The sequence below is a fragment of the Micromys minutus genome (genome assembly GCF_963924665.1).
Source record: "Micromys minutus genome assembly, chromosome: X".
Classification (NCBI taxonomy): Eukaryota; Metazoa; Chordata; class Mammalia; order Rodentia; family Muridae; genus Micromys; species Micromys minutus.
In genome coordinates this window covers 79,663,759-79,785,037 of record NC_137970.1, presented here as the reverse complement: position 1 = coordinate 79,785,037, position 121,279 = coordinate 79,663,759, and the positions used below count along the sequence as shown (strand labels likewise).

General features: G+C 43.7%; 1 protein-coding gene across 1 annotated transcript; it reads right to left on the bottom strand.

Moving 5' to 3' along the window:
* Positions 1-6,096: 6,096 nt before the first annotated feature.
* Positions 6,097-76,023, bottom strand: FRMPD3 (FERM and PDZ domain containing 3; the record flags this gene model as incomplete). The annotated part of the gene is made up of 14 exons (XM_080909631.1): positions 75,873-76,023; positions 72,372-72,474; positions 69,289-69,334; positions 53,976-54,080; positions 49,545-49,652; positions 46,733-46,864; positions 44,579-44,698; positions 39,649-39,785; positions 39,189-39,315; positions 37,071-37,160; positions 34,885-35,064; positions 21,095-21,239; positions 11,183-12,004; positions 6,097-9,182 (listed from the first exon to the last, which is right to left on the bottom strand). The coding sequence occupies exons 1-14, from the start codon at positions 76,018-76,020 to the stop codon at positions 6,097-6,099; spliced, it is 5,349 nt and encodes a 1,782-aa protein (XP_080765757.1). The 5' UTR covers positions 76,021-76,023.
* Positions 76,024-121,279: the final 45,256 nt, after the last annotated feature.

Below are 121,279 nucleotides of genomic sequence, written 5' to 3'. Positions count from 1 at the left end.
GTCAAGAATATGAGCCACACTATGGTGCTTGGATATGTCAGCCAGCACACTGTTATATATCCTTGGAGACTCAGAGCCTAGGTTGAGGATCATAAGTGTCCTTATAATAGGCAGATGGGACAGGGTAAGGAATGACCCTTGCATATTTTGAGTGTGGCTTTGGAGGACAGCACTATTGAATCCGTGAAAGACCATGTAAATAAGCTTGCATCACCCTGACTCTGTGAAATGTAACTGGCATAATCACAGGCTGGTGGAGAGGGGGTCAGGGGTGCATTGGCTCCTAGCATTCAGCATTTCACACTCTGTGGCAATCCACACTGGCTGCAGTCTGCCTGGACTCAGAGCATTAATTACATGCCATTTTCTGATAAGTGTGATTGCAGTCATGACTGTATCCTTGGGAAGTGCTTCAAACGTGTGGCTAGGCTGAGCACTTTGGAGTAGCAGCTGAAAGCACAGGAGCCTGATATGGATGTCTCCTGAGAGGCTCTGCCAGAGCCTTACTGATAGAGATGAGGATGCTTGCAGCCTACTAACTGACTTAGCAGGATAATCCCAGTGGAAGAGTTAGAGAAAGGACTGAAGGAGCTGAAGAGGTTTGTAACCTTGTAGGAAGAACAATATCAACCAACCAGACCCCGCCCAGGGCCCCCCATGTACTAAAACACCAACTAATTAGCACACATGGAGAGACCCATGGCTCCAGGTGCATATGCAGCAGAGGATGGCAGTGTCTGGCATCAATGGAAGAAGAGGCCTTTGGTCCTGTGAAGGCTCATTTTCCCAGAGTAGGGGAATGCCAGGGTGGGAGTGGGTGGGTTGGGGAGGGGAGATGGGAGAGGGGGAACCAGGAAAGGGGATAACATTTGAAATGTAACTACATAAAATATCCAATAAAAAAAAGAAGAGAGAAAGCATGGACTGGGTAGAAAAACTGACTGGCTTGTCACCATCTGCAGGGCCTTGAGATAGTAACTAAAGCTTTCTAGGATTCAACGTTATTCACTGAGTCAGGGAGATAGATGCTCATCACCTCTCTCATCTGAATTGTGAAGATTAAAAATAAATCGTGCATGTAAAAAACACTTAGGCGAGTGCCTAGCATACAACTAATGTTCATATACATTGTTTTTAAAATTTAAGGGGAGGGGTAGTTTTTGGTGTGTGTGTGTGCGTGTGTGTGTGTGTGTGTGTTTGTGTGTGTGTGTGAAATAAGGAAATAAGAATAAGCCATCAGCATCTAGAGGATAGGGTGTCACAGACAAGAGAGCAGGGAAACTGTAAGCGAGCTCACCCCTGAGGGTTAGGTCTTACTGAAAACTTCATGGTAACCACCAGGGCATGTCTTCACAGGGACTTGCTACATGGTTCTGTGGGTGCCTGTGGCAGTCACAGGCAGTACCAACACCAGAAAAAATAAGAAATCTGTCCCTGTGAGAAGGCACACCTTCAACATTCCCATCTAACTGTGGCCTGCAGCAGGCCAGGGCTTTTCACCTGAGAGACCCTTGTCGACCCAGAGTGGAGCCCTCGAAGCTCACTTCCTCCTGCTTCAGGGAGAACGTTATCCTTGTTCCAGACGTTCACCCACAGTCTGGCTTTCAGACTGTAGGATGAGGAAGGGGATATATTTCTCTCATCCTCTTGGCTGCCAGAAGATATTTGATCTCAAGTTATAAAAGTACGCCCCTTTCCAATGCTGGCAATTGATCCTCTCCTATCCTTTTGGCAGCAAAAATTCTGGCTGAGGCAGGTCTGTTAAATTTATAGCTGATGAAATTGCCTATTTTCCACAATGTCTTGACAGCAGTTTGAAAAAAATGTGATTGTGCCAGCCTCACCAGCACTCTGGGCTTATGCCAACCATCTGAACCCATTTTCACTTAATTGCCTGAAGTCAGAAAGGCAAGGGTCAGGCTCTGAAGGAGTTGCCTTGGGTGGTTGGGAAATATTAACTCCAGGTTCCAGCTTCAACCAGAGATGGCCAGGAAGATGCTAGAGAGAATATGGCCTCTCCTCGTGCTCCACTGTTCCTGCAGGGAATGGCTTTGGGTCCACAGAAAGGTAAGATCAACAGTCATCTCTGGAGAATTTCAGAGGCTCAGGGAAATACTTGGTGAAACTCAGCTAAATTGATAGGATGGGGGCTCCAAAAGTTGTGTTGTATTTTCAGGCAGGGAGCTATACATCCCTAATCCACCGCTTAAACTAGACTAGCTTCAAGTATGCGGTTCCAGCTTCCAGAGTGCTGGAATTCTAAGTATGGGGTACCATGCCCCCTTTCCAGCTCCTCTCCTCTGCTCTCCCTCCCTTCCCTTTCCTTCCCCTCCCTTCCTCTCCCCTCCCTTCCCCTCCTCCTCCTCCTCCCCTACTCTCTGAGACAAGGTCTTATATGTTCCAAGCCTAGCACACACCTGCTTTATCAGGATGCCCCAAACTGATTTCTTCTATCTCCATCTCCCAAGTATTGAGCTGAGTTTACATGCAGGCAACCACCACATCCAATTTTTAAAAAATGTTTATTATTTCCCTGCATGTCTCCCCCACCCCCATGTATTTGTGTGTGTGTGTGTGTGTGTGTGTGTGTGTGTGTGTGTATGTGCACAAGTTCCCCCGTGCCCCTGTATCCCCCACGCCCCTGTATCCCCACACCCCCTCGCCGGTGAATATGCAATAGTGTCCACAGAGGCAAGAAGTAGGTGTCAGATTTGTTGGATCTGTAGTTGCAGATGGTTGTGAGCCACCTGACATGAATGCTTGCAACTGAACTCAGGTCCTCTGGAAGAGCAATATTGTGCTCTTAACTGCTGAGCCATCTCTCAGTTGCTATGCCCAGTTTTTATGCAGTGTTGGTGATTCATCAAAGCTGGGGATTTGTGCATACTAACAAGTACTCTGCCTACCGAGTCATAACTTCAGCCCTCCCCTCTTTTAATAGAATGCCAGGCTGCATAGCCATGCCTCACTGCATTACTCTGGATTACTGATTCCTAGAAGAAAGTGTGCCCTTCTTACATTGTGTAGAAGACTGAAGGTGCTCTTTCATGAGAGTCATGGAATTTGACATCCATTTATACACCTCTTGAAGACATACTTTGTATCAGCTCTATGTGTGGAAATACCCAAATATAGAGCTAAGTAAGGTCATCAGATCCTAGCAGTGTAATGGTGCAGGGCCGTGTGTGTGTGTGTGTGTGTGTGTGTGTGTGTGTGTGTGTGTGTGTGTGTGAAACTTTGAATTGTTCATTGGGTCATTTTGAGTGTCAGGTAGCTTCACTTTATATGAGCATTTCAGCAAACCCAAACCTAGGTTATGGGGCAGTATGTCAAAGAGGCAGCTTCTAAAAGAGTTCTGCTTTCAGAGTCCATCGTTTTGCCCGTGTACACAATGGGGAACCTGCGTATTGGCCCAAGATGACTTTGCTACCTCTGGCTCTTCCTCTCTGAAGCTTTTGCTTCCAAGCTGTTTAGCCAGGACCCTTGTAGACATAATGAAAGTAAATCTTTGCCACAAAGTGGCTCCTGAGTGAGGCAGTGGGGCTGGATGGAACTGAAATGACCAAGTCCTGTGCCCTTAGGGTTATCATGACCCAGGATTTTCTTCTACCTCATCATGAGCATGCAGAGTGATAACTGCATTTGAACAAAGGCACCTCAGAGATTGCTGGGAGCCTGTGTTTAATGGAAGACATGTAGAAAATGGGAGGAGGTAAAGGATTCTTAATGTAAATAGCTCTGAAAAGCTAGAGAGGTTGACCATGTTTGGGATGCTGATGTTTCTATCCTATCTCAATCAATCCCACCACCACTGCAAAATCTGCCAGACTGTTGCAGGGCATTCCCCATCCTGAAACACTGGAAGACCAGACTAACAGCTGGTTTCAGAACTGGTACCCTAACTCCCAGATGCTCTCGTGTACTAGGAGTGGAGCACGTTATGCTTTTTCTTTAGCCTCAACCCTTCATTTCTGAGGTCACAGCCTTGGTGGCCAGGTAACCCAGCGGTCCCATAGCTAATAGAAAGTGGTAAACATCTTACCCTATGTAGCAGTTAGGTGTTTTCCAAGAAAAGCAAGGAGTATCCCCTGGGTGTTGGAAGGGCATGGAAGAAGTGGGATCCTTAGCTTTCATCACCCATATAAGCCCATGTACCAGGGGATGAACAAAGGACTGCTACCAACCAATCATTCACAGACACAGGGACACCCACAGAAAGGCACTGCAAAGACTTATTGGGAGAGTAAGATAGATAGATTTAATCGTTCTTGTTTGAAAAACAAGACATAGATTAGTGTAATATATAATTTATATATTTATGTAGTATACATACTATATACAGACATTAGAAAATGTATCCTCTCCATGAGGCTGAGGGAGAGGTGAAATGACAGCAATGAAATGACAACAGGCAGGGTCTGAGTGGCGAAGGTGTAGGATCAAGAAGTTGGGAGAAGAGGAAGACCATGCCAACCTTCTAAGGGCAGTGGTCATGGGGGAAAGGATTCCCCACTGGCTGCATCTCTGGCCCATTAAACATCTTGGTCCTGTGGGAGGAGAGGCAAGGAAGGGGGGCTGACTTCTGTAGAAGGATACCCCTCCTCCTTGCTGGGAGACCTTGCCACTCAGGAGGCTTTATTGCGCTAGGATCACCAAGGATAGGCAGGGGCTCTGCACAGTGTACATCTTATAAAACTCACATAAGAACGAGAGATTTCACACAGGCCTCTCACACAGTGATGAAAGAGAGACCAACGCTGGGTGGGAGGGTGTGGGAAACAAGCAGCCATGGAGAAGTGGACGAGAGGCAATCTATACAGAAGAAACATTGGCTTTCTTTGTTCCCTACAGTGGGGTAACTGTAGGAACTCCGTGTCTTCACTCCCAGAAGGGCTGGGGGCGGGGGGGGGGGGTGGGAGGGTGATGACAACAGTGGCAGCAGCGGTGGCAGCGGTGACAGTGGTGGTGGTGGTAGCAGCGGCAATACATGAGTGTCAACGAGGATGCTAAACAGTGTGAATTCCCTTCCAGATGGTTCCAGAGAGGGAGAGAGGTGCAGGACTGCACCGGGTAAGGCGCTCAGCTTCTTTTCTTAGAGAGACAAATCCACAGGGTCAATACACAGCCAAAAGCATATACTCAGGATTAACATATCACGCTAGCTTCCAGAAGTTTAAGATATAGTCATCAACACCCCCACCCTCCCCCCTCCCCCCACCCCCCATCCCAATCCATAGCTACGTCAGATTCCTAAGGACAGTCTATCTGGTAGAGATGTTGAGGGAGGAGCCCATGCCTCTGGCAACAGCTCCTGCACAAGGCTGGACTGAGCCGGGCAGGCTCCGATTACCTGCGCTGGGTCTTCCCAGAGCAGACATTTTCACCAGGTACCTTACCCAAAACAAGTAAAGTGATCTCAGAGGCTTGCTCCCTAGTGGACTGAGCTGCCCCGCCCCTCACTGATGGGCAGGGCACTTTGGAGATGGCTGGTGTGGAGCTACTGAACCTGGGGGCAAGGGCTCCCAAGGCTGCCAACCAGTTGAGCCAGCCACTGACAGTAGGACATGGCTGTATTCTGCACATATCCAACCTGGGCATCGGCCCTTGAGGTGGCTCCTGCCAGGTACAAGGGAGCCCATGGTGGGTGGGCGCATCTGGAATGAGCGCCCTCTCTCCTTGGCTTGGCGCTGTGGCCTACCGCTACTGCCACTGCCCTCCTTGGGACAGTAGATGCTAGGAAGAGCTCAAGGTCCTAGCTCTCCCTGTGCCCAACTCAGAGCAGGAGGTGAACTTGATGTCACCTATCAGCCCAAGAGAAGAGATAGATAAAACACAGCTCTGTAGTGGGCGTAATGGCAAGGGACCTTTGCCCTCACAGTGACGCCCAGAGGCCAGGAAGGGGTGACGACACCCAGGGCGGCAGCTAAACCTGCAGCCCTTATTAAAGAGCCCAGTCTAGGGAGTTAGCCTTGGAGACTGATAGGCTCTTGGACCCTGACTGGCCCAGCAGAAACACACACTCACCACAAGATGCAAAGACCACAAAGCTCAAACCTGGGGCCGTGGGTGGGGAGGGGACAAGCTTGGACAAGTGCCCTACTTAATAAGGGTTTTTAAGGAGCGTGTGAATGTGCTCATAACAGTCGATGATGGGGAGTCTGGTGGGTGCCCTGTGGCTGCTGGCAGCGGTGACGGTGGCAGCGGTGGCAGCGGTTGCTGCTGCTGCTGCTGCTGCTGTTGCTGCTGCTGCTGCTGTTGCTGCTGCTGGTTAAGGTTCCGGGCTGTGGACTCCTCAGCGGCGCGCAGCAGGAAGGTGTAATTTCTCACCACCTCTTCTACTTTGGCCAGCAGCTCCTGGCGCTGGGCCTCAGAGCGCACGATGAACACTAGCCGCACGAAGGTCTCAATGAGGCTGCTCAGCACCTGGAAGCTGCCCGTGATGGCTGCTAGCATATGAGTGGGACTCTTGTCCACATTGGCTACCCGGCGGCAGGAGGCCCGGAGCTCCTTGAACTTGAGAGCTAGCTCAAGTTTGTACTCAGAAATCTGAGAGACGTAGGGCTTGGGAGCACGAGCCTCGGGGCTGGCCACACACTGCCGCAAGACTGTGAGAAGCTCATTGGTGTCCAGGCGGGCAGCCAGGAAGCCATCAGGGAGGCCATAGGCATGGGCCCGCAGGGCATTGATCTTAGCCAGGCTCCCCTCAAAGGTGGATACCCGAAGATCGATCTCCTGGGTGTGGGGGGCCTCAGGGCTGCTGCTGCAGGTGGCGGCATCCAGGACCTGCAGGGTTCTGCTCACCACAGGCACCACCTGCTCATCCAACTTCATGCCAGGCAGAATCTTCATGGGGATGGAATAGGAGAGCTCATCTTTGCCATCGCTGGCGTCGTCTGCCATGTCACACTTGCGGTAGTAGAAGCAGTAGCGGATAGAACAGCACTTGCTACTTTCACTGTCCTCGTCCAGATCAGCTGGCCTCCGGTACACCTCCTCTGGCAGCGAAAACACAGCCATTTGCCTGGGGCCTTTGCTCTCAGGGGCCACTTGGACGTAAGAGGGCTCTCCTAGAGTTGGTGACTCTGCACACTTGCTCTTTGGACCCAAGCCTAGTGGGAGGCCTGACTCTATCTCCTTGACCTCTCTAGGCAGCATTCCCAGGGGTGGGTGAGGGTAGACATCTGAGGTCAGGGAGACCGTGTCACCCTGGTCTAGCTCACTGATACTATAGCGGCGCATCAGTTTCCTATAGTTGGGATCTCCCAAACACTCGCCCCCTGAGGCACACGTGGTCAGGCAGGAAACCCCACTTTCAGGGTCTGACCGGCACTCACGGGACTCCAGACTGGTGGAGCGGATGCGTTGAACATTGATGGGACTATTAAGGCTCAAGCCTGGGCCAGCCTCTGGCTGCCTCTGGGTAGGGGGGACCCTCTCCCTCTCCCGGAGGCTAGGCGCTGGGGTCTGGGCAGCCTGTGGCCGTCCCCCTCGGCAGATCCGCTTGCAGTCACAGCTTCGCCTCTGTTCACGAGACATGCCTGGTCCCTGCTGCACTGGGCTACTGCGTAGCTGGCAGCTGCAGCGGCCAGGTGCTGGAGGTTGCAGGTACTCTGTGCCTGGGAGTTCCCCCTGGCTTGGTGGCTTTAGAAGTTCTTCAAGGAACTCCAATTCATACTGCTTTACTTTCTGCAGCTGAGCCTGTCGCTCATCTGTCTCTTTCTTCTGGCGTGTAGGGAAGGTGGCAGAAAATAAGTTGCGCAGTCTGAAAGGACCTCGGGATGCCTTGGGCTTTGTGGAGCATTCAGAGGCCGAGTGGGCTCCATCCAGGGTCGTTTCCAGCTTTCTGGAGGGCATGGTGCTAACCTGCCGGCTGGTGGCCAGAGGCCTCAGTGGGCTCTGGCTTCTAGGTTGGCAGCTGGGGCTCTGGCCTCTGGACTGACTGCTGGGGCTCGGCCCCCGGGGCTGGTAGCTAGGGCTGTGGCTTCGGGGCTGGTAGCTAGGGCTGTGGCTTCGGGGCTGGCTGCTTGGGCTCTGCAGAGCCATGGGATAGCCAGCTCGGGGAACCAGGCTGGTCTCTTCAAGCTTGCTGCTTTTCGATATGCTCTCCAGCTGCCCTTTCTCCCCCTGGCCAGAGACTGCGCTCTGCTTGTTCAGGGGAGGCTTAGCACCCTCTGGCCCACCCTTGCCTGCCACCTCCCCAGTAGCTTGCTTGCCCATGGAGTCTCGACTCACTCTAGATAGATAGCTCTTAGGAGGGAAACTTTGAACAGGAAACCTGTCCTCTTGTGGGGAAAGGTGGAGGTTGTCAGCCCTGCTGCCTGTGGATGCTCTGGGGCTAGCCGAGATCTCTGGGCCCAGCTGCGGCTGAGAATTCCGTGTGGTCTCCAGAGCACCAGGGCTCATTTTAAACTTTAGATTCTTGCTGGTACTGCTGCTACCTTCTGGCCTGCCCAGAGTGACCTCAGGCCTCCCCATGCTAGCCTCCAGCCTTCTCTCCCCCCTATTGGAGGATGTTGCCAAGGCTGTGCCAGGAGTAGCTAGATTCTTACTGTGTACCACCTGCTGTAGGGCAGCGGAGATTATGGCTGGGGTCACATTGCCTTTTGGGTCCAGGATAAGCTTAGGGCTCAGCCTGACTTCCTTGGGCAGGTTTTCCCTAAGCTCCGAGACCTGCTCTTCACTGAGGGATGGTGTGGCTGACCTCAGTGACATCTCTAGGCCGGACCTACTGTGGCCTGGCCCTCTGTCCTCAGGAACTGGAGAAAGCAGGCTCAAATTCTTCTGCTCACTAAGCTGTGGGGACAGTGCTGGGTGCACCGCCAAGGAGAAGGTTCTGTCTCCCTGCACCTGGGCTTCTGACTGAGGTATCTTCCTACGAGCGCCAGAGGGGACAGGACTCTGGCCAGTGACAGCTGGCTGAAGGGATGGGTTGGGATCTGGGGGCCCGAGAGCATAAGGGGCGGTGAGAACCGCTTGAGCCGCACAGCTTTGGATCCTGAAGGGCAGGTCCTTTCGGGCCAGGAGGCTGTCCTTGTTCAGGTGCTGGGCCAGGAAGTAGGTGGTGTTTTGGTGCTGCTTCATGGCCGACATCATCTCTGACATATCTGTGAGCTCTGATGAGTTGGTTTCATGGCCCGAGTCCAGCGATGACTCAGGAGTGATTGTGGCCAGCACAATCAGACCTGGAAGAACAAGGATGGGGTTAGTTTATGACATCAAGGTCTTTTCCAACCGTATCTAGAGTGGTCATGGAGAAATGTTAGGCAGCAGCAGTCTTTCCAGCTGGGTGAAAGTAGTGAAGCCTGAGAAAACTCGATGACTGAGGAGGAGAAGCCAAGAAGAACACACAAAAAGGAACAAGATGTGAGAAGGGGGTGTGAAAGGTTGGAGTCCAAAAAAGGAATACCAAAAAAGAAGATCTGGGTGGTTTGGTGGGGAATTAACATGTAAAACAACATGCCAATCAACACCATTTTTAGATTCAACAGCTAGGAAATTTCTGTTAATTGTCCTGAAAAGAGCTGGCAAAAAGAGGTCCTGTTCTGTTCCTCCTCATCTGGTCAGGCCTGCCTACAGTCCTTGCAGCTGAGGCTATTTAGCTGAGCCTCTCCTCTCTCTGCCAGCCATGTGGGCCACAATCAGTTTTGGAGCATGTACTGGATGGTTGTGTGTCAACTTGACACAAGCTGGAGTTATCACAGAGAAAGGATCCTCAGTTGGGGAAATGCCTTTATGAGATCCAGCTGTAAGGCATTTTCTCAACTAGTGATCAAGGGGGGAGGGCCCAGCCCATTGTGGGTGGAGCCATCCCTGGCCCAGTCCATTGTGGGTGGTGCCATCCCTGGGCTGATAGACCTGGGTTCTATAAGAATGCAAGCTGAGCAAGCCAGGGGAAGCAAGTCAGTAAGTGACATTGCTCCATGGCCTCTGCATCAGCTCCTGCTTCCTGACCTTCTTGAGTTCCAGTCCTGACTTCCTCTGGTGATAAACAGCGATGTGGAAGTGTAAGCTGTATAAACCCTTTCCTCCCCAACTTGCTTCTTGGTTATGATGTTTTGTGCAGGGATAGAAACCCTGATTAAGACAGAGCACCAGATGAGAGAAGACAGATGGTGGTCTGGGCAGGGGGCAATCATGCAGGGTTTGCCCAATGGTAAGACATGCCTTATGTGTAGAAAAGACAGGCTTCCTTTTCCTGCTCTGACTATACTTGACCATAACTCACACGCTTGCGAATATTCCTTGTGCGCCTTTATTGATTTTGTCATTATTGTTCCTGTGTGGTGTGTGTGGGGGGTACATATTGTGCCTTTCAGAAGATGGATTTGCTTGCCTCCATAATAGAGAATAGCAAGCATATTTCATGGTTCTATTAATTAATAGATGTCAGAAAGTTACTGATTACTGAGCTCTCACTGTGTGTGAGGTAGTGCTTAAGTATTTGTCTGAGTGATGTCATTTAATCTCCATGTTGTGTGATGCGATTACTGTTACAAGACCAGTTTTGGATGATGACAGTGACCCACATAAGAGAGTGTCTTGCCATGAGTTGTACTGCCTGTGAGTGAAGCACTCTGGTGCATCTGCCCAAGAATTTATGTATTCCACCTGTCTAAACAACACTTTGGGGCTGGAGAGATAGCTCAGTGGTTAAGAGCACTGGCTACTCTTCCAGAGGTCCTGAGTTCAATTCCCAGCAACCACATGGTGTCTCATGACACCTTTAAAGGGATTTGTTGCCCTTTTCTGGCATACAGGGGGTATATGCAGACAGCACTCATACAGAATATATATATATATATATATATATGAGATAGAGAGAGAGAGAATTTATGTTCTCAGATATCCCTGAGTAGACCTTTTGAAGCATGCTGATCTCCTATATTCCTGTCAATCCTGGCCTTGATTTAGGTTATGGCTCCAAATCCTTGGATTTCATCTGCAAGAATTCTCCAGAGATACGGAGTCATGAGGAATAGAGCTCTAACTAGAGCTGGATTATATCTTTGCTTCATAGCTTCCTTCCCTCCTACCCCCAGACCTACTGAGAACTATTGCTGCCTACTTACAGCCTTTGATAGACCAGTCACTTAAACAACTGCTTGAAAAGCAGTGCCGCCTAGTGGACATTTCTGGACTAGACGAAAGAAGAAGGCAAGAGGAAGGAGGAATGGGCTATTACCTGCAGTCTGTGGGGGTGGAGGGTGGGGTCCATCCTCTGAAGCAGCCAGGGCCTCCAGAGCCTGCAGAGTAGACACAAGAGCATCATCCAGCTCCTGGGCATGATCGCGTACTGTCCGAGTCTGTACACTGTCAATCAGTGTTACAGGAATCTCATCATACAGGAGCCCACGCAGGTGACGTCCTTGCTCCTGACTTTGAACAGCTCTGCGCTTGGGATCATCCTCATCGGAGCTGTTGTCTCGGAAACCAGGGGGTGGGGCAGCAATGGCAGGCAACAGAGAAGTTGTCTCATCTTCCTCTTCCTCCTCTTCCTCACTTCCTGGTGGTGGGAGGGACATTAAGTCTACCATGTTGTCCCGAGAGGAACCAGGCCTCCCACCTTTTCGAGGCCCCATCTGCTCCTGGAGTTTGACTTTGCAAGAGTCACAGTAGAAATTCAGGGCTTCGGCCCCAAGGGAATTGTCCAAAGTATAAGACCTGGCCCTGCTGGCACACGGCTCATGGTCTAGGCTGGCTGCATCAAAGTCATCGGGGATCACCTCGTAACCTTGGCCAGAGCTCTTGGATGTGGGGTCAGATTTGGTCCGGGGCCTGGTTTCTTCGAAGAAGATTAGGTTCTCGTTGACATCTGTCCTGCTCTCTTGCTCCTTCCTTTGTTCCCGCATGTGGAGGTAGCAGAAGCTGACAAGCTCAGAGTCGGCAGGTGGGGTCGTGCATCGGCTCGACTTCCTAGGGCTGGTGCCCAGGCTGCCCACATAACTACTCTCCTTTTTCCCCAGGTGGCCCCCAGTGACAGGGCGGTGGGCGCTGTGCATGTGATCTAAACCCAAAAAGAGAATGCACAGATGAGCCTGCTGCCGAGCGCTGTAACGAAGCCCCTTTGGTATCTCTGGCCCATAGGCAGTGTGACTGGGTGTCAGATACCAAGAGAGAGCTTTGCCTGGATGCTAGACATTAGGCGGAGGGGAGCCAATGGACTGGTCCAGTGCTGAAAGTGAAAGCAGAGTGAGTAGAAGGTGATGGCCAGAGATACAAAAGGCTCATCACTTCTGAAAAGGGAAAAAGCTTGGTCAGATGTCAGGTATCACAAGATTTTCCCACAGATATGTCCAGTTTAAGAGTCAGCTGGTTTAAGAGTACCTAAGAAGATTGTACTGGCTGGTGTTGTGTCAACTTGACACAAGCTGGAGTTATCACAGAGAAAGGAGCCTCAGTTGGGGAAATGCCTCCATGAGATCCAGCTGTAAGGCATTTTCTCAACTAGTGATCAAGGGGGGAGGGCCCAGCCCATTGTGGGTGGAGCCATCCCTGGGCTAGTAGACCTGGGTTCTATAAGAAAGCAGGCTGAGCAAGCCAGGGGAAGCAAGCCAGTAAGTAACATCCCTCCATGGCCTCTGCATCAGCTCCTGCTTCCTGACCTGCTTGGGTTCCAGTCCTGACTTCCTTTGGTGATGAACAGCAATGTGGAAGTGTAAGCTGAATAAACCCTTTCCTCACCAACTTGCTTCTTGGTCATGATGTTTGTGCAGGAATAGACACCCTGACTGAGACAGAGATGAAGTTTTTTTATCTTACTTTGAGGTTTCTTTCTGTTTCTGTCACTGTCCCCACCTCTTTGTGACGATAAATCTACTGCCAGTACTCTGGAGCTCCTGTGTTATCGTGGACCTCTTCTAGTCCAAGCAATTGACATGAGAAATTACTGTGTTTGCTGAGAAGGTATCAGTTTGGCTAATAAAGCTGAGCATGGTGGCTCACACTTAGAAGACTCATGGAGAAGGGCTGAATGTGTTTGAAGCTAGCTTAAGCTACACCATAGACTCCAGCCTAGGCTATGGTTTGAGCCTGTGTCTCAAAAAAAGTGGACTAATGAAAATCAAAATTAAACAGACAAATACCCAACCTGGCTAGTCTAATTCCTGAGAATTTGCATTTCAAAAATGCTTATTGCCAAGAGCCCAGTGAGCCTAAAAGGATAGTTATCTACTGGTCAAATTTAAGGCCTCTGAATGGGTAGTGTGTACAAGAGATATGGTGGATGTGCTATATGGAATGAGCATGGGGGGTGATTGTTAGGACTCTTCAAAGCTTGCTACTGTCCTGTAACCATACAGGTGGCAAAATGTTCTTATCAACAGCTCTTGATAGTGGCTATGTACATCTGAGCCTTGTTCACAGCCAATTTTATCTCCAAGGGGCTTCTTTATAAGGCCGTTTAGCAAGCTCATCTCATACATGTCAGACAATGCCAGCCTGACCTGCTGTTAGCAGACAGACAAAAAGCTAGCACAAAGCTGGGCATGGGGTCCTGTGCCTGTAATCCCAGTTCTGGTGAAGTATAGACAGATGATCAGGGGTTCAAGGTAGTTCTCAGCTATATAGTGAGTTTGAAGCCAGGCTGGGATTCAAGTGACTCTCTCTTCAAACCCAACACACAAAAGAACAACAAAAACAGCCATGATAAATTCTATAGAATCTCATTCTATTTTCCCCAAACCAGTGTTTGCAAAATAGTATCAGTATGTGGCAGGTATCAGTATCCCCATTTAGCAAAGGAATAAACAGACATAAATGGTTATGTGATTTCCTTAAGGTCATATGGGTTGTAGGTGGCACCTGGGATTGAGTCTATGTCAGAGAAACTGTAAAATTTATAGAGTGAATCATCACGGTGGCCATGATATTGAAAAATAAGACTCTAAATGCTCTCGAACTCCAGTTTGACAAGGTTAAAGCAATGTAGCAGTGTGACTTTTCACTAGCGCTTCCAGCTAGGAGAAAACCACAGTACTGGCACCCAGCAACTGAGTTCCAGACACATGATGTAAAAACCAGTCTGAATTGAAAGAAGTATATGCACTTCAACTATGGTCAGAGCCTCAAGTATACCACTTTCTTGAAGACATAATTATACCATATTCTCCTACCTAGCTTGGAATTCATAAGGTAAGTCAAGTTGGTCATAAACTTGTGGTGGTCCTCCTGCCTGTTTTCTAAGTACTGGATTTGTAAGTATACAACACTCCAGCTGACTCTAATACTCTACCTTTTTATTTGAGACACGGTTTCCTATAGCCTAGGCTAGCCTCTAACTTACTATGTTTCTGAAACTGGCCTTGAACTCCTGACTCTCTTGCTTTTAGTTCCCAGTATTTGAGAGACCGAGGCAGGAAGATCACCATGAACCAGAGGACAGGCCAGTCTTGGCTATAGCAAAGCACTGTTAACAACAAAAAAATAAAAAAATAAAAAAGAAGAAGAAGAAGAAGAAGAGACAAGAATACATTTCAGCTCATTCTGAGGCCAGTATTATCTTAATACAAAAAAGAAAGACATTACAATAAAACTACAGACAACTATCTATAAATATAGATACCAAATGGAATCCAGAAACACATAAAAAGAATTTCATACTAGTAATTACATATCAATGGTAGATTTGCTACATTAATGCAAAGTTGTTTTGACATGAAAAATTAATTACTTTAAAATTTTAATTTTATTTTCAGTGTATGGGTGTGTGCCTGCGTATATACCTGTGTATCATTTGAGTGTCTGGTACCCATGGAGGACAGAAGAGGGTATTAGATCCCCTGGAACTACAGTTACGAATGGTTGTGGGATAGCATGTAGCTACTGGGAACCAAACTTGGGTTCTCTAGAAGAGTAGTCATGGTACTCTTAACCACTAGCCAGTCTACCCAGCCCCCAAATATAAATTCTTAATTCATACAATAATAATAGATAACGGAATATATGATAATAGAGGATAAAGTATGTATGTTCATCTAAAAGGCACAGAAACCATTTGAAAAAAACTCCAGGGACTTATTGTGATTAAAAACTCAACCAATTAGAATCAAAATGGAACTTCTTCAACATAATAAATGTTATTTATTGAAAAAGCCCCTGACAGCTGGGCTTAGGCTGTAGATTGTAGGCAATTGCTTTGCATGCATGAAACCCTGGGTTTGATGGCACCACATTAAAAAAGAAATAGAGAGGCTGGCGAGATGGCTCAGTGGTTAAGAGCACTGACTGCTCTTCCAGAGGTCCTGAGTTCAGTTTCCAGCAACCACATGGTGGCTCTTGGCCAACCATTTGTAATGGGATCTGATGCCCTCTTCTGGTGTGTCTGAAGACAGCTACAGTGTACTGGCATACATAAAAGTAAATAAAATAAATATTTAACAAGAAAAGCAAAGAGGAAAGAAAAAAAGAAAATGGTTATGGTTACACATGACTGAAATCCCAGAAGTTGGTAGAAAAGAGGCAGAAGGCTCAGGAGTTTACGGTCACCCTGTTGTTTTTGGCTATCTAGAGCAAGTTCAAGGTCTTTATACAATATATAAGACTCTGTTCTCAAATGGGGAAAATTAAATTACACTTATACCTCCATTTTGTGTGTGTGTGTGTGTGTGTGTGTGTGTGTGTGTGTGTGTGTGTGTATGTGGTATTTGAGATTGGGTCTATCTATATGTCCTTAGCTGTCTTGGTCCTCACTAAATAGGCCAGGCTAGCCTCAAACTCAGAGATCCCCTTGCCTCTGCCTTTTAAATTCTGGGATTAAAGGTATGAACCACCATGCCTGGCACTAAAAACAATTTTTAAAAGTAAAATATGTGAAAGTGTTTGGTAAATTCTTAAATATTACACATGACCAACAGACATCACAAGGCCAGTGGAGAGGGAAGATGGGTTCTTGAGACTTTGTAGGTAAGCAAAGAACTCAAGTTTGGAAATTTGGCCTAGGTCATGAGGTGACTTTAGTGGAGGAAGATTTCACTTCTTTTATGTTTGTTTGTGTAGCTTAGGCCAACCATGAACTTTCTGTGTAGCAAAGGATGGCCTTGAACTCCTGGTTCTTCTGCTTCTATTTCTTAAGTGATGAGCTCATTGGTATATATACCTACTTTTGCTTGGTTTAAGATTTCACTTCTCTCTGACTCCTAAACCCCTGTGTATTTACTGTGCCCCTCCATCATCCCTGAATTATTGACAATGATATTATTGTTGCCAGTTTCTTATAGTCTGCTATACTTTCTTTTGAGACAGGGTATCATAATCCAACACTGGCTGGCCTGGAACTTGATGTGTAGACCACATTGGCCTTGAATGCATGCCTCTGCCTCCTGGGTGAAGGCATTAAAGTTGTATTCCACCATGTAGAACCTAAAATATACCATTTATAAATCCACATCAATATAAGAAAATGCTTTTTGAATTTATGGTTCTGTAAAACTCTGAGCTCAGAAGTTCAGAGGATAATTAAATGATGTAATAGACGCAAAAAGAGTATCAAGTACTAAGGACAAATTTTAACAAGAAGAGCAAGTCACGCATGCTGAATTTTGTAAACCACTTGAGAAATACACTAAAGGCTTAAATATGTGGAAAGATTCAATGTTCATGGACTAGCAGGCTTCATACTGCACATAACTTATGATGGCAATATTTCCCAAGCTGATCTACTGGCTTAACATAATCTGCATCTGAATCCCAGCTGACTTTGTGGAAAATTGGTAAGTCCATTATAAAATTCACACAGAATCTCAAAGTACCCAGAATAACTAAAAATCCTGAATAGGAAGAAAAAATAATGACAATAACTCATGATTTCAAACTTTGCTACAAAGTAGTAATAATAAAGATAGCATAGCATTGGTGTAAAGATAATTGTTTAGATCAATGCAATAGAATTAAATGTGCAGAAATAGACCATCATATTTATGGGTAAATGGTCCAGCTTTAAAATGTATTTGGATGAGTATTTCACAAAAGAAGATATATAAATGGTCAATGAGCACATAAAAGATGCCCAGTATTGTTGACCATTCATGAACTGTGGATAAACATCAGTAGTTGCCTCTTCTATCCACTATGATAGATGTAACAAGACAGGTAGAAACAAGTACTGATGAAACTATACTTCTCCACTATTGATGAGAGGCATATGAAATGGTGGAGTCATTTTAGAAAATAGGCAGTTCTTCTAATAATTCAACATAGTTATCATTTGACACCTAGGCTTATAATGAAAAGAAATAAAAATCCCACAAAATGAGACATGAATGTTTAACATTATTATTCATAATAAGATAAAAGGTAAAGACAACACCAAATTCTGTCAACTGATAAACTGATAAATAACATGTATTCTATATGGTAGCATCTTATATATACTAATTAAAAGAAAAATGTATTTCTATATGCTATAACATGAATGATCCTGGTGTATTTTTATAGTGTTGTATTAATTGGTCATAATCATGATATTGAGGCTCTGTGAGGACCTCCTGGTTTTTCATAAAAAAAGAGTGCTATGCTTAGTCTAACTTGTTGCTGGGTGTTTTGTGGAGGTGGGGGCAGGATCTCATTTTGTAGTATAGTCTGGTCTTGAATGTGTCATCCTCCTACATCAGCCTCCTAGGTGCTATGATTATAGACATGAATCACTGCACTCAGCTTGAGGTTTATATGTACATGAAAACTGGTAAAGTCGTGTGCGTGTGTGCATGTTTGTGTGTGTGTGTGTGTGTGTGTGTGTATTCAGCATAGCAAACTGTTCGTAAACATGTTAGAATATGTAGAGTTTCTCTGAGGTCTAAATGGGATCTCCAAAGCTATATTTTCTCAGGTTATTCAGCAGATACAGGGGAGAAATTGCAGCTGCTTCTGGATCCTTCTTCCTATCTTCTTTTCCTGTCCTTATTTCTTTCTATTACTTATTGAGTGTGTGTGTGTGTGTGTGTGTGTGTGTATCTGTCTGTCTGTATATCTGTCTATCTTTGTGCACACATTTATGTGTGTATTCATGTAGGTATATGGGTACCATCATGTGCACAGTGGCTCTCTCCTTTTACTATGTGGGTCCTGGGGGTTTGAGTTAGGCCTTTAAGCTTGGTGGCATGTGCCTATACTTACTGAGTCATCTTGCTGGCCCTGCCTCTAGGTTTCTTGCTACCTCAGTGTAATTTTGCTTCTCAAATCCAGGTGCTATTATGGCTGCTTCACTTTCTCCATGTTAATAACAATCTACTTTACTATACTGGCATCATCCCAGAATTATCTGTTCCTATTTCCCCACTAGACTGTAAGCTATGTGACGAATCGTAACTGTTATGCCCAGCTGTATTGCCAATGTCTTGTCATGATGGATTCTTGAGAAACATCTGTTTAGTGAATAAAATGAAAGACTTGGTTTGGTGGAGTGCTGTGAGGGAAAGGCTTCCTTCCCTATCACCCTCCCATTCTCCTGTATTTCCAGGTTTGTAAGACATGGTACTCCTTCCATTGTTGCTGGTTTATTTGGCCTTATAGGCTAAACACTGAGCTGGGATAGTTGGTAGGCAACAGATTCCATGGAGACCATGGCTGGAGTGGATTGTGGCTTTGGTCCCTGGGGAAAAACCCAGCCGAAGGCGTGAGCACACCTCTTTGCTCTATAGCCCTGGTGTTATGGCAGAACTTGAACTTGCAATCTTTGTGCCTCTGAACCGTCCACGAAGCTGGGATTAATGTGCCTATGCCACCAGAATGGCTAGATGCCTGTCTACTATGGCTTTGGCTAAAGGACTGGAACTTGTGTTCCAGAGGGAAAGTGAGATCTGACAGAGGAAAGTCATCTTAGCTTTGGATGGTGATCCTAAAGGTCAACAAGAACCGAAAGGGACTTAATCCCTTGCAGCTTGAGGCCTCTTCAGTGGCACTCCTCTATTCTTAGGGGGCACAAGAAAAGCTATGTTTATCAACCCAGCACTTTGCTGAATTCGGGCCAAGCCAGGAGGGTTACCTTACACAGCAAGAGCATTCTGCCATGGCTGCTGCCAACCTGGCAACTAGCAGTTCAGAAGGCCAAGAAAGCGACTCCAAACACCGAATCAGCCTCCATGGAGGTAATATCAAGCTCAAGCCCATATGTTTCTGATCAGAAAGAGGAAAGAAAAACATTTTTTTTTCTAGTTGCTGTTGCTCCTGAGCTGATTGTTTCCATTTTAAGGAGAAGCGGTACAATCGACAGTGACAGTACAGTGGTTCATTTGGCCCCTACGTGGACACAGAGACCCATTTGCTAAGGGGATACTGAGCTTCTGCCACTCTGCAGGTGTTCAAGGAGCCTCTTGGGGCCCAAAGCATTGGAAACGGGATGGGAAAGTCATGCCTAGCTCCAAGAGAATCTAATAAAGCAGAGCCAACTTTGCAAGAGCAACAGGAAAGCCACATGGAAGGCATTCAGTAAGGCCTCAGGAACACATGCAACCCTTATCTTAGGCTCCATGCCGCAGTCCCCATAGTAAGGGGGATACTTGAAACCAGCATTGGTCAGGGTGCTGATGGCAATGGCGGATAATTATCCTACAGAGTGGGACTACATAATGCCTACTGCTCTCTCAGAATGAACTCCCAAATAGCTCTCACTGTTCTACCTGCTCCTTTCTTGACTGGCTCCAGGTTGGTCCTTCTGCCTTCTCTTTTTTCTCCTTGTCCCCACACCCCCATCCCAGCTCAGAGGTACAGTTTACTTGGATGTGAATAGCCAGAAGACCACAGGTGACACTGAGAATGCTAGCAAAGGTTTTCCCAACATTTGACCATCTGTAAGTTTGCAAAGCACAGCTGCGTCTTTGAGTTAGTCATCTGGAGCTATGCAAACTCTCACCTCCTAGTGTCTTCCTGTTCCTTTCATCTACCATGTGGACATCCCTTCCTTTGGGACCACGAATCCTTTCTCAAATCTGCCTAGGATGAGCTGTCTTTCAATCGCTGTGAACAGTGATGTGAGGTTAAAAGCTGGGCCTTCTGTGCATGTGATTGACTTGTTTGTGATAAAGAACAATGTTTAACATAGGTGAGACTCAGCTTCCTGAGGGCTGTGTTGTCTGCCGGGAATCTGTTTCTACTCAGCGATACCATAGTCTCCATCAGGTGCAGTGACCTGAAGCCAAGGAAGTCTTGCAGGTTTAATAAGATTGTCAAGTGGCAAGGTTAAGTGTTCAGTTTATGACAAGGGTGAATCCTGGGTGCTGACTCCCCATTCTGCCTGTGATGCTTGGGGTTAGGAAGACTTCCTGTGCATAGGTGAGCCTGAGGACTACCACATGAAGGATCCAATTATCTTTCATCATCTGCACCCTCAGGGCAGGAGCGTCTAGGCTGGGCAGCTTCCCCCCCAGGCCTCTTGTTTGTATCATCACCGGAATGCCTCTGAGAAGTAGCCATACTAAGTAGCCTAATTGGGAAGCCATTTGCTTGGAGGCTGCATTTGCTCTTTACTGGCCTCTCCCTTCTCTATTCAGGCCTTCTTTTGGGCATGCCCAGTCTCCCCCACCCCCACCCTTCAGTGACGGTTAAATTTCAGACTCTCTGTCAATCCTGAATGTGATGAGCCAAAAGGAAGTCTTATTTTAATTTTCAGCCTTACTTCAGCAAAGCCGGAACAGGCAGAAATCTCTCCTAGATCAACAGAACTCTGCCTTAGAATCCATATAATCCTTTTAAAGAAAAGCTTGTTTAATATAGCCTTGGCTGGTCTTGAACTCTTTCTGCCTCTATTTTTTCGGTAGCTGGCTTTGCAATCATGTGCTATCATGAGTACGTGCTATCACACCTGGCCAATGCAGTTCTTCACCTGGCTCTGTTGTGTGATTGTTACTTTCATCTTACATACATACATCCACTGACTCAACCATAGTGTGTTGTCACAGGCGTCCTTTGCGGAACAGGGACATGTGAATGTTGTATGTGCTTGTCAGTGAGGCCTGTCCACAGAGCGTATGGTACAGTTCTGGCTGCTGCCAAACAGGCTGCCACTGCTGCCACAAACTATACACCAGGGTGATACAGTCCCTTCCTCTATGACTTCAGAGTCCAGAGGGCCTCAGACACACCAAAAACCGAGGCTGAGCCCTACCTGCCTTTATCATTGGAGGTGGGAGAGGCTGGCTGGCAGGCCTGGAGAAGACCATCTTCCTGGAATCCAGCAGAAGGCGGCAGTATCCCGCAATCAGGCAGGCGAAGTTGGTGGCTTCAGGCCACTCCATCAGCAGCACCAGTGGCTGTGGAAGAGATGGTTCGAAACAGAAGGACATGAGAAGGTAGAAGGGAGGCATTTCTGGGAGGGGAGTAACACAGAAAAGACATGTTGAGTAGTTACACAAGCCATACCTGCCATACCCTACTCGAGGTCTATGGCCAGGCAGTTTCCTCTGACAAGGCTATTCCTTTGTAGTGAATGCTTCTTTAGGTCTCAGCATTAAACGAACCTTTACTTGCGCATTTAATGAGCCACCTTTACTGAAAAAGACTAAAATTATGTAACATCATGTGACTGCTCTGTGGCTGTATTTGCATTTGTCAGAGCTCAGCAGATGTGTGGGCCAGCTGGGAGAGTGGGGGTGAAGCTGCAAATCTAGGCTAGGCTGAAGGATGGCCTGGAATATCCTTGAATGTAAGCACCTTGGCTGCATGAAGTATCCTTTGCTCCATATGTCCTGAGAGCATCCAAATGAGTTTTCTGGATACAATACTCCACAGAACGAAGTCATGTGACTTTAGGTACAAAGCTTTTCTGATCTAAGCCCTGCTCGGACTTTCCTGATATCCTCCTTATTTTCTGTATTTTCCAAAGTGCCCTGGAAATAGCCACTGTTTTTGTCTTTGTTTTGTTTTTCTTTGGTTGTTTGGACACAAAATTCTCATTCTGTAGCTCTGGCTAGCCTTGAATTTATTTACCTCTTTTTTTGCCTCTTTTTAAATTAATTAATTAATTTATTCACTTTACATACTGATTGCAGCCCCCTCCTTCCATTTCTCCCATTTCTGGCCTCCTACCCCCTTCTCCCATTCCATGAAGAAGGGGAGACCCCCACTGAGTGCAAACCCACCCTGGCACAAGCCTCATCGGGACAAAACACATCCTCTCTCACTGAGGCCAGACAAGGCAGCCCAGCTAGGGCAAAGAGATCCAAAGGCAGACAAAAGAGTCTGAGTTTGAGACTTTATAACCCAGGCCGGCCTCAGACGCTTAGCAATCCTTCTGTCTACATTTAAAAAGTACTACAAGTACATGCATGAGCCATTCAGCCAGTTTATTGATATTTCTTTTTTAAAAACAATATTTATGTATGTATATGAATGCTTCTTTTGCATACCAGAAGAGGGCATCAGAGCCTATTACAGACAGTTGTGAGTTGCTATATAATTTATGGGAATTGAATTCAGGCTTGCTAAAAGAGCAGCCAGTCCTCTTTATCATCTCTCTCTCCAGTCCCTTATTGGTGTTTCTTTTTCTGGTTCTTTCTTTCTTCTCCTCCCCCCCTCCAAGTGTTCTCTATGTAACACTGGCTGTCCTGGAACTTACAGTGTAGACCAGGCTGGCCTCGAACTCATAGATCTACCTACCTCTACTCCCACCCCCCCCCCAAGTGCTGTGATTAAATGTGTGTGCCACCACTGTCTGGTTGTTTATTGGTGCCTCTTAAAAGAACTTCCTTGGTCTAAGAGTTAAGGGTGGTGGGTTAAACAAGCTATGCAGATAATTTGTTATGGTAATTACAGATTCTATGATATATTAACTATTATACTCAATGCAATGTCAAAGAAGATTTTAGTATTCCAAATTAATTTGGCCCCAATGATCCATGAGCCATCTTTTACAGAAAATCTCATATCAAGAAGGTTCTTGTTATTTCTTTTTTCAGAAATAGAACGTAGGACTTTGTGCATTTTGGGCTATCACTCTGTTATCAAAGTACTTCTCTGGTCCCAGTTGTTGCTGCTTTTCAGTCCACATTGGGGAATATTATCACACTCTGTTGACTGATTCTTGAGTTACCTGCTTAACTGTTTCAGAGATTCCCACATGATAAAACAGCAACCTTCTTCAGATTTCTTCCATCATTTTAAAAGTATCACTTGGGAAGTTGGAAGAAATCGAAGTGAGACAACTAGTGGAGACTGGCTGAGAAGGGAGCAGTGGAGGAACTGTGGCCTTTGGGTTACTTGTGGACTTTACTAAGAACTAATAGAAAGCAGGGTGAGGTGTAGCACATGTCCATCATCCTAGTGTTTGGAGGTGAAGGCAGGAAGATCAGGAGTTCAAGGTTACCTTGGATACCTAGTGAACTGGAGGATAGCCTGGCCTGCAGTAAAGCCCGTTTCAAACAGGGGATATGGCTCAGGAGTTGTATGCCTAACACGAGCAAAGCCCTAGGTTTGATTTCCAGCACCACAAAATAAAAACCCACAATATGAAGAGGAAGCATCCCTTCTCAGTTAGGAGGTGACTGAAGCAGTCCAGTAGAGAAATGATTAGGACCTTAGTAAAAATGAAGGGCCTTCATGAGCACTCAATAAAACCCAAGCAAAAACTAAATTATCTGCCTTCGGCTGTTACTATCACCCTAGGAATCATTCTGAGTCCACACTGGTTCAGTTGGTGGCTGAAGTCAGATCAGTTCTCTTTGCTAATTCTAGGTTGCGTTGAACATTTCCTAGTTCATTCAGACCAGAGATCAGTGCTTGTTTGTATGTTTTATTTATATCTTGTTCTTTATTTTATGTGTATGATTGTTTTGCCTGCATGCAAGTCTGTGCCAAACATGCTTGTCTGGTGTCCTTGGAGAACAAAAGAAGGCATTGTATCCCTGAGAACTGGAGTTATGAATTGATTTTAAGTTGTCAGGTGGGTACTGGGAATCAAACCTGTGTCTTCTGTTTGTTTGTTTATTATGTATATAGCATTTTGCCTGCACATATGCCTTCAGGCCAGAAGACAACACCAGATCTCATTACTGATGGTTGTGAGCCACCATGTAGTTGCTGGGAATTGAACTCAGGACCTCTGGAAGAGGAGTCAGTGCTCTTAACCTCTAGGCCATCCCTCCCAAACCTCTGTCTTCTGGAAGAGCAGCCAGAGCTCTTAATTTCTGAGCCATGTCTCTAGTCAATTTGTATGTATTGCTAATAAGGGATCATAACTCAAGCTTGTTTTTGAATTGAGACCCTCCTACCTCAGCCTCCTAAATACTAGGATTACAGACTTTACTTCATGCATTTTTTTAGGGTTAGAGTAAAAATATTTTACCTCTTACAGGACACCTAGGTTTTGTTGAAACAGCACTGACACCACAGTGTGGTGGAACTGAAATCACAAGCTATGAAAATAGCCATAGATAATCTGGGAAGTAAACAAACGGCTATGATTGTATTATATTAAATATTTATAGAGGCAGGGGGTGGGTTAAAGTCAGCTTACAGGGCATAGTTTGATCTATTCAACAAACTTTTTAACTTGTTACCTTTTGTTTGTTTGAGAGAGTGTTTTGCTGTGTAGCACAGGATAGCTTCCAAATCCTGGTAATTTCCACACCTTAGATTCCCAAGTACTGGCATTATAGGCATTCACAACCATTCGTGAACATGGTGCAGGTTTTTGTTGGGTTTGATTTTGAGAGAAGATTTCACTATGTAGCCCGGGCTAACCTTGAACTCATAATCCTTCCTCTTTAGAACCGTTTGTCAATGGGGATTACCCTCTGCTCTCAACAGTCCTCTCCTGGCTTCTATTTCTGTGAGGTGGCACTGTACTCTGGTTCTGTGATCCCTGGCCATCTTTTCACCGGTCTCTTCGTTTTTAGAATTTATATCTGTATGTCATTCACTCATTCATGCAGAAAGCCACAAAAGATGGAGCTAAAATTTCAGGTGGTCATGGGCTGCTTGGTGATGTGGATGCTGGAAATGCTGAGAAATGAACTCAGGACCTCTGGAAGAACAGCGAGAGCACTTAACCACTGAAGCATCTTTCCAGCCCAGTCTGTATTGGTCTTTAGCTGCCTTTTCTCGTGCAGCTTTTCTACCTTCTGTAGGTTGCAGGCTTCATCTACAATCCTTGATTCTCCCCATGGTGGATCTGCTTTTATCTCTGTGTTGGGGTTCCTGAATCAGTGTTTCATTTAACCACCCCCCACCCCTGAGCTCGTATCCTTTCAAAACACATATAATGCCATGAGTCAAATACCCTTTTTTTTGAGACAAGGTCTCATCTTGTAGTCTAGCTTGGTCTGTATTATGTAGCCCATACTGGTCCTATACTGCAGCAACCCTCCGGCCCCAGCCTCTAGAGTGCTACCACATCTAGCTTCATTCATTAAATAGTTTTTGAATTTCCAGTTCCCATGCTTGTCACAGTAAGGCATTTGTAATGTCACTGAAGAAGCAAGTTAATGACTGATGATGCTTCTATTAAATTCATGAAATACCATGAGGAATAAAAAGGAACAGTCTCTATACATCAAGGAGAAATGGCTCTTTTCTCATGATAGAACCACAGACTAAATGTTATCCAGTCAACTAGAAAAATATCATCCTGAGGGGGTAACCCAGACCCAAAAGGACATACATGGTATGTACTCACTGATAAGTGGATATTAGCCCAAAAGTACAGAGTACCTATGATACACCCTGCAGACCCAAAGAAGGTAAATAAGAAGGAAGGCCCAAGGAGGATGCTTGAGTCACACTTAGACAGGGAGGGGGCACATAATAGTCATGGGAGGCAGAGGGAGGAAGGGACTTTGGTGGGAGAGGGGAGGGGAATGGGGAGTCAGGATCAGGTATGGGAAGAGACAGGAGAGAGGCACAGAGGGCCAAGAGAATGAATGGAAATCTGCAGCTGCTGGGGGTGGGCGTGTGGGGGAATCTCTAGGTACTCCCTGATACCCGAGATGGGAAGGTTCTCAGGAGTCAGTGCCAGTGACCTTAGCAGAGATGCCTAACAGTGAAGACAGAACCTGAAGAGGCCACTTCCTTTAATGTGACAGAACCCCCAGTGGAGAAATAAGGACATGGACCCATCCATAAAATGTTCTACTTAAAATTTGTCCCATCTATAAGAAATACAGGAACAAAGATGGAGTAGAGACTGAAGGAATGGCTAACCAATAACTGGCCCAACTTGAGACCCATCCCATGGACAGCTCCAATTCCTGACACTACATACTTTGTTATGTTTACAGATAGTAACCTAGTGTAACTGTCCTCTGAGAGGGTCTACCTAGCAGCTGACTGAATCAGATGCAGATACGCATAGCCAAACTTTGGATGGGATGTAGGTCACAGACCCATGTGTGGAAGATTGGGGAGAAGGATTGAAGGCCCTGGAGAGAATGTAACCCCTGAGGAAGACCAAGAGAGTCAATTAACCTGGACCCTTGACAGATCCTAGAGACTGAAGCACCAACCAAAGAGCATACAGTGGTTGGACAGAGGCCCCCGGCACATATGTAGCAGAGAGCTGCCTCCCTCAGTGGGAACAGATGCGCCTAATCCTGTAGAGACTTGGTACAACAGGGTAGGGGGGTGCCCATTTTCTCATAGGTGAATGGGAGGGGTAGGGGAGGAACTCGGTGAGGGGGGACCAGGAGAGGAGGCAGCATTTGGGGTGTAGACAAACAAACAAACAAACAAATAAACAAATGTTTTCCAGTCATTATTAGGAAGGCACTCTGGTGATGTTTGTACGTTCAGTCAATGGGAACTTCTGAGTCACAACAGAATATATATAAAAGGTAGAATGGGGCAGGGGAGCCATCGTTATTGGGAGGACACAGAGTCACTAGATTTGCCTCAGGGCAGTCATGAGCATCATGGTAATTCCCACTGCTATGGCTTTTTTTTAAAGGACCCCACTGACTTCTCCATACTGCTCGAGATATGTGACGATACTGAGAGAAGGGGGGCAGGCAGGCTTTCAGCCGTGCTTTGTGTCTCTGGTCTCAAGTTGCTTCATCTATGTGCATTTATGCCTCATCTGTAGGTGTGTTTTGTCATTTCATACTCTGGGAGAGGTGGGGTATGATAAGTTAAGGATCTCCAGTGGCTCCCTAACTGGGTTTATCTGCCTCTAGTATCTTCCTGTTTCACTTCCTTACTACTACCTATGGGATCTTTCTAATGCACAACTCTTATTGTAACTTAACACTGGCAATGATGACATCCAACTATCTTACAACAGGATCTGGACCTACATCTTCCTACTACATGGACCCAACATCTTCAGCCACATGCGTCTTAGCTTGGCTTATGTCCTCTTCCCATATCACCGCTGCTCACCTTAAGGTCAAACAATGGCATATAATTTAATTTTCCAAGCTATTTCATTCCTTTCACACCTTAACCTATGCTGCTCCCTCTAGCTAAAATATACTTGCATTTTGTCCTGTTTACCCAGCAAGCCATGACACCAGGTCCCTGCCTTTGTGGAGCTTATGATGTAACTGGCAATAAATCATACACCAAATAATCTCAAAAACAAATATGACCACAAGGTGTGATAAGAACCGTGAAGGGAAATTACAGAGCTACCAGAACATAGATTGCCCCAGAGCAATGTGGGGTGGGTATGAACATGTGCATTCCTGACATTTGGTTTCAGAAGCTAGAAGAAGCTTCTTTGAGGAAATGACATTGGCTGACAGAATATAGGACAATTTTGCCCAGGATGAGTGGCTGATTGATGGAGTGACAAACTGATGACTTTGCTGACCCTGGCTGACAAGCTGGCTGCAAGAATGCCAGACAGCCTCACAGCTCCCTTTCCCCCTCTCTCTGTCTCTCCCTCCCTCCCTTCCTCCCTCCATCACCCCCTCTCTCTCTCTTTCTTTCTTTCTTTCTTTCTTTCTTTCTTTCTTTCTTTCTTTCTTTCTTTCTTTCTTTCTTTCTTTGCTGGTGCGTTGACTGACTATGGACAGAATTATTGACTGGAGTCTGACTAATTGGCTTAACTGATTTCCCTTCAGTTTCTCCTTACCCCCAGGTAGTCCAGTATCATCAATAAAACAGCAAGAGGGTAAAATCTTGTGCTTTAAGGAGGCCAAGCACATCAATAGTGAATCAAGAAGCAATGCCCATCCCTTCAGTAGCTTTTCTTCCAGATACCCAACTGGGCCCCACTGTGGGCTAAGCATGGAATGTAAAAGGAACAAAGATGAGCTTTTGCCAACAGGGTGCTGGAGAGATGGCTCAGAGGTTAAGAGCACCAGCTTCTCTTCCAGAGGTCCTGAGTTCAATTCCCAGCAACCACATGGTGGCTCACAGCCATCTGTAATGGGATCTGGTGCCCTCTTCTGGCATGCAGACATACATGCAGGCAGAATGCTGTATTCATAATACACAAATCTCTTTTTAAAAGACAGATGTTTGTAAAAAAAAAAATTAGAGTTAAGGGAAAGTGAGCAGAGGTTAGATAGGCTTCTTAGAAAAAAATTCAAAAAACAACCATTTACCTTTAATAGGATTTCAATGATCATGAGGCCTCATGTAGCACTCGCCCATACAGCAAACACAAGAGCAATAAAGCTCAAGCAGGAGAACTGGAGACATGCTGGGCCACAAGAGACCCCATGGAACATTCCTTTGATTGTTTCCTTTTTGACCTTATGTGCTTCTATAGTAATGGAGTACGGTAATGGCCCAGAGGTGTTTGTTGTCTCTAGGAGAACAAGTTTTGAACACTACCTCATGTTCTCTCTACTATGAACAAGAAAGCTGAGTGAAAGCTGTAACTAAATATGCCATCTTCAAGTGGAAAATGAGATAAGGAGAATGGAGCTTAAGGCATTAGGCAGCCAGAAGAAGCTACAGAAGGGATTAATTTGACATGCTCCAGCTGTATCTCCTTCCTGGGGTGCCCTGGTCTAGAATTGGTTCACTCCAGCAACTCTGACAAGAGAAAAAGGATGGGAAGCCAAGTCCTGGAGAGGCAAGGGTGCCAGATGGGGGTCCTTGACTGGCCCCTCAGGGGACCAGTCCATTTGAGTTCTTTCCTCCATAACAGGGAAGGCTAATTGGGCATAGCCAGACAATTTTGGGGTGAGGCAGAATATCACTTGAAAGCAATGGTTCCCAAGCTAGCCGTACAGAAGCCTATAAAGACATAGCTATCCCTACATCCACCTCTATCAATGCCAACTTAATGGTCTGGAGGAACAGTAGGAATAGTCAGAGATTTTAAATGTTTATACATGAGCCAGGTATTTGGGAGAAAGGCATGCCTGTGATCCCACCATTTGGGAAGGTAGAGGAAGTAGGATCAGAAGTTCAAGGTCATCCTTGGAGGCCAGTGTGGATTACATTTCAAAACCGAAACCAAAATCTTTGAACATTATTGTTACGGTTAGTCCTGGATGAGAAGTACTGCTCCAAGTGAGTAATCTATTTTAGCAGACCCTTCCAGAATATTCTCAGGCCAGAGTGGGATATCTAGGAGGAAATGAGCCAAGTTTGATTTCTAACGTCCATCTTCTCTGCTAAGGGAATTCAGGCAGCAGAAATAGATGTGTATTGATGTTTCATGGATAGTCGTGTACTGATCTTACAACCAGCTGCTCTCCTGTTCGTTTATTTTATATTTATTGATTATGTATATGACTCTCTGTGTGTGCCAGGGCGTGGGTGTGGAGGTCAGAAGAGAGCTTATAGAAGTTTGTTCTCCCCCCCCCCCATTGTGTGATTTCTGGGGATTAAATCAGGTCCCCAGGACTGGGGAGAAAGCTACTTTACCTGCTGAACCATTTCATTTAACCTCCTTCCTTCCTTTTGAGTTAGGATCTTCCTATATGACCTAGACTGGCCTTAAATTCCCGATCCACCTGCACTATAACCTCCTAAGTTGGATTCTAGGCATCTATTCTCATGCACAAATGCAACCCACTCTTTTAAACTCTAATAAGCTCATGTGTGCACTTCTGAGGTACCTATACTCCAACCAAGCTGTTAGTTGGAGTTGTCACTCATCTTTCATGTTCATGTGGAAAAAGATTGAATATTGTTGTGCCCATTTTTTAAGAGCATGAGTTAGTAGCCAACACAGGAGACATCACTGGTGCCTTTTGGTTAAAAAAAAAAAGCTGGCATCGAATGGCATGCTTATGAACCAAATAATAGCTTTATGATATCATATGAAAGCTGGGAATGTACCTCAGTTTGCAGAGTACGTAGACAGTTTGCCTAGCATATACAATACCCTGGGTGTGGTGGCACATAAACTGTGCACATAACAACTCTGAGGCCAGCCTAAGTGAGATACATGAGACCCTGTCTCAAAGGTAAAATAAAGGAAGGGGAGGAAGAAAAAGAAAAATGTAATGAGTACTTGCTATTTTTAAATTTTTTATGGCACTAATTTCTTATTGTTGCTCTAGCACATGACTCCAAATAGTAGCTTAAATAACATACACCCATCCCTTTACAGTCTTGGAGGTCAGGGGTCCAACACAAGTGCTACTGGGTTACAAGTCAAGTGCAAGGCTGTCTGTGTCACTTTTGGTGGTCTAGAGTTAGAATCCATTTCCCTGTCTTCCCTGGTCCTGGAGGTCACCCACACTCCTTGGTATTTGGCTTCTCCCCTAATTAAGGCCAGCAATGGTGAGCTGAGTCCTCTCATTATATCTCTCCAACTTTCTCTAGATTCTCTCACATACACCCACTCTATTGACTACATTAGTCTCACCTGACTAATTCATGCTAATCTCCCTATTTTAAGGTCAGCCCATTAGCAATCTTAATTGCATCTGCACTTGTTATTCCATTCTGTCTTAGCATATTCACAGGTTCGGAGGGTTATGGAATAGACATATTTAGAAGGGGATTATTCTACCCATTGTATGTGGTAAATCCTATTACAACTTATAACAATGATGACACCTAGTGGATAATTTCCCCCCAAGTTTTCTTCTGCATTATGTTAGTTGTTCCTATAATAGGGCATACCTGAAGATTTATCACTTTTGAGCACTCATATCACCTACCTGACCATTGCTCATAGCTTAATCCTAAACTGCAACCAATAGCCCCATCCGCTCACCAGTACAATCTTCGATTTATCCCAAAGGGTAGTGTTAGCTCACCACCTAGTCATGATCTGTTGGCATTCTTTACACCGGAACACTGTTCTTTCATGCACATTGGATATGTGCAGTAGGCAATAGGGCTGGGAATAAGAAAACACACGGATTGTGTGCAACAAAGGAGGGGACCACCCATACCCATCACACACATTTCACATCTGTTCCTTGTCCTCACAGTTGTCTTGCTTCTGCTCATCTTTCTGCCGGTCCAAATCAGCCTTCATTCTGTTACACCTCTGCTCGAGGATCTACAGTAAATTCCTACTAATCAACCACATTGAATCTAAATGTCTCAAACTGGCCTGGGAGGCTTTGAACTGACTTGCTCTGGCCGCCCCTAATCTCTCCAATCTCTTCTGTCCTTATTTTCCTCTCCAGCCAAGCAACTATGCTTATCGACCTGCACATATGGCTTGCTTATTTCCAGGCTTGCTCCTTGCCTTTGAACACATCCCACATCTCTCTGCTAATTCATGCCTATCACTTCAAGATCCAGCTTAAAACACCCTCTCAAGGAAGCTAGTTCTGGTTAACTCCTTCTTGTTCCTTTCATTTCATATTCCATACCACATTTATCTATGACATTTACTTTAGACAGCTTTTTAAGAAAGGGATTTATTTTAGTTTTTTTTTTATTTGTGTGCATGTATGTGTATGTGTATATGTGTGTATGTGTGTGTGTGTCTTCCCCTAGAGGGTGAACCTCATGTGATTCTAGAGTTATGTAGGTTCTGATGGTTGGGTCATGTGTCCTTGTGATTTTAGCCACCCTGATAAGAATGTAATTTCTCTGAGACGTTCATTCATGCTCACTGCTGTGGGTGGATCACCCCTATATAACAGATCACTCTTCACTCAGGAAATACATACTGACCCTGGTTCAGCCTCTTTCCTCCCAGGCCTCTGGTCACATAGGTATGCTCACTCCATTTAGTTATATTACAAAATCATTCAGAGAAAATGAAAACTTTAAATCCTGAAGCCCAATGAAATCAGTGTTTGCTGAGACATGGTGACACACGTATACCTTTAATCCCAGAACTCTGGAGGCAGATTCAGATGGATCTCTAAGAGTTTCAGGCCAGCCTGGTCTACTGAGTGAGTTCAAGGACACCAGAGCCACACAGAGAAACCCTGTCTTAAAAAAAACTGGTAATTTTCAGAGTAAGGCCCAGGTGTATCTTTATTTTTAAAAACCTCTTATGAAATTTCTATTGTGTTACTGATGTGGAAAATTTACTCATGGAATATTGAAAGCTGAAAAAAAAAAAACCCAGAACAAACCAACCTCTGTTTTAGCCCCCTTCTATATCTCTCCGAGCCACACTACCCTGCATGCCCTATCTTTCCTTCTCTTTCCTTTTTACCCAACAACCGGATGGTTGGGAAAGTAGCCACAAACCAATTAAGCATCAGCACCAGGCAGGTTCCCAAACCAATGGGAATCCTGTGAATCACAGGTGGAAAATTAACATATTAAAGCTTCCTGGGTTTTACAAACACAAAAATAAATGATTGGTTCCTTTTAGAAACAGCAAACACTCCACCTCTTAATCTGTTAACAACATGTCCTCCTGGGAAATCCTTTAAGAAGGGAAAGCTGTCCCTCCTCTTGAGTGTCTCTGCCAGCTGGCAAGCAGGACTGTCCCCCAAAGCCCCCCCACCCCGGGCCCACAATGGTCACTGTATTCAAACAGGGGAGCTGTGGAGGGGGTGGCTGACCACTGCTGCCAGACTTGCAGAGGCAGCTACAGCTGCTTGCCAGTCTGAAAGTCTCCATCTATGGGAAAAATGCTGAGGTTCTAAGAGAGCTGGGCTCTGCTGCAGAGGTTTGCAACTCCATAAGAACAATACCAACCAACCAGAGCTCCCAGGGACTAAACCACTATCCAAAGAGTACACATGGAGGGACCCATGGCTCCAGCTGCACATGTAGCAGAGGATGGCCTTGTTGGACATCAATGGGAGGAGAAGTCCTTGGTTCTGCCAAGACTCCATGCCCCAGTGTAGGGGAATGTCAGGGCAGGGAGGAGGGAGAGGGTGGTTGGGTAGGTGGCACCCCCATAGCAGCAGGGGAATGGAACATGGGATAGGGGGTTTATGGAGAAGAAATCAGGAAAGGGGTTAACATATGAAATGTAAATAAAATATATCCAATAAAAAGAACTTTCTAATAAAAGAGAGAAGAGGCAGAGAGAGCTGGGCTCTGGGAAATGAAACAGGAAGTTGGCTCTGATTGTTCCTCTACTCCCCAGAACCCCTGAGTCCATGCTCAGAGACTCCTCTTCCATAGCTCAACGTGGGTGTTCCTCAATCAATATACATGTGGGATGGGTGGAGGTGGGTTAAGGCATTCATTTCTGAGGCACACAGGCAGGGTCTAAGGTGGTCAGATTCTCTAAGGCTGCTCCATTTATCTTGAAGTTCCATGTGAGTATGATTTTCTTTGTTACCTTTGGCAGTGCTAGGGATAGAACCTAGGTCCCTGCTCAAGTTAATGAAGAGCTCCACTATTAAACTTCCTCCTCAGCCCCAAGAGCTGGGAAGATGGCTCATTTAGCAAAATGTAAGTATGAGGACCCAAGGTCATTGCCAGCATCCATGTAAACAAACAGTTCAGTAGCAATGCACCTGCAATCCAAGCTCTAGGAAGATAAAGACAGGAGGATTTCTGGGCCTTGCTGGCCAGACAGTGTGGCTGATTAGGCAAGCTCTTGGTTCAGTAAGAGACTCTATCTCCAAAAAGTAAGGCAGAGAGTGATTAAGGAAGACACCTCTGGACTCCACTTCCATGTGCAGATATACCAGTACACACTGAACACCCACAATCATTCTGAGACATGGACTCCCTCCTTATGAAGTCAAAGCATGCTGTGAAATTTAATCTTCCTCATGGCCTACTAAGTGACTATGAATACAGACAGGTATGCCACACCATGCCCAGCTATATGAATTTTATTTTCTTCTTCTTTTGTTTTTTTCATTTGAACCTGAGCTAGCTACATAGTAGCCTAAACTTGGGGGTCACTATGGAGGTAGTCATGCTCCTGCTTCAGCCTTCTAAATACTGTGATTACAAGCACAAGCCACCATGATATCCATACATTCAAATTTCTCTGTGTGCCGTGGTGACAAGAATAATTGCAAAATGATGGCTTGGGTTGCACCCAGTGCCCCATTTCTCTGTGGAGTACTGACTCAGGTTGACCTGCTATTTTCTAGTCCTACATAGTACTGTATGGTGGTTTGAATGAGAATGGTCCCCATATGTTTGAATACTTGGTCATTTACAATTAACGGAACTGTTTGGGAAGGATTAAAAGGTATGGCTTTCTTGGAGGAGATGTGTCACTAGGGGGTGGATTTTGAAATTTCAAAAGCCCACACCATCCCCAGTTAGCTCTCTCTTCCTTGTTCTGTGTCTCAAGATGTAAGTGCTTAGCTACTGTGCCTGTACCATGCAGGCCTGCCTGCTTCCATGTTCCATGCCATGATGTTCATAGACTCTAGCCCTCTGGAAACTGTAAATCCCAAGTTAATTTTATGAGTTGTCTTGGTGGTCATGGTATCATGGTATCTTAATCACAGCGATAGAACAGTAACTATGGCATGCTGACTGTTGATCTTAGGCGGGCTAAGTCTAAGAGGATAAAGAAGGGAGAGATGAAGACAGAGAGGTCTGGGGAGAAGCCATTTCAGACTCTCTGAGCCTCACTTCCTATGTTCCAACTCTTTTCCTCCCGTCCCTTGGGGCTGTTTCTGGAGAGAAGAAGCCCATCAAAGCAGGGCTCACCTTGGCATCCATGATGCTGGTCTCCACTCGGGCCACTCCCTGGTTCTCCCGGAACAGCTGGATCTTGCTGATCTTGCTGAACTCAGACAGCACAGTGGTGAGGTTGGTTTTGAGGTCAATAACATGGCTGATGCCGTGACGGGGTCCCACCAGCAGAGTGGTGGCTGACTGCTTCTCGTCCTAGAGCCCAAGTGTGCAAGGCAGACAAAAACCATAGATAGAAGTGGAGGGAAAGTCCAGTAGCAGAAGAGGCAATGAAAAAGAGAAAATTTGTATTATTTTGGTTCTTATGGGGTGTGTGAGGAGTGGGAGTAATGGACGAGAAATACCCGGGGCTCAGTGCCAGGGTTTAAAAAGTAATCTTGAGGGGAAAATGGTCTGGAATCTCCCTCGTACAGAGTCCTAGATCCTCAATCTAAATCACATCTTAGCTACAGCAGTAAGTTAAATGCGCTGCATCAGGGCTGGCTCTAACAAAATTGTGAGGTAGGTGAAGTGTGCTTTATTCTGGTGCCTGGAGAACTTTTCTCTTTTCAAGCCTGGAGGTACTTTCCACAGTTGCTGCAAGCCATTTAAAGCTTCTAACCAGGGCCTTTTGCCTGACTAGGCAGCATTATGCCTGCCTTTTACTCACCCTCCACCAACTTGTCCTAAGGCATTCCCGGTTGTTTAGTTGCTTAATGAAGGGCTCCCCAGATTTACACTTTAATAGGTGGGCTAGCAACATGACTCAAAGGATTGACCAATAGGCATCTGAGCAATGGCAGGTTGGTGGAAGGGAGCTTTGAGGGTATGTGTGAAGGGAGGAGCCAGGGGCCTTTCATTGTTCTATAAATCTCCCATGTACAAATAACTGCTTCTAGGTCAGACACACTGGAGTCCCTTAAATGGAGCTGACAAACTCCTTGAAGCCACCCAGCCTGAGCCTTCTGCTGGCCCACTCCTTGCTATTAGCATCATCCCAGGAACCTCTTATGTCTGTCTACAGGATAAGCAGATTTTCCCCAGTCTGCCATACTAGCTTTACAGCGTGTTCTGGAGCCAATCAGTAAGATGATTTGAATTTCTTTTTACCAGGGTCAACTAGACTGGAGCAATCTTAGGAATGGTGCCAGCTGAGCCTTGCCCAGGGCATTGCTGTGGAGTGCAGGTGCTGGGTAGGCAGGGGGCATTATGGCCACTCAGAAAACCTGGGCTAGAGGGCTGTGGAAGTATGTATAAGTGGAGGCAAAGAGACAGAACAAGGGTTGGCACACAAGGGCCCAAGGGCCAATTATGGCCCCCATCACCTGTTTCATATGTCCCAATGACTAAAAATAAGACTTCAAAAATGTTTTAAGAGGTTGGAAAGAAGTGAAAAGAACCATATTTTTGACACATGAAAAATCTATGAAATTCATTTTTTGGCATCTTTAATTAGTTACTGGTACAGTGCCACACCCATTTGTTAATACATAGTAGTTGTTTTTATGCTAAGACAGCAAGACTGACTTACTGCTACAGAGATCCATTTCCTGTATCAACAAAAGGCAAAAAGATATTTTCTGTCTGGCCCTTTACAGACTAGGGTTACCAAAGTCTGGAATATAGGAAGAGGGGCAGAAAAGGATGGATAAGGGTCATTGAAAGCAGATATATTTGGCCCTCAATATCTACAGGGGATTGGTTTCAGGACTCTGTTGTAGATACTAAAATTCATGGCTTAGTTCCTTTTATAAAATGACATAGTATTTGCATATCATCTGCACATATATTCTTGTGTACTTTTGAGACAAAGTCTTATGTATCCCAGAATGGCCTCCACCTTGAATTCATAATCCTTGTTCTTCAGCCTCTAGAATGCTGAGATTCCAAGCATGCAGCATCACATCTGACTCTGATGTATGCTTTGAAATCACCTCAAGATTACTTACAAAGCCTAACACAGTGCAAATATTGTGTAAATAGTTGTTATACTGTTACATCTAGAGAATAATAACAAGAAAAATGTCTATACATGCTCAGTAGCAACACATTTTTCCTTAGACTATTTTTGATTTGCAGTTGGTTGAATGCGCAGATGTAGTGGATGCTTTGAATATGAAAGCTGACTGCCATTGTCCTTCCAACAAAAAGCTGGTCCCCCCATCCCCCGACCCATGCAACACACATACTTTGCCCCTCCCCCATCCCACCATCTCACTGACCAGGCCTACAGTGTTGAATAAAACACCAGTGAAGGTCGGAAGTTCATTCAGAATTCGAAGGTACTGGAGCTTTGCTTGAATTGTGGAGCCCTGTGGAAACAACCCACCCTGTAATGAGAATCCCGAAGAGAACAGAAAAGGAGTGGAGTTTCAGCTACCAATGGCAGGTACAGTTATCAGCCTATTCCATAGAAATGAGAGAAGGCCTGGGTAAACCTGGAAGTTCCAGTTTGGATGGCTCTCACTTCCAATATTCTACCTACCTTTCTAAACCATCCTCATATCCCTGTAGTCCCCATGCCTAAAGTATCAATTGACTCCATTTGTTCTTGCATTAATTCTAGCATTTCCCCAAAACTCTGACATCCATGTAATCTGTGCATCTCTCTTAAGATCCTTGGAGTCCCATTGACACTGCCAGATGCAATCTTGGGGTCCCACTCTGCTTTCATACCAAGCATCCTCGAGTCTGTTCTTCAGTTCGGCTTCCAGGTCTCTGGAAGCAACTGAGCTTGTATGGGGCAACTGAGCCAGAAACCTGTAACAGAGGACTCTTCCTTTGCCCTCTCATCTGAGGGCCACCAGTCACCGAATCAAGCTTATTTTACCCTCTGGTTTTCTCTTGATCTATCCATATCATTTGACCTATACCATTGCTTTGACATTCCTTCCTATGTCAGGGCTTTGGGTACTCTGTTTCTTTCCCTCAGTTACCTCCACCTAGTGCTAGTGGCAGCATCCTAAAACATAGTAAATTTAGTCACATCAGCTTCCTGTTTCAAGTCCTCAATGAGTCACTGCTGCCTATTAGGATTACAAGTAACCTCTTCTATGGCATAGAATGCCCTTCAAAAACTGGCTCCTGTGAACCTCCCTAGTCTCCCTCTTGTCTCTACCTTTACAAGCTCCATGTCTCTAATATTCTGTAGTCTGGAATAGCCTGAACTATGTTGTTCTTTTCCCTGCAACCATGACTCTCATTTCTGAGCTTCTGTAGAGATGGATCTCCCAGCTCAGGGAAGTCTTCCTTTTAGTACTGCTTCTAGAAATTAATCTGTCTTTCCTTCAAGTCTCAACCCTGGCACTAAAAATACCAGTTCTTCCTTTCCTAGCCTGGGCTTGCTCCTGTTTTTCCTGAACAGCTCCAGCATGCCAGTGCCTGCTGCTTTGTGTTGCTGATTTTATTTCCCTACTTGACTATGCCTGTCTCAAGGGCTAAAGCCAGGCTTTCTTCAGCAGAGCAATTTGGGATGCATAGAAAAAAAAAACATCTTTGCTATAGAGATGGTGGTGAGCACTGGTACTCTCAGCCAAGGGGTGGGGGAACCAGTCTCATTAAACATGCACAGTAAGGAGGGAATGGCTTAGCTCCCTGAGGAAATTTGCATCTTAAAAGGGAAGCTAGTTGGTAATTCAAGAAATCTGGAATGGGTAGCAGATATGGGGGTGATTGTGTCTCCTGTCTACATCTGCATGCTGGTTCTAGTATTTGTCACCATCCTCCAGCCTCTTGGGCAGGAAGCACAAGCAGATGGAGTGTTAGAAGCCTAAGAAGGCTCATCCAGGGCCAGGAGAGGTGGGGAAAGAACCCCCTTAAGAGGCACAAGGACACTTCTGTGTCCATGTCCTAGAATGCAGAGGACAGTGTGATAGTGGCCCTAGCTCTGTGTTTGGCTTTTATCCTCAGGTTTCCTACTCTAGGACTGGTGGATTTAAAGCTAGGGAGGGACAGTGTAGTCACTCTCGTGGAAAACATGTGCATCCCTTAGGGGCCAATGGCTTCCACAGGACAGGTGCTCAATTGGTACTAATTGGTGAAAGACCCAAGAATGACCTTCCTCATGGCTCTTTTGCTTCAAGGACACAGTGGCTTGTAGTGATGTGTTGCTAAGCCTATTTGGGCTAAGTTTGGATTTGGAGCAAACTCCTTTCTATAACTGCCCCCATCCCTGGCCAAGCCAGATATGTACCTGAGTCAGGAAGAATATTTGGATGTGTACCCAAGTAAGAAAGAGTGACACTTGAGTCAGGAGTGGTGGGGATCCCCAGAGTCCCACCCAGGACCCCTCTGAGGTCTTTAGTGTTTGAGCATGGTGCTTGATGACTTCCTCTGGGTACCTTGGTGCTGCTAGAAGGATGCATTTGGTGGGCCTTCAGCTGTTGAGAGAGAGACTTCCGAAGGTTTTTCTCTTTGATGCCCTGCAGGAGGGAGGGGGGAAGAAAGGGTTCCAAGCCCCACTCCTTCCTAAAAACAGAAGAAATTCAAGAGATTAGTGAGAGAGACAAAGTGTGATTAAGGGAGGGAGATAGTCAGAAAGAATCTGAGGAACTCTGAGAGGCAGAGATGGAGGAACAGAGACTAGGAAAAAGAGAAAGAAGGCTAAAGACAGGCAAACCATGGCTCTGTACACAATAGAAATTATAGCTCTAATGGATGGGACTTGTGGGGTAGACACAGGAACTCAAATTCCTACCGCCATAGAATGCCCATAACTTTGAAAATCAGAGCACAGCTCAACAATTGCACCTTCTTACACAAGCCATTTGTTCCCTCCAGAAGGGCCCTTTCGCAACTCACTCCACATTCTTGAGTGTGATCTTCTGACTAGGCCGAGTGGCTGAGACAGTGATATAGATGTGAAGGGCAGCAAGGCCCAAAAGCATCTCTGGCTTAGGGTCCATCCCAAAGCGTTCTCGGATAACATCATTACGACTCTGTGAGAGAGGGCAGACCAAATCTATTAGTTAAAGGAAATATCCCTTCCCTTACTGCTCCCCAACTATGCCCTTGGATCCCAGAAAAGAATCATGCTATCAGCAAGACATGGCAGGTAAATGAAAGAGGGGGCTACTGCCCTTGGGGAAAAGACAACAGGGGAGCCTTGGGCCACAGGGACACTGCTTGGTTCATCAAATATTAGACACTTCCTAGTGGCAGGTCACATAACAGGACACAGTGGGCAGAAAATTTCAGGTTACTGTGCAAGTGAGACCTGGTTCATTCCCTTTCATTCTTCTGCTATAAAAGACACCTCACCTTTAGGGGGCCCAGTACTTAACCACTAACTATACCAGACTCTTCTACTAGTCTAGATGAAAACAAGGAGAGAAAGAAACTGGAAAAGTCTCTCTGTGGGGCTCTGATCCAGAAGCTTAGGGTGAGAGGTTGATTGCAAAAATGGATCAAACATCCTGTCTCTTGAGGTCCAGAGGACAAAAACATTGGTGATTCAATATTCTTTATACTGGCTTAGAAGAAATGCCTTGTAGTTGATAGTCAAGTATATGATAATGTTCTAAATTCTAAGGGTCAGTACCCTTGCTATCAATGATTCCATCTTCACCATTGTCCTTTAGTTGAGGTTGTAATACAATGAGCTATGGGACTAAAAAGTCATAATACTATCTGGTACTATCTATCATTATCACAAAGGAAACATGCACACTAAGGATACTTCAGCTGAGAGTGGTGATTCATGTCTGTCAATTCAGTAATTTGGAGGCCGAGGCATTAGAATCAGAAGGCCAGCTGGAGGCTATACAGTGAGTTCTAAGCTGGCCTGGTCAAGATCAAGACTGTATCCAAAAGAGGGATGAGTGAGAAGAAAACTGATATTTAATGTTTATCTATACAGAAAATCCAGTAGAACCTATAAAAACCTACTAAAACAATTCACTGAGTACAACCAAGTTGCAAGGCATAAAATTACATACAATAAAAGTGTATTTCTACATGCTACCTGTAAATAACTGGATATTGAATTGCAGATATTTATAATTGCTGGGTATGGTGGCTCATACCTATAGTCCCAGTATTTGAAAGGCTAGGGTAGGAACTCGAATGTCGAGTTCAATAGTAGTGTGTGCTGAAATACTCCCAGAGCAGCCAAAGTTGCAGAATTAAACTGTTTCAAAAACAGCAGCAGCAGCAGCAATAGCAACAAAATAAAAAAATCATTTATAATGATATCAAGATGAAAAATAATTAGGTATAAACCTGACAAAATATGTGAAAAAATTATATACGAAAAACTTAGGAAACATTACTGTGGAAAATTAAAGACACCAATCAATGCAGAAGTACTTTGCTCATGGTCTATCACTTCTCTTTTAATCAATGTGAAGCTTCTGCACAATTCCAATCCAAAGCATATGAAGATTTTTAGTAGAAATTGAAAAGCCAATTTTACAATTCCAATGAAAAAAAATGCAGAGGACCTAGGAAGAAGAGCGAAGTTGGGGGACAAACACTACTTGATTTGAAGACTTACTATAAAGCTCTAGTTATCAACAGAATGTGTTGTTGGCATAGGGATAGACAGGTAGATCAATAGAATGCAATAGAGGGTGGGAAATAGATCTACAGATACACAGATAACTGATTTCCCACTAGATTTAGGTGTTTTATTACTTATACAGATTGCTTTTTAATAAAGGTATGAAGGCAACTCAGTGAGGAAAGGATAGGGTTTTCAACAAGTGAAGCCTCAACACACATTCTCTCTTGCTCTGTCTCTCTCTCCCTCCCTTCTCCCCCCCTCTCACACACACACATATGAATACACACAGATACACTGCTGCCTGGCCACATATTTCCTAGATATGACACTAGAAATGTTATTTATAAAAGAAAAGATTAACAAACTGGACTTCATCAAAATTCAAACATCTGCTCCATGAAAGACACTGTTTAGAGACCAAAAAGGCCAGACACAGACTGGGAGGAAATAATTGCAAACAACATATCCAACAAATGACTTGTTTCCAGAATACATAAAGAACTCTCAAAACTTGATAATCAGAAAACAAATAAGCCAATAAAAAGGCAGGCAAATGATTTGGACAGACATTTCATCACAGAAGATATACAAAAGGGAACACATAAAAAGTCATCAAATACCATTAATTACTAAGGAAAACTTAAAGAGGTACTACTATACACTATTAGAATGACTAAAGTAAAAGAAAAAGACTGACTATACCAAGAGTTGACAAGATCGTGGAGAAGCTGGAACTACTTCTATACCATACATGATGGGTAGAAATGTTAGATGGTACAGCCACTGGAACAATAGTATTAACTTTTTTTCCCAGAAAACCCATCACACCAGTCTGTTATTAGCTGTTTACCCAAGAGCAAAAAAAGCATACATGTGTGTGTAAGAAGACTAGGACATAAATACACATGCATGTTGCATTTGTAATAGCATAAATCTGGAAAGAGCTCAAATGTCCATCAACATGTGTAACAAATTCTGGTACCACGAATATTACTCAACAAGAAAAATGAACTACAATATGGGTGGATCTCAAAATCTTTATAGTGAGAAAAATCAGCCAGATCAAAATAAGTATACATATTGTATGGCTTCATTTACATAAACTCTTGGAGACGAAAACAAATCTATAGCGACAGAAAGCCAGTCAGAAGTAGCCTGGGGGATGAAAGGAGCCTGAGGAAATGTCAGTGAATATTAGATATTTTCAATAATTTGATTGTGGTGATGGCTGTGGGTGAAAGTTTATCATAGTGTTCACTTTAAGCATGTGTAGTTTATGTGCTAATTTAACATTAATGAGAAAAATACTGATATTTTTTAAAGAAGGAAAAATCCAGATGAAATCCACATTATTACAAAGTGGAGAAATATGCTGGGCATGAACTTGTCATCAAATTAAAAAGATATAAGAACCAAGGCAATCTCCAGGCAAACAAAATGAGAACTAAACAATTGTCCCCCTAGAGGTTTGTCAAAGGAACTTGAGGCTGAAAAATGTTCCTAACATTTTAGGTTGCCAGAAAGGGCAGAAAGGACAACCACAGTGTCCCTCATTTCACAGTGCCAGGTGTCATCCTTGGAGACAGATGAATAAGTTTTCTCTCATCAAGTGCTGCATATGTTCTGTGGGCACCTAAAACCCAACATGCCTTAAAATGAACCTATTTTATCTCCAAATTCATGGAACTCTATTCACTTACATGATAACAGATACCATCTTTACCAATACTCAAAACCTTTAACCTCACTGGGGTCCCACTCCATATACCCATCAGTCACAGCCCTGACTTTGGACATAATTTTGTCCTTGGATGATGACCAGGTGATTCTCCTTTTAGTATTCTTACCTACTCCTCAGCATGATTTCTTTACCTTGACTGTACATATCCTAGATCACTTTTAAAAGCCTCCTAGATAAGTGTACTTTGTCTGCATAAGTGTTTGTACCTCACATAAGCTAAGCCTTGGTTCCTCTGAAATTGGAATTACAGTTAGTTGTGAACTACCATGGTGGGTCCTGGGAATTGAACCCAGGTCTTCTGGAAGAGAACCCAGTGTTCTTAACCAGCACCCTCCCAGGTAATTCTAATGTGCAGGCATGGTTAAGGAACCACTGTCCCGAAGTAGTTCCACCATCTCATAGGCTTTGGCAGGAAGAGTACTAAACTCTCATGAAGAACTGAATGTGGTGATGCCTGCCTGTAGACCCAGCACCTAGACCTGATCTACTCTGTGGCAGGAGTATCAGAGGTTTGAGGTTATCCTCAAGATACATAGTGTATTTGGGGTCAGCCTGAGATACATAAGACCCTTGTTTTTTGTTTTGTAAATTTCATTCAGATTGTTCAAACAAACCACTAGGATAAGGACCAAGAATTTGCATCTCTAACTAGTATCTAGTTGATGATGCTGTTGGTTCAGGGCCCAAATTCTGAGAAGTGCTGCCCAGCTTCCAGAATAAACTCAATTCTCTCCATGGCCTACCAACCATTCACTCCCTGTTTCCTAGCTCTCCAATTTCATTTTCTATTGCTTCTTACATCCTGTACTGAAGCTGCAATAAATCACTTGCATTTTCTTTTTTTTTTCTTGTCAGCATGCCTTTGAAAGTGCAAGGGCTCCTGCTTGGAATATGGCCCCTCTTTTCCATCTTACTACATAGCAAACATTTGCTTTACAGCTAAGGGTATACACATATCTTTTCTTCTATGACACCTTCATTGTCTTTCTCTCATGTAGGTCTGGCAGGCTGCTTCTTGGATGTCATTGACACCGAACCTTACTGAGGTATATTTATAGATATATGAACTCTGGTGAAAAAAAATTCTCTCCTTTATTCATCTCTGATTTTCAGGACTTGACCCAGAGTTTGACTTCAATAAATGTTTCTGAATGGAGTAAAGTCAATACTGTTCCCTTATTCAACCTAAGTATTTGGGTTTGAGGGTTTTTGAACCCCAAAGAACTTGTCAAACCTTGGTATTCTGTAGAAGTACCAGAGTTACTAGAGTTGCTTGTTTCTGAAAACAGATGTGGGCTCTGGGTAGACAAGTAGTATTTTGACAGTCAAATTCAAGTCACCAGACCAGCTAACTTGACCATGGACCTTCAGAAAGGAACGAGCAAGCTAGAGGTTGAACTTACAGAGCAACTTCATTGTGATGGCAGAACAGCCTGCTTGTTTGTGTGTCCACTGGTCTATCTTTGTGTTTGAAAGCCAGACCCTACCTGGATGTACAGGTACTCAAAAGCAGCAGGATCCCGACGTAGCAGCTCCACTGGGTCCTTGGGAAAGAAGCTTATTCGGAAGAGGCATTTCATTCCATGGTAGTGTGTCCGCTGCACGACCTGAGACCCAGTGGGGAGAGGGTGGGGGAAAAACCATAGAATCAGTGACTGGGAGGTGGCAGGCAGCTTGGAGACTTCTTAGAGTAGGACTTATGGATGAACTAGGCTGTTGTTTCCCACTGTTGTCTCAAACATGGCAAATTCATATTGAGCATTCTTTCATCCTGGGTTTTACTTTCCTTACTTTGAGTTATCCATGGACAACCACAGTCTAAAATAGGAAATTCATAACTTTTATTATAGTATAGCTCGATAATTACTCTATATTTTATTAACTTATCAATAAAGCTGGGGTTTTTGTTTGTTTGTTTGCTTGCTTGCTTGCTTGCTTTTTGGACAGGAACTCACTTTGTAGATTTGGTTGGCTTGGAATTTGCTATCACTTAGTTTGGACATGCTCTTTATCAAGAATGGGGTCTATGCAGTAGCTCATGCCTACAATCCCAGTACTGGTGAGGATCATCAGAAGTTTGAGGGCAGTTTGGGTAAGACCCTGTTGTCTCACTGTCCCTAAAAAAGAATTGAGTCTAAGTGCCAAGATAGGAGTTAAGAAGAGAGGGCTCCTGAGGATTTATCAGCTTCTTGCAGACATGCTTGTTGTTTAACTATTTGATGCCTAGAGAGTTTAAAGAGTGAAAACCACATTTGGAGAGACAGATGAAACACGCTGTCAATATAATGGTAATCATTGAACCTGGAGGTGAATAATATGGTTCATTATACTGTATTCCATATATATTGTTTATGTGAACTTTTTCATAATAAAGAAATTTGAAATCCCATTTGGAACAAGAAGCCAATTTGACTCAGCGGATTATTTATTGGTAGGATAGAAGGTGCTTCAGCTCTCTATGTAAGCTGAAACTTGAATCTTTCTTTTGAAAAAATACATTCTTTTTCTGTGTATATCTGTCTTCTTTGTTTTGAGACAGGATCTCATGTATCTCAGGCATGCCTTTCACTCAAACTCAACGTCTAGTCAATGATGACCTTGAATTTCTCATCCTCTATCTCCAAGGGTTGAGATTAAGGTGTGTGTCACCATACCCAACAGCAAGAAGATCAATAGGGTCTGGTACATGCTGGCCAAATATTCTACCAACAAGCAGCATTCCCAGCCTTGTTTCTTTGTAGCTCAAGCTGCAGTTGGTAGGCCTAGGCTGACCTCTAACTCCAGATCATCCTGCCTAGTTTTTCTAGTGTGTTATCTTGCTGGACTGAGTTTATGAGTTTTGATTGGCTTCCACACACTTTCTAAATGCTCTATCTATATCTTCCTAACTTTCCCCCTTCTGTTCTTTCCCGCCCTACCATGGAATACTGACTGGCCCTGGCTCATTTCTGTGATGCTTCCTGGTGGTTTGCTATGGGTAAAATCCCATACAGAAATCCTAGATTTCAACAGTCTTTTTTTCCATACATGTAGTTATGGGGATGAGATAATTTTTTCTCCTATACTTGGGAAGATGATGGAGGCAACCTATTCTTGATACTACACTGTCCATTCCTAATTACCATTTGATTCTACTTCTGACCTTCTGTATCACAGCCCTCATCAAAGAGGCCAACTTTTTTATTAGGAATCAGAAGGGTCTAGCAGGCAGTATTTCCAGGAAAAAGGAGAGTTGCCAAGTAGAGACCAAGACAAATGCCTTTGTTGGGTCACAAAGGGCATCAGAGGCTATCTGGAGATGGATAGTAACTCCCTCAGGTAAGGCTAGGCTATTACCTATAGGATGAGTGATGAACAAATCCTTTGGTTCCATTCTTAGAAGTGCACATACACATAGACACACACACACACACACACACACACACACACACACACACACACACATATGTATATATATGCATACATATGCACATAAATATGCATACGCACATACACACTCATACACACATCTCCACATACACGTATATATACACCCTCCATCTCAGATTGGACCTATGACTTCTGGGAGCTGGCTAACTCCATTGTAGTCAATTTTTCTAGATAAGCAGGATCATGGATGCCAGAATAAAAGGATGACTTACATAAGCCAAGGGCTGCTTGTCCTGGAGAATCAGGAACTTGTGATTCTGTTCTGGCCCAGTATACTCCAGCACAAGAGCAAAATGCTCAATGTACCTCAGGGAAAGACGGTCCTGTAGAGTCGCCATCACATCCTGTAGAAGGGAAAGAGTCTTTTCTGATTCGAAGTCACTCAGAGGAAAGAACACATGAGGCAATATTGGAAATGAAGCCTTCGTGGTGGCCCAGATACTGCGTTATGGGATCAGAAAATGGTCGCATGAGTGTTACCCAGTGGCCTGGGCCCTGAGGAGCACCAAAAGTCTAGGAAGAGCAAGTACATGTCCCTGAATTCCCCTGTCCTGACATGGTAAATGAAGGCTGTTTCCTTCCTCCATCTGTACCTTTATCTCTCCATCTTCCCACTCTCTCCTCCTCTATTAGATAAATCATTTTCTGAATGCCTGCGGAGGGCCTGGCACTGTATTGGTTCTCTGCTCATCTCTCTTAAGTCAGAATGTCCATTTGGGTTTGTCTGTCAATGCAGAGGAATGAGCAGAAGCCAACGCTACATTGCTGTGATTAAAAAGTATACTATTTCCAGATTCATAATCTAAATCAAATGACTTCAGCTACTGGCAAAATGTTCATTTTGGGCCATAGCTAGCTTTTATAGACGATCAATTTAGCAACTTGAAAAATGTGTCCACAAAGAGGAACAATGTCACGTGTCTGGAGTACAGTCAAAGATCTGACTACTTTTGGGCTCCGTCTGCTCTGCTGCCCTACTTTTAATACTAGGGCATCTGAGAACATATTCATGGGGGCTGCTCAAATGTCAGTTTTGAGGCTTTTGCCATATATTTGCTGTGGCTTCAGCGTACACATTGCAGTGTGGATGTTTACACAGTCAGCATGTCTCAATTCCCAAAGGCTGGAGGGAAGCAGGCTTGGGAGCTCAAAGCTCTCTGATGGTCAGAGCTGCCAAAGCATCCCTTCTGTGTGAGATACTCAGTCATTTGAACAGAGGGCTGCAAAGAGCTGGGTACTTGAGAGGATTTCTTTGTGCTATTCATGTAGTTACAGAGGCTTGAGTGTTACTAGAACTCTGGCATAGACAGATGCAATTTTCTTTGCAGTTAAGCTGCATTGAGATTGTGGACAGCCAAGCCAGTGATTGTCAATTGGTGTTAAATGTGTAACTGTAACCATACCAGACTGTCATTTCATCCAGCTTCTTCTTTGGGACAAGTGGCTTGGAAGACTGTCAAAGTTCTAATGAATATCCATGCACCTTGCTGAAGTTTAAAGTAAGACCAAGTTCCAAAGGTTGGCACTACTTAGATGCCACAATGGTAGTGGCATTGTGAGGTAAGGAGTGCTCTCAGCTCTATGACTAAGAAAGGTTGGTCTTAGGGTACTAACTTAGGGTACTAACAAATTGACAATGGGTATTTTAACCTTGAAGAAACACCAAGGGAGATTCTGGTACTTAGATGGCCTAGTTATGTTTTAATGTTTCCTTTCATAGATTAAGATGTTCCATAGCCAAGAGACCATGCCATGGCTTCCTAAGGAGTACACTTGGATCTTAGTTAGGTTACTTAGATATATACCTACATAGGCCTAAGTCTTCCAAAGAAACTTTGGGCAGGACAATTAATCATTCATGAACTGTTCTGTTCTCTGAAGGACACTTAGCATCTTTGACCTTGAAACACTAAGCACCAGTAACATGATATATCATGGGATGACCCACAAACACACTTAGATACTCCTCAAACCAATATAAGAATGATCAGTAAACTCTGGTAGTAGTATACACTCGTGAGGCCATTCTGAGCACCTGATCATTCCTACAGACAAGTTTTCTGGCTAAGGGTGTTCCTTCCTCTCTCCCTTATTTCCTTCTGGAAGGATCTCCCCTTGTAGCATAGGATGACTTTGAACCTGTGATTCTCCAGATTTAGCCCCTTGAGTACTAGGTTTACAAGCCTGTGTCACCATGTGTCTTTATTTCTAGGGTCATCTTGGTCATTGCATGGGAACCACAGGATAACTGTGGGAAAGGTAAGTTGCCCGGACAGGTGTCAAGATTGCCCAGCAATCTGGGAAGTTGTGGTTGCATAAGAACATTCATTCTTGGAATAGTGTTCTCCTGGCAAGAGTCCAGAAGAACCAGGGATAGATATTTATGTCTCAGTGCAGAGTTAACCTCAGGTAAATCCTATCACCACCTCTACTTTTCAGGACTAAGAATCACTAGGACTTTTTGACGCCTGGCTGAGCTGTTAAGAATCGCAGTGCAGCAATTGCTCTTCCTGCGAAAAGAATAGCCAAAGGGCTGTGGCTGGACTTCTCAAATCTTGCTTCAGTGCTTAAGATTTGGTTGTTATTTAAAAAGCAAGACATGGATAAGCTAATCTCCCAAGAGATCACATTTGTTTATTTCTCTGTGTAAACTTGTGTAGGTGTGATTGTATCAATATAAATCACTTTGGCTTTATAAATGGCTTAATGAGCTTCCTATTGCTTAGCTCCTAAGAGTCCTGAAGGAGCTGGTGTATGAACATAAAGTAGTTGACAAGCAGATGTGCATCCATGTGCATGCATTTGCACATGCGCGAACACACACACATTTTTACAATAATTAGCCCACAGCTGGCCATGCAATTTCCCACTACCAGCCTCATCGGAGGGTTATGTTTGTGCAGCCGTGCACTCCAGAGCATGGAGAAATCAAAAGCAATTTTATTCCAGCAGTGAAGCCATTGTGAGCAATCACAGAGGAACACAAACAAACAGGTACCCCAGGTGAGGGGATTCCTTATGTACCTTAACAGTGGTCCGGCCATCAAATGTGAATGACTTGATCTGCCCATTTTCTAGGAAAACCTTCAGGACATTGGGGATGAGGAGGAGAGCTTCCTTCTTCATCATTTTCTATGTATACACAGAAAAGGGGGAGGAAGACCCGGGGGAGTTGTAGCAAGGAAAGGAAAGAAGGAGATGGAGGTAGAGGGGTCAAAAGGGTATGAGAAGAGACAGAGGAAGGACCAGATCAATAATAATGCTATATGCAGACAAGAACAAAATCCCCAAGATGCTGAGCTATATCCAAATCCACTCCTCTTTTTTCTACCGTGGTATATTAGCATCCCACTGCAGTTTGATGCTGTGGGCCAGTAGAGACCATGATATACAGTATGAATTACTCATGGAGGGATTTCTTTGGAGACCACTTCATACACCTCAGTTTATCTTCAGACTTCTTTTTCTACCAGGCCCTCCACAAGCCCATCCTTTGCTTTTCTTCTGCCATTCTCTGATGCTTAGGATGGTATTCCAAGCCTCTATGCTAGGCAGGTGCTCTACCACTGAACCACTTTACTAGCGTCTTGGGGTCCTTTTCTTTTTCTTTGCCTTTTGGAGACAGATTCTTATTATGTAGCCTCAGTCTGGAACTCACTGAGTGAAGCAGGCTAGTCAGAACTCACAGAGACCTACCTGCCTCTGCTTCCCAATTGCCGAGATTAAAGGTGTGTACCACCATGCCTGGTTCTTCAGGCCTTTTAATGTTTGGATCCTGTCTGATTCTCTGGATTCGTGTCTTACCACTGTAGAAACCTCACTGCTTTCATGACTCGATATCTCTGACAATTCATCATTCAGGGACTGCCTTACTAGCTCAGGGCTCTCAATGTCTCTTACAATGAGACTCTAAGTGCTCATAGCACACACAAAAAAATCATTGCAATAACCAAAAATACTCTCAAACATTTCCAAAAGCTCTTTGAAAGTGGGCTGCATTGATCCTGGTTCAAAAGCACTCACTGGCAAAGCTCATTTCTGAACAGCTGATAATTCCTTAGCGTAAGCTTTCCTGGAATGGGGGTTCATTTATAAATATGAATGTGAATTTCTCAATTAACAACAACAACAACAAAAAAAAAAACCCAATTAACTGATGGCCATCTTTTTTCTGTCTTCATCTTTTTCTTTCTGGCAAGCTCCTATTCAACCTTCAAAATCACGCTCAAACAAGTATTTTATAAAACTGTGGATCTGGCCTGCCCATGGTTTTCTATAGCAACCTATATACCCCTTTCTTAGTCTCTCTCCCTCTCTCTCTTTCTCTCTTACACACACACACACACACACACACACACACACACACACACACACAAAATTTTATTTTATTTTATTTTGGTTTTTCAAGTCAGTTTTTCTTCTGCATAGCTCTGGCTGTCCTGTAACTCACTCTGTAGATCAGGCTGGCCTCAAACTCAGAGATCTGCCTGCTTCTGCCTCCTGAGTACTGGGATTAAAGGTGTATGTCACTGCCCAGCAACACACACATTTTTTTTGTGAGTGTGACAGAGTCTTCCAATGTTTCCCAAGCTACCCACAAACTAACAACTCTCTTTTTACTAATTCCCAAGTGCTAAGATAAAAGTATGTGCTACCTAGGCTGGTTTCCTTCTTCTCCCCACTCTGAGTACTAGGACTACAAACATGTATCACCATGCCTAGTTTCCAGCAATATTTGGAAGAAATCTGTCATTTAGAATCAAACAGTAAACTCAGAGCACAAAGACCATGTCTAGTCATCATTATGGTGTCAGCAATGAATAGCATGGCTGGTGCATCATTGATGTTAACTAAATGAGTGCTAAATGAATGAACAGCAAGCACTTACTATATTCTTACTTAAATAGATTCACAAGGAGGATGCACATATTCACTAGGCCCCTATAATCTGTTCTATGGGTAATTGCAGTGTATAGGTGGCCAGATTCTTTAACTCAGTGGCAGCCATGGATCGTCTATATTGCATACTTAGCTCATGCTGAGCATCCAGAGAGCTACAACAATATTAGAGGTCCTACGATGGCTCTGGTGTGTAGCATACATCTTTAGTTCCAACATTGGAGAGGTGGTATAAGCTTGTAGATCTCTATCAGTTGGAGGTCAGCCTGGTCTACATAAGGAATTCTGGGTCAGCCAGGGCTACACAGTGAGACTCTGCTTCAGATAGATAGATAGATAGATAGATAGATAGATAGATAGATGTATGGATTCTGTGTATGGCCAATTGGGTTCTGAGTTTTGAATGAGATAGACTGTCAGAGTAGCATGAGTAGAACCGTTCAGATCTAGCAGCTGTTATGGATAAAGAGCATCAAAGATGAAATTCCTGAGCTTGGGTGTGGCTGACAGTGATAAGGAGCCAGGAGGCAAGTTAGATGGGATCCAATCAAGGAGGAAAGCCATGGACATCAATTTGGAAAGGTGTGATGATGATGTCCAGGCCTTGCTGATCCTAAGGTGTCCCACTCCTGCCAGGCCCAGAGGCCCAGGCTCCCCAGGCTGAAGATGCTCAGCAGTGGCAAGTTTTATTTAGCACACTGGGTTGGACTCAGATAATTACTTAATTGATTTTGCTTAAAAATAGAGTTGGCAAGGAACGCCCACAGGATTTATTTTTGTTCTGGCTGCTTAATAAAGCCTTGGAACACAAGGGGAAGGGGACAATGGGGCAGGCTGGAGTCACCTGGACTTGGACTCTCCAGGTCTGAACAGAGTGCTATGGTCCACACAGACAGCAATGGAGAGGGTTAGAAGATGGATGTGTTTTCTCTCCTAGACAAAGTGTCTCAAGCCAAGTTTGGGGCCTGTCCGAGAGACAACTGAACTCTGAGTAAGTTCTAGTTGCCCTAGGGCAGTCAGTTGCTATTCTGGTTGAACTAGAAATGGCTCTTCAATCTGCCTGTGGCCTGTGAGGTATGGAACTTGAAGGTTGGTAGGAAGATGAAGGAAGAGAAGGAGAAAAGAGGCAAAGGAGGCAGGACATTGCATGTCCTGGCCTTGACTGTGACTTTTGAGGTGGGATCAGATCCATCTGTCCATATTTTGCAAACTCAATGCTTATGTCCTCAGAATTTTCAACAGTTCAGGACCCCAGTGTCTCACTGGTGACATGAACCTTGTGATCTGTTGCACTCTGATCCACAGGGGCTCCGTCCTGTTCTCTCTCCTCTCTGGGCATCTGTCTTTTAACCATTTAAGGCTCTCCTTAACTGTTTCTCTTGGGATTGACATGGGATCCTGAGTGTTAATAATTTAGAAAGGCTTCTAGGTGCCCTTTGAGCTTCCTAGTCTTCCTCATAAAGGGATGCATGAAGGCCTGAGCTGCATTTGGAGAAGAGAGGCAGGGAAGACACCTGTGTTCTTTCTCTTCTGGGTGGCTCTACCTCGGAGAAGTAGAAAAAATGCCTGACATCCTGCTGACTCCTCTGCTCAGTCTGGGACTGCTGCTATGTCTCTCAACAACTGCAGCTGTTTCTTAGTACATAAATGATCAGGCTTCCTGACAGCCCATACCATCCTACAAAAATACACCAGTGCCTACTTATCTCTATGCCCACTAGGACATCACCAAATTCTGAAGATTCCTGGGAAGTTCTGGGCCAGAATTCATGACTGCTATACACACTGACCTCTGCTCTTGACCTAACTCCTCTCATCCGAACATCTGGGGTAGTTGGCTTACTGCAAGCATCCCTGACGACCAGCAAGAAACTTGTGGGATAACCAGGAATCCCTAGATTGGCAGCAGCATGGCACGGGCTGGCCAAATGTAGCTGCTTTTTGAGATATCACACAGCAGGACATTTGCTATAGTCTCAGTCTACAGCACTTGTCCCCCTAACCCATGCCCCATAGAAAGGTCACCAGTGGCAAGGAGCGGGCATTTCTTTTGGATCCCTTCTGGTGCCTGGGAAAAAGTTAATGACTTAAAGCAGAGTCTGTATCATTGCTGCTAGCCAGCTACCCATCAGCAGTCTTCTTCAGTCAAGATGTAGAATTGCAGGGCCACTTAAATGTGAAGAGTTCAATTGCACCAGCCACTTGTTCTCCGGGTCTTCACAAAACCATTACTTCCTCCCTGCTTTTATCAAGCATCCAAAAAGATGTTTATGGAACACTTGCCCTGAGTGTACACTATTGTGCTAGGGACGGAAATTTCTCTAAGTACCATGAAGATCCAGAGGGAATCAATATGTTTTTTTTTCTCTCTCCCTTCCAGTCTACTCTGGATGCCACACATTCCTATCTCTTCACTACCCACTCACTCAGAGCACCAGGATCCTTGTGCTCCAACCCTTTCATAAAAGCATCCACTGACAGAAGCCCCTGATTGAGACTCAATAGCCAGGTCGATTCTGGCCAAAGAGAGAGGAGAGAAGCCAAGATGGCACTTACTGCATCTGTTTCTCCAATTGCCACCTGCTCAGAGAATCGGACCTTCACAGGATTGGACCTCAGCTTGGCCTTCTTTGCAGCACTGATGAAAGCAGATTTGGGGGACTGGAAAAAGAACAAAGGACTGGTGAGTTCTCCGTTCCTTTTTAGTATTAGAGTTAAGATGTCTATCCCAATATAACTGAATCTGGTAGCTTGCATCTGTAATCCCAAGAACTCAGGAGTCTAAACCAGCAGATCGTGAGTCTGAGACAAGCCTGGACTACCACTGTAAGATACTATCGAGAGAGAGAGAGAGAGAGAGAGAGAGAGAGAGAGAGAGTCACAGAGAGAGAGAGACACAGAGAGAGACAGAGAGAGAGAGACAGAGAGAGACAGAGAGAGAGAAGAGAGAGAGAGAGAGAGAGAGAGAGAGAGAGAGAGAGAGAGAGAGAGAGAGAGAGAATACCAGTACAGAGATATTTGGGCTTACTGATCGATGAGTCAATAGACAAGTATTGATTACCTATTAAGCGCAAGGCTATGTGCTACAAGGCAATGTGTTAATTGTCTCCCTGTATGATTGGTGTGCTGTGAAAAAGCTGGGCATGAATTGAATTTGGATAAACTGAATCCCATTATAAATTTTCTAAGCCTAAGGAGGTTTGCAAAAAAAAATCCTCAGTAATCATATGCATTAAATTTTTACATATTCAGTTTTCTTAATATGGGATTGACTTGAGTAGTAGACTTCGTTGTGTGTGAACACAAACGTCCCAGAGGATCTCCAGCAATAATCTTATTGTCTTACAGGTACACCCCTAGAAAAGGAGACTTATAACAAATATTTTTGAGCTCTGAGAGAGAGGAAACCCAGCCCTCCAAAATGACTCATCCATACTTTCTGAACTATTCAGAAAGAGAGAGATGAGCGATTTAGCTCAGTGCCCCTGGCTTTCTACTTCCAAACACTGCATCACTTTGTATATTCAATTCTGCATGAGATGCCCAAAGAATCAGTCAGGCTCTCTTATTCTTGAAACCTTTCCCAAAATTCAGCAGGAAGCATGATTAGCAAACACTGTAAACTACAGTTAGCCTTTGTTACCCACAGCTTTGCATTCATGCGTTCAACCAAGCACAGATTAAAAATACATGAAACAACAATGGCAAACCCTCTGTCTCTGCTGAACTTGTACAGAGATTTTTTTTTCTTGCCTCCATTTCGTAACCAACACAGTGGAACAGCTAGATGTATGTAACATTTACCGTGTATTCATCTTAAGTCATCTAGAGATGATTTGAAGTATTTGGAATGATGTGTGTAGGTACCATGTAAATACTAGTATAGACATATATAAAGAACTTGAGAATCCATGGATTTAGGTAACCCTGAGCCCAACGTCCCTGTGGAGAACCAGGGAAATGTTCTTCTGATTCTAATCTTCTGTTGCACTGCAGACAGCCTAGCACGTAGGAAATGCAAGAGTCATGGCATGCTGAAGTATCTGGTCTTTAGGAGGACTTATTTATGCATTTGATTAATTTAACAGTGGCTTACTGCATGTCTGGCAGCGTTCTAGATAATGAGGTATACAAGAGCAAAGCTGAACAATTCCATGGCCTTTCGGTGTATGTCTATTCTATCAGGGACAAAGAGACAATTATTTTAAAAGTTTTTTTTTTTTTTTTTTTTTTTTTTTTTTTTTTTTTTTTTTTTTTTGAGATAGAGTCTGGCTATATATTCCAGGCTGGCCTTGAACTTGTGATACGGATACTCTTGTCTTAGCTTACCAAGTGCTAGAATTACAAATGTGCATCATTGTGTCAGGTTACTAAATATCTTTTATGTAGCACATAACTACAGTAGTACCCTTTTTTGTAATTTTACTTTTTTTTTTTAAATACAGGGCCTCATATAGCCCAGACAGGCCTTGAACTCATAATGCAGCAAAAAATGATCTTGAACTTCTGGTCCTCCTAACTCCACTATCCAAATTCTGGAATTATAGGCAAGTGACATCATGCCCAGCTTGCAGTTTCACCTGTGGTTTTAGTCACTGATTATTAACTTTAGTTTAAAAATCATACATAGAAAATCCTGGAAACAAACAAATACATTTAAAAATACATTTTATTATAGTACATTGCTATAATTATTCTCTCTCCCTCCCTCTTTCTTTCTTCCCCTGTTTTTTTGAGATGGATTTTCTTGTGGCCTTAGCTGTTCTGGAACTAGCTCCTTAGAGCAGGCTGGCCTTGACCAAAGAGATCAGTCTGCCTCTGCCTTCCCAATGCTAGGATTAAAGGGGTGTGCAGCACTAGCTCTTTAATTACTTTATTTCATAATGTTATTGTTGTTACTATCTTACTATGCCTAATTTATAAATCAAACCTCTCTGTGTGTGTGTGGCTCAGTACTGTGCATGAGGTCTTGGACTATCCTTGCAGATAAGGGGGCGGGGGAAACTACTGTAAGAAAACAAAAGCAGGGTAAAGGACTACACAAGAAAATGTTAAGGATGGGCTCAGTAGGAATATATTTTAGCAGTTTTGAAAACTCCAATTGCATTATTATTAACTAGTAAAATATCTTCGCAACAGATCTAAAAAATAATGTATTCCACCTGTCTAAACATACTTTGGGGTTGGAGAGAAGGCTCTATGAGAGTAATAATTGCTCTTCCATGGGTCCTGAGTTCAAATCCCAGCAACCACATGGTGGCTCACAACCATCTGTAATGGGATCTAATGCCCTCCTCTGGTTTGTCTGAAGACAGCGACAGTGTACTTATAAACATTAAATAAATAAATCTTAAAAAGAAAAAACCCACAACACTTTGTTCTCTGAACAGCATCTCCTCACTCACTCTTCTTGCCCCCAGCTTTTGGTAAGCATAATTCTTTGCTTTTGTAACTCTGCTGCTTTTGTATTTCATTTAACAATGAGATCATACTGTCTTTGTCTTTTTGTGCCTTGCTTAGTTCATGCAACACAATGTCCTCCAGGTTCACCCATGTAACAAATAACAGAATTTGATTTTGATTCTCCTTGCAGAGCTGAAACTGAATCTCAGGCCTTCTGACAGTTTCCTTCTTTTACAATTGTAATATTATTCTGTTGTATGTAGGTACCATATTTCCTTTGCATATTCCTCTGTCTATAGACACTTAGATTGATTCCATATCTTGAGTTTTGTTAGCAATTCTACAGGAAACAATAAGCGTGAGTATCTCTTCAAGACATTGGTTTCAATTCCTCTGGGGACATATGTATATGTTACAATCATGTATGTACACACACATAAACACATTCTAGGGGAGGGGGAAGCAATTTACATATTATAGTTAGGGAATACCTAACATGGACTCCAAAGGAAAGAAAGCAGAGATTCTATGAGGCTATCTGGAGAGAGAAGCTTCTGTACAAAAATAATGGTAAAGGCGCTAGGCATAGGATTGAGGTATATAGGAAATCCCTGTACCTGGAAGACAGTGAGAGAATAGGTATCAGAGGGGTGTGCTCTAAGAGGCAGCTGAGAGCTGAGTCATGTGGGGCCCTAGAAGTCATGGTGAGAAGTCTGGAATTCATTCCACTGATGAGTTTTATGTAGACAGGGTTTGATGTGTGTGTATGCCTCTGGCTGCTGTGAGGAAAATAGAGTGTAGGAGGTTAATGGGAAGACCAGTTATTAAGTATATATACAATGGGAAGACCATATTAGGTATGTCTTAATGCAGTATTTGTGATTGCAGTGAGACACTTAATATATGATGCTGGCATGGGGTAGGATGATGATAATGAAGATGATCAAATTGAGTACATTCTGGAAATATTTTGAAGACAGAATCAAGATCATACACTTATGGGTTAGATATGGGAAGTGAGAAAAAGAGAAGTCTATAGGAAAAGCAGGATTGTTATTTACTAAAAATGAGCTCTGAGGGATATATTAGGTTTGGGGACATTTTAAATGCCTCCTGTATGGGCTTTGCCTTGCCATAAAGCCTTCGAGAATTCCTTTGTACCCCCAAAGGTACATACTAGCTGGAAAAGCAGTACATTAGGTCATTATTTGCCATTTACACTGTGGCTAGGATTCTTTTACTGGATCAGCAGAAGGAGGGCTGGGCCCTAAGATAAAGACACCTTAGAAACAAATTGTCCTCATCAAGTCAGCCTTGGGCCCAGCTATATCCGAAGGGGTCAGCAATCATATCTCCCACAAGGTACAGATTATGAAAATTCACTTCTTCTACCTGAGTCCAGCTGGAACTCCAGCAGTGGGTCTTGGTTCTGGCTGCAAAGAAGAAATGCTTGCAAGAGCTTTTAAAAACCTCCAAGGACCAGGCCCTATCCCAGGCCAATTACATAAGTCAGTGTGTGTGTGTGTGTGTGTGTGTGTGTGTGTGTGTGTGTGTGTGTGTTTTGAAACAGGATCACATATCCAGTATTTTTAAAGAAATCTTCTGATGTTTTTAAACTACAGTCAAGTCTGAGAACCATCAAGCTAAAGGAATCTTAGATTTCTCATCCTGAGGAACAGAGGTGTTGGCAGCAGACAGTGTGAAATCCAGGGCTGGAGATCTTTGCTGAAAGCAATTATAGTAGTGATTGCGGTGATTGTTCAGGAGGTCAATGCCTTCGTATGTTGCAGGGCTTCATGCTCCAATCCTGGGTGGGGGTATTCAGGCAAAGACAGAAGCCAAAGGAATGGGCCAGATTGAGCTGTGCCTCCCTGGGAAACTCTGCTTGACTCAGTTTCCAGTCAGCTGTTTGTCACTAATGCGTCACAAACACAAAGCTGGCGGACTCTTTGTTCAACCTGATAGTTTTTCATTCACCTCCCTTCTCCATGGTCATATGCTGCCAGTTTTCTCCATGGCGTGGTGTGGAGCAAGGCATCCTAGGGACTTGAGTGGACCATGCAGTCCCCCATTTACTTTTACATTCGAAACAGGGTCTCAGAAAAGGAGGATAGAACTGCCTTAATATAGCCAAAGAAGCAGAGCTCCAATGTCCTGAATTCTGATTTAGCGATCACCCTCCCCACAGCAGGCTGAAGTTGGATGTCCACTCCTGACCTTTCATTCACAGGTTCTGGTTCTACCTTAGCCCTAGGCAACAAATCTGAACAAGGAACAGACTGTTTTATGCATAAATACACTGAGGAAATGCTGGTAATTTTGCTGTTCCTATGAGAATCTAAATTACATCCAGTGAAATGTTTGTACTACCACAAGGAGAACATTCAGGTATTTACAGCCACAAACCCACAAAGGAAGTCGAATGGCCAGGGCTTTCAGGGATTACCATCATTTCACTGTGTCTGTTTCAGAGCTATTTTCAGCTTGTTTATGCTTCATTCCTCATCGACCTTTGTCTTCTCGGTCTCGAAGCCTCTTTCCTATTCTCAGTCTTTGGTCTCCGCTGCTAATGGTGACTCACTCATTGCCAGCTGCTCTCTGCTAGATGTCACAGAGTCATGTCTAGCCCGATGCTTAGATACAGGTGAGGTCTGATTTCCAGACCAACACAAAGAGGCTCTAAAGGTCTCCCTGACCCCAATAGAAGAGTTAGAGGAAGTACTTAAGGAGCCGAAGGGGATTTCAACTCCATAGGAAGAACAACAATATCAACCATCTAAACTCTCCAGAGGTCACAGGGACTAAACCACCAACCAAAGAGTACATACATACATGGGTGGGTCTACGGCTCCAGCTACATTTGTAGCAGAGGGCTTCCTTATCTGGCATTAATGGGAGGGGAGGAGCTTGGTCCTATCGAAGCTTGTTACAGAGAAGGGGGATGCTGGAGGGGTGAGCTGGGAGTGGGTGGGTGGGTGAGGAGCACCCTCTTAGAGGTAAAGCGGAGGGGGTTGGTGGGTTGGGGTTTGTAGAGAAGAGACTGTGAAGGGGGACATGTACATAAATAAAATAATAAAAGTATAGAAAGGGAACTTGAATTTAAATTGGCAGTCTATGGAAACTGTAATATTTTATGATTATCATAAGGACTTTTAAATTATATTACCATAACAAACTTCTCTGAAACACACAGAAATCCATTCCAAACTTTTTCATACCATAGACACCTGCTGTGGAAACTTCTGATTTCTTTGGAAAGTCAGTTATGTCAAATGATGTTTTTATTGGGGCACACAGTTGAAAGGATGCCTTGCTAAAAGCAGGCAAGTGAAAGAAAGTTTTCCTGAAGCAGACACAGGTGAGAGGATGTTTTGCTATAGTGAACATGTGAAAGGATGCATGGTTTATTCAATCTGACCTAGCAGACACTGGGGGCAGGACCACTGGTTTGATTTGTTCAACCTTTGCTAACCACAGGTATGTATTGGCTCTGCGTATGGTAACCATTGAGAGGAACTCACCAGAGAACAGCTCCTAAGGTTTGTGGGACTTCTTACCACTTCAGTGGCCTTGGGCCAGTTGGCCAAACTTGTGGCTTCTTCAGGATTGAACTGTAATAGCTGCTGGTTCCTGTCTGGTGTCTGCCTAGAGGACTGATCTGCAGCTGCTGAGTTACATTTGGTGTTTGCTGTGGGACTGAACTGCTCCCAGAGAACTCGTGCTGAACAGGTCCACTTCCCCCAGATCCTAATAACTTTCCTCTTCCACTACCTCTGCTGAGCACTGGGCTGGAGGAGAGGTTGAACCCTTATTAAAACAGGCTGCAAAAAATTTATATCTACAAACACCAAAAATCTCAGATGCCGAATTCCCTTAAATGAAATCTCAAATAACTGATTATAACTTCTGTTCATCTTTTTGACTTCTTGAAATACTTTTTCTCTCACTTATGATAACTAATGCAATGCAGATGTGATATCAATTGTTATGCTTCTAAATTCAATTAATTAAAAAAAATCTGCGAATCTTCAATATAGAAAAATAAAGAAAAGGTCTCCCTGTCTCATGTCATCTTCAAAGCTTAGCTGTGGGGCCTGAAGTCTATAAAACTAGGGTGGTCCTGTTGAAACATGCAAACTAACGTTTTAGGGCCCAGTGGATTACAGGACTGCCTGGGCCAAATCTTGTCTACTATATGTTTTTGTAAATAAATTTTGATTTAAAAAGTCATGATCTTCATTTATGTACTGCCTGTGACTGCTTTGAGGTTACTGTGTTTATTTGATAAATACAAAAATATTTACTATATAGTTCTTTACGAACGTGTTTTTGCCTTTAGTTACATTAGCATGCACTAGCCCACTCCTTCTAAAAATTTACCCCCAAATAAGAACCACTGGGGAATGGTTATTAACATACAAAAGCTTAGGCCTATGCTCACAGCACTTAGAAATCAGAATCCCTCAAAGAGTGGGGCCCAAGAATCTACACTGGTGAAGATGTCCTAAGCCATTAAATATACATTAATTAAGTACCTTAAAGCTGAGACAGCTGAGCTCTTCACTGACCCTATTTCTCCTCCTAGCATCTGGGAGTGTAATTTTGCAACAAGCACCCTTTCTGGCTAAGATGAATTTTGGCTTAAAACACGGGACTAGAATTGCTAAGTACCTCTGTGGCCACTGCAAGCCCCTTGAAGCAAATATGAAGGCAGAAGCTAGGTGAAATAAGGAATTGAGGAGAGAGCCTGCACTTTCCCTCAGGGCTAAATTCAGCAGCTGCTGATTCTCTGAGCATTTTTTAATTTGGTGGCTCTATTAGCACAGATTTCAGGGCTGTGATCACTCATATTTTGGTTGAAGTCAAGTATATAGGGCCAAACATTAATACTTAATGGCAAGATATGGCCCCAGTCTTGTAAAATATTATTTTATTTGGTGCATAGTAGTTATACATATTTAGGTGAGCCATGTGATGTTTGATGCATGTATATATTGTATAATGATCAGACCATAGTAGTCAGCACCTCAAACTCTTGTCATTTCTTTGTGGTAAACCTATCATGTATTGTACTGTGTTGCAATATAGATTAAGTATAGTTGCTTTGTTCAATTGGATGCTAGAATTCATTATTTTTGTATAACTATGAAATCCAGAGAAAACAGTGGCTACCACAGGCTCAGAGGGTGAGAAGGGAGTTTGAACAGTAGGGTAAAAGCTACATTTCGATACTTGCTTCAGCTTCTTTCCTCATTTCCTGATTGGCCTTTCTGTTGCCTCATTGTCTTTGACACCTGAGCCTGCTTACAATCAATTTCCATAGCAACAGCTGTGGGCTCTTAGGATAAAGGAAGGCCATCCATGTTACACCAGATGGGAACCACAGTGCCTGCTTTTCAGCACCCAGGATAACCAAGTGATGAATATACCCTCTCCTGACCTGCAAGCTTCCCCCAAGCTACGTTTTATCTAGCCTCATTCCTCACCTGCCTCCAATATTGCCACTGGTGGTACTTGGTAATTCTTCTCAGCTTCCTGCACGCAGTGGGCTTGTTCTACTTCTAGGCTTGCTTCACACCATCCCTTACTTAGGCCTACCTTTAGGGCATCCCAATATTCCTTTTGACCAGCTAAATGCTATCATTTCATCAAAACTTAGTTCCAGCAGAGTGTGGTAACACATACCTGTAATGCTATCCCATATGAGGCTAAGGCAGATAGGAGGTTGGTTAAGTTTGAAGCCAGCCTGTGCTACATAGGGAGAACCTAATCTCAGCAACCAAAAAGAAAAAAAAAAAAAAAGGAAAACAAGACAAAATAAGACAATCATGATAAAAATCATCCCAATTCTTTCTTCTGGATTCTTCCTCAGTTCATCTGTTTTCTTTTCTACACTTCCTTCAGTATTTGGTTAATCCACACTGCCACAGTTTATCTGCTCAATCAGGTTATAAGAGGTAGTATTTAACATTACTATGCCTCTTCCTAGCACTAAGTGCAGGTAGACTTAGCATAAAAATATTAGTTTGATTGCTTATAATTAATAATGAATTAGTTCATGAAACCTGAAAGTATGATCTGGTGCTCACCATCTTCATAAGCACCATATCTTAAAAAAACGGAGGACTAGAATTGCTAAGTATCTCAAAGGGCTCTGTGGGAAACCATTTCTATAGTTATTTTCATTCTTCTGAGTTTTCTTGGAAAGATGGCTCTAAGCAGAAGTGAATCTTGCTCTTTGGGTTGCTCTAATTTGGCCCTACTTGGGAGGAAACTATCTTTCCTTGTGGCACCTTAAATTTTATTTAAAATTTAACATTTGCTGAGGACCTACCATGTGATAAAGTCAACAGATACCATAATAAACAGTCACAGGGAGATGGTTATCAAAGGGTTTAAGAGAGCCTTCATTACGTTGGCTATACATGCAGGTTGGTGGAGGTGTGGTGATGGTTGAAACTACTTCCCACAGTGGCATGCTGTAGTACAATTTATTCTATTATTCTGTTAAGAGAAAAATGTTAAACGAAAGAGACTAAAATCATTTGGGGAGCCCTTTCAAAAGTCCAATATCAAGGTCCCATCCCCAGAGCTTGTAATTCAATTAGTCAGGGCTAAAACTTGAATATAAATGGTTTAAGTGTTTCTCTTGTAGTTCTCATGAATAGCCTGGGCCAGGGACCATTACCAGGTACCAAATGAAGGAGCAAGAATTAGACCATTATTTATTATCTGGAGCAGGGAGGATCCTTAGAGATTATCTGATCCAGTATTTTCTCAATACCATTGGTCATCAGAATCACCTATGGGATTAGGACAAATACTGAATTGTCTGCCACATCCTAGACATATCAGGGAACTGTCTCCTGGAAGGTTTGGTAATCAAACTTTAACATGGCAAGATTTCATTATGAAGCAGTAATCTCCATACACATACAAAACGCTAAGTGGCTGCTTGATATGGGGTATAATATTGAGTATATATTGGGGTCTCCAAGAAATTTTCTCAATAGCTTGAGAGAGAAGATTCTCTTAGTTAAATATTGTTAGACAGTCAGAGTTCTATAGAGATGCAAACACCGAATTAGTGCCTGGCAAACAGTTGCTCCAATATTTCAGAGATTATAATCTTAAAATTCTTAAAAATAATTCATCTTGGTAGAGTCTATCTTCTCTATTTCAGGAAGAGAAACTGAGAATCATGACTGTTAAGTGTCTTACTTGAGGCCACCTCCCAGGTTCTAGACTTAGGATTCAAACTCTGCTAAGTAGTCCTACAGCAGAAGGATCTCCCACTTGGCACTATGCCCTACTGACTTCATCCTTTAGAAAACTCTCTCTCACACTTTTTCAGCCTGTCTCTATTCCTACCTCAGGGTCTCACTTTGTAATTCATATGGGCCTAGAACTATATAGTGAGGACTAACCTCCAACTCAAAGTGATCATTCCGCCTCAGCTTCCCAGTACTTGGGATGCACGAACCAACACGCCCAAATTCCTCTGAGTAGCTCTGTATGATAGCTGACATAAGGAAGAAGACTGGTCATTGCCTTGCTTTACCTCAGCTTGGAACCAGGTATCAGACACTTTAAACTTTTCATGTCCTGTGCATAGTCACAAGTAACCAGGAAAATACCATGGGTATTTGGGAGGTTACAAATAAAATCCAAGGCTGGACAATTTTATGTCCACAAAGTCTTTAGGAAGGATTAAATGTACATGTATGTATGCTTTGCACACATACATGTATGCCCCATTCAATTGGCATGTACTAATTTGGCAATACTAGTTGTCAGATATTTAGGTATTCTTTTACATTGCTTGGTAAGTAATAGCTCTTCTAAGTTTCCTAGGTGCCACTTGACTTCTCCCATGAGAACATTTTACACGTGTAAACTAGACAAAGTGCTAACAACTGGCCCAACGAGGAGGCTTCCAAGATTTGTCAGTTCCTAAAGGTTTTGATTGCTATACACCTGTGTATGTAGCTACCCACTTCTATGTTCCAAGGATTCAGAAAGAACAAAGCAAAGAACTCCTACCTGAGGGCAGGAGCTGTGGATCCATGCCTGTTTTATGAACTGCAATATTCCTATCCCAGACAAGTGACCAGAATAGCAGGAATTTGATAAATGCATCACAAATTAATGAATGACTTAGAAGCTCTCATCAGGGTAGGTAATTCTGTTTGAAAGATAGGCATAATCAGATAGGTTTTAGAGGAAATGAACATTATTAGAAGACATGTCAAGGGACTGGACAAATGGCTCAGTAGTTAAGAGCACTGACTGCTCTTGCAGAGATCCTGAGTTCAATTCCCAGCGACCACATGGTGGCTCACAACCATCTGTAATGGGATTTGGTGCCCTCTTCTGGTGTGTCTGAAGACAGCTACAGTGTGCTTATATATAATAAATAAATACATTTTTTTAAAAAAGAGAAGATATGTCAAGTAGCATTAAGAATAGTCAAAAGGCAATAAGAACTAAGAAATGCACAAGGAGGAGAAAGAAAGCAGCCTGGCCATCACAAAGGGGCAATGAAGTGGGGAGGTTGTGGCATCAGATTTAAGAGGAACGGGAGAGAGGAAGGTTAGGATGGATATGATGAAAATGTTTGTTTCTTTGTTCTGCACATCAGCCTAGTACTTTTAAGTTTAGGTTGTCTAGACAGCTGCAACCTGGGCTTCCTTCATTCAACCAGTATTTATTACTACCTCTTCTGTGCCCCGTGTTGTTCCAGGTACTTGGGATACAGCAGTAAAAAACAGCCACCACCCTTTTTGAGGTGATATTCTAATGATGGACAAAGATAACAAACAATAGTAACTTAATGTTTCAAGGGAATTTGAGATGATAAAGCCATTCTGGAAAAACAATCTGGCAGTTATTTAAACTAAACACACACTTACTATATGACCCAGACATCACACTCTTGAGCATTTATCCCAGAGGAATGAGGACTTATGCTCACAAGAAACAAAAAATGTTTATAGCAGCTTTATTCATAATAGCCTCAAATTAGATGCAACCCGGATGCCCTTCAATGGTGGATGATTAACTAACCTGGTGCATTCACACCATGGAATACTATTTTACAATAAAGGCAACAAAATATCGCTACACACAATTTGAGTGAATCTCAAGGGCAATATGCTAAGCCCCAAAGGTTCCATGTAATTTTATGCCATATTGTTCCATTTCATAGTATTGTTGAAATAACACAGACATGGAGAACAGATTAGTGGTTACCAAGGATTTCAGATGGAGTGGGAGGGGTGGGTGTCTCTGTTTAAGGGTATCAATAAGGAATCTTCTTTGGTGGTAGCCTTTTCCAGTGTTTTGATTGATTGATGGATGTGTAAGTGTACTGCTGATAGATTCACACGAAATCGTGTATATGTATAAGATCAATGCCGAGTTCCTGAAAAAAAATAAAACTTATGTGTTTATTCTTTTTGACACAGGGTCTTGCTATGTGCGATGATTACTCCTGGCTGCTAACTTGAGTTCATCTAGAATGAGCTAAAACACAGGTGGCTGATTGCACACCTGTGAGGTTTCTTTTCTTAATGAAATCTTTTGAGGTGGGATCCACCTCTAGTCTGGGCCACACCTTCTGTCGGCAGCCTATAAGAAGGACATGGTTGAAGGAAGCCTGCTCTCTTTCCCTACTTGTTCTCACTGGCAAGTCCATTCGTTCACTGCCATTAAAGCCTATGTCTTTTGAGATTCCAGTGTATACTGAAGACCAGCTGAGACATCTAGCCTCGAGGGTTGTACTGAATATGTATATTCATATTTATGATACATGCATATGTATTTATTCTATAAGTCTTTCCCTCTAGAGAACCCTGACTAATACATTATGCTGCTTGCCTGTTACTCAAGATTGAAGTGCTGAGGCTGCAGGCATGAGCCATTTCTCTGATTTCCTGATTCCGATATTACATTCTAAACTTGTGGAAGATGGAACCATTACTAACAACAGGCTATAGATGATGTCTCTATGCTAACTTTGCAACTTTCTGTGGCTACAATTAGTTCAAAAGAAAAGCTTTTAAAATACAGTTGTTTGAGCTCTGAGGAAAAATTAATCAGTAGCCAGAGACAACAATGGATAGATGATGATTTAGAAATGGGACTCAAGCCAGGCCTGGTGGTGCACACTTTTAATACCAGCACTCGGGAGGCAGAGGCAGGGGGATCTCTGAGTTTGACACCAGAGTGTCACACAGTGAATTCCAGGACAGCCAGGACTACACAGAGAAACGCAGTCTTAAAACACTACAAAGGGTTGGGGGTAGTCAAGAAAAGCATCTTCGAAAAGGTGACATTTGAAAAGACCACATTAACAGAGCAACCCTGCACCTGTAATCATGGACAGGGCACGTGGATACAAGGTCTCGTGTAACCCCTGCTGGCCTTGAATATACTATGTAGCTTAGACTGACCTTCAACTGATCCTCTTGCCTCTGCCTTCTGAGTGTTGGAATTACTCACTGATCATAGGAAATTCTAACCTTGCAAAATGTCTGTTTTGAGTCATGATTTTCAAGACAGGATAGGTAGGGATTGACTGCCCACTGCTTGCTAGGCTACTACACATTGTGCACTAAAGTGTGGAGAGGACTATTCTTAGCACTCACAGAGGGAGGGCCAGGGTTTGTTTTCTCAGAGGTAGAGAGATGCAAGTAAGGCCTGTTAGCCTGGGGTATTGTGCATGTTGTTGTAGTGTGGAAATGCTATGTGTATGTGCTGTGCATGTGTGTATGTGGAAGTGTGTGTGTGTGCGCACATGTGCAGGTGTTCACATGTATGTATAAGCCTGAAAAGAGCTGCACACTACAGAGCAAGGTAGCAGGTTCTAGGTTTGATTTGGACCACGCTTGCTTCTTGATTTGTAAGCCCAGGTTTGCCCCAGTGCTACATTTCTGGCTTTACAGATAAATGTCTCTCATTGAAAAATCTTTCCCTTCATCTGTATCTGGTGTTTGGGAAATCCTGGCCATCTCTTAAGGTCCATCTTTTGTTCTGTCTCCTTCAATGGGGTGCACCATCAGTGCTGCAGTACCAGAAAGTTCTATGATACCAGGAAAGGCCATAAGGTAGAGTGAGACTATCATCTTGAGTGAGGCAACCCCGTCACAAAAGAACAGACAAAATATGCACTCACTGATAATTGGATACTAACCCCAGAAAGCTCTGAATACCCCAGAAACAATTTATAGACCTTACGAAGCTCAAAAAGAAGGAAGGCCAAAATGTGGAAGCCTCAGTCCTTCTTGGAAAAAGAAAAAAAAGAACAAAAATAGTGTATTCATCATAAATATTATTATGTAACAAATTTTGTGAGCTATAATAAAATTTTATAAAATAAATAAATTAAAAAAAGAAATTTTGCATCTGAGTTTATGACTCACGTCAAGGTTGCTATAAAGATATAGGCTAGTTACAGACACTGATTTAATCCAATGTCTGGGGCTGGAAAGATGGCTCAATGGTTAAGAGCACTGACTGCTCTTCCAGAGGTCCTGAGTTCAATTCCCAGTAACCACAAGGTGGCTCACAACCATCTATAATTGGATCAAATACCCTCTTCCGGTGTGTCTGAAGTCAATTACACTGTACTCATATAAAATAAATAAATCTTAAAAAAAATCCAATGTCTAAGAGAGGGGAATTGGATCTTTTGCCTTCTAAGCAGTAGTGTTGATTATTATGATAATGTATGCTTAGGAAATATTCTATAATTCCAAACCTCAATTTACAGATTAGAAAAAGGGACTCACCCAGGGTCACGCAGTGAGCTACTGAGTGTATCACGAGAAAATGGAAGCTCTGGTCCAACTCTGTCTCACTATATAACTTTGGCTGGCCCGAAACTGGCAACATACACTAGGCTGGCTTAGAAATCTTCGAGATTTACCTTCCTCTGACTTCCAAGTGCAGGGATTTCGATTTTTAATTAATGTTTGTGTGGTGCTGGGAGTCTAACCCAGGACACTAGACTCTATGGTTTTCATCTCCAGCCATCCCAGACATTTTTTATGAAACGCTTCAAATGTAGCACCAGGTCTCACACATTCCAGGTCAGTCACTCAGTCTTCATATGGATGAATAAAGGTAGCATCGATGACCTGCCAGGACTTTATGGGAGATGGGCATATTCAAGTGGAGCACAGCAAAAACATGGTGGAAAACAGACTCTAAACTGGAGCAGTGAGCAATTTAAAGCAGAGAACGTGTTACGGAGCCTAGCTCTACACAGCTCTTCAAAACTTTTCAGCCCTTTAAGTTCACACCTGAATCTGTGTGCCTCTCATGTCTGCCCTACGTTTTGATCCCTCTTCCTTCCTAGGTCTCTGGTCCCTCTTCCACCCTAGAGTGCTGATTTACATGATGGAGTCATTTCTTCTTAGGCAGGAGGTAGGATGGAAGGCAGATGGCACAGAGGCTCACTCACCTGATGAGTGTGAAGAACTGTAAGAACGATGGATTCCTTAGCACTCCTATGGAGAAAAGAGGGAACAGGAGAGCAGTATATCATGCACTAGGTATTCATCTAGTACAAGAAGCAACACCAGAATGTTCCCTTGGGTTGCATTCAGATATATGGATTAGGACAGAGGGTAATCTGAGTATCTACATGGATGCCTTGCTTCTCATCATTTGTGGAGACTGACACAAAACCCATCCATATTGGTTCATACGGGTGCTCAGCTACGGTATTAGCATTACCTCTGGGCTTGTCATTTCTCAGGTTTTCTTTTCATATTCCTTCTCACATGCTCTGTAGAAATCACCAAACCTTAGGTAGAATTGTATCTGTAGACTAGAAAATTCTCAAGGAAAACTACAGGCCTGAATTATAGAACTCAAAGGGCACACAGCCAGAGAGTCCTGGGAACCATGTACAATGATTATTGGCAATTTGGTATTTAAGCAAGAAGAGAAACTCAAAGAAAAAACCCAAAGGAGGTCATTTGGTCATTGTGACTCATACTCAGCAGCTTTGTTTTAATTGAGGGATGAAGAAATGCGAGCCAGGGAGCAACAGATGGAAGCCCAGACTCTCCAGATAGCAAATATTCAAAAGGATAAAGAATCCAAAACTCTTCCGACAAGAATTATGCCAACGATCAAAGAGGCTGTGGGGTATGAAAATTCTCTCTCAGGAATACATAATCTTTTAAAATAACTGAGTGAAACTGGAATAGTTTTCTCTGAAGGAGTTTTCCCTCTCCTTGATGGAGTTTTCCCTCTTCTTGTTGGCCCTTTTAAAATGTTTATTCAAAGTCATCCAAGGAGAGTCATGCCGGGTCTGACACCATACACCTGTGATTCCAGTACTTAGGTAGTAGAGGCAGGAAGATCATGAGTTTGAGGCCAGCATGGACTACACAGTAAGACCCTATCTCAAATATCACCACCACCACCATCAGCAGCAACAATATAAAATCTACCTTGATTTTGGTTACTCATGTTTTGGTTAAGACTCCTGTTCAAGGACATCTAGTGAACATTCCCCACATTTGTTGAGGCAAAGTCCATTGACCAATCAGCTCTGAGATCTAGAAAGTTACCAGAGCAAAGATCTGGATTATAGGGAGAATCTTTAGGGAGCAGTTCATCTTGAATATGGAAGGGACATTTGGTCACCTGCTCAAGTCCATTCCTAGGTCTTCCAATTCCATTATAAAAAAAATGAGTTTACAGTGATTTATAGGTCTCTCCACAATCTTGACTTTTCTTCCACAATGTTCAATCCCTTATCTTACCAGACTCCTGGGGCAGCTCCCATTTTCTCCTCCAGGAAATACCTTTACACTAACTCTTCTTTTGCCAATGGCTTTGCCACCTCCAAGTCTTTCTTCACATGTCACCTTCTTAATGAAGCCAACAGTGGACACCCTTTAAAGTTACATTCTTCACTGTTGTGCCCAGAAATCTGACCTTGAAAAATCTTTATTTACTTCTTATATATTGCACATACAATTACTTACCCTGTTCACTGTTTGTGGAGTTTCTTTTCACTAGATTGCAAATGCTAATAAGTCAAGAGGTTCTGTTTCTTATTCACTGCTGTGTCTTCAGTGCCTAAAGTAGTATCTGGTACATAGTCGATAATAATGCATATTCATTGAGCGAATGGATGGATGAATGAATGAGCCATTAGCACCCGAGTTATCAAAAGATCAAAGTTTGTTTTTACACTGAAGGGGCTCCAGAATCCCTCAAAAAAATTGTACTACTTTGCTCTAAGGTATGAAGATATCCACTAAAACCAAAGAAGGACTTCTGAGGGGCCTAGCTTAAAGAACTCCAGCATATGTAACAATGAGGGAAAAATGGAGTTCTCTCTATACTGGTGTGGTAGTGGAGGGTGAAAGGGATAGTGTGAGGAGTAGGGCAATAGAAAAGAGAGTAGAACTTCAAGAAGAGACTAACAAGGGTCATTAGGGACCAGAGGTATTTGGGGCTACAGGAGGTATATGGCAACAAAGATCTACTTAGAACTAGTACCCATCAAACAGATAGGAGTCTGTTGTACTGTACACAGAGTGCAGAATCAGCCTCTGAAAGCCAGGGAGTGTCTCTGCGAACAGATCAGCTGTGAGGAGTTCCGAAAACATAGGAGAGAAACACTCTGAACCAAGGATAAGACAGATGCAAAAATGAAGAAAGATTGCATACAGCACAGAGAGAGGAGAGAAGAGAGAGGAGAAGAAAACTATGCAAAGGCGTGAGCATGTGATAATGGGACAAGGTGTGTGTGTATGTTTGTGTGTGTGTGTGTGTGTATGCATACGTGTGAATGTAAGGAATGGGTAAAGACAGAGTGATTACTCTGAATTCATGAATGGCTGAGACTTTTCTTTCTCACTGGCTCCCATCTATGGAAGACATTAAGGTGGCATGAATACTGAGGACAGAATCAACCAACCATCCATCCAAACAACCAACCAACCAACCATCCATCCATCCAACCAACCAACAAACCAACCAACGAACGAACCAACCAACCAACCAACCAACCAACCAACCAACCAACCAACCAACCAAACAAACAAACAAACAACAAACCATCCATCCATCCAACCAACCAACCAACCAACCATCCAACCAACCAATCTCTCCCTTCTCTCTCTCGTGTGTGTGTGTGTGTGTGTGTGTGTGTGTGTGTGTTTGTGTGTGTGTTTTGAATTCTCATTCTCATCAATCACTTGGCACTTCCCAATGCACAGTAACTCCAGAACTTTAAAACTTCAAAGCAAAAGGGCTTGGGTTCAGAGACAAGTTGGGTAGGACAGAGCAGCAAGGCGCATCTTTTTGTCAACTCGTGTCACTGGAAGAGTATATGAGGCCTGTGGTGACCTTTACTGGCTGATACCCACAGTTGTAGTTGGCCAGGAGCTCTGGCTAAAGCTGTTGTTCCTCAGAGGGTTTCTCCCTAAGGCCTTGAAGAATAATGGTAACCCTTTGCTATTGGTGGGACCGGGTTGGGGACACTGCTCAGTTCCTCTCAAGGCCCCAGAGGCCTGTTACCTGATGAGTTCTATGAACCTCTCCCTGGGGGCTTCACTCACGTCCTCCTCATTAATAGCCACAATCTGGTCACCAGCCAGGAGCTTGTCCTCAGAGGGGCCTCCTGCAGAGGAGAGGAGAGAGGCATGAGGGCTCAGAGCTACTGCCAGGAAAGTGCACATCTGGGTAAAAGCCATGGTGCTTGAGAGAATCAAGCCAATAAAGAGAGAGAACTCCCATGGAGGCCTGCAGATGATGGAGACTGAGGTCTTCTAGTTCTGGCTTCTGCCCATAGAGGACAGAGGAATGAAGAGAGAGAACGGAGTGTAGCTCCTTTAGCAGAGCATGGTATGAGAGCACAAGTCCCCAAGCTCAGACACGGTTGGTAAGTGCTTGACTGGCTCTAAAGAGGAACCGAGACTTGTGTCTCATTTGAGAGATTTACTTAGGTACAATGAATGGAGGTGGGTACAATGACAAGAGGAGAGGGAGGAATATTTTCCTTTGAATAGTATCCATATTTATCCATATGCTTGGAGAGGAGGAATGGATTTTGAGACTTAGAGGGTTTAACTTTTTCCAACACGGAGGGATACTATCTGCTACAAATATGTAAACAAAGTACAGGTCCCTTAGGCATCAGGAAATCTGCCTGCTGCCTTTCCAATTCCCCTTTCTTGTCTCCAATGTGAGGTTAAGAACAGATCTGTGGGGAAGCTATATGCCTTGGTTAGGATAAAGGGTGGGATGGAGTGGTATCATGGGCTGTGATGCCTCTGCTATCTAGGAAAATGTCCTTCCACTCTTCCTTCCTTCTTTTCTTTTTCTTTCTTGAAAAAAAAAAAAATCTTTTCAGAGACTAGGAGAGAATAAGGAGTCAGATCCAGCATGACCTTGATTGTTATTTATGGCCCTTTAATAGGCCAGATTCCAACTTTTTCTTTGTACAAAGAAATGTGCTGCCTATTTATCCCCCTAAAACATATACACAGTAAATATGTCACTCAAGACCAGGTGTGATGGCACAGGCCTATAATCCCAACTGCTAGGGGGGCTGAGATGGGAAGATCTGAAGTTCAAGAGTACCAAGGCTACTGAGTAAATTCAAGGCCAGTCTGGGAAAATTAGCAAGACTCTGTGACAAGACCCTGTGTGAAGACAGTCAAGAAGTAAGGATTTGTTTTAGCTCAGCATACAAGGGGTTCAAAAATAGTCACCTGAGCATATATCAGTGGCTCTGGAGCCAGGGACTCATGTGCTGGTACAGCAAGAAGGAGCCACCAATGGAACAGCGAGGGAATTTAGTAGGGCATGCTTCCTGCCAGCTCAGTGACTTCATGAATTGAAGGCATGGGGTTAGACAATCATACTCTTTGCAGCCACTGAACTGCAGTTGCAATTCACTCACTGTGTGACCTTGAGTGAGACTTTGAACTGTCTCCTAGTCGCTTATCTGTTAACCGAGAAAATGACAGAACCCATACATCATCAGAATGGTGGGAAGATAAATGAGATGATGAATGTATAGTACTTAAAATAGCTGAGTAAGCCAGGTAAAGTGGCTCACATCTGGAATCCTAGTACTTGGGAAGTGGAGGCAGGGAGATCAGGAGTTCAAGGCCAGTCTGAATCCCATGTCAAGTTAAAGACCACCTTGGGCTACATAAAACCGTGTCTCACCAATAGAACAAAACAAAGGATACAAAATAGATGATCACTGTTGGTGAGAACTTAATAAATGGTGGTTATTGGATCTTCCATTTGTTTTTTTTTTTCTTCTATCTACTGTCAAAAACAACTATGTTTGGCTAGGGATGTAACTCTGTTGGTGCAGTGCTTGCTTAGCATGCACTAGGTCATGGGCTCACTCTGCAGAACCACATAAACTGGATGTGGTGATACATACACACCTATAATCCTAACACTGGAGAGAGACTGAAGCAGGACAATTATTTTAAGTCCAAAGCCAGCCTGGGCTACATGGCTGATATCAAGCCATCTGGGGATGCGCAGGACCTTGTCTCCAAAACAAATACAAAGCCAATTAATGAGAATCACAGTCTCTTAGGTGGAGGCTACTTTACCTATTTCCCTTCCTTCTTCAGGGTTGGGATGCGGGGAGGGCTTCTTTCAAGTTTCAAATTCTGTTTACTTTGAAATTAAAGTATGGGTTCCTGGTGGTCTGTTGACATACTAAGTTTTACCTATGCCTTCTTTCTAAGACAAATTTGATTTCTGATCAGAAGACAAAACTCTTTGCCAAACCGCATGACTGACTCAGGAGCCTTTGGTTATCCACAAACTCCTGTATTGAATTTTGTTTGCTTGTGCCCTCCAGTTGAAGAGGGTTTACAGAAAAATATTTTTTCCTTTTCCTTTGAGGATAGTGAAATTCATCAAATTTCTGCAAGACCGGCTCATGCTCTGGCTGCTCCTTTTGACTGAGTGAGAAACCATTGTAAACATCTCAAGCCTCAGGCCTAGCAAGGGAGAAATAAAGCTCTTTTCTGTCAGTGCATAGGAGATTCAAACACAACCATGCTCCTGCTCTATTTCATTCATGATGGCAGGGCTTTCTGCCGGGGGGCAGGGTGCTCATTCCTTTTCCTACCCCACTCTGTCCTTTTCAAACCCAACTTGCCCCTCACCTACTCAGACAGGCTCTGAGCAAACACTTGGCCAGCTGCTTCCTAGGTGACTGACCCTGCTATTCCTCAGTTTCCTCATTTGTAAATTGGTAGGGGTGCCTCTTACCTTGCAGACTTTGCTGCAAGAATTAAACAAAAAGCAATAAAGAACATGGGAGATGCTTCATCAATGTGAGTTTTCGCTATTGCCAGTCTGGTCTTGAGACGGTTGGCTCTGTTTTTCTTTTCGCATCCCACCAGTGGTCTTGATCTTATTTCTCATCTTCACTCACTCATCTTTCTCCTGAATAGTCTTCACAGACTGGAGGCTCTCTCTCTCTCTCTCTCTCTCTCTCTCTCTCTCTCTCTCTCTCTCTCTCTCTCTCTCTCTGTGTGTGTGAACATTAGACAACATCCTTGTGGAGTTGTCTTTCCTTCCACGATTATGTGGGTTCCAGGGATCAAACTTGGTCATCAGGCCTGCACAGCAAGTGCTTTTATGCATGAAGATATTTCTCAGGCCCCCAGATTCTTGAGGGTAGGAGCTGTGTCTTGGGTTTCCCTGCAACACTGCTGGGCTTGGAGTAGGCATTCTATAAATACTCGTTGAATTAAATTGAATGATACTTTCTCATCCAAGGTATGACATCTCTCCTATCCATATTCAGTGCAAGGGGAAGGTTTGTTTTTGTTTTTTCCCCAGATTCTCTTAACTGCAGTCTTTGTCTCAGGCCCCGAGTCACCTCAATGGTTTGTCATTAGTTGGCAAATCTTTACCTGCTCTTGGTAAATTAGTCTGTAAGCTCATATACTTGGATGCTCTGCTATCCTGGAAGATAGGTAGGTATTGGAGATAAAAGCCAGGGGCTGGAAGTACCCTCTGAGGGACACCTACCTGGCCTCACAGATCGAACCACCACAGGCCTCTCACTGCCAGCCACGAAGCCAAAGCCATATATAGGATCTCGGTGAATGGTCACTTGTCGAAGTGTCTCTGCTGGCAGCTGTACACATTCCATATCATTTGCGCTCTCTTCCTTCATCACATGACTGGGGGGAGGGGAAGATAGGAGCAAAAAAGATGCTAAGGGAACTAAGCCTCAAAACCAACTGGGAGGGACATCAATTATGGTTCTGGCTCTGATAGCTGGGAGGTCGCAGCTTAATTACCTCCATGCTTTGGGACCAGCAGAAGTGATGACTACCATCGTAGTTCATACTGGAGAAAGAGGGGAACTAGGGAGGAGAAGCTACTTGTCTTCAGGAGAAACTGGTGCCATGCAAATTGTAAGTCACACCCTTTCTCTATGGTGCTGGGACTCTAGAAGAAGTCCACATGTACATGTATTGTTCTGAAGTTAACTGCTATCACGTCTCTTAATTGGTTATTAACTCCCTAAAGAAATCCACCCCCCCGCCCCCGCAGGGAACAGGCTACAAAAGCAGGCGAATAAGTGGGAAAGGAAATGTGAAGTCATTCGGGAACAGGGAGCATCTTCATGAAGTCCTTGTGCAATTTTAAACTTTAATGTCTATTAGGTAATATATAAAAAGGAACTATTTAGGTGGCATATATAAACAAGCAAGCTAATGTTCAGGACCATTACTTTACACAATTGTATATAATGCCAACTTATTTCACTTAATGGGACAGCTGGAAAATGACTCCCGTGGGCCAGAAGGGGAGCTTCTTGAGGCTGCTGACAGATCTGAAACTCAGCCAAGGCTGGGGAAGAGGAAACTTCCTCACACTTGGGGAAGATTCCAGGTTTTTCTCCTGGTGTTTACAACTTAAGCTCCTGGAGGTTAGTACTATACAAAGAGCTGTACAAGACTTCTACACCAAGGACCAGGATGAGGCAGATTCAGGCTGATAGGCCCAGGTGTAGCATTTGGATGACGAACCCTGAGGAATGTGAGTTTAAGGACAGTGGAGTTTGTGGAACACTGGGTCCCAGGGACAAGGGAGTTAGTAAAACAGAGAATAATGGTCTAAGAGAAGAATAAATCAGGCAGATATGGAAGAGAGAGGGCCAGAGACAAGGGGCTCAGGATCTTAGTAACCTCCTTTGGCTCCCCTGTATCCTTAGAATTTCAGCTATAGCAGATGAGCTTAGGTTCCTTACCTCGATATATCTATTCTCTAAAATTAAAGTTCTATCCAGGGTCCTTCAAAACAGGAGTAGGAGTAAATTAATCAAACTAGTACAAGGTCTGTAAAAGATGTGGGAGGATTTGACACTGCAAGAGTGATGTGATTGTTGACAAAGAATCCCAAATATTTCAGTGGCAGGTGGGTTCAAGTAGCTAGGTTGTTTATCAGGGATCAACTAATTAGAGTAAGCTTTTGACTATCTGTGGGGGAGCTGAGATTTGGAACAGTCGTATAAAAGATAAATGACAGTCCAGTAAAGACCTTGCAGCTAGTTCTCTCCATCACCAGGGCTGATATGAAGGCAGCCATATGTACTCTAGCTGTACCCGATATGGTCTGGAGACCTATTTCTTCTCCCTTATGGAGGTAGAAAGGGATGCTAGGGTAGGGCAAGCCTCTAGAAGTCAAATGTAGAAGCTGGCTCCTTCCCTTCTTCCTACCATAGAAAGACAAATGAATGCTTTCAAACTGAAAGGCACAAAGCAGCCTGAAGCTGGTTTGGCTTTTGTCCTGAATATGTATTTTTTGGAGATGGGCTCTTTGTGGGTGTGACATGAGGTGCTTTTCTGACTTCAATTTCTGCCAGTAGGTGCAAGTTTGGACTTAAAGTGAGCCAGAAAATATTGTCTTGGGCTACCATCTTGCCTCGTCCTTGAGGTTGCTGCTCAAATGAGCCTCTGTCTCTTGCCATCTTGTCTCCAAGACAATAAGAAGCCTCTTCCTGGGATGACATAAACTGGTTGCCAGTGTGGGTACCAAGTGGGGCAGAGTGAATGATTGAGAACCTGTTGGGCTGCACAGACCCTGGTGTGGGTACCAAAGAGGCTGCAGGGATGCCAAGGAAGTATTTTGTCCTGTTCTGAACTCACTCTCCCATCCCAACTACTAATAATCCAGATCCTGCCCCACTTTTCTTTTCCTGAAGCTGGGAACACTTCAGTCTTAAGTGGTCCTTGAGGTACCACACCACGGTACTGATGATAACAGTCACTCTTGGAGCCAGAGCAACCAATGAGCTGAAAGCCTTTAGTGACATGTTTTGCTCTATTCTTCTCACCCCCCCAATTGTCAGTCAACGAGTATTTATTGAATACCTACTCAGACAGTCCATCCCTGAGGACACTCAGAAGCTTTCGATTTTTGGCTATGAAGAGCCACCAGTCTCACCAGTCCAGTTGTAAGAGAAAGGACAAGGGTTTGATGCGTACAAAAATTAGAGTGTGATTGAGATCAGTAAATGAACTTGACAGCTAAGTCAACCTTGTACATTCAGAGAAAGGTTGGAAAAGGTAGAGAAGGTGTGGTGGAAGGTGTGGGGATGTTTCTGGCTGGCCAGGAAAAGACAGAGTGTGGAGAGAGATGGGAACCCAAGCTCTCTCTTTCTCTCACAGGGAACGAAGCAATTATCCATTGCCGAAGTCATGGATCCAGGTGAAACTTAATCACATTTCATTCCTCATTAGGGTTGTTCCAGAGCTGAACTAACTATCCCTAACTAGATCCTTCTCAATTCTAGAAGTATCTGATGCCTCCCAGTGCCCAAGCCTTCCCACACATCTTGAGTCATGAGAGAAACCTCTATTAACAGACCCAGGAGGCCAGTTTAGAATCCAAATGGAAGGTCTTCCTTTCCTCCTGAGGTCTGAATTTTTCAGTGTCTGCAGTCCAATCCCTCTGAAATTTGCTAAGTGTCTGGAGACTTGGGAGTGTCACTGAAGGCAAGCAGTGATGGATGAGAGGAGCTCAGCTGCCCAAAGGCTGCCTTCCTGGGGAAACTAGGCAATTTGACTTGGCTTTTGGGCTCTCCAAACAGGGTAACTCTGAGAAAATTATGAAGCAGCCAGAGCTCATGAGCCCTTCATTGTTTTATTTCTGGCATCTGCTATTTCCTTCAGTCCTTTGCTCGAAAACATGCAACACCTCCACTCTGACACTTTGTCTATCCAGCATCTCTAAAGAACCTGCCCATCTTTCACTGGGGTGGCCCTCTCCATTCAGTGATCCAAGAGCAAGTTCTAGCCATTGTGTTTTGTCCCATAGTAACAACCTTTGAGATCCATGTGCTTCTTTGCATATTGACACCTATTACGTCATTTGAGAAAAAAGTACTTTCACATCCATTATCCCCTCGCAGCTGCTATCTGTCCTGCCAAAGAGGTGAGGTGACTGCTCCTCCCCCAGTCTTCAAGGTAGAAGGAGCAGACATCCTCAGAAGCTGAGCACACCCCTGATCCAGCTGAAGCCAAATCTCCTTGGCAGGTCCCGAAATCCCAGCACTAACTAGCTACATGCTGTCAGACTCTGGGACCCCTGACCACCCAGAATTTTCATTGCAAGATGGCTCAAACCCTGTGAATGGTAGAATGTCACATCTTGGCTAGGCCCAGATTCTCAGCATACATTATAATTAACCTGTCTCTCTGATCCTGTTCACTTTGTGTTGTTGGGAAGAATGAAATGAGATCATGGTCACAGATGAGAAGCACTTAGAAGGTTAAATATATGACATTAATGTAGAGGTGACAATATTATGGGTAGCATTATTCAGGGTGACCAGAGGAACAGAGAAAGGAAGCCAAAAATGAACCTTCACCCAAAGTCACACCCTTTCTTTTCAAGAGACAGCCTCACAACGCTCGCTGCTTCTTTGTTAGCCAGGTAGCCCATTTCCGGGTCCAATTATCAGACAGTCTGACTGCAGCTGAATACCTTGATTCCTCTGTGGTCTAGCCTGACCTTCATCCCCGGCCAAAGAAAAACCAAGAGCTGGAGCTCAAGCTAACAACTGTTGCTAGGCTGGATGAGGCTAAAGACAGATGAACTGACAGGGCGATGAAATGGTTCTGCGTGAATGCTCTATCTTTTTACGCTTTGGGGCACGAGGACTAAAATGTTACAGTTACATTTCCAGGCACTGGCTTTTACTTCTCCATCCTTCCTTGCCTTTGGCTCCTTTTCTTTACATTTGGTTGGCTCCTTGGGGAGCCTTGTCATTCTCCTTGAAACTGGAAGGATTTGGAGGCATGTGGCGCCAATTAGCCCTCTGATTCCAGTAACTAGAGCCCGACTCTTCTGGAAGCTCCAAAGATTCAGCACAGCAAGCAAGCAGCTGGGTCCCTATGAGATGCCATGGACTCCAGGTGGCAGTAGTGGGAGTCCTAACCCTGGAGCTCGGAAATAGCTCCTCTGTGTATAGAAGTCTTTCCCCTTGTAAAGGTGCCCTCACCTCTCATTTCAGCCGGCTGCTTCTTACTGTGTATTGCTTTTCAAATTTTAACGGGTAACATGTGTGGGTATTACTGAATTATTCTGAGGCAGCATAGTCAGCTTTGACATTCTAATGCTCTCCAGGGTGATACCACTACTGACTATAATTTTGGATGCAAGGGCATTATCCTTAGACAATGGGTGGTCCATAGTCAGATGGCAGAGCTGAGGTGTTTTTATCCTGTTTTGTTGCACCATTGAAGGTCCCAGTTATAACACAATTGTTGCTGGGGCTGGTGGCACACAGGTATCATCTGAAGAACCGGGACAAAGAAATGGGAACAAGAGTTCAAGGTCATCCTCAGCTACAAAAGCCAGCCAAGTCTACATGAGACCTTGTATTTGTTTCAAAAATACTAAAAACCATATCAGTAAAAAGAAATCCATTAACATCCCCGAGGAACACATTAATTTACGTAAACAAAGCTCTGGATGGCTGAATCCGATTTATCTGAGGAAGGAATATGGAGAGCTCTAAACATTCATGAAATGAGATAGGCAAGGGTCAGGAGCAGAAAAACAGGGAGATATCTATTTGGTTCTACTGGAGAATTTGATCAGCCAAGGATTAGCTCAAATACTAGAGACATCTGGGAGTCAGGTAAGGAGATGTTGAAAGAAAGGATACTGTTAAGGTATTAGGTGTGTGCTGAGGATTTGCCATGCTCCAGGGTCTAGTCACATGTTAACCCCCTCCATCTTTATGACCACCCCCCCTGAGCTAGGCAGTAGTATGACTATTGTACAGATAAGGAAACAGGCAAGAGAGATCCATACAACCTGCTAGAGAATATACACTTATAAGCCACGTGGAACTGCAACATGAACACAGGTCTGACAATTATTCTATGATTTTTTTTGACAAGAACCTATGAACTTAGCAGAGTTTCAAAATGCAGTGAGGTCAACTCAATGGACTGTTCTTCCCGGACTGAATTGAGGGCTGTTCCAGTGCTGTCTTTAAGAGCGACCATCTTTGAAGCCACCATACCAGTAAATGACATCAGGGACACTAGGCACCAAGAACTGACTTCCTCATACTCATAGAGGATATATTCTAAGGCAGCCATCTCATCTAGTCTTACCTCAAATCAAAGATAATATTGAACTCTATATATTGTCATTATTTTCTTATATGTACGTCCCATCCCTATGATAAAGTTTAATTTAAAAAGTGAGGCACAGGGCTGGAGAGATGGCTCAGTGGTTAAGAGCACTGACTGTTCTTCCAGAAGTCCTGAGTTCAAATCCCAGCAACCACATGGCAGCTCACAACCATCTGTAATGGGATCTGATGCCCTCTTCTGGTGTGTCTGAAGACAGTGACAATATACTCACATACATAAAATAAGATAATTCTTTAAAAAGTGAGGCACAGCAATAGATTAACAACAATAAAAGAGAAGATGGTTTTATGGTGTGCATCTGTAATCCCAGTACTCCAGAGGTTAAAGCTACAGGATCAGAAGTTTGTGGTCACTCTGGGCTACATAACAAGTTTCAAGCCAACCTTGGGTATGCAGTGAGAATCCTGACTTAAGAAAACAAATGGAATGAAACCAGACTAACTATAACAATGCATTTGTGGTGGTCCGAGTGACAATGGCTCCTTACAGGCTCATAGATTTGAATACTTGGGGCCCAGTTGGGGAAAGTCTTCTAGTGACTGATCAGAAGGTATGGCCTAGTTGAGGGTGTGTCAGTGGGGGATGGGCTCTGAAGTTTCTAAAGCCCTTTTCGGCTCCCCACCCCTCTACCTGCCTCCAACTTGCAGAAGAGATTTAGACCTCTCAGATATCTCTCCTGTACCATGCTTGCCTGCCTGCTGCTATTCTACCCACATGATGGCTGTGGAATTACCCTCTGAAACTGTAAGAAGCCCCCAGTTAAATCATTTATATTGTGTGAGGCCTTGTTTGTAGTGTCTCTTTATAGCAATAGAACAGTAACTAAGGTGGTACTGTCATAAAAATGATTTTGGAAATTTGAATGGTTTATTTTGGAATTTTTCATTTAGTGGTGTTGGGCTCGGGTTGAATGAAGGGAACAAAAAGTATAGAAAGTGACACCATTGGCTCAGAGGGCTCTCCTGTCCTGACCTCTCCACGACTGAGTACCATCTGTCTTCTCCCTTCCCTTGTGCCTCAGGAGCTCATAATCATCAGCAAAGTCTCTTGGACTCTCCATTTCACTTCTTAAACCGCCTGCCATCTTTCCAAACCAATACCTAGTTCTTCCTTGAGGTTAGCACTTCCCCACCCATCCTTCCGGTATTGTAGAAATGGGTGAGGGATGAAGAAACCAAAATCCCGATTCCCATTCCTTGGTGCCTGGAAGTTTTAAGTGTTTTGGAATGCCTTGGTTGACTCCCCATCCCTCATTTTGGATTGGTTAGCTTTGACAAAGAAAGGTAAACTGGCAGGCCCATGGCTTCAGGTAAGTTTGTTTAGGATTAGTCAGCCAGTGGGGGTAGGGGGTGAGGATGGAGAGGATCTGCTGGCAGAAGGAAAAGTCCTCCAGGCCTTTATCTCAGATCAGGAGGCTAAGGAAGAGCTCAGAGCTTTGCTATCTTTCTTCTCTATCTGTCTGCTTGTCATCTGTCTTAGCTCCTAGTTCCTCATGTTTGTAAGTGGAAGCTGCTTATATTTAAAATCTGTTTTTGTTTCTTTCTCTGAATCTTGCATCCTTCCAGGCCTGCAGAGGAGGTAGGACCTCTGTACTCACTGGTGCTGTCTCTAGGCCATTAGCTCTTCCTTCTGAAATGCCCTCATCTTCTGAACCTTCACACCTCTTCCGTGTCACCTGCAGACTTTCTATGTTGGTCCCAAGGTTACTGAGGACTTTAGTTCCTCCTAGTCAGATGTGATCTCCTCCAGTGTTTTTTTAGAAAGAAATCTTGGCACAATATGCATAACATGAAATTTACAAGTTCAGCCATTTTGACTTGTATGGTTAGTTCTGTGACATTAAAATCACTCACATTGTTTTGCGTCCCTTACAACCATCCATCTCCAGAATGCTTTCTTCTTCACAAAGGGAAATGTATGTGTTTGGCATATTTTAGGGAGTATAATGTCTTCAGGATTCATCCATATTGTAGCCTGTGTCAGCACCTCCTTCCTTTTAAGACTCAATAATATTCTATGTATGTGCCACATTTTATTTGTCTGTTGATGGACACTTAGATTGTTCCTAACATTTGGTTACTTCGAATAATGTTGTGAATACAGATGTACAAATATCTGCTGGAGCCTTAATTTCACTTTTGGGGAGGATTAAGCCCATGTTTTAGTTTCTCCTAAAGGCTCATGCCTCCAGGGCTTGGTTGCTACTTGGAAACTAATTGGATTCCAGGAATCAGAATCACTCAATGGATTGATCTCGTGCTGGATACATAGTGTGATGGTGTGACCTGGGAGGTGGTAGAAAAATGGAAGGAGGGGCCTTGTCTGGATAAATAAAGATGTCAGTTGAGTGTCATGGAGAAACTCAGTCTTGTCCCTTTTCTGTCTTTGTTTCCTGGTTGTCACAATGTGTGTAGCTTTTCTCTGTTGTGACCTTCCTCCACGGTGCTTCTGCTGCACCATGGGCCAGCAGTCAGCAGAATTAGCCGATTGTGCACTGAAATCTATGAAACCATGATCCAAAAGCAATTCCATCCTCTTTTAAAATTACTTCTCTGAAATATTTGGCACAGCAATGAAAATTATCAAGGTTTGTTTGTTTTTCTTCTGTTTATTGTTTTGTTTTCATAATAGCTATCCCAATGGTGTGCCCACTTCTGATTTTGATGTCACTATTGGTGAATCCCACACCTACAAGGTGGAGAGGATGTCACTGAAAATTACTTCCTCCACTGAACATACTTCACTGTCTTACCTAGACATTATCAACTCTTGTACTAACTCAAGTGCTAACACTCCACTACATACTTGACTTCCAACTTTCTTCCAAAAGGCTCCCATTGCAGGAGTCAGCAGACCGCATGATGATCACCTATTCATTTCCTACATTCCCTGGAAATCTCTTTCTTCATTGTTTCTTATGTCAACTCTATTTTTTAGTTCTTTAAATATCAAATTGTCTTGCTTACTCACTATTTTTCTCCTTCAAGCACTTTCTTAGCTTCAAGTCCCCTTTTCTTCAGATTTTAAGTTCTTGATCTTCCATTATGATTATTCTCTCCTAAACACCTTCAATTATCTCCTCTCTGTCTGTCTCTCTGTATCTGTCTCTCTCTCTCTCCTTACTTTGTCTCTCTCTGCTAGACTTTCCAGATAAAACCCCACCATTGATGAACTCAACCATATACAGTCTTACAGAAGTTGGAGGAAGCTTCAAACAAACTATACAGCTGCGTAGCTGGCCTTCAGTGTTAACGCAATGATCTGAAATCTGGCACATATTTTCACTGATGAGTGGCCACTACGTTCTCACCCTCTAATATGCCTATGTCGTAGCTCCTCTTCTTTTCCCAGTCTTTCCATCAGCTCAGTTTGAGACTTCAAGATATATCAATGGATGAGACCCGAAAGGTAGAAGTTACCAGATAAGACTACTCTCATCTCACTACCACTAAATGCACAGGGCACCACATGGATACAACTTTACCTTGCTAAAGTAGAGGATAATTATTTTCTTTCATCAATGGAAAACCTTGTCACTTATGTTCTGGTACCAACCTGCCTTACCTTATCAAGTATTTTATTCCTTTGGGCATTCACTCTTTTCCTTATAATATTCACCTCCCAAACAATACTGTCATATTGGTGGGAGCTCTTGTATCATGTTTCTATTTACTGCTTACCAAATGTAGACAAAGATGGCAACTCTTCCTCTGGAAACACTCTCCTGCTTGTTTTCTGTGAATATCTACTGTTTGTCCATTTCTTTGGTTACTTTCCACAGTCTTTTTATGGGGTTCTTTCTTTTATCAGCACTAGATATTGGGGTTCTGTGGCTCCCTGCCTGTATTTCTCTTATCACCCTCTTCTCTTTCTTGAGGCGGTGCTATGCAGCACCCCGGCTTTAAATACAGCCAACATGTAGATATTGTCTCCAAACTTACTTTTTCCTTTCTCTTCCTCAGAAGTTACCAAAATCTTAGACATTGACATTTCTATTTTTATACCTCTCAGGAATCTCAGACTTAACATAGTTGAAACTGAACTCTTGATTTTCCCCCCATCTAAAACCTCATTCAGCATTCTTCATCTTAGTACATGGCACTGAGTCAAGCTGAAAAAAAAAAAAAAAAAAAAAAAACACGTTCTTCTTGAAGCCTGTCTTTCTTCCTTCATCCTTGACATCCAATTTCTCAATAAGTATTGTCAGCTGTCACTTCAAAACACATTGAGAATCAGTCCAATTCTCTCCATCTCCATGGCTGTCACTGATGTAAGCCACCATCACTTCTCCTGTGGATTGCTGCAGCTGCTTCCTTATTGGCCTTCCTGTATCATTTCTAAATTTGGCATCTATGGGTGCTGCAATAGTTGAAACCAGAGCCAATCTCTCCCTTGCTTAAAACCCTTCAGACACTCTCCAATGATGGTAAACAGCACTGAAACTAATTTTCCATGGCTCTTATGTCCTTTGTAATACCCCAATGCTATTTTGATTATTGACCATTACAATCTGGCCCCATTAGCTACTTTTGAGTTTCCCACCATACCAAGTTCTTTGTCCTCTCAAGGCCAGCTCACTTGGTATTCTATTTTCCTAGAAACCTCTTTCCTTATTTTCCACATGGTTGATCTTTTATCTTTTATGTCTATTCTTAAATGTCACTTTCCAACAAAAGCCTTTCCTGGAAACTGCCCTATTATTGTGACCTATTATTTCCTTTATGAGACTTATCATAATTTGTAATTATGTATTCTGTGGTTATTTTGCTATATACCTTATGAGTTGGGACTAGGTCTCTTTTGTTTAACAGAATACATATTATGGTGTTTGGCACATAGTTGGTATTTAGTGTTATCCAAGTGAACCAATGCATAAATGAATAGGAGAATTTTGAGGCACACAGAATAGAGGTCTGCGGCCATTCTATGCAATTAATTGCCAAATGGCTACTGGCTGTGGTTCATATGTAAATCAAATTTATAGTTGGTGACTGTACTGGTCAGACTCTTGTTCCTATAACAGATACTTGAGAAAATTAACTTAAAAAAGGAAGACATATTTTTGGTCCATGTTTTTTCAGGTTTCATTGTATGTTCACTTGGTATTCCATTATTTCATGGAACTCTCTTTCCTCATTCTTCACATGAATTGCTCTTTCATCATGTCTTTGCTTAAATATCACCGCCTTACAAAAGCCTTTCCTAGAAACTCAGCCCTGCTGCTTCTAGGTCTGCGTTGGTTGAGGCTTGTGGTAGAGAATACATAGCAGAACAAAGCAGCTCTCTTCATGGCAAATAAGGAGAAAGAGAGGAAGGGACAGACAACAGGACACATCTTTGCATCACATATACCTATTGACCCACTCCTTCCAACTAGGCCTTTCTATTTGTCACCTTCTTCCAAACCACTGTTTTATGAGTCCATCAGGTATTAATGCATGGATTAAATGAGATAATTTATGATCTAATCAGAACTACCAGTTGAAAACTAAATCTTCAACATATGTATCTTTGGAGAATGTGGTGGTTTGAATATGCTTGGCCCAGGAAGTGGTACTATTTGGAGGTGTGGCCTTGTTGGAGTAGGTGTGGCCTTGTTGGAGAAGTGTGTCACTGTGGGGGTGGGCTTTAAGACTCTTGTCCTAGCTGTCTGGAAGAGAGTCTTCTCCTATTGGCCTTCAGATTCTGCTGTACCATGCCTGTCTGGATGCTGCCTTGATGATAATGGACTGAACCTCTGAACCTGTAAGCCAGCCCCAATTAAATGTTGTCCTTAAAAAAGTTGCCTTGGTTATGGTGTCCATTCACAGCAGTAAAATCTTAACTTTGATAGGGGACATGTATCATACCCAAGCCATTGTATCTGACCCCAAGGTGACAGTCCTCAATGTATCTGGCCAAAGACCAATGTAGGTAGAGAATGTAGTCCAAGAAAGGGTCCAGGACTATAATGCAGAAAGGAGCAGGAGAAAGTAGAGCTCCAAGTCCTTTCCCTTATAGGGAAGGAATTATCTCTAAAGGGTATACAATCATCTTTTCAGAATGGTCAGAAGCAGTGGGGTGGGTAGGAAAGTCAGTGATCCTTCCTACTCCTAAGTGTCTCTGGGTGGGTGAGTTGGTTACTTTCCTTGGGCTAGCTCCCCCTTTCTTCCTAGGTCTTTATGGCCCTGAAATCTTCTGTTCAGTTGAGCTTAAAGAAGCATCTTAGGGAAAACTTGATGGTATCTGAATTCTTTGATGGTCTAAACTAGCTTTCCCCCAGTGGGGTGGAATGTGGGTACTGTCTCCTGTCAGAAGGGGGCAAACATAGAGAACAAAGTCATCTGTTCTTCTACAAATATTTGGGAGCTTGGAGTGATTTTGTCCAACACCAAGCCTAAAGTGTATCTGAAAGGAAGCTGTAGAGAACGTTTTCTGCAGCTGCCCCCACTTCCCCTCTTTCCCTCCAGGGCTACACATTCAGTAGATTCCAACATGCTGTCTAATAGGTCCAGACACACTCCTAAACCCTCCTTGCTGGGCCTGCCAGTCTGGTGACAGATGTTAGGGCTGTTCCAGATGTGAGGCTGATGCCATATGGCATTCTGGGTCACAAGGTCTGAAGCTACTGCCATTGAGCTGTGGCAGAGTTAGTGGGGAGAGCCTTGCAGTTTTTCTTGCACTCCCTGTCACTGACTGAGGCAGTGAGGAGGAAATGGAGCAGTAGAATATTCCTAGGGGCTTAAAGAAGTTGTCATGTCATTCTAAAGTACCCTGGACACCCTAGCCCCCACCTTCCATCTATGACACCCAGAATTTCTCTGAAGAAAACCAAGACTGATTGACTGAGCCAGAGGGAAAGATATAAGGAATGAAGGGAAAGATAAGCAGAAAGGGAAGCTAGCTGGACAGGAAAGGGGGACTGCCAGAGCCAAGAGGGAGAGAGTCAATGACAACAAGACAGAGGAGAAATAGAACAAAAAGGCCTTGGAGACCTTGAAGGGAAAAAAAGACAAGCTTGGGGAAGACAATCACCAGGCACTGACTCTAATCCCTTGTCCTCTAAATGCCTGCCAGCCGCCCTCATTGTTACCCTTAGGGCGTCCACCATTGCTCAAGGACCATATGGTAATGAGAGCCTTCAGATAGAGTACTTCTGAGGACAGAACTCTTCTGGGAGGAGGATTGCTATTATGCCATACTGACAGCATGATGCTCCTACCCAGTTCACAGATGGAGATGCACTGGGTAAGAGACAAATGGGAAACATTATGAGGGAAAGGCCTGAGACACTTTCCTGACTTAGGCCAATTTTCCAGTCACTAGAGGCTGGATTTTTGTTGTGACAGAGGAGACCAAAGAAGCCAAGCAGGACTGAGAGAGAACCTCAGCAAGTAGGAGAGCATAGCCATGATAGGGAAAGTGGAGGTGGCAGGGAAAAGAACAGCAGGACTGGATTCTTTCTGTCAATACACACTCTCTTTGATGCTAGGCTGGACCACAGGGCTCTGGCACAAAATGCCAAACCAGATGAGGGTCTCTTTCCACCTGTTTTTTCTATTCTCTTGGATCTGTCAAGGGCTGAACTGTAAGCAAAGCTTGAACGGGGAGCAGGTGTGGCCAGGAGTTTCTGGGAACTTCCCAAGTAGCAGTTTCCAGCAGCCAAAGACCCAGGATTCATATAGCACCTCCCTAGGGGCTGGTTGGCAGGCACTGACTGCACAGGGTTCTGGGCAAAGCCTCTTGAAGCCAAAAGAGGGCCTATTCAGCTTTTGAGCTGTGCCAAGACCTTCCTCTTTATAAGACTGCTAAGCATCATGGCCTGAGCCACCAGCCTTAGATGCCCCCAGCCTCTGATTTTGGTCAACTCCAGGACAATATCAGAGTTGGCAAGGACCATGCAAGTTATTGACTTGCTCTTGTTGCACCCCTGCTGATTTCCAGAAACAGGAGGAGAATGCTAGGCCTGCAACTGCGACCCAAATAAAGTGCCAGACCTGAACCATTTGAGAGGGAGGGGATGAAAAACAGGTCCAGAGACCAAAGCATCCAGGAACTACTTAGCTGAAGGCATGAAGGTGAATTCAAATACAGGCTAACAGGAAAGAAAAAGAGTATAAAAGCAGACCATGAGTAGGACTTTCCTACATTCTTCCTGTCATGTGTGACTTTGCACGGGATTCTTCCTCAGTGTTCTCTTGGAGACCTCCTGATAGGACAAGAAAGTACATATGTCCTAGTTCCTTGCCTTAAATGTCTGAAATGGGTATCATTATCATAGGACTCATGGCCAACAGGTATCAGGCTGATCTGAAGAGAGAGAAGCAAGCCTCCATCGCCTTTGTGCGTGTCATCTTGGTCCTTTTCAATCAGTTCACCCCAGATGCAGAAATTAGGTCAAGAAGCCACTAGACAAAAGAAAACATGTGAACAGAGGCCTGGTTAACTCATTACACCCTGCCAGGAAGTGTCTAGAGATGTTAACTGCAGTTTCAGGACAATGAGACACCTTTTATTCTGCCTAATTGCATCTTCCTGCTGAGACAGAAGAAGGAATTTTTAGGTCTTTCCCAAACTGGGGTCAGAAAATAAGAGTGAGGTTGATGAATTCTCTACCTAAGAATTAAAGCCACGGGCAGAAAATAACAGGCTTGAGGCTAGGATGCATACAGAGGTTAGGTGTAGAGTAAGGGGCTAGAAAGGAGCAAAACATCTCCTTAGAAAGGAGAAATAGAAATAGAATATGTGGTTATGGAGAGAGAGTGGGGGAAGGAGAGGAAACAAGATAGACTGGAACAGGGGGATAAAATAGGGAAAGGGAAGGAAGAGGAGAATAGGAAGGAAATATAAGGAGAGACAACACTAAGGACCATATGAGGGCCACATAGAAACTGACTACAGTAGAAGCTTCTTAAAATATATGCATATAGGGGAGAAATCTAAAAGGAGTCACCAAATAATGGTGGAGGTAGTGCCTCAATTAGACATCCTTCATCAAGTGAAACCTCCAGTACCAGCAATGGGTTACATCTACTTGAGTCATTGGCCAAAGGGGATCCCAGGGGAATCTACAAACAACCTACGCTATTGCCAAGGCTATTTGTTACTCTCTACAAATGGATGGTAAGGCCCTATTGCTCAAGATAACACCTAGACAAGTAATTGAACACAGTGATGTTGAAACTGGTACCCACCTAGATTCTTCACCCTTACTGACCAGTGTTCATGATATTGGAAGGTACTCTGCACACTACCAGAGGAGAAAAGTAACCACAAATCCTGTGAGCGATAATGGTGACCTGCCTGCAATAGTGGCACAAAAGTTGTGGGATTAACTAACCAGTATCTGATTGGTTTTAAGGCCTATTCCATGAAATGGAACCCATTCCTGACATTGCATTGGTGGCCAAGAATCTGAGATTAGATAGGTCACGACCTAAAAGAAAACTCACTAATACTTATCTACTGAGGGAACATAACAACAAAATGACTCCTAATGACATTCTGCTCTACCCATAGATAAATGTCATGCTCAGCCATCATCTAAGAAGCTTGTCCCTGAGGTGGATGAAAATAAATACAGAGATTCACAACACAACTGGACAATGTTCAGAGAGCAAGAGATCTTGTAACAGTAAGTCTTAAATGGAATGTCTACATCAACTCTCCATTCTCAGGGAACCATGTAGAAGGGGCAGACAGATTCTAAGAGCTAGAAGAAATGGAGAATTCCAATGAAACAAGGTCTTCTAGACACAGCAAGACTGATACACATAAGAACTCACAGATAGTGTGGCAGTGGGCACAGGGTCTGCATAGGTTCAAGCCAGATGGGGTTCCAGCACTGAGAGAGAAATGGACACATGCCCCATCCCTAACTAAGAGGGTATCTAACTGACAACAGGAAGAAAAATAAGATTTTCCTAGTGGAGTCTCATTGTGTATATCAACATAAGTCTCATGACAAATTCTATGGTGGTTTTATAGATTGTTTTTATCCTATATTGCTTTTGGGGGGGGGCACTTTTTCATCTCAGTGGTCTTTTGCATATATATTATGGCTTCTGGTTTTGTGGAGGTTGTGTGTTTGTGAGTGTGTGTGTGTGTGTGTTGTGCTTTATCACATGTTTATTTTATTTTATGCTTTTTATGTGCCTGTTTGTTTTCTAAAGAGAGAGCGAAGGGTGGAATGAGGGGTGGTAGAAAGGATATAGGAAGAGATGGGGGGGGACTGTGATCAGAGAGAGCACTGTGTATGAATTTTCAGTTTAAAAAAAGATCAAGAAAAGTGATCATTTCTGAGGACTAACTTTTAGTTACTGTACCCCAATAACCTATTAACAACAAAGGCCTCTCCCTAAGCCTTCAGGTTTTGGCATTGTAGTGTATTTTATTTTGATTGATTAAAACACACAGAGCCAGGGCTTTCTTGAAGAATAACACAAGTTCTCTTTCTGCTCCACCTTCTTATAAAAGGATGGCAAAGTCTCTTGCTGTAAAGGAGGGGCTCTCCTCTACAGCTTTTAGATAGCATAAACTAATTCCTTCATTCGTATATGTACCAAAATAATCTACTGTGTGTCTTCTAGGTACCCAGCCTCTCCCTCCAGGGAGATTACAGTCAAACGTGGAGGCAGGTATATAAACAAACACAAAGCTACATGTCACCTGGCTGCACAGAGGGCAACAGGAGATGTTGTGGGAGCACAGAGGAAGGTATCTCCCAGCAGATCTCCCTTACCCTTGCAGAGTAGTGAAGGTGAGAAGGACATTCTGGGAAAGGAATGTCAATTTTGACAGCAAATGAATAGTAAGGAAAAGTCAGCAAAGAAGGACACTCCTGGGTATTTAAGCCACTGCAATTAGACGAAATTACAGAATAAATTCAAGCAAAAGTTCCATTTGAACACAGTCTCCCACTGACTCCTTTCATGTGGCCTTATGAAATGATGCAATGTATTCTGATGAGACCACAGAAATGAGAGCCAGAGCCCTGCAGGCACTGGGGTTACTAGAGTATTTCTCATGCACCACTCTGGAACTATACTTGGAAGCTCCCTGTTATAGGAGCAGCAGGAAAGGTTGGCTTCCAGCAGGTTCAGTAAGATCCAGCCATAGTCCCAGACACTAAAGGCATGGAGCTCACTTACCCCATTCTGTCCACATTGAAGAAGGTCTATTAAATGCTAGCTCTCTGAATGGGCTGGGGAAAGAGGAAATTACAGGGACCCCATTGAAGTGTTAGATAGAACCCAGGAACAGCCCAAAAGGGTTTAGTTACACATAGGTTTCAGCTCACAGGAATCATTTTGGGATGGGGGTCACAAGAATAATATGCATGTATGGGCTGAAGCTTCAGCCACCAAAGCTGTATCTTTAAAACAAGTCCCCTTCCCTCCTCAGGGAGTACAAAGACAGTTTTGCCCATCGTTGCAAATATTTTTTTTTTAAATTAACTCCTAACAGAGGTACTCAGATAGAGCCATAATATCAGATTAACAACTCCAAGCCAGCAAACCAGACACTTGTTTAATTAATAAAACTTATAAAGCATAACAACGTATTGATGTTACAGGCACGGCGCTTAGTACAACAAAAGAACCCAAATCCATTTGAAACACTGTCTTCTCCTGGAAGCCGGCTCTCCACCAACCTATGCAATTCTGTCTTTAGTGTAAAGGGAACAGTGAGCAAAGAAAACGATAGTGTAGATTTTTGGGCAAATGGCTGGGGATTGTGGTAAATACAAGCCCCCCTTTTCATAAATAGATCTGTCCCAGATAGCTATGATTTTGGAGTTATTGGATGTGGGTTGAAACTCTTAAGTCTCATTCCTTTACCTATAAAGAGAGACTCATTATAGGACTCATTTCAAGTTCCCAACCAAAGATTTAATACATGAAACATGCTGGCAAAGTAACTGCTCATTTATAGAATCTACTGACAATTATTATTATCTTTGGGCATCCAGTAATAGGATCTGCTCTGTTCTAACCCTCTGTTTGTCTTTCTCCACAGTTTGTAATTGTAGATAATTTGAAAAATTGATTCAACATTCTTTGTGACTGGGCCCTGACTTCAGAAATACAGAACTACAGGGAGCTTTGCCACAGGGAAACTAACCTGGTTTTTATTAGCCCATTAAAGCCAGTCTGTTACCAATATTTCCAAGAGGTATCAGTGGGGATGTGTATGAAGAAAGAGTGGGTTGAAATCCTAGCTTTGCCCCTAATTAGTTGTTCGACCATAGTCTTGACCTGCCTCTCTATGCCTCGATTTCTTAATTTGTAATATATGAATAATATTAGTATTTACCCTACAGGATTTTTGTGAAGAATCAATAAAATACTGCCTGTAAAATACTTAGAACTGTGCTTGGTACATAGCAAGGTCCAAGCAAATGACAGCTAGTGTTGTTTTTATTGCATATGACTTGTTATCACTGAGAGGAAGCCTAACCAAAGTAGCTGAGGGTCCAAAAACACAGAGGAGATGCAGGCCTTGTAATGTCAGACCTAACACCATCTGAATTATATACAGCCTAGAGAAAATAGGGACTGGAATGTTCCTGCCGGTCTCACTTGCTAATGGATGATATTTCTGTAAATGATGCACCACCGGGTGGGTACAGTGGTCATGTTTCCCAGCCTGGCTGTGCTTGGAAAACACGGAGGTCTCAGCTGCCCCCTCCCCACAATGCAACAGCACGTCAGCATCCCCTGTGCACCTCCCCCACCGTCAAAGAGCAAAACCTAGCCACTATGCCTGGGGAATGGAGAAGGGAGGCTAGGAGCCCAGATCTTTTCCCACTGTACTCAGTTGCCTGCAGGGGACCAAAGCTCTCACCTGGAAGGGATCCTGGGTGATCTGGCAGCTGGCAGCTGGCAGGGGGCTTTGGTTCCTACCCCTAGAAGCGTTGCTCTCCCTCCCATCCAGCTTTCTGCTCTCCTTGCCTCTCTACAACGCCTTCGCTCCCCGCCCCCCACCCTCAGCAGGAAAACTTCCCGCTCCTGCAGCCACTTTGCCATCGGTATCCAAACCTCTGCCCCGCGTGCATCTTCCTTGCCATTTCCTCTTCCGTGGTGCCTTGAGCCGACCCGAGGACCGTTTGGCAACTAGAAGGAATTCTTGGGGTCTCAAGGTGGTGGGTGGAGAGAAATGTCACCCCTGAAGCGCGAACTCTGTAGTCCTCTGTGCCCCCTCCCTGCCCCGTCCCCCCTCCGTCCTGGTTAGGAGCAAGGAAGGGGAACTTACCCAGAAGGGGCATGTACAAGAGCCACCCTCAAGTCACATCAAGAGATGCCAGTGAGGACCCTAGCAATTTCTGCGGACCTCACAACCCTACACACGCCCAGCTATATGACCCTTTCCCAAGCGAGCCCTAACCTGGCTGCTGGGTCACAGTACTTACTGTCCGGGACCCTCTCCAGGCCCGGTCTGCGTGGCTGTGGAGCCGGGAACCCTCCCGCCGTCTCTCCCGCGCACTGCCCCTGCCTGTGCCCAGCGCAGACACTGGCGGCAGCGGCGTCTGTAGGAAGAGAAAGATCACGCCTGCCTTAGAAACCCAGCCCCTGCTGTGACCAGAATCTTAAAGAATGAGGCAACTGGCTCGGCCCCAGAGCTGAGGCTGAGGTGATGGACTAAGCAGAGAGCTGAGAAACAGCCCCTCTTTTGCACCTGGATTCTGGTCCTCGTGAGCAGTCTGGTGTCCCTGGGGGACCCCCTCCCTCTGGGAACGGAGGAGTATGGATAATCCAGCTGCCGCTTGGCTGAGCACTTACTAAGAGCTGGACACTGTGCTTTGCATGCATGTTCTCATCTCAGAGCCCCTTTCATTGTACAGAAAACAAAACCAAGGCTCTGGGGAAGCAAAACACCCACCCCGGAGATTCAGGAGAGAACTGGTCGGCTCAAGGAAGAAAAGAAACCAGGAGGATCTTAAATCAGGGGGTACCTGGCACAAATGCTGCTTGTATCACTGTAAAGTGGCATCTGAAAAGCAGTGTCCCTATCTCCCCTTTCCCCATTTTTTCCAACTGGACTAAAAACAAATGGCAACTCAAGGCATTCTTCTTTAGCAGAGACCTTTCTTAACATTTGATAGGAGCCTACTATGTGTCAGGCTCCATGGGAAATAGAAAAGGGAGGAGGAGGAGGTTTGGATCCAGGCTGTCTTCTCTGAGACAAGCTCAGAGTCTCTGAAGTCTGGGTTGTTATGCTTGGAATCCCTCAAGGGCAGGGGGCGTGCTCAGGTCCTAAAGGAAACAGCAACCAGTGTTCTCAAGGAACTCTCCCAGCAGAACTTCAGCGTTTCACTGGTTGGGGACCAGAGAAAAGCTTGTAGAGACCACTTGGGGAGGATCTTGTAGTGGGGGCTGGTTCTGACTCCTCTGCTAATGGTTTAAGGACCCACAGGACCAATTCCTCTGTGAAGGATGAGTAGAAGCCAGCTTTGTTAGGAAATCAAGTCCCATTGGCTTCCCTGGGGCTGTCACACTAGCCTCTCTTTGGCATTGACATCTGTGAATTGGGAAAGATCTCATACTCCTTCCTTCCTGGCCAAAATGATCAAATAGCATATCATTCCTGTCCTATTTTAATTACTTAAAAAGATCAGAAGAGCTGTGTGTGGTTGGTCTTATCTATAGTCTCAGACATCTGGGAAGCTGAGTATAAAGGACCACTTGAGGCCAGCAATTCAAGAGCAGCCTGGACAACATGGTGAGACCGCTTTTCAAAAACAACAACAATAATAAGAGCCATTGTAGAACTTGTTTCTTCCTTCCTTGCAGCAAGTATTTATTAACATCTCTGTGCGTTGGGTACTGTGCTAGGAGCAGCGCACTTCCATAGTCCTGGAGGAGAGTCTACCTTGCAAAGCAGAGAGATCACAAGACTAGAAATTAGAAAACATCTAAAGGCCTAGGTCTTTGACTAAATGGCTGTGTGACCCTGAGTGAGTCATGTAACCTTTGGTACCTCAGTTTTCTTGTTGGTCAAACAGGGATAATAACGCCTTCCGGTCCTATTTTTTGAGGGTGTTTGTGATGCTGGAGGGAGGTAATGGATGTGAAGGAGCTTTGACAAGTATAAAGTCACTAGACAAATGTCAGGGATTAGTCTGTCTCCAAGGTGGGAGGGGGCTACTGAGAGGTAAAGCTGGAAAGAAATCCTGGCTGACTCTCCTAGATTGATTGCACTTAATTTCATCTTTCCAGAACTACTGAGCCTGCACCTAAGCAGCCCCTGCTCTGTGAAATAGCGTTCTCCCTCAGTGGTGCCTATGACACACTGGTTAGTGATGGCTTGGCATTAAACTGAGGAGATTGTTTTAAGAACGCAAATGGAACCAGGAGAAGTGTCTGCGCGTTGGGTCTCTAAAGCAGCCTCCCCCTCTCATGAGATTATCTGTTCCCAGTGTTGCAGGAGTCTGGGTCAAAACCTCTTGAAGCCCCCAAGACACTTCCCTTCAGAAAACACAGGGCTCAATCACGTCAGACAGCAGAGTGTGGCCCAGAAGGCAAAGGCTTACTTTTGCTGATGGCTGTGGTTCTGGGTTCTGCCCAAGTAGCAGAGATCTGCAGAGGAACTAGTAGAAACTTTGGGAGAGACTTTTGCTTGTTTAGCTCATCCCATGGACCATACCAATCTACATTACAACACAGTTGTCTCTTGATATCGACAGAGCAGGTTTCAGGATCCCAAACAGATACCAAAATAAATTGATGCTCTTCTCCCTGATTTAAAGCAGCACAGTATGTGCGTATAATCTATGCATATCCTCTTGTATACTTTAAATTATCTCTAGATTATTTAAAGAATCTAATACAATGTAAAAGTTATGTAAGTACTTGTCATATCATATTGGTTAGTGACTAATGACAAGGAATAAAATTCAACACAAACACAATTCTCTTCAGAATTTCTTATTTTAGAAAAGAAGCAAGATAATTTCATTCTTCAGAATATTTTGATTTACGGCTGGTTAAATATGAGAACATAGAACCGAAGGGTACAAGAGAATGATTGTAGTATGCCTGCTATCTAACTGTATCTTCAAGACAATTTTCCAAATTTCCAGAGCACTTACCTTCATCGTCAGCTACCCGAGGGAAACACTGTAAGGAAACACAGGCTCCTGATGGGCAGCTTCTAGACCAATCTGATAGCTTCCTCCCTTCCAGGCTCACTTCCAGTCAGATCCTTGTTGTCAAGAATGGCTCTAAGAACTTTAGAGCTGATGAAAGACTAAGGGAATTCTCAGGAACCTAGGAAGTAGAGGTAAGCCCAGACCTGCCACAAACAGCTCTAGAAGAACTAGAAAGAAAGCCAAAGGGAGGAAGAGAAGCCCTTTGGCCTTGGACCAGGGCACCTGCAGCAAGTAGGTCCCTAGAGAAGACACAGAACAGACATATCCCACACCCAGCCTTGCTTGGCAGCCATAGAGCTCATCCCTCTTGTGGCTGGGGCTCTTCTTGATGTCTTCAGAGATTCCCTTGTCACATCCATCTCGCCCAGGCTGCTTCTCTTAATAAAGTGCCCCTGCCGCCACTCCAGACAGTCTGATGTTATCCTTCACTCTCGCATCTTCCCTAGCCTGGGCCACCCAACAGAGATTCCGGCTTCTTGGGTCATAGTATAGTTTTCTGGCTGAAAATCTTCTTCAGTGTCTGAGCTTGTGACTTGACGGTAGCTTTGGGCAAATTCACAATCATATCCTCTTTCTTTGCTCCATGGGGGTGGTCTAAGCCCCTGATTTATATCCTTGCCCTGAGTTCTTCTCTTTCTCTGTCTGGTCTATATCTTATCTCCTAGACCAGTTGCTGCTGCTCTTTTCAAAAAAAAAAAAAAATATATATATATATATATAGCTTGGCTCTAATTTACAATTCTGGCTGGTCTCTTAGCAATTGTCAATAACCGTCTCCCACTCCCTAATTTATACCCACCCCTAAAGAGCAGAAAGCCTGAAGCTCCAAAGGAATGAATCATGATGGTAAAATTTCAGGCACAGTGACAGGCAATTGAAGAGACACATTTGATCACATGATGTTTACCTATGTGTAAGACTGGCCCTCAAGATATTCTGGCATTTTCTCTCAAATATAATGAAGACTTGGGATAATAGCAAATAAGGAGAGAGAAAACACCCTGGGCTGAGAGCAGGGGCAGTTTGCTGTTCACCTCAGCTCCAGCAGTAATTAAACCTATGTGGCCTTAGACCTTCCAAGTCTCCATTTCCCCACACATCAAATGAGAATGCTGTATTCACAGACTTCATGGCTCCTTCTTGTTTAAGTAAACAGACTTTAAAGTCTCTGACACTGGAACTGCTGTCCTTCTAAGGTTAGGTCCTGATAACAGGGCAGCAGGTATTATTAGCATGATGTATGCAGAGGAATCCACACTCTGGGCATGGACCTCATACTGCTACTCAACAGGATAGGGGCTAGCTAATGTATCCTTGGCAAATGGAAGCAAAGGGAGAAAACAGGACTCATATGGTTTCCAGACATAGCTATCTGCTTGAGTATCCCCTAGACAAGTGAGTGCTTCTCAACTTTCCTAATGACATGACCCTGTAATTACAGTTCCTCATGTTGTAGTGACCCCAACCATAAAATTATTTTCATTTCCACGTCCTAACTGTAAGTTTTGCTACTGTTATTAATCCCAATGGTAATATCTCTGTGTGTTTTCCGATGGTCTTAGGCCATCCCCGTGAAAGGGTCATTGGACTCCCAAAGGGGTCGTGACTCACAGGTTGAGAAACACTGTCCTGAGCCCTCTAGGACTGGTTCCACTGATGGATGATCCGCAGGATTTCTCCAGGAAGTGCATATAACACCATCTGACCTATTAACATCTTTACTTTCTTTACTTAGTGATTGGCAAACAGCTGCTTCCTCCAGGGCCTCTGAGGGCTTCTGAGCCAATGCCATATTCAGATTCTTGGAGCTGCTCTTTTGGACTGGTCAGTGCCTCTGAAACACAGGCCATGTGAGAATTTTTAACATTGCCATGATTCCACTCTACTACACTGTACCTCACTTTCCAGTTGTCTTCCTTCTGAAGAAGGGTCAGGGCTTCTCTGAACTGAGAGATTCTCACTTGCCTCTGACTCAAGTGGACTCTGATTGTTTTACACAATGGAGAGAAAGAAGCTATACGTGGTGTGCGAAGGGGACTGGTTATATAGTTTGTGACTCCTGCCTTGGTGACCATCTGCTTGGTGACCTGGGTCCAGTTGCCAGAGGATGAACGCAGCCATGTTGATGTTGGAAGGATATGCTTTCCTTGCTACACTGCTCTCTTCCCCAGGGAAGATGCTTCCATTTGCTCTCCAGGTCTAGGTGGACCTCCTCCTGTCTTCTTCTTCCTCCTATCCTTCCGTCCTGGTAGCTGACACCTTATCTTCTGCTTCCAGCCAGATATGCTCCCCAGCACTGGAAATCCCCCCTAACTGGGCCCCCTTTCCTTCCTTCCTCTGAGATCCCATTTCCTTCTCCTTGTCAAGGCCTAGCAGCTCCAATAGGTGCTTTGCCCCTGTTGTGTGAATGTTCTGTTCTCCCTGGGCCCAGTATTAATTTGCTCTCATTTGTGAGCTGCATTGTTAACGTTCATGGCCTTTTCTCCATGTGTAATGCTGCTCCCTGCTGCCTCTGTTGCCTCCCCTCCCACACCCTTCTTAACCTTGTAATAACAGGCCCTCTCTTCAGGGGAGGGGGGCTGGGCTTCTGTAAAACATGCTCTTATACACGATGCAGTGAGTGATTCACTGCATCCTCACAAACACCAGAGGGAAACCATTCCTGTGGAATTGTTGAGGAGATCAAAGCTCAGAGAGGTAAGAAAGCCTGTGTATGTGTGTGTGTGCACGTGTGTGCACGAGTGCTCACAAGAAAGCTTAATGTACAATGGCCAAGAGGGCCGAGAAACATAGCTCTTTTCCACAGAGCCCCACACATTACTTTCTGAGGGCTAAATAAGTTCTCAGAAAAGGACATACTCAGCTATAAATTTGGATTATGATTGTGTGTGGTAGGGGTCACAGAATCTCTGTGGGAGAGGCCCCTATGTGAATAGTTTTGAAAACTGCCTTCAGGCAATTCCTATGGGCAGCGAGGGTGAGAGCCAAAGCCTGAAATTAGGAAGATGGGAAGAGAAGGAAGAGATGACAGAAAGGAGAGGAGAGATGAAGGGGGAGGGCAGGGAGCAGGAGGCAGGGGACAGGGAAAAGAGTGAACAGAAGAAAAAGAAAGATTTGGTTTAGCAGCCAACAGCTTTCTCAAAAACCTTGGGCATCTCCAGTAAGAAGTGAAGGTAGAGTGGGTATAAATTATGGCCACAGTCTCCCCTTGCATTCTTCCTAAAACCATCCTTCAGGCCTTTTTAGTCCATCCTTGCCTTGGACTGACTTTGTAAATCATGCACAAAGAGTAAAGGCACCCCTCTTTATACATGCACGCTATCCAGGTGTCTAAGTGTCTTTGGCATCTTTTGTCTGCAAGCAGAAGCTAAATTGTCTGGGTTACAACCTATGGGTATCAGGAGCTGAAGGGTAAAGTCTTCCCTGTTAGTCAGTTAGGAACAGCTGATCTTCAAATCCTAGGAATAATAATTGTCTAAATAGTTACTATGCACTAATCACTTATATGTGACGGGTATCCCAGTGACATGACCTCAGCATGTTCTCATAATTATCTTCTGAAGCAGGAATTGCATTTATACCTATTTTACATATTGGTGAAATGAGACTCCAGTTACTTTATTTATGGGTCACTCAGCTAGTCAAGCAGGGGCACTTTGTTAGGTTTACTCCATGTTTTCAATGACTTTTAAATTATTTTTTCAAATAATGTACATACCACACACACACACACACACAGAGAGAGAGAGAGAGAGAGAGAGAGAGAGAGAGAGAGAGAGAGAGAGAGAGAGAGAAGCATTCTCTCCAACAAATCAATCAAAAATTTAGAATCCTCAGATCACACATGAGGATCCAGATTTTTTGGTTTCTCTAAACATACGCAGCAAATGTAGCAGATGTGCATTTTGCTTGGCCTTCATGAAGATTCCAAACAACTGGAGCGGGGGCTGTCCCGAAAGATGTTGCCTGCACATGGGATATATTCTACTTGCTGGGTTGCCTTGTGTGGCCTCGGTGGGAGAGCAAGCAGAGATTTGAAGTGCCAGGGTTGGGGGGAATCCCCAGGGGGCCTACAACCACTCAGAGGAGAAGGGGAGAAGGATGGGGGAAGGACTGTGGGAGGGGGCAGGAGGGGGCAGTGAGCAGGATGTAAAGTGAATAAGAAAAAATAATTTAATTAAAAACATCCAACTGATAATCTGGTGTTTTAAGGATCCAGCAAATAACAATTTGATAGAACTAAGTGGTAGTGTCCCATTTGGATGAGAGGCTCTCTGGGTCACCCCAGTACCCAACATGCCTTCTGTAGCCTCATTAGAGGGTGAAATGTCAGTTTCCATTTAATATTTCACCTAAACTCCTGGCTTGTTTTATTACAAGAACAATAAAAAAGGGAAAGTGAACATTTCTTGGCCATTGCATCGGATCTTCCCCTAATTAGTCCACTGACTCCTTCAGACTGGGCCCTGTGGGCATCTGAGCTTATAATCCCATCTCTCCCCTCTGCTATTTCTTCCACACAGTGAGAGGACAAGCTGAGCGTCACTGTCACATACTAGTCCAGAGTTTCTACGGTGGAGGCAGCACCCTTGTAGGCACTTGGTGTTACAGACAACCTCTGTCCCATGGGGGCTGTCCTGGAACCAGAAAGAGTCTACAGCATCTCAGCAATGGAAGAGAGTTGAGTTATACCTTCTAAGACTGGCTGACTAGTTTAGCTTCCTGTTCATCATCTATGAAATGGGTAGAGCAGGAATAGCATTACCTATTATTTTGTTATTAAATTCTGTCACTAATGTATATACTCCATGGGATTATTATGAAGAGTATATGTATACTCACAAAGGTGCCTGGATCCAAGGAAATGATTACTAAATGGTAGTTATTTTTATTCCCTTTATTCTTCATATTGGTTTCCTTTGTTGCCACCAAGCTGCTTTTCTTCCCCTCTCTCTCCTCTATGGCCTTTATTGTACTGAGGATAGATCTCAGGAACACATGCATACAACATAAGTGTTCTACCACTAAGATGCATATGTACCCAGCCTACTCTCCTGCCTTCAACACAGGGTTTTGTTGGAGAAAGAAGTCCTCTCAATGTAGATGATGGTGTCGAGTATCCAATTGTGTTGGGTCAGTGTTATAGAAACAGGGGCAATGTTACAGATGTGTCTTTCTGGGATAATCTTCTTTCAGGGCTACTTGTAGAAATTTGGGGTGATGTTTATAAGCAAAATGGCAATTCCTGCTTTAGGAGGAAGGCAGCGTTACAGTGGAAATCATATTAAACTTTTACCCCCCCATACTTACACTCCCCTTGCTATTTCTTCTCTCAGAATGCTCACTGCCAGGCAACCTCCCCACTTCACCTTTTGGACTTCACTGAAGTCACCTTGCCTGCAAAAGCCTCTGAACCCCTTAGGCCGAATTAATTTAAAAATCTAGCCTCCACTAGAATGCTTGTCCATGGAGGGCTGGGTAAGACCTTGGTTCTGTTCATAATATTCCCAGAACCAGACACAGTAAGTGTGTGTGTATGGGGGTGTGTGTGTGTGTGAAATTTTTAGACAGGGTTTGACTAAATAGACACGACTGGCCTATAATTCAACACGTACCCAAGACTGGCCTGTAACTCACCATTCTCCTTCCTCACCCTCACTATTTCTGGGATCACAGGTATGAACCACTACCCCTGCTCAGTAATTTAGCACCAGTAAATGCCTTTTGAATGTATGGACAGGAGAGATTGTGGTGAAGAAAACTGCTGAAGAAGATGCCTTAGCAGTCACACTTTCTGGGTCTTAGTAGCCCTCTTAACTGTCTCTGTGAGCACTCTATTTTCTTCCACCTAACATAAACTCTCTGTTCTAAGATTTCCTTGTAGGGTCAGTAAACAAAACCACTTTGTAGTTGTTCCAAATGTTTAGCATGTCCTTCTTCCTTTGGGCAGCCATCACTGTGACGACGGTTCATGCTTCTCCCACCTAGCTTTTCAGAGTGTCCTCTGAAGTATTAGGAATGTGCTGAAGATGTCCCTCCCAAACCCACCCAATCATCAAAGAATGGGCATTTTATAGCCCCATCCTCTTTAGGGTCTCTTACTAGGTCTTTCTTTTCAGACACATATTTGAATCTCCCAAGTTTCTACCCAAAGATTTGTCACTTTGAGATGCCATCTACTTCTAAGTGTAGTTCTAGCACCCCTTCAGTCATACCCCACAGCTTGTCCTCAAAATCAGGAGAGAGTTTTCTTCAAATGGTCAATTGTAGGCACCAGTCTCTTGTGCAGAATGGGTTCATACAGTTTGGGTCACCATTCATAATGCAGGATAGCAATGCTCAACAGTTGCCCCATCCTCCATTGTGGTCTGGTCACCATCACCCAGCACTATGCAATTTCTCTATCCTTTTTCCTCCACACAGACTACGGGCACACAAAAACAACTTGAGAGCCATTAAGTCGAAAGTACATTTTCCCCAAAAGCCAGATCATCTGGAGGCATTAGTAGACACCTCAGTGCTTCTGTTTCAGGAGGAACTAATGCCCTATAGGTGGGTGGGTGTGCTAGAAAGGCCAAGTGAAATTGGGAGACACTGGGAAGACCCAGGAAGAAACTTTCCTAAGGTACCTATCTGAGTACTATGTGTATGCATGATTGCACACACACATACAAGTGTGAGTATGCATGCTCACACAATGAAATGCAAGCAGGGCCACAAATTGGCAGGAAAACACCACCCACACTCTTGCTATAAGACCCACATGTGATTTGCCAACAAATTGCAAATTAACCTCCTAGTGAACAGATTAATGGTATTCATGGTAATTTACGCTCCAAGTTTCATAGCAACAGACTTTGAACATTCTGGTTGCATAAGAATTCAAGGATTTTTAAGTTCCCGGAGACATTGTAGTAATTAACCTGATAAGCCTATGCAAATTAGCCCCGATTTGACACTGTCATTTCTTCAATATCCAAAGTATTGGCTCAGAAGGTTGATGGTTGCTGCTCTAGATCCTTGGCTTGAGGTGCTACGCTGACAGATGCCAGTCTGCATTTGTGGATGCAAATGAGGCCACAGAGCAGAACTCCTTATCAGACCAAGGAAAGGACCAGACAATTATAAATGGTCTACTGCATGACAAGGAGAATGGAATTGATGCTTTGGGAGAAATGATGATGGAGTCCCAGTGAAATCTGGACAAGACTGACAGGGAAATCTTTAAGGTCCTTGGTTTGGGGCACAAATTCCTGATGTGTGCAGGAGTTTGGACTGAAGGTCAAGAAGACGCAGCCTTTTTGTGGCATATTGCCATGTGCTACTGAAGGTTTTTTTTTTTTTTTTTTTTTTTCCCAGAAAGATCAGTTTCCTAAAATAAACCCAGAAGCTGGGATTCCCAGTTTCTTCCCTAGGAAGGTGAGGTTTAATTGGCTCTGTTGCCCATTCTTAGGGAAAAAAAATCACAGAATATGCTCAGCTCCCTCATCAAATTAATCAGCCTAGAGCACAGCTTGTGTGCTATCTCTGTGGGCGAACTAGTTCCTATCCAATAATGTGTAGCTTCAGGGCGTGGCCACTTCTTCATATCCCCATGGGTCTCTATCCTTGACCTCCTTCTTGCTGGATCTCTTGAACCTTCAAGACTCACTGGGTTCCTTGATTAATCTATCCTATGATTTGAGCTCTTCAGGGCAGAGCAATGACAGAGGACAGGGCATCACTGCCTGTTGACGACCAACTGCAGCTGTGTAGTTTAGCAGTCCAGGACTTTTCAAAAGCTTTTTTGAGTTTTAATTTGGGGTAGGGGGTGAGCAGAGATAATGTTGAAAAGAAACTATCCAGGTCACTCATAAACAACCTTCTAGTGATGGACTAGTGCCTGGCACTAAGACTTCTTTCTACAATGCACCACCAGATAAGGTGAAGATTAAAGCAACCTCACTACAATTGAAGAGCTAACACTCCAGAGTGATAAGATACTTGCAACTTATAGCAAGGCCCTTCAGGGATAACTATCTGTAACTGTCTTCTCAACAACTGTTAGCTAAGTCCGTATTTGAAAAGCACTGGAAGGCCTCCTTGTAGCTTTTGGCTTCCTCTCTAAATGTGTACATCTAGATAGTATCCTGAAATGATGCCTATCACCCTTGCTCTCATATCCCTCCCTATTCTCACTATGCTTAGGTCCTCTGCCTAGCAAAGCTTAACCTACTCTATAAACTCTTTTGGGATGTGGTGGTACTGGTGGGTTACTATACAGTCCTGGCTGACCTGGAACTCACTATGTAGCCCAGGCTGGCCTACAATTGGCAATCTTCCTAATTCAGCCTCTCAGGTTCTAGGGAGGTGTTACAAGAGGGATGCAAATTTATATATATGGAGTTCTCAAATAATGACCAACAATAGCGACGATGACGATGACAATGATGACAACAAAGACAATTTTCAATTAGGAGGCATTTACTACATGCCAGTCACTTTATAGGGGCTGCCCATGCACTGTCTTATTAAAATTTCATAACAAATCTATGAACTTGAGTCTCTTCCTAGCGTTTTTCTAAAGATTAGGACCTACGTGGAGGCAAAGGTTTAATTAACTTCCTCAAGATCACACAGATAATAAGAGACAATACCAGAAGTCAAACCCTGGCTAAGAGATGCCAGACATTTAAGCATTTATCCTGGAACACAGCACCAAATTACATATCAGTGTTTTTCAAGCATTAGGCCAATGCCAGAATGATTAACAAAATCTATATTTATTTTAAGACATGTCTCAGTGTGGTAGCTCATACCTGTAATCTCAGCTCTCAGGTGGGTGAGGCAGAAGGACTGCCAATTTGAAGTCAGACTGTACTGCAAAATTAGACTGTTTAAAAATAAATACAGCCACAGATTTAGATTAATTCATTATCACTATTCATTTCTCAATCAATAGATAGTGAGAGTAAAACTGAGGTGAAGAGGAAGTAGACTATGGTTCCTTGGCTTTTGTCCTTTTGTATGTAAAATCCTCTTCCTCTGTGTCTTCTCACCTGTGAAGCTGCACATCTCTTATCTGATCACCTGCTATTTTATCTCCAAGGCCACGGATGACTCTGTAGATTCTGCATAGGCAGGGAACCGTATCAAAAGCAGACTTCATATTCAATCATTCATCATACAAATATTTATCGAGATTCTACACCATACCAGAGCTAGTGCTAGACCCTCAGGATACTACAGTGAATAAAAGATATTTGAAAAGAACCCTGCCCTTGTATACTTTGCATTCTAGTGAGGAGACACAGACAATATACACATTTGTAGGTAAAATTCTATGCCAGCTTAGAAAAATCAGTCTTTGTGGGAGAGGGGATACAAAGCAAAAGAAAAGAGTACAGGTTCAGGGATGGGTAGTTGTTATTTAAAGAAGGTGGTCAGAAGAGATACCACTGAGAAGACAACAACTGAGCAAGTGCTGAAGGAAGGAAGGGAGTGGGTGCGATAAATGTAAGGAGCTGCATGTGTAAAGGTTCAGGTGGAACATGAAGACAGGCATGGCTGGATGACCGGGTATAGAGGTAGATTTAAGCAATTATCTCTGTTGCTAATTCTTCAAGTGGGTTACAAAGGTTACCATAATCTCAATCACTTTCAGGGCTATTCCTAGGTTAACTGTTGAGGCAAACCTAATTTACAGTAATCTCCAAGGCTCTGGTCCTCCCTTTTAGACTCTAGTGACTTTTGTGATCCTCCAGCCCAAGAAGTAAAGAGTATACAAATTGAGAGTTCTACAGATTGGGGCTTGTTCCAAGGTTCTGCCTCTTACTAGCTGTACTTCTCTCTGAACCTTGACTTTCTTATCTGTACACAGAGATGATAAGACATTTTAAGGATTGGATGATAATATAAAATGATAATGTAAAAAAAAGGTGCCAAGGACAGTGTGAAGTATACAGAAAGTATCCAAGAGAGAACAGCCACTAGTATGTACTCATACCTAGCTACAAATGACAGATTTCAATCAGTGTGACCTTGGTTACTTGAAAGCTGTGGATTTCTAGCAGGGGAAAATGCTAATCCACCTGTGGCGGTTTGTATATGCTTGTCCCATGGAGTGGCACTTAGAAAGTTTGGCCTTGTTGGTGGAGTAAGTGTGTCACTGTGGGTGTGGGCTTTAATATCCTCCTTCTAGCTGCCTGGAACCCAGAATTCTGCTAGTAGCCTTCAGATGAAGATGTAGAACTCTCAGCTCCTCCTGCACCATGCCTGCCTGGATGTAGCCATGCTCCCACCTTGATGATAGTGGACTGAACCTCTGAACATGTAAGCCAGCCCCAGTTAAATGCTGTCTTTATAAGAAGAGTTCATGGTCATAGTGTCTGTGCACAGTAATGAAAACACTAAGACAGAAGTTGTTACCAGGGACTGAGGTATTGCTGTGAAGGTCTGACCATTCTTTTGTTTGGAAGAATGTGAATTTGGGTACTTTTAATTTGGAAAGCAGTGGATGCTTTGAATGGGGCTTAATGGGCTTTCCTACTAGGAATGTGGAAGACTTTGTTACTGAGAGAAGTTTGAATTGTGTGTACCTGGCCTAAGAGGTTTCAGTGGAGAATTTCATTATGTGGCCTAGAGACTGGTTTTGTGGTATTTTGGTGAATAATGTGCCTACATTTTTGCCCTTGTCTGAAGAGTCTGCCTGAGGCTAAGGTGAAGAGACTCAGATTAATTGCTTTGACAAAGGAAGTCTCAGAAACACCCATCATAGACTTTGTTCTCTGGTTAAGTGTCATGAAGAACATTTTAGACAATCATAGCAAGCTAAGAAAGGAGAAATATAAAATATATGGTTCGAGTATTAAAGGGGCACCAGAAAGTGAAATGGAGCTAAATCCTGTGTTCAAGGATATTAAATTGAATTAAAGGGCAAGATCCCATCCAGCTAAATTTAGGTTCAGACATGGTAGTACAAGATTTTAATCCCAGGAGGCAAATAGCAGCAGATCTCTGAGTTCAAGACCAGCCTAGAACAAGTTCTAGGTCTAGAAAAACTTAAATCCAGGTTAGGTAGGCCACACCTTTAATTCTAGTGCTTAGGAGACAGGCCTGCAGAGTTCAAGGTCAGTTTACAGAGCAAGTTCCAAGACAGCCAAGCTTAGGCAGTGAAGGAGTTGGAAAGCAGGAAGCTGGTGATAATGTAATAGAACAAGGGGGCCATGTTCCAGCCCCAGAGAGCAGCGGAACTCAGCAGCTTTGGCCATGTGGCTCTGGCTTTAGAGACCAGAATGGAAGGGACTACTGGGACAATTGATACTGGTCAGCTGGAGCTAAGAAATTTGTGGCGATTAAGGAGAGACCAGCATCACTGAAGTAAAAATCTTCTGTGAAGTGTTTCTAAGAGCACTAAGAAGCTGTGTTCCATAGACAGCCAAGGTTGTACCTTGTGCTTCAGCTGTACTTTGTTCATGTGTGAGAGTCACTCGGGTGGCACTGATTTTGAAAGTGTGAAGTGGTCATGAAGAGCAGCTGAGGCCAGGGAAGGACACTGGTGAAGGCGCAGCCTCAGTTTCAGTTAAGGCTCAGGACTGAAAGGGTCATGCAAATGAGTTGAGGCTTGGTACCACGAGAAGAGCCTATTGGTGAAGCCTAGTTGCAGAGGAAGACCCCAATGTTTTGGAGATGCCAGTACCATGGGATGATCAACAAGAACAGCAGCAGCAGTGGAATGGATCAACCTGAGCTTAGAGTGCCACAGAGGGCAGAGCTGGAGAAGTGACACCAGCCCAGAAGATCATGTGTGGATCTCAGACATTGAAAAAAAAAAGCTGTAACATTGAAGTTGCCATGGAGACCTCAAGATATTCGAGATGCCAGAGCTGTGGGCTATTTGCTGAGGAATGCTACTAACAGAGAGTGAAACCAGCCCAGGAGAAAGAAGTTTGTTGTAGTCAACAACGATGAAAAAGGAGTTGGAGATCTGAAGACTGCTTTGACATCAGACATGAAGATGCAGAGTTTGGAGTTTGTCCAGCTGGTTTCCTGTCTTGCTTTGGAGATTATAGTTAAGTGATTGGATGAATCTCAGAAGAGACATTGAACTTTGGACTTTCAGCATTGTTGAGACTCCTATAGACTATGAGGACTCTGGGAGTTAGACTAAATGTATTTTTTGCATTATGCTATGTTTAGGTGTGGCTCCTAATATTTGAACAAGCCTATGGGGGCCAGAGAGTGAAATGTGATGGTTTTCATATGCTCGGCCAAGGAAGTGGCACTATTAGGAGGTGTAGCTTTGTTGGAGGAGGTATGTAATTGTAAGTGTGGGTTTTAGTACCCTAGTCCTATGTGCCTGGAAGTCAGTCTTCTTTTAGCAGCCTTCAGATGGAGATGTAGAACTCTCAGCTCCTCTTGCATCATACCTGCCTGGATGCTGCCATGTTCCTGCCTTGAAGATAATGGACTGAACCTCTGAACTTGTAAGTCAGTCCCAACTAAATGGTGCCCTTATAAAAGTTGCCTTGGTCATGGTGTCTGTTCACAGCAGTAAAATCCTATCTAAGACACCATATCAACTATCGATTATCAGTAGACAGAAAACAATTGTAGTAGAACAACCTACTCTTATGGTATTATGTCCTGATGTTAACACACAAATGAGTTAGGAACTATTGTCATGCATGATTACCTCTTTCGGGTGAGTTTGCATCTCCCTTTTAAGGAATGAGATCTTGAACCATGGCACTTCCTGTATCATTGATTTAATGAGAAATTCAAATAAAGCCTCAGACCTCCTGCACGATGAGGCATTTCTATAGTCTAGTCTCTTTTACACTCTTGTTCCTTCTTGAATGGGAGTATGAGACAGGTCAGTCGGTGGGAGTATGGAAAAAGTCAGAAACACTGTTCACCCCACATTGGACACCCTCAGGGGTTGGCAATGTTCCTCAAGTTCAAATATCTCTAAGTGCCATCCTTCTTGTCATTTTATGTAGTCTACCTGGTCTCTAAACACACAATCCTGGCCAGCATCAGAAAGTGGCCAAAGCAAGATGGTGACATCCTTCAAAGAAACAGTTCTGAGAGCTTTGCTTATTTCTGAACCAGAGTCTAGACATAAATGTACATGGTACAGAAAACTTGCATCCTGGACATCTTTCTTGCAAAACCAATTTTCACATTACCAAAACTTATTTTTCTTTTAACTTTTAACATAAAACTGTAGTTTTTTTTTCCTCCGAGGGAGGAAAGAAAAACAAAGCAAAACAAAAACTGGGCCCTAAGATTTAATAAAAATCATGTTTATGAATGCAACAGAGCAACACACTTGAAAAATCACAAATATGAATGGATAAAAGGAGCATTTTCTTATAAAATATTAACAATGCCCCCAAATGAGTTGCAAGATCTGAATACAAAGTAGCTAGTGTTATTTTGATGTTTGGCACAATAGCTTAAAGGCCTAGGAGAAAAATAACGACAGCTTAACCGAACAGAACACACCAGACTAGAAAGTTGCCTAGCTTTGGAGAAAATTGTCTTTGTAATGATTTACAGCAGGGGATCATGGAACATTCTTTAGATGCTCTGATTCTGAGCTTGGGTACCCAGGAGAAGCTGCTGGGTTTAAGAAATGAACAAGGTGATCTGGGCCAGAGAACAGACCAAGAAGCACAGCCGTGGCACTGCTTAAAATGCCCCGGGAAATGAGTTAATTGGGAACAAGGGGCTATGGAAAGACTTTCTGGTGACAGAAGATTCAGAGGCTATGAAGGTACTCTAAAGAGAATCTTTGGGTGCTGTAGAACCAACCAGTGCCCCAATTTATAAGTGTGGTGTTAGCTTCCGTTCCTTTAGAAAAAAAAATTCTACATAGGACTTTCTAGCCTTGGTATTTCTCTGAAGAATGTTCCAGTAGAAGGCATATAAAGGGGTCCTATGGACAATAAAGGTTTGAGAAATTCTATGCACTCTAAATTGGTGCCACTCAGAATTTAATGCACAGACAACTCCCCTGATGATCTTGTCACAATGCCAATTCTGGCTGGGAAAGGATGGGATGGAGACTTGAGATCCTGCAAGTCTAACAAGCTCCCAGGTGAGGCCGATTCTGCCAGTCCTCAGACCACACTTCAGATGGAAAAACCTCTAAATGTCCTTTTGGAGATTCATGATGCTCATTAGTATATTAAAAGCTTGGCAAAATCTTGTAGTAAAACTTAGCTTATCTAACTCAGTACTTATCAAAGTCATTTGTACCCAGAGTCCCTTTTCTCCCTGTGGTACCTATTAATCCCTCACAGGTGGAGTACCACAGAAGTCAATTTGGGAGATGCTAACCAAGCTAATACTACTTCATCTGTAGTGATTTTTCATCCCGCCCCCTACCACACACTGTACCCAAAAACTGTACATTTGGGGTCATGGTCACAAACCCAATCTATAGTTACCTAATAGCCCCATAAAAACAAAAATATGCCAGGGCTGTGAATTATCAGTGGTTTAGAAAACCCAATAAAAGGAAAATACCCCCAAACTCTATTTACCAGCCCGCCATACTCACTACTTTTCAAAGTGCTTCTCAGCCTTAATGTGGCTAGAGTTGAAATCAAAGAAGGGGGGAAGTAATGAGATTTACAATGGAATGGAGCTAGCATTTCCAAAAAGAGAAAAATGGGACAATGAGCAAATAACATTGAAACTAGACAGGAGGTAAAGGATTCAGGTGAGTTAGGGTGAGGAGGAAGAAGGCCCCATTAAAAGATGCTAATGGGTAGGGCATCTAGCCATTGTCATGAATATAGTTTGTACTCACAGAGTAGAACTAAATCAAATGCCATATAACAGATAACAAGGCTAAAATAACTATTAAGTGCTATTACCATCACTAATTATTTTTTTCTCTCTTACAACTTTATTTTTAAAAAAGAAGGGTACATACAGATATTTTAAGGGATTTTGGCATAACACTATATGAATATTTTTTGTCAGTACTTAATTCTTTTAGAGGTTTGATAGCATGCATTGAAATCCCACTAGTTACCAGAAGCATAAAGTACATGTAGGATAGAATGTAAGATGGAAACTCAGCTATTAGAATTAATGACTTTATAAAATTCCTAAGAAAATGGATGCATCTAGAGAATATCATCCTGAGTGAGGTAACCCAGTCACAAAAGAACAGACATAATATGCAGTCACTGATAATTGGATACCATCACTAATTATTAAGGGAGTTTTAGCACAAAGAAAGGCTTTGGTAGCTAACATGATGACAAGATGACAATGATCACTTCATTACTTGACCTCAGGAAGCAGAATGATTTGAAAGGTGCTAGGGTACTAGGTTTGAATCCTCATGCTGGTATGTAATATGAAGTATCAGTTTTCCCAGTTTTAAAACACAGCCCTACCATTGTGAAGATGAAATGAAATGACATTTGTGAAATAGGGCCCCAGTGCCTGGTCCCTTAGAAGCACCAATGAGTTCGATAGTGATCTGGCATCTTCGAAAATTTTTGAGACAAGAGTTTTTCTCTGTAACCCATAGGGAATGGAACTCACTATGAAACCCAGGCTGGCCCAGAACTTATAAAAATCCCTCTGGCTCATCTTCCTGAGTGCTGGAGTTACTGGTGAGAGCCAGCATGCTGTACCACTGTCTAGGAATCAGAGAGAGCTCTGGGAAGGGAAGTATGGAGCCAACAGTGTTCTCACAGTCCTATTTGAGAATCATGTAGAAGTCTATAGGACTTATGTAAATACAATGTGCCTTTCTATATATAACCATCTCATATACATGTGAAACAAGCCTGTTTGTTGAGTAGAATTCCCATTATACAGAGATTCACGATTTAGGACTTAACGTGTGTTTTTCTTCTTAGATAGTACCTTTTGTTTCAAAAAGTGTTGTTCAAAAGGTGAGTTAATAAATTCTTCCAGGGCAAGCTGTTAATGTCAGGTTGGAAAGTTTGAGTTACCATCAAATTCATAGGCCAGAGGATGTGCAACATGACACTGTCCAACAAATATCTACCGTACAAAATGTCACATTTTCATCACAAAGTATTTTCATCACAGTCTTCTCCTTCTTCCCCACTTTCTTCATGTTCTCTCCCCTTTCCTCACCTCATGAAATACAGTTGCTTTTCTGCACTTGGAAAACTCATGTCAGTTTGCAAATGCTTCTTCACCAGTTCCCGGGTCTTCCTTGCAAGATTTGGGCCCTGCATCTTTGGAAGAGAATGGCTGAGCATACCTCTGTGATGATTTCCAGAGACAATGGAGACCATTGGGGGGGGTGCCTGTCAAAACTGTGTGTATCTGGAGTGAACTTTCAGTCATCCTGCCAGATGGTTCCTGAATCCTTTTGTGAGGAGGAGACTGCCACTACCTTTATGGATTGCCTTAACTACTTGGATATGCATGAGACAGGAACAAGCAGAGAGAGGTTATAGACACTGTGAAGGAACACTTGGCAGGGAGGGGGGACTTGAGGTTGCCGGGGGGGGGGAGAGAAGGTTAGTGGTGGTAGAGGAGGAAGGGGAGAAGAAGAGGAGAAAGAAAAAGAGAGAGGAAGGAAGAAGAGGGAAGGGGAGGGGGAGAGAACTGAGGAAAAGAATGGGTAGCTAGAACCTAACTAAATAAATGGCCAAGGGATTTCTTAGGCCCAAGATTCTAAACTTTAATGGGGTTGTTTTGCACTGCTGTAAAACAAATCACCCTGCCTTCCCAAAGCCTTCTTCCTATATCCAGTCCTAGGGGAAATGGTTATTTGGGTGGAGTTAAGGAAGACAGTGAACTTCCACATATTGATGGGCATGGGAAAAAAATGTAACAGGTAAACCATTCAAAGTCACTTTTCTTAAACTCTGGTTGGACATTAGAGTCACCCTGGGGAAGTGTTTACAATCTAGCAATGTCCCCTAGGGCCTCTCCTCAGAGACTCAGATATAATTGATCTGGGGTGTTGCCTAGGACTTTTAAGAGTGTATTGACAGTCTTAAAAACTCCAGGGATGCTTCTGACTGACAGTCAAGGAATAGTACCATGCTGGAAGCAGGCTCTTGTAGTCAGCAGTTATCATTAGGAATAAGGAGAATAGAAATCTTCCCTGGGAACACTTAGGACATAGGTCTTGAATAAATCTTAATGCCTAGCTTCAGGGAGGGATAACTGGTGTCATCTGTCTAGGACTTCCCTCTTAGCTGTCCATTTTTCCCTCCCTGCCTGAGCAACAACCCTCATCTCAGTTATGATGTTTCATCCCATGGTGGACATCTTCTTTTCTGTTTCCTATTATTTGTGCTGGAGATTTTTACTCTCTCTCTCCCTTCTTCCCTCTGCCTTCCTCTCTTGATGCCTCTGTGTTGCACGTGTATATGTTCATATATGTATGAGTGTATGCTTGACATCCTGAAGATGTTGGATTTAAGCAACATGATAGATCAATCTGCCAGCAAGAATGAGGGCAAGCAAGTGAAAAACAAAGTTTTCTTCTTCCACATCCTCTTGTGTAGGCTACCACAAGAAGGTGTGGCTTAGATTTGAGTGAGTCTTCCTGCTTCAGATAATCTGTTTAAAAAAAGTCCTCACAGTAGTGCCCAGCAGCTTGGGTTTTAGTTGATTCTAGGTATAGTTGAGTTGACAACCAAGACTAGCCATCACACAAGGCAATGGTTTTTCAAATATCTTCATGATCAGAGGAACCTGGGGCAGTCCTTAAAGAACTCCCATCACTGTCAGGCTAAGCAGACTGTTAAAGGAGGATACTGGGAAATCCAACAACTTCAAGTCCTCAAAGGTGGCAAAGAGACTGTCCCTGAACTCTTCAAAACACACCTGCTTGTTCATGGCATATCTAGAGTTGGACTTTCCTGGTCTCCACAGTACCTAAAGCAGTGCAGAAGCTCAACATCTGAGAAATGTCTAGAACACCTAAGCCCATTTTATGAGATTACTGGAAATGGCATCCATTTAAGATCTAGCTTCCTAGGGCTCTTTTTCACATCCATTCATAGTGCTTTCCCCATCACTTCGACAGATCCTGTTCATATCTTTGCCCTCCTCCCTCTGCATTTTATGCTGCTCTGAGTAAAGGAAGCTTCCCGGGCCAAGCTACCAGTTAAAAGCTCACTCCATCACCAGCAAGGCAGGAGTCAGCATTTTAGCAGCAGTTTAGCTGCAAACAGAGAAGGGAAAAGCAGAGAATGGCAGATTGCAGATGCCAATTCCCTAGTTTTTATAGGCCCAGGCCTAAGGGATGGATCATCCTGTCTCCCCTCCTGAAGGTAAATGTGACAAATGAGTGCTCCGCTGTGGGAAGCCTTTCACTGAGCTAGAACCAAAGAGGAGCCATCCTCTTGCCTCCGTGTCTATGTCTTCCTCCACTCCTGTCCATCTACTGGGGCAATTGCCTGACTTAAGGAAGATAAAATAAGTCTGGCCTAATGCTACCCGAAGGGACAGGGTTGCCACAGCTCCCTTTCCCAGGATAATTTGCTCAGGGCCACAAGTGTGAGTCAAGTAGACTGGAAACCATAGCAGAGTAGAGCTTGTTAATTTTGTTGACCTGCTTTAGAACTTCACAGATACCTTTCTTTCTAAAACCTAGTTATTTGCTTATTATTGTACATCTATGTACATAATGTATGTCTATGCATGTGCTGTGGTGCTCCTTTAGGGGTCAGAGGACAACTGTGTGGGAAATGCTCCCTTCTTCTACCTTTACGTAGGACACCGGATGGTCCCAGGTCACCAGGCCTAGGAAACAAGCGCTTTACCCACTGAGCCATTGAGACAGCTGCCCCATACCTCACTGGCTCCCAGAATCTTTTCATAATGAATAAAAAAAATAAAAGTACTTAAAGGTGTTTTTATTTAATCTTTGGAAATTTCATACATGTATACAACGTGTTTTCATCCAATCCACCCCAACTCCTTCACTGCCAACTCCTACCAGAACCACCCCACCACATGTCTCTCAGTTTCAGGTATGCTTTTTTAAAACGTGATTTACATGTTCTCAAAGGAAAAATGCTGGTGATGATGGCCATTTTGCTCCCTGGTCTTCATGTTTCCCTCAAGAGAATTCTCAATGTGTTGCCCCAGCTTTTCCATTGTTTGGCACAGGAGGCAGCAAAGGTGAAGAGGCTGCCACAGTGTATCTTGCCCCACATTGGGTGTCGATATGTGGTTCATCATTCCATTTTCATCTTTGCTTCTTATCCTTTCCATCCAGGTCTCAATCCATTTCACCTTTCCCCATTCACTAATGAGCCTTTTGTGACATTTTTCTTTTTAAGAATGCATTTACATCATTTCTATCCTTCCCTCTCTCCCCTCCATTTTTAACCCATTGGGTCCAATTGTTGTTCTGCCAGTATGTGTATGGATGAAGGACCATCTGCTAGAGTATTGTCAACCTACCAAGGGCCACATTCCAGATGAATTGTCTATCCCTCCCCAACTACCATGAACTACTAATAGCTCTTCTTCTTGGTGAACCTTGCCTCCATCCCTGGTGGAATCCAGACTTCTTCCTGTGGACCCAACCATAGCTGCTGTGAGTTCATGTGTGCAGTGGTCCTGTCATGTCCAGAAGACACTGTTTCTCAGCAGTCCTTCATAGCCTCTGCTTCTTGTTGTCTTTCTGTACCCTCTTCCTTGATGATCTTGAAAATTTTAATTAATGTTCTTTATTTTGGTGGTGCTGAGGTTTGAACCTAGAACCTTGGATATGCTGGGCAAGCACTCAACTATTAAACTATTATTTGTAGCCCCAAAGTTGTTTTCTTTAAATTTATTTATCATGGATGTGTGTGTGTGTGTGTGTGTATGTATGTATGTATCTATGTAGGTATGTACATGTTGTCATGTGAGTTTCATAGCACATATGTGGAGGTCAGAAGACAACCTAGGGAACTGGTCCTTTCCTTCCTCTTTGGGTCTGAGAATTGAAGTTAGGCTTTTGCAACATCTTTACCAATTGAACCTTTCCTATTTTAAAATAAATGTTGTCATTTATTTTATGGGCATTGGTGTTTTGCCTACATTATGTCTGTGTGAGAGTGTCAGATCTTCTCCAATCAGAGCTACAGCCAGTTGTGAGTTGCCAAATGGGTGCTGGAAATTAAACCCTGGTCCTCTGGAAGGGCAGTGGGTGCTTAGTAACTGAGCCATGTCTTCAGCAACACCCCCCATTGAACCTTCCTGCCACCCCCTAGAGCTGTTTGAAAACCTAGTAAACTAATTAAACCAAAGAAGAAGCCTGCATATTTTCTAACGTGGTTGAACAAACTTAACTATTGTATGAGAACAGGCTTGAAACATTTGATTTGGTATAGGATCCTTCTATTTGCAGCTGAGGCTACTTTGGGAAATTTCTCTTTGGCCTCAATCACCTCTCAATTTACTCTGCCTCCCCAGAAGAAAATCCCAAATGCATTGGGGCCTCTGCAAAGACCCACAAACTCTAACCAAGCAAGGCTTCTGAAAATTGTCCTTCCTAGCAGAGAAACCTGTAGATTGTTCCGAAGCTGTTCGTATTTTAACGTAAATTCCACTTCCCCAAGAAGGGCTGCCTAGTCATCTGACTCCAACTGAACCTTCCCATTTTAATTAGTAAAATAAAGGAAAGTCAGTGACTGGGTGGGGTGAGGGAGGTAGAGAGGGCTGAGAGGTCAGAGGAGGTCAGACGATGGAGTGCGAAGATCGTGGCAACATGGAGCTTCCCAAAGACCAGCTGGACCCAGGTGGGATTGATTGGTGTTAAAAAGCTATGAACATTAAGTATTTCATAGGTATAATATCTCATACAGAAGTGCAGTTTGTATCTTTGTCTATTTGATGCAATCTTGTTGTGTAAAGGGTTTGTGGATTGAGAGTTGAACATATAAACCTGTATGAAAAGCTATTGGGGTGTAGAGTTGTGTTTGTAGGATTTTGGGGTACAGAAACACCCCAGGACAGAGGTGGAGAACAGGCAGTAGTAAACTGCCAAGGGAAGGGAGTTGCGCGGACAAGTTGGGTCATGGTGGCTCAGACTGGGCGCCAGAGGTGCGTGGCTCCGTATCAGGGTTGGGCCTGAGGAGTGAGACCTCAGGGTCAGAAAAGAGATAATTCAATTACTATGTTTTAATCTTTACTGCAACAGAAATCCATGCTCCATGCATCAGCAGCTCTTTCTCTGCTGAGCACCATTCCTTGGCTTCCTGCTCACCAAATTTCTTGGATGATATGACTAAACTGTAATATTCTTGTCAGGTGTGTAGTTCTTTCCATAGACTTTAGAAGAATTGGGAGGTAGACATTTCTAATGGTGAACAACCAGAATCTGGGTCTCTCTCTCTCTCTCTCTCTCTCTCTCTCTCTCTCTCTCTCTCTCTCTCTCTCTCTCTCTCTCTCTCTCTCCCTCTCTCTCTCTCTCTCTCTCTCTCATTCTCTCTCCCTCTCCCTCCCTTCCCCTTCCTTTCTCTCTCTTCCTTTCTCCCTCCCTCTGTTTTTTAAGACATGGTTTCTCTGCATATCTTTGAAGATTGTTCTGTAGACTAGGCTGACCTCGATTGCAGAGATTCATCTGCTTCTGCCTCCTGAGTATTGGAAGTAAATGAATACCCTACCATTTAATAGTTCTTATGTCTTTTCCTGAAGAGATCCTTGGTCTTCTTATGAGGTCACTTGGAATTTATACCCACTCTAGGAGGTTATCTGCACTATTAGAGGATGCTGCTGGGAAACCCATCACCATCTAATCCTAAGTAGCAATAGATACTGTTCTTAGACTTTTCAAAGATCATCACCTGTATTGGATCTATCTGGAGTTGGATTGCCCCAATCTAGATATCCCTTGAAGAATGTCCTTCTCAGAGTTCTCTGACTGCTTATGGACACTTTGGAATAGTGCTTGGTTTGTTTCCTGTTGGTCTCTTTTTCCTCTGGCCCCTCCTGGCCAGGAGATTTGCTCACATTAGAGTTCCTATCCCCTGCCCTAGGACTGACATCAAGGCTGAAGATTAATGGTGAGCGCTGATGGCTTCCTGTACCTCTTTTTTTCCCCTGTCTACTTCTTTCTGCTTCTGGGATCTGAGAAGAATGCTTCATGTTCCATCTATATTCCGTATTTCTTCAAGGTTTTTGATAGGCCTCCCTTGAATTGGTTAATCTCCGCGGAAGAGGACAAAGAGAAGGAAGAGATGGAAGAGAAGGAGGGCCCACCATTGGCCTCCCTTTGCCAGTTCAGTGTTCTAGAGAGGATAGCTTTCCCCTTGTGACCTTCCCACTGACTGGGCCAGTGCTGATCTTGTCCCAAGGCCCCTTTTCTTCCCCAGATTGACTCTACTCGGCAGTTTGCTTCAGGTCCATTTGACAACACAATCTTCTGGCTTTGGGGACAGTGCAAGCAGCTTGTTGGAAGGCTGTAGTGTCTGGAAGGTGGTATGGACAGAGGCTTTGGGTATAGCCAGAAGGAGTTACACTGATCTCAAGGAACCGGCTGCTTCCTCAGCTGCCTTTACCATGTATAACTCACCAGCTTGATCCAGTTCTTCCTGTACAGTGTATGGGGAGTCTTAGCACAGTACTACATGGACACAATTAAGCTCTCTAGATGACAGTCTCTAGCCACTGTCATGTTATATGCACCTGATGTCTATGTATTTTTGCAGTGAAAAGCAGTACCACCTTTTATTCAGACAGGCAAGCAAGAAGCAAAAGGAGGGGTGTCCATGGAGAGTCCTACCCCACTTGCCCTATATTTGGGCCCTACCAGCAGAGTTGAAGGACCTGTTCTCCTTGATACAGTAGATAGCATAGGGGTGTCTGGGAGGGTGGGGCACAGCCAACAGTGGACATGCCAATCAGAGTCTGAATTCTGAGAAACAGGTAGCAGATTTTTACCAGAAGAACAAAAAGCTTCTAAGATGTGAGTGGCTGGCATATATAGGTGAGCAGGATCCAAGGGCAGAAAATCCCAGGCTGAGTGAGAGTTTTGAGGAATCTGAACAGCAGCAGAATGAGCTGATCTAACCTGGCCAAGTTGGCAAGTGACAATAAAAATCCAGTCTGTGCTCTGCTCTTCAAACCATGTACCCTCAAAAGAACTAAGTCCATCTGGACTCTCTGCAGGTACATGATTTGGGGAGCAGAGCATAGTCTTGGTGAAGGCCTCTTCAATTATATGGAATAGCTCAAACTACAGCATGTAACTGTTATACTCCTCCATATTAGGTAGGGCTCATGAAACTGAGCTGTTGGAGATGGACTGGCCTACACCCTGTCATCTTTTGTTTTGGAGCATACAAAGGCTGGGTCTATGAGTAGGGACAATGGCTCACCAGGCGAATGGGAATGTGTAAGTTTGTGATGAAGATGCAATTTTCTTTTTTGATGGAATTATTTTCCAGAACCTTCTGCTCACAAAATTGTTTAACTGTGCTTTATTTTCTGGTAAAAGTAATACATGTCATTTATGTCTTCCAACATCTTCAGTGGACTCGACTTCATACGACTGCTACTTAATTACTCTGCCCAATATTGGGTGGAACGTCTATCAAAGCACACACTTTGGGGAGGCTGCTCTTTCATGTTCTGCACTGGGATGAAAATGAAGCTATGATATCATGATAGTAATTCTCAGTTTC